The 144,179-nt window shown below is 41.1% G+C and overlaps 2 protein-coding genes across 4 annotated transcripts in view; one reads left to right on the top strand and one right to left on the bottom strand.

Moving 5' to 3' along the window:
* Positions 1 to 7,984, top strand: part of LOC116412219 — a 52,287-nt gene extending 44,303 nt beyond the window's left edge. For both annotated transcript variants that reach the window (XM_031905957.1, XM_031905956.1), the window contains one exon: positions 7,351 to 7,984. In XM_031905957.1, the coding sequence (XP_031761817.1) occupies positions 7,351 to 7,778 (428 nt within the window). In that variant the 3' untranslated portion in view covers positions 7,779 to 7,984. The remainder of the gene's footprint in view (positions 1 to 7,350) is intronic.
* Positions 7,985 to 46,010: 38,026 nt separating this feature from the next.
* Positions 46,011 to 133,596, bottom strand: cabp4 (calcium binding protein 4). 2 transcript variants are annotated; one of them, XM_012966747.3, is made up of 7 exons: positions 133,499 to 133,596; positions 132,443 to 132,814; positions 131,150 to 131,180; positions 128,862 to 129,005; positions 127,376 to 127,485; positions 100,363 to 100,510; positions 46,011 to 46,183 (listed from the first exon to the last, which is right to left on the bottom strand). In XM_012966747.3, exons 2-7 carry the CDS (start codon positions 132,770 to 132,772, stop codon positions 46,155 to 46,157), a joined length of 792 nt encoding a protein of 263 aa, XP_012822201.1. In that variant the 5' UTR covers positions 132,773 to 132,814; positions 133,499 to 133,596; the 3' UTR covers positions 46,011 to 46,154. The 2 variants fall into 2 exon arrangements, with proteins under 2 accessions (XP_012822201.1, NP_001072554.1); NM_001079086.1 differs by lacking the exons at positions 46,011 to 46,183; positions 100,363 to 100,510 and having other exon boundaries at positions 126,557 to 127,485; positions 133,499 to 133,557.
* Between the last annotated feature and the right edge of the window lie 10,583 nt (positions 133,597 to 144,179).

Here is a 144,179-nt window from a genome sequence, read left to right as displayed (position 1 = left end):
ATGGAATGCAAAGGGAAAGGGGACTTGTGGCAGATACGCTGGGAGAAAAGGCTACTGGAGGGAAGCCGGTGGCAGAGTAGCTTAGCTGGTTGCTAAGCAACGCGACGCACGGAAGCGGGATATCCAAAACCAGGAAGAAGCTGACGGCAGCGCGAACGTAGGGGAAAGAAGCTTTCAAGCCCTGCAAGATGGCGAACACCCTATATACTTGATAAAAAAGTGGCGATTCTGATTTTTTACTGATACTTTATAGGAATGCAGTATGCAGCAGAGTATTTCAAGTAAAAACTGTAAGTTGATTGATTGGGGCTGGGATGTCTAAATGGTGTTATTGGTCCTTTAAGCCTGACAATCGGAGTGACAAATAGCTTAGTTTAAAATAATGGGCCAATGTAAAATAAGGAATTAAAATAACAGACTAACTTGCACTCTTTGTGCAGTGAGAAGTGACCTTCCCTTCTTTTCTAACTTATCAGTAGGGGTGTGTATATTCCTTAATCCCAAGAACAAAATTCACAACATTGCTATGACAGTTATTTGCAATAATACTGTATATATTAATCAGGTTGCAGGTTAGAATTATCCATCAGGTTAGAATTATCCATCCACATACCAATATTTAATTATGCTAAATATTTATTAAAAGTTATATTAATCCAAAATGAATGTGTTGAACAGACCGTAATCCTTGATGATATGTCATATCACAACTGGGCTTTCCAAAAACTGTGAAGTACAAACAGGAAAAGCAGGCTGGCACTCCAGATCACACAACAGTATAGACATTCAAATCAGCTCAAAGTATGTTAAAAACATTCTTAGTTTATTGAATCCATACAAAAAGCAAAGCCTTACATGTTTCGTACCACAAAGGGCACTTAATCATAGGCTAAATTTCAACTGCAAAGGTACACACTATTTAAACCAGAAATGACCAATCACATTCTAGAAGAGAAAGGCCAATCACAGTGAACATGTCATTAAAGGGGACATATAGGATAAATGGCAAAACCCTAACCCTGTAGGCAATTATGAATAATATACGGTGCTTGTTTCACTTTGTGCTAAAAATTAATCCTATCTGTAAAAATGGCCCCTTTATTGGAGCTCCCTATAGATCCTATCACTTCTCTGTCCGAGTTTGAAATGGAGAGTGGGCGTGTCCTAACGGTCCCTGCCAGAGGCACAGTAGGAGGGGGAGAGCCAATCACAGCCCTGCACTCCCACAAGCAAAGACAGGCTTCAGTTCCCTATCAGGTCAGCCTAGCTGCTGATTGGTTCCTACCCTACAGTGCAGTGTATTGAGAGTCGGCGGCTCCCCAGCTCATCCAGAGAATTCAGCCAGCAGGAAGTGGAACTGATGGGCGGGACTAGTGCAGTTTTGGTGGAATTTCTCAATAAATCAGTCTGAAATACAACTTTTTTAATCACATTCCTTCTATATCTGGAGGAGTATAATTCTCTGGTACATTCTTAATTTTTATAGGATAAATCTCCTTTAGGGCTCTGGCACACGGGGGAGATTAGTCGCCCGCGGCGCGATTTCGCACAAATCGCCCCGCCGCGTGTGCCATCCCGCCGGCGACTTACATGTTCGCCGGCGGGATGGCGGGTCATGGCAACTCGGGGAGATTAGTTGCCCGTGAACAGGGAGTTTTGTCGCGGGCGACTAATCTCCCCCGTGTGCCAGAGCCCTTAAAACAGTTGTCTTAATCCTGCACATGTGCTTTTATCTTTGTTGTAACTTAATTAAGTTACAAGAAGGATAAAAGCACATGTAATCCTGCACATGTGCTTTAATCCTTGTTGTTACTTAATTAAGTAACAACAAGGATTAAAGCACATGTGCAGGATTTCAGGAACTAGATAAATGAAGGCATGGTATCCACCATTAGGCACATATAAAGCATTACATTATACATAACATGAAACATCATACTCAAAATGTAAACCTTCAGGTTGTCTCGTATGTAAATAAAAGATCCATTTTGTCTCTTTCTTTATAAGAGCATTAGTATACCTCCAAGGACCTGGAATAATTCTATCTATGCCTGTAACTGTTAAGTAGGACAAAGGTCTGTTAGAACACTCAAAAAATGCCTATCAACAATTGTTTTACATTTACCATCAGAAATGTTTAAAATATGCTCACGGATCCATTCATTTAGTTTTCTACTTATTTGACCTATATATTGCACATTTTATGGCACATTTTAAACTTTTTTGATGGTAAATATAAAACAATTGTTGCTAGACTTTTTTTGAGTGTTCTAGTGTGACTAACTCTGCAAAGTTTAGGGACCCTAGGATTAATAGTTAAAAAACAGCAGCAGTTTAAATTTAAACCAATAAAAGTCAATAGGTAACTTGTGATTCATACCCCCCAACTGTCCCGCTTTAAGCGGGACAGTCCCGCTTTCTATAGCTCGTCCCGCTGTCCCGGATAGTTCCCTGAATATCCCGCATTTTCGTAATAGATTACAGAAATGCGGGACATTCATAGAACGATCCGCGACAGCGGGATGAGCGCTCCGACTCCTTGCGCTGCTTCTCTCATGTGGCTCCTTCTCCGGCGGTCCCTGGCCCTTTTATAAGGTTGCGCCCGTGCGTAATGAAGTCACACGTACGCACGGGCGCAACCTTATAAAAGGACCTGGGACCACCGGAGAAGGAGCCACATAAGAAGAGAAGCAGCGCAAGGAGTCGGAGCGCGTATGGGGGTGCTCTGTGTATGGGGGGGTGTTCTGTGTATGGGGGGTGCTCTGTGTATGGGGGGTGCTCTGTGTATGGGGGGTGCTCTGTGTATGGGGGGGTGTTCTGTGTATGGGGGGTGTTCTGTGTATGGGGGGTGCTGTGTATGGGGGGTGCTCTGTGTATGGGGGGGTGTTCTGTGTATGGGGGGGTGTTCTGTGTATGGGGGGTGCTCTGTGTATGGGGGTGCTCTGTGTATGGGGGGTGTTCTGTGTATGGGGGTGCTCTGTGTATGGGGGGTGCTCTGTGTATGGGGGGTGCTCTGTGTATGGGGGGGTGTTCTGTGTATGGGGGTGCTCTGTGTATGGGGGGTGCTCTGTGTATGAAGGGCACTGTGTATGAAGGGCACTGTGTATGGGGGGGTGTTCTGTGTATGGGGGGTGTTCTGTGTATGGGGGTGCTCTGTGTATGGGGGGGGTGTTCTGTGTATGGGGGTGCTCTGTGTATGGGGGTGCTCTGTGTATGAAGGGCACTGTGTATGGGGGGGGTGTTCTGTGTATGGGGGGTGCTCTGTGTATGAAGGGCACTGTGTATGGGGGGTGCTCTGTGTATGGGGGGGTGCTCTGTGTATGGGGGGGTGTTCTGTGTATGGGGGTGTTCTGTGTATGGGGGGTGCTCTGTGTATGGGGGGGTGCTCTGTGTATGGGGGGGTGCTCTGTGTATGGGGGGTTGTTCTGTGTATGGGGGGTGTTCTGTGTATGAAGGGCACTGTGTATGGGGGCACTGTGTATAAAGGGTACTGTGTATGGGGGGGTTCTGTGTATGAAGGGCACTGTGTATGGGGGCACTGTGTATAAAGGGTACTGTGTATGGGGGGCACACTGTATGGGGGGCACTGTGTATAAAGGGTACTGTGTATGAAGGGTACTGTGTATGGGGGGCACACTGTATGGGGTGCACTGTGTATAAAGGGTACTGTGTATGGGGGGCACACTGTATGGGGTGCACTGTGTATAAAGGGTACTGTGTATGGGGGGCATGCTGTATGGGGGGCACTGTGTATAAAGGGTACTGTGTATGGGGGGCACGCTGTATGGGGGGCACTGTGTATAAAGGGTACTGTGTATGGGGGGCACACTGTATGGGGGCACTGTGTATAAAGGGTACTGTGTATGGGGGGCTCTGTGTATAAAGGGTACTGTGTATGGGGGCACTGTGTGGATGGGGGGCTCTGTGTATGAGTCTCCCCTGTGTGGGGGGGCAAAACTGGTAGATAGTTAGAACTCACATATAACTGACTGCCTTCTCTCTATATTTGTATTTATATGTAGGAGTTGCTATATTGTTTCCCTTAGGTAGTACAGTATGAGGGTATAGCACATTTGCATCTGATCCCGCCATTTCAACTATATAAAAGGAGTATTTTTGGAAAACAATGGGGTGTGTTAATTGGGGCGTGGCCACAAAAGTGGGCGTGGTCAAAAAATTTGCTGCGCTGCGCTCGACAAATCTTTTTGTCCCTCTTTTCGGTTTTCAAATGTTGGGAGGTATGGTGATTGGTGGTTGGTGGGTGTGCCTCCAGTCACCCAGTGACAAACAGTGGACACCCTGGCATAAATTAGTCCCCCAGTGACTAACTTTGCAACGTTTGGGGCATAAAAATTGGGAGACTGACAGCATTTTACACTTCACCATTGAAAGTAAATAGGTGAAATGTGATTGGCTGTTGGTGGCTCCGCCCACTTAAAAAAAAAAACCTTTGAACTGCAAATACCCAGTGACTAACTCTGGAAAGTTTAACAACTCTGGAATAAATACTTTAAATAATAGCATCAGTTTAAATATATACCAATAACATTTACTGGAAATGGATTGGCTGTTGGTGGCTCCACCCACTTGTTTTAACCCTGAATATGTAGTGAGCCAGTGACTGACTGTGCAAAGTTTGGGAACCCTGACATAAATGTGTTAAATTTAAACCAAAAAAGTTCAATAGGTGAAGTCTGATTGGCTGTTGGTGGCTCCACCCACTTTTTAAAACCTAAAAATGGTGTTAATACTGTGAGAATGGCAGCAGGTTGAATTTCCCCATTGAAAATCAATAGTTAAAATTTGATTGGCTGTTGGAGGCTCCATCCACTTTTTCTAACCGCAGTTACCTGGTGACTAGCTTTGTGTGCATTAAAAAATGGTCCAAAAAAACGAGTGATATTTATAGCATGCGTTAAAAATATTATCACTTCTTATTTTTTGCGAGGTAACGATCTATTCACTAAAAGGACACTTGTCTGAATTAAGAAGCGATGTTCTTGACGTTATTTATCTGGTGATTGTGAGGATTGCAATGGATTGCTGATGGTAAGCCTATTGCGCATGCTACTTTTATAGAAGAGTTGTTACAAGCCCTTATGCTTCCACACACCCTAGTGGTAGTTAAGTGCCGTGGGCACTCTACCGCCGGTGACCATATAGCTAACTGCAATACTTTTGCCAATGCTATTGTGTGAAGGGCGGCTGCCCATCCTACCGACCTCCCCTCCTGATAAGCCCCCACCTGATATTACTGCCTTATGCGTGCCACTATCTCTGCTGCATGATTTGCTTTTATATGAGCTACAGTTATATGCCAGATTTAACATACTGGCAGGATAATATGTTGACCATCAACGACAATGGTCCCTGGTCGAAAGGAGGGATTATAGGTCTCCAACATGCAGCGCCATTGTTCATTATGCAGTTCACGGTGTCATGTAAACAGGAAAGTCATAGCAAGTGCATGTAAACAGGAAAGTCATAGCAAGTGAAACACTGAAATGTAGGTCATGTAACATAGTAACGTAGTTACATCGTAACATAGTAAGTTGGGTTGAAAAAAGACATACGTCCATCATGTTCAACCATAATGCCTATATATAACCTGCCTAACTACTAGTTGATCCAGAGGAAGGCAAAAAACCCCATCTGAAGCCTCTCTAATTTGCCGCAGAGGGGAAAAAATTCCTTCTTGACTCCAAGATGGCAATCGGACCAGTCCCTGGATCAACTTGTACTAAGAGCTATCTCCCATAACCCTGTATTCCCTCACTTGCTAAGAATCCATCCAGCCCCTTCTTAAAGTTATATAATGTATCAGCCAGCACAACTGATATAAGTGGCTTGCATATTTTTACATCCCAGGTGCATGACCTTACATTTATCCACATTAAATCTCATCTGCCACTTAGCGGCCTAGATTTCCAGTTGGTCAAGATCCTGCTGCAAGGATGCCACATCCTGGATAGAATTGACTGGTCTGCAGAGTTTTGTGTCATCTGCAAACACTGATACATTACTTATAATACCATCCCCCGAGTCATTTATGAACAAATTAAACAAAAGTGGACCCAGTACAGAACCCTGAGGGACCCCACTGAGAACCTTATTCCAAGTAGAGAATGTACCATTAACAACCACCCTCTGTACCCGATCCTGTATCCAGTTTTCTATCTATGTGCAAATAACTTCACTAAGACCAATAGACCTTAGTTTAGAAAGCAGTCGTTTGTGGGGAGTGGTATCAAATGCTTTGGCAAAATCCAAATAGATTATATCTACTGCATCCCCACTGTCTAGCTTATTACTTACCTCATCATAAAAAGCAATTAAATTGGTCTGACATGACCTGTCCTTCATAAAGCCATGCTGATTACTGCTCATAATGGCATTCTCCAGTACATAATTTTGTATGTGATCCCTTAACAAGCCTTCAAATAACTTGCCCACCACGGATGTCAAACTTACAGGCCTATAATTGCCAGGCTGAGATCTTACTCCCTTTTTAAATATAGGAATGACATTCGCCTTCTTCCAATCCGTAGGTACCATACCTCATGAAAGCGAGTCTGAGAATATCAGAAACAAGGGCCACTTTAATTCTGACCCTAGCTCTCTCAGTACCCGAGGGTGTATTCCATCTGGCCCAGGTGCCTTGTTTACATTTATCTTGTGTATCCCTTTAAGCACCATATCCTGTGTCAACCACTGTGTAGTTGGAGCTGAGGCAACAGTGCAGCTATTGGGTGGGACTTGGCACTCTGGCTCCTCTACTGTATACACAGAAGAAAAGAACTGGTTAAGCACATCTGCTTTTTCTGTATCCGCTGTCACCATATTGTTACTATAACTCAATGGGGCCACACCCTCAACCTGCATCTTTTTACTATTAATATACTTAAACTTTTTGGGGTTAGTCTTGGCCTCTGCCGCGATGCGCTCCTCATTTTCTATCTTTGCCTTCCGGATTGCTGTTTTACAACACATGTTATAGTGTTTATATTCATTAAACACAGCTACTGTCCCCTCTGACTTATATTTCTTAAAAGCTTATGTAAACAGGAAAGTCATAGCAAGTGGAAACATTTAAACTGGAGGGTATCAATACCTCCTTGTCATAGTGGACAGGTTCAGTAGGTAAATGGGAGCAATACCTACCCACATGCAAACATCAAAAAAAAAAATCCATTTGAAATTTTAATGGGTAGGCCTTTTCCCACTCCGTGGACAAGGACTCCCTTGGTCATTGTACCGGGCGATTTGGATCAGATACGGGAACAATATGTAACTGAGGTTTTGAATGGTCACTACGGTGATGTTTCTCTCTCTTTTCCTATTCCTTCACAGGAACCTACACACATCCATATCAACCAGGAGACATTGTGCTCGTACGGAGACTCCATCCAAAGAAAGGGGGAACCACCCCATACGGAGATCCCACGACTGTGATAGCCATCACCAGAACCACCGTCCTGACATCTGACAGCAACCAATGGATACACGCAATGTGCCTCAAGAGGGCTTCAGGGAAGGTTACTCCACAGGATACCCCATCCTTGGATGACGGCGACTGCCCCTTGTGGCCCCACCTTGTCCTCGCCCCAGGAAACAGTGGTCACATCTGTAAAATCCTCGTTCTAGGAGGTTTTGTCTACTTTATCATTTTCCTCAGCACCATGTGTGCATATCACCCTGAGGAGCTACCCTGGTCGTATGGACAGTCTCCGCACCGCCCCAACGGGAACATAACAGTACATGGCACGGGTTGTTCTTAACACTAGTTACATGTGTCTAAAGGATGTCACTAATGCAACTGAACTGATTGAGACTTGCTTCGTAGCTGTCGCTACTCCCACTACTGTGCTTACTGACATTTTTCATGCTAAAATAATGACTCTGAAGTGCAAGATTCTGATACTGAAACACATGTCCCCATATATGCTTATATTGCAGACCAATATGCTACTAAACACATACGAAAGAATTTTGCTTCCATAGTTACTCACAATGTAACCGCAAGACTTGTAATGTTAGCATGACTGGTAATGTTAGCGAAATCCCTGCGTGCATTCAGGCACGTTTGATTAAGAGTACTGACCCACACCCAGTGTGCAGTAGACTGATCTCCCAATGCACCAACATCACCACAACTATGTCATGTAATCATACCATTTTGTCACCTTGTTTAGATAAGCATGTGCCGATGCCCAGAGGTTGGTTCTTCTCTTGTGGGAACAACTCGTTTAATTACATTCCAGCTAATATTTCCGGTGGACCCGGTGCCTTAACTAGACTTTTAGCTGTTCCTACAACCCACCCCAGATGGACCACACAGGCCCAACACCCTAAGAAAGGCACAGATTATGAACACCTACCTGAAGATTGTGAGTCAGACTTACACTTAATGTCTAGGTCTGAAATAGCGCTAGGATTCTCACTGGTAGGAGTAAACAAATTAATAAAATCGCTTGCATCATAGTTAAGAGCATTAATGCCACCAGCACTGCAATTGCAAATCTATTGACTGACTTAGGAGATGTTAGAAAAGCTGTACTACAAAATCGTTGTTTTTCCCAAATACAGCTTGCACCTTACGAAATATATGTTTTGAAAAACAACTTAATCTTATCTGTGCACTAACGCCTCTTTTACTCCTTGTGTCCTCCTTAAAATTCCTGTCCCGCATTAGCCAACCTTGAAGGCCATTCTTGAAGCTAATGAGGTTCTACTCTATTTTTTATAATGATTCCTTTGTATCTGCACATACACAAGGGGTATAAAAGCTATGATCACGTAAGAATAAACTGAACAAGTTTGAGCTTCCATTGTGGTTGTGACCTTCTTGTTCCTGTGCACGTCTTTGTCCTGGCAGGAGTGCTCCTACAAGTCACTACACTCAATCTGTGGTCAGGAACCCTAACAGTGATGACAGATTTTTGAGCGATATTTTAAACCATGAAATATATTTATGCGTTATTTCGTAGCACGCAATATTAGCGCACACTATTACGCATGTAACCATTACTTTCTGAAAACTAGCATTATGAAAATGACCATTTCCCTGAAAACTCTAGGATGCATCACTCTAGGTCAATCACATACTTGATCCTCCTCTTCACAAGCTGCAGCTGCAACATAAACACAATCAATGCTGGATGAAATGATATGCCACAGTGTCTCTGATGTGCTGGCAGCTTTAATGGTGGCTCAGTGCAGGTTTTATGTCCATAATGCTTACCAGCAATGCTACCATTGGGGAGAAGATAGATGTAGTGTGCTTCTTCCACATCTCCTGACATGTGACTTATTACAGTGCATTGTGGGAGGGTCAGAGGCTCCACAGAAAATGTTTCACTGCATTTACAGCAAACAGCCAGCAGAGGAAGTTCACTGTTAATGAGCAACAATAAACAACAAGATGATGGAAGCTATGCTGGAGACATGACACTCCCCGTCTGGTATCTATAGATACCACCACTTCATTCCTCAGGAGATAGCAACAGGGTCAGTTCAGATACTGGCCTGAGGACTAATTTGGTTTCTCCTTGCTTGGATATTTGAACCTCAACTTTGCGGACTCTTCCATCCTCACTGGGTAATGTTTAGGCAACAAGACCTAAAGACCATTAATTTCTTTGCGACTGGCAGTCTTTCACGAGAACAATGTCACCAGGCTTAAGGTTGGGTTTGGCAGTTTGCCTTTTGTTACGTGGCTGCAAAGTAGAAATGTATTGCTCTCTTCATCTGTCCCAAAAGGTGTTTGCAAGACACTGTACTTGTCTCCACTGGCACTTGTACAGTCTTTGTTAGTAAATTCCCCCAAGGGAGCAGTCACTGTTTTTTGAGTAAGCAGAGTGGCGGGTGTAAGATAGGAAGGATCTTCTGGGTCATTCGAGACAGTAGTAAGGGGTCTAGCATTATAATATCTGAAAGACTCATGGGTGAGCCTTGCAGTTCCTACATGCAAGAAGATGGAGTTGAGGATCCTCGTGGCTATGCCAATCATCCTTTCCCAGGCACCTCCCATGTGAGAAGAGTGAGGTGGGTTAAAATTCCAGGTGCAGTCCTGATCAGCTAGGTATCTCTCCACATCCTTCACATAAACGTTTGATGAGATTTGCAGTTCTTTGGCTGCCCCAACAAAGTTAGTGCCCCTGTCAGAGCGAATAAGTTTCACAGGGCCTCATATTGCAATGAAGTGTCTGAGGGCATTTATGAAACTTGAAGTGTCCATTGATTCAATTACCTCGAAATGGACAGCTCTGATGGTCATATAAGTGAATATGACAGCCCAGCGTTTACTATTTGCATGATTTCCTCTAGTATGTCGTGTGGAAACAGACCAAGGACCAAATACATCTAGACCAACATTGGTGAAAGGTGGGTCTTGGCAAAGTGTCAGTGGATTTCAGCATCTGAATTTGCATCCACTAGCTCAAATGTTTCATTTTTTAGAAGCAGTTTGTTCAGTGTTACACAAGAATGCAGGTCCTGTGAGCCAAGATGTGCTTTTAAGTTGACTTGCAGCAACAGCTCTGGTTGCGTGGTCTGTGGGGTTGTAGTCAGTAGGTACATAGTGCCACTGTTCTGGACAGGTGGATCTCCTAATTCTGAGTACTCTGTTGCTGACATAAACATAAAACCTTCTGGTTTCATTTTAGATATAACCCAGTACTACCTTGCTGTCTGTGTAGAAAACAGTCTCTTTGAGTTTTATGTCTATCTCAGCTGTAACAAGTTCAGCTAGCTCCACAGCTAGAACAGCAGCACAGAATTCCAGTCTGGATATAGTATGCTCTGGAATTGGTGCAAGTTTTGCTTTGCCCATAACAAACCAAATGTGACATTACACATAGATGTCCACAGTTCTAATGTAGGCAACAGCAGCTATGGCTTTAACAGAAGCATCAGAGAAAACATACCGTTTTTGTATTGAAGCATATGGGCATGTTACCTGAAGACTGGAAAGAGTTGTTAAAGGACTTCTCCACTCTGCCCACAGATTCTTTTTATCGGGTGCCAGTGGAGCATCCCAGTCAGATGTTACATAGTTACATAGGGTTGAAAAAAGACCAGAGCCCATCAAGTTCAACCCATCCAAGTAAACCCAGCACACACAACCCACACCTACCAATCTATACACTCACATAGATAAACTATATATACAACCACTAATACTAACTGTAGATATTAGTATCACAATAGCCTTAGATATTCTGATTGTTCAAGAACTCATCCAGGCCCCTCTTAAAGGCATTAACTGAATCTGCCATTTCCACAACCTCACTGCCCTCACCGTGAAAAACCACCTACGCTGCTTCAAATGGAAGCTCCGTTCCTCTAATCTAAAGGGGTGACCTCTGGTGCGTTGATTGTTTTTATGGGAAAAAAGAACATCCCCCATCTGCCTATAATCCCCTCTAATGTACTTGTACAGAGTAATCATGTCCCCTCGCAAGCGCCTCTTTTCCAGAGAAAACAACCCCAACCTCTACAGTTTAACCTCATATTTAAATCTTCCATCCCCTTAACCAGTTTAGTTGCACTTCTCTGCACTCTCTCCAGCTCATTAATATCCTTCTTAAGGACTGGAGCCCAAAACTGCACTGCATACTCAAGGTGAGGCCTTACCAGGGACCTATAAAGAGGCAAAATTATGTTCTCATCCCTTGAGTCAATGCCCTTTTTTATACAAGACAGCACTTTATTTGCTTTAGTAGCCACAGAATGACACTGCCTGGAATTTAGACAACTTGTTATCAACAAAAACCCCTAGATCCTTCTCCATTAAGGAAACCCCCAACACACTACCATTCAGTAGATAGTTCGCGTTTATATTATTTCTACCAAAATGCATAACTTTGCACTTATCAACATTGAACCTCATTTTCCAGTTTGCTGCCCAGTTTTCCAATTTTGTCAAATCCCTCTGCAAAGCGGCAGCATCCTGCATGGAACTTATAGTTTTGCATAATTTTGTGTCATCAGCAAAAATAGAAACAGTACTGTCTATGCCCACCTCCAGGTCATTAATAAACAAGTTAAAAAGCAAAGGACCAAGGACTGACCCCTGCGGTACTCCACTAACCACACTGGTCCAATTAGAAAATGTTTACCACCACTCTTTGTAATCTATCCTTCAGCCAGTTCTCTATCCAATTACAAATATTATGTTCTAGGCCAATATTCCTTAATTTGATTATTAACCTTCTGTGAGGTACTGTATCAAACGCTTTATCAAAGTCCAAGTAGATGACATCAACTGCCATTCCAGCATCGAGGTTCCTACTCACTTCCTCATAAAAAGCAACTAAATTAGGCTGGCAAGATCTGTTACCATTGTTAAGTTAAGTCTCCATTGTTAAGTCTCTTAAAAGTGCTTTACCTTGTATGGTGACAGAAGCAGAAAATCCTAAAGGATCATATAGGACTGTAAGTCCCACAGAAGTCCAAGGCTTTGTTGAACAGGTAAAGAGTCAGCTCCTAAGTCTAAGTCTCTATTTAAATGGTCTTGAGAGGGGAAGGCTTGCATCACTTCTTTGTTGTTGGAAGCTATTTTGTGAAGCCTAAGGTTTAAACAAGCAAGAGCTTCCTGTATTCTTTTGAGAAGACTGATTGCAGATTTATTAGAGGGTAAGGATTTTAGGCAGTCATATGACCCATACTCCACCTTACTTTCCTTAGCAGAGCGCCTGAGCTGTAGATTGCAACTGCAGGGGAAGGACTGTTGCCAAAGATGTGTACCCTCATTTGGTACTCTATATTTTTGGAAGGATCATTGTCTTTTTCGCTCACAAGAAAACAGTGGAACATTTGTTGAATGTCAGCAATAAATGCAATAGAGTCTTTACGGAAACAAAGTAGTACTTCCAAAAGTTTGTTATTGAGGTCAGGGCCTGTTAGGAGAACATCATTTAGGGAGACACCTTTGAAATTACCAGCATTCCTCAGTGTCAGTGAGGATGGAAGCTAGCTCTGCATGACTGTTCTCAAATATTTTCCCCATTAAGGTAAAGAAGTGGTTCATCTCTGGTTTCTTTGGAAATCTGTGCTTGAGAGAGGTGAAGGGCTTCCTCTCTGTTTTTAAGTAGGCTTTGCCTCCGAGGTCTAAAGGGTAGTGGTGCGACCCAACTGTTGACATCATTTTTAACTAGCCCCTGCTCCATTATATCTAAGAAGAGTTTATCCTCAACAGACATTGTTACTTGATTAGAGGTGAAACATTTTAGGGCTTCCTCTCTGTTGTTAGGTAGGCTTTGCCTCCAAGGTCTAAAGGGTAGTGGTGCGACCCAACTGCTGGCATAATTTTTAATTAGCCCCTGCTTCATTATTTCTAAGAAGAGTTTATCCTCAACAGACATTGTTACCTGATTATCTTTTTTTGATCTATGAAACACTGTACACCCTAGATGATCTAGGTCACCATCGTAAGCATGGTTGTCATCAAAAGGGTTTAAGAGAGAGTAAGTCAGATTGTATTGAAAGGCATTTCTTTTATGAGGAAGTTATTGTGACATGGTTGGAAGATGGAGGGACGCCCATTTTCTAGTGTGTTTGTGAGCATGCTATTTACATAGGCTGGTTTGTGCACACTTCCAAGACAGACATCTCCTATTATGACCCACCCTATGTCCAACTTCTATGCCTAAGTAGCATTGTGTGGACCATTAACCTGGTCTCTTGCTTTATAGACCTGTAAGGTATCTCTCCCAAGGAGAAGCATTATCTGAGCCTTAGGGTCAAGTTCAGGGAAGTGCATTATAGGTATTAAGTGCACGTGGTGTCATGCTACATCTGGTGTAGAAATTTCAAATCTATTGTCAGGAATCCTGCTGCATTTAATTATGGTTGGCAAGGGTAAGTGTACCTGTCCATCTATATACTCTACCTGGTAGAGAGATGCCCTTCTCTTTGCTGTTTCGATGATTCCTGCACAAGTTTTTAGGGAGTAAGGAGTGCTTGGGCCCATGATATTGAATACATCAAAGAAGGCTGGACAGGCCAGAGATTTGTTGTTCTGGTCATGAGGATGCCAGGATTGCATAAAGCTTAACAGTTCTGTCTTTATGGTCTCTTGGATATACTCTGACAAGGCAGATTTTGGAGCAGGATTTGCCTCCTGTTGTTCTTTTACATATTTCTGTGCATTGTGAACTGACCTATGGTGTAGTTGTAGCAGTGTCAACTTCCTCCCCACCAGGCTTGCTGGCGCCATTGTTGTGAGGTAAAACCCACGGGGCTGGCCCAGGGTGTAAAGCTGTGTTATGATGTGTGCTGTCACATTCTGTGCATTTTACACTGACCTTACAGTCCTTAGCAAGGTGAGCTGTTGATGAGCAGCACTTGTAACAGATGTTGCTCACCTTTAGGAAGGCCTCTATGGACTTCTCCCTGAAGGCTCTGCATTTCATGAGAGAATGAGGCTTTTGATGCAGAGGGCACTGCTTACAATGGTCTCTGCTCTTTGTCTCTTCATGCGTAGGAACAGCAGATCTGTGGGAAGAATCTAGAAAGGAAGCATTAGTTTTGTGAACCGTTACTGCTGCTTTGCAAGCGTTAAGTGCTAAAGGAGTGATATGTGGCAGACTAAGATCAAAACTGGGGTAATTTCTCATCTTGGCTTGTTGGTATACAAAGTCCACAAGCACAGTGAAAGGAAGAAATGGAACATTGTGTATTTCTTTGTGTAAGGTCCCTGACCGCCGATCTTAGATTTAGTAATCCGTGGGAGCCCTCCTACCAGGACAAAGGCGTATACGGGGACAAGAAAGACACAACTCCAAGGGAAGTTCAAACTTGTCCAGTTTATTCTTACGTGATCATAGAATTTATACCTCTTGTGTACGTACAGATACAAAGGAATCATTATAAAATAAAGATGGAGTAGAACCTCATTAGCTTCAAGGATGGCTAATGCGGGACAGGAATTTAAAGGAGGATACAAGGAGTAGAAAAGGCGTTAGTGCACAGATAAGATTAAATTGTTTCTCAAGGTTTATATTTTGTCAGGTGCAAGTTGTGCAAGGGTACTTTTTGGGAAAAACAGCTTATTATGGGATGTTCAAACCTTGCTGGTTGCTGTTACAAAATGGAGATACATCTCTAAAATGGAGTATGATATGCTAAGTATCAAAGTGTATCAAAGTATCAAAATACATGCATATATGAATATATAATTACATGAATATATGATTATATGATATTATATCAAACCTTACACTTTGTACTTAGACCCGTGTGTCATCCAGCGCTCCTGCAAGTTGTAGGGCAACTTTTGCACAATGGGGTTGACACATCTGGCTGTGTCAAGAAATGAAATGCCTTCAGATTTGGCTACTTGAACTTCCATTTCACTTCCAGTCGTTCCTATTCACTTATATACTTGTGTAGTGGTGAACTATAAACTTAAGCTTAAATTTAATGGTTTCTTATAACAAGCCAAACGCTCACCAAATTAGACTACAGGTCCGGGTGCTCTCGCTCTGTAGATATTCAGTCTTCATGTTAGTGCAATTAATATACTACGTACAGTTGTGAACGGTTATATATACACTCACCGCTTCCTCTCAGTGGCCCGGGTGCAATGCCCCAGACCCACAGCAAGGGAAAACACGACCTCAAATCGGGTGTAGAAACATCACCGGCATGCACTCAACGGACTCCAGGACATTGGTTGTAAAACTTCAAAAAGCTTTATTCAAGGATTCTGACCTGACACGTTTTGTGTGTTGCCACACGTATTCATAGGTACAAAGTCAGTAGTGAACTGATACAAGTTTAAAAAGTATGTGGAGATGACATCACTCCTGATGTCACTTCCTATTTTCCTTATTACATTTTAATAAAAAGTTTCTTTGTATTATAAAAACAATAAGAACCAATGAATAAAGCAATGAATTACACAAATCTCATTTCTTCTATCCACCTTAGTGTTATCTTTAGGTTACATTATTTGTTCTCTACAGGAGAAAAAAAAAGGGGGGGGGAAGTAAAATGAGAAGAAAAAAGGGGAAGTAAAATGAGAAAAAAATGGGGGGAAGTAAAATGGGAAAAAAGAAAAAAGGGGAAGTAAAATGAGAAAAAAAAGGGGAAGTAAAATGAGAAAAAAAAAGGGGGAAATAAAATGAGAAAAAAGTAAAAAGGGGAAGTAAAATGAGAAAAAAAAGGGAAAATAAAAAGCGGGAGGAAAGAGGAACAGAAAAGACCCTTATGAAATAAAGGGACTCCATTACAGCTACAGTATATATGACAGCTTAAATTCCATCTGACATTGAGACCTTGTGGCTCCCGTGTGGCAAGTATGAAGATCCATTTCGCTTCTAATTTTAGAAGCCTTTTTAGTTTATCACCACCTCTGTTTGGCATGATTACCTTATATTACCTATATTTTTTATATTTATTTATTTTTTTTTGTATGAATTTATTGTATTGTTAGGAGCTACATTGGTAATAGAAGTGTCACGCACGGTATCCCAAAACTCAGAACAAAAGCCCAGGTCCCGGTCTGAGCTCACTCTTCTGCCTATAACAGCCACCTTTCACTTTGGGAGGAGCCCTCCGCTACTCGGGTGCCGCCAGGACTTATTGTGAGAGGACCAGGGCAAATGTTCTGAGCAGGCTAGGGAACCTAGCGTTATGCAAATTTAGGGAGAAGAGATGATGTGATCAGCCCGAGGTCAAACCGAACAGGCAGCGAAGTACAAAGTCAGATTCCGGAAACCGTAGTCAGAAACAGGCAGAAGGTCAGTACAGGCGGCAATCAGCAAGGTCAGGGTCAGGCAAGGGTCAAAACACGAATCAGAATCAAAACAGCAGAAAACAAGAACCAGGAGGCGAAACCAAAGTTGGGCAATGAAAACAAGCACAAGCGCCTTTAAATATTTGAAATTCACACCTTGCGCGATGATGTCATGCGGCACGCCGGGTTTAATAGGAAGCGCACGCACTTCCGTGTTCCAGAACTCCAGGACGTGCGCATCGGCGCGCATGACGAGGCGGGCGTCCCGCCGCCCCACTGGACCACCAGGTATTATTACATTACCCCCCCTGTAGAGGGGGCCACTGGACCCCTAGGCTTTTCAGGAAACCTAGCATAAAATTGTCTGATAAGATGATCAGCCTTGACATCAGCAGCAGAAACCCAAGATCTGTCTTCAGGGCCATATCCTTTCCAGTGTACAAGAAACTGTAACCCTCCCCTGGAAAACCGTGAGTCAACAATCCTTTGTATTTCATACTCAGGTTGACCATCTACCACAACTGGAGGAGGAGAACGCTGGCGAACCGCCCTGGCAGGCTTTAAAAGAGAGACATGAAAAGTATTCACAATTTTAAGTTCAGGAGGAAGTTCTAAGCGAACAGAGGAAGGGTTAATGATCTCTGAAAGGACCAATAAATTTGGGACCCAATTTGGCGGAAGGGACCTTAAGCTAAATATTTTTTGAGGATAACCACACCCTATCACCATCCTGATATTGTGGTGACTCCTTCCGATGCCTATCAGCAGCTCTTTTTTGGCTACTCACGGCTGAAGACAGAGAATTTTGAATTCTCTGCCAAAACTGTGAAAAATGCTCCACCATAGAATTGGCAGCAGGAACAGCAGAAATGTGTTTAGAAAAAGAAAAACCTCTTGGATGGAGACCATAAACAATAAAAAAAGGAGATTCCCCAGTGGAAGTATGAGTGGCATTATTAAAGGCAAACTCAGCCCATTGAAGAAACTCTGTCCACTGAGACTGATTATTGGACACATAACATCTCAAATACTGTTCTTTCAGTTTGACCATTTGTTTGAGGATGATAGGCCGAAGAAAAGGACAGATCAGTACCCAAAAGCGAGCAAAATGCCCTCCAGAACTTAGAGACAAACTGAACCCCCCTATCAGAAACAATATTCAATGGAGCTCCATGGTATTTAAATATATTAGCAATGAAGAGACCAGCCAGAATTTTGGCAGAGGGGAGGGCGGGAAGGGGAACGAAATGACACCAATAAAGTCCATGGAAATATGAGTCCATGGCCTCTCAGGAATAGGGAGTGGTTGTAATAAGCCCTGAGGTAGAGACCTAGATGGTTTGGAGCGTTGGCAAACTGCACAAGAGTTAATATACTTGCCAACATCTTGTCTCATAGTAGGCCACCAAAGGGAATGAGATAACAGCGAACAAGTCTTAGTTTGGCCAGGATGCCCTGCTACCCTAGAATCATGAGTCTCAGACAAAACAGCCTCGCGTAAATTTTCTGGAACAAAAAGCCTACCAGATGGTACATTTCTAGGTAAGTTAATTTGAACTTCAGAGAGAGAGGCCAAAAGGTCAGGACTCAGGGCAGCCACAATCACTTCCTTAGGGAGAATAGTGTCAGGTTCAAGGTGTTCTTTAGGACAAGAGACAAAACTCCTGGAAAGGGCATCGGCTTTTAAATTCTTGGACCAAGGTCTATATGTTAGGATAAAATTGAAACGGGTAAAGAACAAAGCCCATCTTGCCTGCCTAGGGTTCAGTCGTTTAGCAGATTCAATATACAGTAAATTCTTATGATCAGTGAAGACAGTAACAGGATGTTTAGCACCTTCTAACAAATGTCTCCATTCCTCAAAGGCCCATTTAACTGCCAACAGTTCCCTGTTACCAATATCATAGTTAGCCTCTGTAGGGGAGAATTTCCTTGAAAAGAAGGCACAAGGATGAACCTTACAGGTAACAGGGTGACGCTGTGACAATACTGCCCCTGCTTCCACCTCAGAGGCGTCAACTTCAACGAGGAATGGTAAGATGGAATCTGGATGACGCAGAACTGGAGCGGAAATAAAAGCTTCTTTAAGAACTTTAAAAGCTTTAATCTCTTCAGTAGACCAAAGACTAGGATCAACCCCCTTTTTGATAAGGGGCGTGATTGGGGCCACCAGGGAAGAAAACCCCTTAATGAATTGTCTATAATAATTGGTAAAACCTAGAAATCTTTGAATGGCACGTAAGGAAAGAGGTTGAGCCCAATTCAAAATACCTTCTACCTTGGTTGGTTCCATTTCTAAACCATGTTGAGAAATGATGTACCCCAGAAAATGAACAGAAGGAACCTCAAAAATAAATTTTTCAAACTTAGCATATAATTGATGCTGTCTAAGTCTCAGTAGTACTTCCTGAACATGACAATGATGATCTTCTAAATTAGAAGAATAGATCAAAATATCATCTAGGTATACTACAACATGGTGTCCAAGCAGGTCACGAAAGATATCATTAACAAATTCTTGGAAGACTGCAGGAGCGTTACATAACCCAAAAGGCATTACCAAATATTCATAATGCCCATCACGAGTATTAAAGGCTGTTTTCCACTCATCCCCCTCCTTAATCCGGATTAAATTATATGCACCCCTCAGATCAAGTTTAGTGAAAATGGATGCACCCTTAACCCTGTCAAAGAGTTCCGAGATCAAGGGAAGGGGGTAGCGATTCTTGACAGTAATCTTATTCAGACCTCTATAATCGATACAGGGCCTAAGACCACCATGCTTCTTGCTTACAAAGAAAAAACCTGCCCCTGCAGGAGAAGAGGATGGTCTAATAACCCCCTTTCCAAATTTTGCTTAGGGGTATATTTATTATGCTGTGTAAAAAGTGGAGTGAAGCATTACTGGTGATGTTGCCCAGGGCAACCAATCTGCAATTAGTTTTCAACAGTTAGAAAACCAAAGCAAAGCATCTGATTGGCTGCTATAAACAACATCACCAGTGATGTTTTACTCCACTTTTTACACAGCATGATAAATATACCCCATAATGTACTCTTCCATCGCTTGAGTCTCAGGGAGAGAACGTGGATAGGTAGCCCCACGAACCAATTCAATTGTACAGTCATAGGGTCTATGTGCAGGTAGTGATTCAGCCGCTTTTTTTGAAAAAACGTCAGCAAAGGCTGTATATTGGGGAGGAAGACCCTTAAGAGAGGTTGTAGCAATGAAAACAGACCCTTTAGAACATGACCCCTCACAGTGTACTCCCCAACTAAGAATCTTACTGGAGACCCAATAAATCTGCGGGTTGTGTTTTTGTAACCATGGAAGACCTAGGATCACAGGAGTATCAGGACACTTGATCAAATAGAAGAATAGTTGTTCTCTGTGAGAACCCTCAATGGACATAACTAGATCCTGAGATCTGGAAGATACAAACCCACACCCAAGCGGACTTCCATCAATAGCCAGTAACCTGACTGAAGGGGTTACAGTGGTACAAGGAATACCCAGCTTTTGGACAAAGTTAACATCTAAAAAGTTCCCGGCAGCTCCAGAATCCAAAAAGGCCGGAATCTTAACATTACCGCACCCCCAATCGAGGAGCACAGAAATTAAAATTTTAGAGGAAACATATTGGGGAGTAGAAACTGCATTACCCAAACAAGACTCCCCAGACATGTTTAGGCTTTGCAGTTTCCCGGCCTCTTTGGACAATCTTTGCGAAAATGCCCTCCCTCGCCACAGTACATGCATAACCCATTACTGCGTCTACGGAGTCTTTCTTCCGAAGACAACCGAGTAGAACCCAACTGCATAGGCTCCTCCACTGGCAAGGGAGTAGCAATGTTTTGTATGGGTTCAGATACCAGAGATAGAGAGTGGGTTGTAGAGGAGGCCGATCTTTCCTGACGCCTCTCTCTAATTCTCCTATCTATTTGAATGGAGAGGTACATTAACGTATCAAGGAATGAAGGAGCAGGGTAATTGATGAGACTGTCTTTAATAGCATCAGACAGACCAGCTCGGAACTGACTATGAAGAGCTGAATCATTCCAATCCGTCTCTACTGGCCAGTGACGAAACTCCGTACAATACTCCTCAATAAGCCTCCTGCCTTGTTTGAATCGGCAGAGCCATGGCTTTAAAAATGGCCTCAAGAGAGTATCGAGCTGGGTCAGAAGGGGATAGAGTGAAAGCCCAAACTTGAGGATCACATAACAGTAAAGTGATCACAAAATTAACTTTCGCCACTTTAGTGGGAAAAAAGCGAGGCAAAAAACTAAGATAAAGTTTGTATGCCTCCTTGAAAGCAAAAAATTTACTCCGATCCCCAGAGAACTTCTCGGGAAAAGGTATCTTAGGCTCTACAAGGGGAATACCCACAAAGAGTGGAGCAGGAGCTGGGTCATCAGCAGCAGGTTGCTGTTGGAGAGTATCTAACCTAACAGCTAACCCCTGGAGACATTGGACAATTTGATCTTGTTTAGTCTCTTGCTCCCTGAGACGCTGGAGAAGGTTTTTAAGCATAAATTCAGGAGAGGCGGATGAAGCAGAGGCTCTTTCAGCATCCATTTTCTTTCGGGCCCAACTTACTGTCACGCACGGTATCCCAAAACTCAGAACAAAAGCCAAGGTCCCGGTCTGAGCTCACTCTTCTGCCTATAACAGCCACCTTTCACTTCGGGAGGAGCCCTCTGCTACTCGGGTGTCGCCAGGACTTATTGTGAGAGGACCAGGGCAAATGTTCTGAGCAGGCTAGGGAACCTAGCGTTATGCAAAGTTTGGGGAGAAGAGACGATGTTATCAGGCCGAGGTCAAACCGAACAGGCAGCGAAGTACAAAGTCTAGAGAGCAGCGGGCGTCCCCGCCGCCCCACTGGACCACCAGGTATTATTACAAGAAGAACAGGAAAAACATATATATGGAGTGAATTAGTCCAAATTAATTTGAGAGACTTGCAGGGGTTAATGCCTGTGATGCCTTAGATGGGCTGCATAAAAGGGAGAGGAGAATCCCCAGGAGAATTGTCCATGAAGAAGCGCAGGCACGCAAAACACGTTGACTTGGAGGGTTGGTTTCGGCAGGAACCCGTACTGGCAGGAAGCACTGAGATATAATCCTAAAAAATTATACTCCCTCCTATTAGCTCCCCCCCTTTTAAGGGAATCCCCTCATGTTGGGTTTGCAATAATGAAATTTAAGTAATACTTTCTATTTTACTTATTTTTAGATAAAATTATTAGCTACATTGGGGTGTATTGAATTCTAATCGAAACCATCTTGTAAGGATTCCAATAGAAGGGGTGATTCTGCTATTATGAATTATCCAGATTATGGTCTGGGTTGTAATTAATGTCTGGTCTTATTGAGTGAGACATTCGGCTTCTAATTCTACTTTATCTATTTGGTCATATATGAGAATCAGCAAGATACAGTATTTGATTTTGAATTCTATTTTACTATTGTTTATGAATTAGTATACCTATAATGTATGAATTGTTCGAACGATAAATGTAAAATCTTACATCTGTATATTTTGAACCTTTTTTAAACTTCTTAAGTTTATTGTGTGAAATAAAATAAAACTTATTATACTTTTATGTAAAAAAAGCATTAGGCTATGCGAAAATTAACACCTACTACAGGCAGGCGAAAAATTATACAAAAGTACAGTAAATGAGTTTTTGCCAATAAAATATGGACTTACAGTGTTATTTATTCAAGTATGTGTCTTTTTACTCAATTTTACTAAAGTCTTGGCATGTATGGAATTTCGCTACTAATATACAGTACTATAGAGGTGAATATGTTTTCGCCAAAATATACAGTACTATAGCGGTGAATATTTTGTTGTGATAATGTACTGTAGCGGTGAATATTTTGTCGTGCAAAACACATTACTATGTATATTTTGGCGATTTTTTTTATCGCGATTTTGTAATCTCGCGACTTGCGGACATTTTGTGGCGATTTTGTAATCTCGTGACATGTGAGACTTGGGGCCATTGTGTGTCATTGAGCCTGCAGCCACCAAACTGAGAGGACCATGCTTGGGGTTTCTGACTTGCTACCAGGGTAGAGGCGCTACATTATCAGCGTGCTCCTGCGCTCAGGATATGATGACCCGCCGCTGGGGGACTTAGGGGTCCACGAAAGGAAGAGGGCAATCCTGGGTGTGGACCCCCGCCAGCTCCAGCGTCTGTGGTCCGACCTGAAGCGCAGGAGCCCAGAACTGGTTGCTGAAATTGCAGAAGGTAATTATTGTACTTTATTATGCTGTTACAGTATACGTTCAGTAAAAGATTTAGCAAGTAATTTGAACTAAAGGTACAAATGTAAGAAATGTCAGGGATGATGAAAGTAACATAGTAAGTTGGGTTGAAAAAAGACATACGTCCATCACGTTCAACCATAATGCCAGTGAGGAACTGAAACGTTGCTCACAATAAACCTCTGAATATTATTTCACATCTTTGTGACTCCTTGTGAAAATCCTGTGTGTGCCGTCACCCCATGCCTGTCTAGATTTTGTTTTGCCACAGGCACCCAGGTATTGTTCCTTATGGTGTGCAGCTTCCCAGCACTTCGTATTGTATATATATATATATATATATATATACACATCTATTTTCAAATACATATGCATAAATAAGTTTAAAGCAGGGGGGAAGCAGCAGGGAGCGGCCCATAGTGTGAGCCATTTGGGGAAGGGCCACAAATGTTTTAGGGGGCCCTGGCTAACAATGTCTGTGTGTCCTTTGGATTGATGTGAGGGTTCACAGGGGGAGGGGCCATTGGGGGCGTGGGTTTATGATGGTTTATGATGGTGTATGAATGTATATATATATATATATATATATATATAATATATTACACAAAATAACATCTTGCAATACTATTACATTACATTACATTAACATTTATTTATAAAGCGCCAACATATTCCGCAGCGCTGTACAATATGTGGGTTACATACATTGGACATACAGAGTAACATATAAAGCAATCAGTAACCCCAGTATTACATTACATTACATTAACATTTATTTATAAAGCGCCAACATATTCCGCAGCGCTGTACAATATGTGGGTTACATACATTGGACATACAGAGTAACATATAAAGCAATCAGTAACCGATACAAGAGGTGAAGAGGGCCCTGCCCAAAAGAGCTTACAATCTACAAGGAGAAAGGGTTGAGACACAAGGTGTGGGAATGGGCATGACCAGAGTTGTGAGAGGTGTGGCACAGGGTATTGCTAAACTAGATTAGGGTAAGCCTCTCTAAATAAATGTGTTTTTAGAGATCTCTTGAAGGCAGAGAGATTGGAAGAAAGTCTGACAGTTTGTGGGAGCGAATTCCAGAGAAGGGGGGCAGCCCTTGCAAAGTCTTGAATGCGAGCGTGTGAGGAGGGAATGAGAGAGGAGTTGAGGAGCAGGTCAGTAGAGGAGCGTAACAAGCGGGTTGGATGGTACCTAGAGATGAGTTCAGAGATGTAGGGTGGGGCAGAGTTATGGACTGCTTTAAATGTGAGGGTCAATAGTTTGAATTTTATCCTGGATGGTAGGGGAAGCCAGTGCAGGGATTGGCAGAGTGGCATGGCAGAGGAGGAGCGGTTGGAGAGGTGTATGAGCCTGGCAGCAGTATTCATTATGGACTGGAGAGGGGACAGTCTTTGGAGGGGAAGGCCAATTAATAGGGAGTTACAGTAGTCCAGGCGAGATATTATAAGAGAGTGAATAAGAATTTTGGCAGCATCTTGGGTGATAAATGATCGGATTTTGGAGATATTTCTTAGGTGAAAGTGACATGATTTGATAAGTGATTGGATATGAGGGGTGAAGGACAGGGCAGAATCAAGGATAACCCCAAGCATGGGCGTCCACAGAAGGGGGCAAGAGGGGGCACTTGCCCCCCCCCCCTGGAAAAGTAGCAAAAAAAAAAAACCTTACTCCGTTTCTGTCCCCTCAAGCCCGTTTTGCTGTGCTCCGATTGGATCTTTCTTCTTGTGGATTCTCCAATCAGAGTACAGCTTCCTTGACAGACAGTAAAATTGACCAATCAGAGCACAGATGCACACAGGGATCGGGAGATTTTGCAAACTGGAAACAGAAATGAAGACTGAAAAGAAGAATCTGCAGCTGTAACTTTACCTAAGAACCAACTCTCAACTTTTGCTGCAGTTTTCATCCCACAGGTACTATACTATACTATTCTAAAGAATCACTAGCTGACATTAAATTGTTTTTTGCCTGACCTGACATCTATAATAATTTATAATCTATCCCCTACCCTAACAGATGGAGGGTAAGTTAACTCTTTCCCTCTGAAAAAAGCTCATTGTGTGTTTATATATTTGTTGTTGTTTTTTGCACTTACTATTTTTTTTGTCATTGTTTTGTTCATTTATAGTAAGTTACAGTGGGGCCAATGTTGTGTATCGTGCCAGTGTTATAGTGCCATGGCCTGAATATCTGCCATCTGTACCCACTGCTCCTCATGGCATATAATGTGCTGGTTTTGTAAATAAGGACTGCGTCTCACTGTATATAATGGGGAGTCAGTATCCACTGCCTTTCTTGCTATAAAACTAACATAAACACATCTAAAGGGGAGGTTTACTTTTAAGTTAACCTTTAGTATGTTATAAAATGACCTATTCCTAGCAACTTTGCAATTGGTCTTCCTAATTAATTTTTTTTGAATAATTTGCCTTTCTCTTCTGCCTCTATACAGATTTCAAATGGGGGCCAAAAAATATTGCTCTGTGAGGCTACAATTTTATTATTATTATAATTTTGTATTACTTATTTTTCCAAGTAGGCCCCTTAACTATTCATATTCCCATCTCTTGTTTAAACCACTACCTGGTTGCTAGGGTAAATAAGACCAAATGGAGAGCTGCTGAACAAAAAGCTAAATAACTGAAAAACCATTAAAAATAAAAGTGAATTCGAATGCAAACTACCCCTTTAAGCTAACTGATCACAAACACAAATGTTCCCCTAACAGAAGTGCGCGTATGAATACTTTTACATACTAAACATTTTAGGGTAAAAAAAAAAGCACCCCCACCCGCACTTTTGTACAGTATCCCTGGGAGTCAGTGGGAACGGCAAGAGGTAGTTGGGAGGTTAACTTTTTACGCCAGCAGCGAATCCACTAAGTGTCACATTAGCTGTAGGTCAGTCTGTGTATGGGTCATCTTTAGCCTCCCCTAGTATCATCCTGCAAAAAAAAAATATATATATATATTTATATATATATATATATTTGTCTGTTGCAGGATGATGCTAGCTTACTTGCCCCCCCCTTGGAAAATTTTCTGCGGACGCCCATGACCCCAAGGCACCGGGCCTGGGAAGATGGGGTGATGGTAGAATTGTTAACCGTTATAGATACCCCGGGAACAATGTGGGTGTTGGATGGGGGAAAGAGAACCAGTTCAGTTTTAGAGAGGTTTTATTGGAGGTAACGTTGGGACATCCAAGTGGAGATAGCGGACAGACAGGAAGAGATGCGAGTTAGAAGCTCTGGGTTGAGATCAGGAGAGGAAAGATAGATCTGAGTATCGTCAGCATAGAGGTGGTACTGAAAGCCAAAAGAACTGATTAATTTGCCAAGTGAGGAGGTATAGAGAGAAAATAGTAAGGGGCCCAGGACAGAGCCTTGAGGAACCCCAACAGAAAGAGGCAGGGGAGAAGATGATTCCCCATTGTAAGAGACACTGAAGGATCGATCTGAGAGATAAGATGAAAACCAGGATAAGGCAGTGTCACGAAGGCCAAGAGAGCGGAGAGTCTGGAGGAGAAGAGGGTGATCCACAGTGTCAAAAGCAGCAGAGAGATCGAGAAGTATTAGTAGCGAGTAGTGTTTTTTGGCTTTAGCCGAAAGGAGGTCATTTGTTAGTCGGGTTAGAGCAGTTTCGGTGGAGTGTTGTTGTCTAAAACCAGATTGTAGGGGATCCAGGAGGTTAAAGTCAGAGAGGAATAGCGTCAGTCGGTTGTATGCTAGGCGCTCAAGAACTTCAGCTGGCACCTCCTCCCCAGGCTCAACCCCAGGCCCTCCAGACTCATGTGGCCCAGCAGGCTCTACCGGCCCCCGAGGCCCGACCTCCTCCGGCCCCCGCGGCCCGACCTGCGGCCCCCATGGCCCATCCACCGGCCCCCGAGGCCCAACAATTGGTCCCAGAGGCTGGACAATTGGCCCCAGAGGCCGGACAATTGGCCCCAGAGGCCCGACCACCGGCCCCAGGACCCAGCCAGGCCCCAGAGGCGGAGGAGGCCATGGAGGCCCCGGACACCCCCCCCTTTACTCCTCCCCCCAGTTTGTCCCCAGTTTCCCCGGCCCTTGAGTTCCCCTCCCAGCCCCCCGGATGCCAGCCACCAGGTTCTCCTGCTGACGAGGGAAGATCACGTCGGTCCATGCAGGAGGACCTGGACAATATGAAGGCCGAGCTGGCCCAGCTCCGGGGTGAAGTTGCTGAACTGAGGAGGGACATGGAGGAGCTCAAGGGCAGCAAGCCCTAAGTTTCCCCCCCCCCTTTTCTATTAAGTAAAAGTTTTTAGTTTTATACTTTTGAACTGAGTAATGTCTCGTTATTTATCCTTCATTGATATGGTATTCTATACTTTCATGTAGTTTCCCCTACACTCTTACATTTATCAGTAACAGCATCAATATGCTATATGGGTTAAATGTTTGCAAATATTCTGGCAACAATTTTGTCTTTAGCCCATTTTGCTGAATAGTAAAACTTGCGTTAATTAGTACGTAGCGTATTTTCTGGCGAGTGTGATAACTGCCAATTCAATGTTTTGTTGCCAGAATAATTGCAATATTATATTTGTCCCGGTTTAATAAAGTGCCCATAACATATTTGCCATTTATTCTGTGTCTAAAATCTCCCACTTAATTTAAGCCACTTTAGCAAACGGACCCCTAAGTATTTGGCTAAATATTCTTAAATCCCCCCCCCCCCCATTTTTGGGGGTTTTTTTTGCAAATAAACTTTTATACAGCACCTCTCTAGCACTCTGTGCTCTCCCAGGGCAAAATGTCGGCATTTTTATGCTGCCGATTGTCGCGTGCGTAATGTTGCGACAATTAGCGCATGCAATAAATAGCGTGAAAATACCGCGCACGCTATTTATCGCGACAAAGCTATCGCATGAAATACCGCGCGTAAAATAGCGCGAGTATGCTTATAGTGAATCGTGCGAAAAGTCGCCAAAATTAAGACGCGGTAAAATTTTTAGCGCACACTAAAAATAGCGCACGTTTTATCGCACTTTAGTGAATCGGCCCCTATATCTGTAGTTAATTAGCACATTGGGTGTGGTGGGGTTTTTTTTTTCTCCTCTTTTTCGACTTTCATTCTGTTACCACTGTATTAAATATTTCAAATAGTTTTACAGAAATTGTTTAAGAGCGCGGACATAGTTACTATATATGGCATGATTACCTTTTCAGTTCCTTGAATTCTTAAAGGACAAGGAAAGGCAAAGTCACTTGGGGGTGCCAAAATGTTAGGCACCCCCAAGTGACTTTAATCGCCTACCTGTTACCCCGGGCTGTTTTCTCCTGACAGGGGCACCAGCCCGGGGTACAAGGTAAGCAATTTAAGTCACTTGGGGGTGCCTAACATTTTGCCACCCCCAAGTGACTTAGCCTTTCCTTGTCCTTAAACATGGACACATTACCCCTATTAAAGATGAAAAATGTTGTGCAACTGTGGTTGCTTCACTTTTTGATGCGATTTGATTTAAGTGTTCTCGCATGCGATTTTTCAGGGGGCGAACTGTGCATCCTACATATTGAATGTTACATTTTATGCAAGATAACAGGTACACTGTGGCCGCTGTATTGCATTTAATTTAACATTGTATCCTATATTGTTTTCCTGTGCTAGTACTGGTGAAGTATTTAGATACATATACTTTTGAACAAGTGATAAAACGTGTAGAACCGCATTGATACATCCCTTTTGTTTTTAACCAGTTATTGTCGGGTTTATCCCGTTTAAATTCACTGGGTGATAAAATGTTCCCTATTGTAGGTGCTCTTCTACTAATAAAGTCACATCCTTCTCCCAATATCTGCCGTAATTTTGAATCATTATAAAAAATGGGAAGATGTTTTTTTATAATTTGTTTCATTGAACTAAATTGCCGACTGTATGGGGTGATAAATATAATTGTGTTTCTTTTTGCATTCTTTTTATTAAAATTATTTTTATTTTGTAGCAGATCTTCTCTGGTTTTACTCATTATTGAGGTAGTTTTCTAGATAACCTCTTGCTATAAATTGATCTCTTAGCTCCCTCGCTTTGACCAAAAAATCGGACTCTGAGCTGCAACTACGCTTTAACCTATAGAATTGCCCTACAGGAATCCCTCTGAATATGTATTCAGAGGGATTCCTGTTTGGGGTGGCAGGAGGCTGCATGTAAAAAAGTGTTTCCAGCCCATTCTTTCTTAAATATAGTAGTGATTATTTTTGATTTGTGATGTGTAAGTGTTAGATCTAAGAAAGTGTAGGGACCCATAGGGTTAAGCTCCCTATGGTGTTATCCCTTATCCTTATCTTATCTGTATTGTTATAGGGCAGAGCCCTCTGATCTCAGTTTACTGTTGTTAGGCTGCCCTCTATAGGTTTAGCCCAGGTTGACCACTCCCCTTGGCAGACTATATAGTGTCTTGCACAAGGGAGTGTCTTCCTCTTTTGGCTGCATGCTGTGTTCTGGACAGATCCCAACTGAGCCTGGACCAGAACATAGGCCCAGAAGCCATTTGTACCCTAGGGCTAAGTCGGGGACAGGGCCCCGTGAACGAGGTAAAGCCAGCACAGTCAGATTTGTAATAGCACCCTCTAGGAGAGGTGATTGTAGTCAGTCTATTTAGTAAGGGCAGTTAATAGCCCCAACCAGGAGTTGTAACAAAGGGTTTAGTCCACCCCGGCTCTGTAGTCGTTCTTTAGGGACCGGTTTTATTAGACGCCAGGTACCAGTGTTAGGAGCTCTCCCCTGGACCACAGTCGGCCGGAACACTCCCTTCTGAAAGGTCTATATCTCAGGTGTCAACTAATCCTCTGTGCATCCTCCAAGTGGGTTATTCTGTGCCTAAAGGGTCACATCTGCTGTACTATCTGTGACATCATACACTGCTGTGTCTGTGAGTATAACCCTGCTGCACTATTCAGTTGTGCCTTTAATAAACTTGTACTATAGTTGATCAGCAAGAATCCTCTGGCGTCCATCTTTTACCACCTGCACACCACACCTCAGCTAGTTGTAGTTCCACTACACCCTCACTCCATCCTGATTCTCCCATATAGCGGAGGCTCACCCCTTTGTATTAAGTGTCGCAAATGTAACCCATGCTCTCTATTCACTACTAGCCTGGGTTTATTCCAAATTGGGTCAGAAAAGCGTTACATTTATGGCGCCCAACGTGGGGCCCGAAGGGTTAAATTCATTTTGAAATTTTCGGAGCCATTACCTGAGGGGCTGAGTAAAAGTGTGTGTGTTGCTTTAAATTTTACTGACAGGCACTGCCGGACGCGTTAGGCAAAAGGCGCCTGCAGTCCTGATCGTAATTGCACAGTACTAATTGGCCGTGGGTTCGGGCTTGAGGATTCTACCCGTTACTCCCATTGGTCGGCGGAGTTGTCAATCACCGCCCCTAAATTTTGGCGCTCTTTCCTACGAAATCCCGCGAGAGGCGGGTTGTTTGTGAGACTTTGGCGGCCATTTCACGAGATTGTGACCTCATGGCAGCCATCTTGTGACTCTCACTTGAATAGGAAAGACGCATGGTGTAAGAGCTCCGGCTGCATAGAGTGTAAAGCGGCTGCTTACGCTTAAAAGCTCTAACATCAATACCGCATCTCGGTTACCCTGCTTATCTCTGCGGCTGCAGAGGATACAGACCGGGGACCGAGGCTTATACCTTCCGGAACCAGGATCCGCGGCTGCGACCTGGGGCCCCGAGAAGGGCTTAGGACTGTGAGTACCCCACGGCTGTGGGACCACTACCTTTATACAGATTCCCCTACTGGTTGTTGAAACCACCGGATAACCCGGGTGTAACCCAGTATACGCGGCTGCGTTCTGGGCCGGATAACTTGCGGGAATCACTACTCCTATTACTGCGGCGGCAGAAGGAGCATTACATTGAACATTGACCCCAGGAGTGACTTAGAGACGCACTCTCAGTAGAGCTCATCTCCAGAGGGACTCAAAAATTTTCCTACCACGCCACACAAAGTATTTCGTGGACTGCAAACCCCCTCTGAAATTTAAAATGGCCGACCAAGCGAGCCTTAGATCACTGACCCCGGAAGCCACGGATAGTGGCGTATTAACTGCCCCATCCTTCCCACATTTTGTTTGGTTGGGCACATTCAGTGAGCAGATGCAGGGGGATGGCACTACCAAAGTGATGCCGTTTTGTGTGGTCTGCGAACATGAAATAGACCAGGCATGGAGGGAATTGGAGGAAATGTGCCCCTACTGTAAGACGCGCTGCTGGGCTAGACCCCTGCAGAGGGCGCATGGGCCGTTCCTTCAGGGTGGCATGGATTGCCCAGATGTCCTTAGGCCTGCTACACCTGTACCCCCACAGCACGCATCTACTAGTGCTCCTATAGGGGCTGCGCAGGATATTGAGACCAAAACAGACAGCTCAGAGGAGGACATTCTTGATTCAGTCTCTGTGGCTGTTTCTAAATCTACATGGCCAGAGGATCAAGCTGACCCAAGTCGCCACCCCTCACAGGTTCCTGCAGGAGTCTCCAAAGCAGGGGAAGATCTGCGGTTACTTCACTTAACAGTGGGTAGGGGTAGATCCAAATCGCCTACCCCGGAGGGGGCAAGTGCGAGTTCATCACCTTCCACAGGGAGTGGAGTGTTCCTAAGTACCACTTACCCAAAGAGGAGGTTTAGACCCAATTGGGCCCATATGGACTTTGGACCCCTTCCAAAAAGTTCCCTTCTGGAAGGAACTCGGTTCTTTGACCCTCCAAAGGAACACGAGGAAACGTCAAATGATCCACCAGGTTGGCATATCATAATGCCACCCCCAACTGCAGTTCATAAGGATACCTCGTGCTGGGTCGCTCAAGGGAGGGCAGACCCTGAAAAATTTAGAGCCGTGTCCAGGGTTCAAAGGATCATAAATGAAAAAGTTTTCCAACAGTGGGGTTTTTACATGCCCTATGCTCCGGAGTGGGTTTACGACATCGTAGAGTCACATGTAGATGAGTGGCTCTACGGAGAACTAATTCGGAGGTCAGGCCTGGTACCCGGAGGCCTCCTTCATCAAAGCACCACCAAACGGAACCAGGATTCAGAGTATCTGGCTAATGTTGCCCGAGAGTGGTGGTTCGGTCGCACTGTCTTGAAACACAGAGTAAAGTCCTGTGGGAAATTTCAGGAAGACCGTGATTTTGCACTTCTCTCCAACCTTCCTTCAGGAGGAAAGATTGATAAGCCACATCCGGCTTACTATGTATCATACCAGGTCACTAAGGTGAAGTATGAGCGGAACCTCCATTAGGAAGAAAACCCCATGCCGGTTTCAGGTTGTATCCCTTCACCAGATGGGATTTTCCCCCGGGTGGGAGGTGGGTGCGGTCCCTAGCTGTTAAAGGGATTACCCACCATATTTGGGCACCTCTAAAGAGACTGCCGGTTTTGCCGCCATAGAGTGTGATCCGTCTTCTTCAGTTTTATCCACAGTGGTGGATTTGTGTTTCTTTTAAAGTTTGGGACTCTCCAAATCCTTCAGGAGAGACTGTAAAGTTACCAGTTGGGTGAACAATCAAAAGACTGCTGCGCCCCATCCCACTACAACTTCTATTTTCATCTACCTCATCATAGGGTAGAACCCATTGCCTAATCCACACCTACGGAGTGCATGTCGGGAGATTCATGAACACTGGGTTAGGGTGGAAGGCCTGGACTTAATAAAGTTTATGGGTGGGGATGTATTACAGTTTAAGTTGTGCCCAATAACAATTTCTTTACAGCCAAGCATGTGCCTGGGGACACCTGAGTGAAGGCAGGATCGTCCTCATGTGTAAGTGTATCTGTCATGCCCCTGTTGCAGGTTACAGGTGGTATATCTAGGATACCTAAGTGTGTGCCTGAGCACCCCTGTTTAGTGGTCAGGAAGGTGACTCAAGATTTATAAGTATTGTGCCTGTTATACCTCTGTTGCAGAGCCAGAAGGTATTTCATGGATCTTTATAAGTAAGTGCCTGAGTGATCCATAGTGACACTCATGTATTGTAAATGGTTTACAGAAACGTAACTAGTAACGAAACAGTTAAACATTTTCTGTGCCTTAAAATTTTCATTTTTCAGCTATCCAATGTACCGGATACTCCTCAGGAGAGGGTATCAGAAACGGATGTAAGGGTACTGTATTTTTGCACTAAATCAATGCACTACAGTTATTGCTTGAAATGTGAAATTAATATTATTTGCCATTGCCGGGTCGGAATGGATTTTTCCCCCGGGTGAATGTAGGGACCCATAGGGTTAAGCTCCCTATGGTGTTATCCCTTATCCTTATCTTATCTGTATTGTTATAGGGCAGAGCCCTCTGATCTCAGTTTACTGTTGTTAGGCTGCCCTCTATAGGTTTAGCCCAGGTTGACCACTCCCCTTGGCAGACTATATAGTGTCTTGCACAAGGGAGTGTCTTCCTCTTTTGGCTGCATGCTGTGTTCTGGACAGATCCCAACTGAGCCTGGACCAGAACATTGGCCCAGAAGCCATTTGTACCCTAGGGGACCACCTACCCTAGTGCTAAGTCGGGGACAGGGCCCCGTGAATGAGGTAAAGCCAGCACAGTCAGATTTGTAATAGCACCCTCTAGGAGAGGTGATTGTAGTCAGTCTATTTAGTAAGGGCAGTCAATAGCCCCAACCAGGAGTTGTAACAAAGGGTTTAGTCCACCCCGGCTCTGTAGTCGTTCTTTAGGGACCGGTTTTATTAGACGCCAGGTACCAGTGTTAGGAGCTCTCCCCTGGACCACAGTCGGCCGGAACACTCCCTTCTGAAAGGTCTATATCTCAGGTGTCAACTAATCCTCTGTGCATCCTCCAAGTGGGTTATTCTGTGCCTAAAGAGTCACATCTGCTGTACTATCTGTGACATCATACACTGCTGTGTCTGTGAGTATAACCCTGCTGCACTATTCAGTTGTGCCTTTAATAAACTTGTACTATAGTTGATCAGCAAGAATCCTCTGGCGTCCATCTTTTACCACCTGCACACCACACCTCAGCTAGTTGTAGTTCCACTACACCCTCGCTCCATCCAGATTCTCCCATATAGCGGAGGCTCACCCCTTTGTATTAAGTGTCGCAAATGTAACCCATGCTCTCTATTCACTACTAGCCTGGGTTTATTCCAAATTGGGTCAGAAAAGCGTTACAAAAGAAATCTCCTTTGTATCATAGTGACCCGTGAAGTTAAGGTTAATACTAGAGGTTGCAGGTATATGTCTATTAATTCTGATACTTTTTCTTTTAGTGAGTTAAGACCAGAGACAATTGGTCTTCCTTTGTACTTTAGGGAGGTTGTAGAATATTGGCATTACTGGATGCGCGCTAACTTAATATCTTCATTATATGCTCCCACTTGAAAACCTTTTTCTATTAGTTTTAATAACTGTGGGGGTTCTATTTAGTATTTCATAAGTGGAAGTGTCCTCTAGTTGCCGTTTGGCCTCTCTAACATAATCCTCTGTATCTAATATCACTATTAATCTGCCTTTATAGGCCCTCCGTGAGTTCCAGTTCCACCACCTCCTGAAAGACCTCTGTCGCACTCCCCCTGAAAGTTCCTTGCTTGGAAAGTTTTTTGCCTCTCGTTCTTTCTGATAAATACGTTAGTTGCACCACATTTTTCATCTTGTAATGGGGGTAATGTGTCCATGTTAAGAATTCAAGGAATTGATAAGGTAATCATACCAAACAGAGGTGGTGATAAACTAAAAAGGCTTCTAAAATTAGATGCGAAATGGATCTTCATACTTGCCACACGGGAGCCACAAGGTCTCAATGTCAGATGGGATTTAAGCTGTCATATATAGCTGTAATGGAGTCCCTTTATTTCATAAGGGTCTTTTCTGTTCCTCTTTCCTCCCGCTTTTTATTTTCCCTTTTTTTTTCTCATTTTACTTCCCCATTTTTCTTTTTTTCATTTTATTCCCCCCCCCCTTTTTTTTCCCATTTTACTGCTCCCTTTTTTCTTTTTTCCCATTTTACTTCCCCCTTTTTTCTTCTCATTTTACTTCCCCCCCCTTTTTTTTCTACTGTAGAGAACAAATAATGTAACCTAAAGATAACACTAAGGTGGATAGAATAAATTAGATTTGTGTAATTCATTACTTGAACTTCCATTAACAAGTCACTTAGTTCTCTAAATTTTTGGTAACCTTTATTAGATATTTTAGGGAAGTCGTCAATTCTCTTTAACATCAGCTGTGCCATAGCACTCATTAAGTCTATGCCAGATCATTTTGAGACCAGTCTCTGGGTGGTTTATGTTGATCACCCTGATCCTTTTGGCGTGTTCTGCAGACTCGCTTCCTAGATATTTTATTCACTGTATGATAGGTCTAAGTCTCTGATAGTGTTTTGAAAGAAAGAACGCCAGGCTCTGAAGCCTTCTGTGTGGTTATTTAACTTTACAAGTTCTTTGGTGACTAGCTTGCGCTGTGCAAAGAACTTGGCAAAGTCCATTGTGGCCTGGTTGACACCAGGGTAGGCAGGGGCATGAGTGTAATAGTGAGAGGGCTTTGTGTAATCATACCTGTCTGGAGGCTCTCCTTTTGGCTGATTTGTGACATACCATTTTAACATAGCAAAGGAGGCAGCTGGAGGGTTACCTATAGATTTAGGTGCTTGGTTGATGTAGGTGTTGCAGTAATCAACATCACTTTGCTCAGTGTTATCTCTTTGGTGGACTTGCTGCTGACTTGTTGAGTCGTGTAGCAATCTTGGTTTGATCAGCGTATTGATCTGGTTCTCATGCTGAAAGAGAATCTCTGTCCTGTTTGGAGTGTTGGTGGACATACTCAGAGGTGCGCTGCAGCAGGTCTTGACCCTCAATCTCTAGAACTCGCATCCTGCCGTATCTTTCACTGTCAGGGTATATAATTGACTCTAGAGCTTCTGCTTTAGCTATGGCTGCTGCAGCTTCCTTCTCTATGTTGAGCTTCTCTAAAAATGCTTCTAGGTGACGACTTTCTATTTTCCGCTCTGCTTCCTGGCCCACCCTTTCTGCCTCCAGGCATTTGGCCTGTACTTTCCTCTCTGCTTCTAGGCGCACTCTTTCTGCTTCCAGGTGTGCCCACTCCATTTTGCCTTCATTTCCTTTTCTGCAAAGGAGGCGTGGGCCTTGGCCGCTTCTGCTTTTGCATGGGCAATGGCGGCAGCATTAATAACAGCTGAGTGCTGGGGAACCAGAAACTTGTTATAAGTGGTTATAAGTGAAGGTGTCCGTTTCTGGGACATTATGCTGTTGTGGGGTATTTGACCTTGCAGGGACAGCTGTATATCTGAATGCAGGTAGCTATGTTAACAAGGTAGCCGGCCTCAGTGTATTCACTATATCTTATCGCAGTTTAGTGGGTGTATACTACACTTATTTAGCTGCTTTCTTGCTGCACTTGCTTTATAGCCTGCAGTGAAGCATCTGTACTGCTTTACCTCTTGGATAGCCGCTGTTTCACTGTTCTGTCCTCACCACGTGTTACCCTGAGGTAGTGTGTAGCTTGACATACAGCTTAACATTCCCACACTCCAATAAAAGAGACCAAAGGTAAAATCTGTTTAACTTTACTGGGTGATTGTGGAAAATGAGGTGAAACTGTAATGCAAATGAAATAAAACACAATAAATATATGGCAAAATATAGTAACACAGAAAACAGCTGCAACATAAACACATCAATGCTGGATGAAATTATATGCCACAGTGTCTCCGAGGTGCTGGCAGCTTTAATGGTGGCTCAGTGCAGGTTTTATGTCCATAATGCTTACCAGCGATGCCACCATGGGGGAGAAGGTAGATGTAGGTGTGCTTCTTCCACAGCATGGGCTACAAAATGGAGTCTGGACTCCCACAATGCACTGTAATAGGTCACATGCCAGGAGTATGGTGGTTCCATAGGGTCAGAGGTTCCACAGAAAATGTTTCACTTCATTTATAGCAAACAGCCAGCAGAGGGAGTTCACTGCTAATGAGCAACATTAAACAACAAGATGATGGAAGCTATGCTGGAGACATGACAGCCAGCAAATTTTCAGTGGCCAGTGATTCGGTTTAAAAGAATAATTAAGAAACACCGGTATAAACCACAGACATGTGCCTCACATGTAAAAGCATTTACAGAAATACCAGTAATGGCTTACCAACAGAATAGGAATTTGCGTGACATGCTCATAAAAGCAGATGTGGGCCCCATAAAAAAGAAAGAACAGATATTTTTGGGACAACCTAAAATGTCTCAATTGCACTCAGTGTAATAACATTACAAAAGGAGATTTTTTCACCCATCCCCAGAGTGGGCGCCAGATCTGCATTAGGAAGTATTATACTTGTGACTCATCTTATGTGGTGTACTTGATTAATAAGTGTGGCTTAGCATAGTGGGAGAAACTACAAAAAAATAAAAGATCAAATAAAACAGCATAAATCAAATATCCGCTGTAGTTTTACACATCTTCCACTTCCCCTACCATTTTAAGGAACATAACCACACGGTTAGCCAGTTTAGATATCAAGTAATTGATGTTTGATTATACAGGCGAGGAGGCGATCAAATTGGTCGTCTCAAAAAATTGGAGATGAGATGGATACACTCCTTAGGTACTCTGTGTTCCGGTGGATTGAACTGGGAGTATACTCCAATATTACAAATATTATGTTCAAGGCCAATATTCCTCAATTTGATCATTAACCTTCTGTGAGGTACTGTATCAAATGCTTTAGCAAAGTCCAAGTAGATGACATCAACTGCCATTCCAGCATCGAGGTTCCTGCTCACCTCCTCATAAAAGGTGACTAAATTAGTCTGGCAAGATCTGTTACGCATAAAACCATGCTGGTATAAACTTATAGTATTGTGAACTAGAGGTGGGAATCTAATTGCTTTGTTCTTGCAAAAAATCAGCAAAGTCTTGAGGAGAGTGCATGAGGTTGAGTGATTCTGTTGATGAGGGATGCAGAAGAGTATTGAATATAGGGATGCAGAAGAGTATTCAATATCCGCTGACTTCCAGGGATACTGCGCAAAAGTGCGGGTGGGAGTGCTTTTTTTTTACCCTAAAATGCTTAGGATGTAAAAGTATTCATACATGCACTTCTGTGAGGGGTTCCCCATACATTTGTGTTTGTGATCAGTTAGCTTAAAGGGGTAGTTTACCTTTAAATTAAATTTTTATTATTTTTATTTGTAGTTTTTTGAAACAAGGTAGGGGGTGGGAAGGAATATTTACAGCAGGTCAGGTACAGTACATGTTCAGCACATTTATACAGTCAATACATTGGCATTGTTATCAGCATTGATACATAACATTGGTAGTCCTGTCTAGTATTTCCATTTAATGGAGAGATGAGAGTCCCTCTAGTTCGTTGCCTGATTGAGGCTAACCACTGCCCTAGTGTTGGGGGGTTAGGGGACATCGAGTTAGTGACTATGGTTTTCCTGGCCATAAAGAGGAGGGTTCTCCAGAGATCTCTTTGATGATTAAATTCTACTACCTCGTTAATTACACCTAGTAGGCAAATGTCCAGCGTAAAGAATTTGGGGAAACCCGCTTTGTCTTGTATTCTGTGACTTCTTTCCAGAATCTGGCTATTAACGGGCACAACCATACCATTTGGAGAAAGTTGGCATTTTGCTCCCCACATTTGGGACATCTGTGAATTTGCACATTGTCCATGCAACTGAGATTGAGCAGGGTGATATACAGCTGGTGTAGCAGTTTGAACTGTATCAGTCTATCCCTGGTCGCTATTAAGTATTGATAAGCTTTAGTTGTTGCTTCTTCCCATTCAGTCTCAGTCAAGTTTAGGGGTTCCCTTTTCCATTTTGTGAATGCTGATTTCAAGGGTGAGGGGGTGGAAAATAGGAGGTTGACATATAGATTCCCAATTAGTTTTTTGGGGGACTCAATCCTTAGATTGGCTTCAATAGTGGGGATAACCAGTTCAGTGGTTGGGAATTGTGCCCTAAGGGCTTGTCTAAGTTGCATATAGGAGAATACTGGGATGGTCTCCTCTGGCTTACGGTCTATTAATTGGTCTCTGGAGGCGATAACATTATTATGGATAACGTCCCCAAGGGTTCTTACGCCAACTCTAGGCCACCTCATATATGTAATCAGTCTTTGGAAGTGGGGTAGATGAGCGTTGCCCAATAGCGGAAGTCCTGGCGACATAATAGGTGGTTGTAATAAACAGGGTTCCTGGTGGGTGTGTCAACCAGTTTCCTATATGAAACGTATTGGAGGGTTTCCACTGATCCTGCTATGGTGGCCTGCAGGAGCATGTTGGGGTTATTAGGATCAGGGTGGAACCACCAGTGAATATAATACAGTTGGCTGGCTAAGTAGTATAGATAGAGGTCTGGATACCCCAGGCCTTCTTCAGCATGCTTTCCAGATTTTGGTTTGGAGAGTGGGAAGCAGGGTGCTTTTTTTGCCTAGATGAAGGTGGATTGTGCACTTTCTATCTTTTTAAACATTGACTTAGGTATAAAACTGGAGAGTTATGTAGTATGCACAAGAATTTGGTGTGTGCCGGCGGGATGGCACACGCGGCGGCGCGATTTCCCGAAATCGGCGACTTACATGTTTGCCATCCCGCCGGCGACTTACATGTTTGCCGGTGGGATGGCGGGTCTTGGCAACTCGGGGAGATTAGTCGCCCGCGAACAGGGAGTTTTGTCGCGGGCGACTAATTTCCCCGTGTGCCAGAGCCCTTAGGAGATTGATTCTGCCCCATACAGTCAGGAAAAGGTTAGACCAGTTATCAAGGGTGGTCGTGAGCTGAGTGAGATTGAGCTGGATGTATTCTGTGACCTGCCTAGAGATCTTGATGCCCAGGTATCTAAAGGATGTTACCCATGTAAGTGGGGTAGGGAGGAATTGGTCTGGTGATAGATTATCTTCTATTGGCATTATGCTAGACTTGTCCCAGTTAATTATGAGGCTAGAGTATAGACCAAATTCCTGAATCAATGTAAGGACCGACTGCAGCGACTGTGCTGGGTCTGCTAGGTAGAGGAGGACATTGTCTGCGTATAGGGATATGCGTTCCTCTATCTCTCCTAGTCTAAGTCCCTTAATGTTAGGGGAGTTGCGGATCTGGATCGCCAGGGGTTCCATGGCTAAGGCAAACAGTAGTGGCGAGAGTGGGCACCCCTGTCTCGTTCCTCTCTTTAGGGGAAATTGCTGGGATATGATGTTATTAACTTTTACCTGTTCCACTGGGGCTCAATACAGGAGTTTTACCCAGCTTATGAATTCGACACCCAGACCAAATCTATGGAGGACTTCCCATAGGTAGGCCCACTCTACTGAGTCAAAAGCCTTGGCGACATCTAAGAACACTACCACCGAGAGCCTTTTTTGAGGTGTTCTGCTGTGAGATTTACATAGTAACATAGTAACATAGTAACATAGTAACATAGTAGGTTGGGTTGAAAAAAGACATACGTCCATCAAGTTCAACCATAATGCCTATACCTAACCTGCCTAACTACAAGTTGATCCAGAGGAAGGCAAAAAACCCCATCTGAAACCTCTCTAATTTGCCTCAGAGGGGAAAAAATTCCTTCCTGACTCCAAGATGGCAATCGGACCAGTCCCTGGATCAACTTGTACTAAGAGCTATCTCCCATAACCGTGTATTCCCTCACTTGCTAAGAATCTATCCAGCCCCTTCTTAAAGCTATATAATGTATCAGCCAGTACGACTGATTCGGGGAGGGAATTCCACAACTTCACAGCTCTCACTGTAAAAAATCCTTTCCGAATATTTAAATGGAACCTCCCTTCTTCTAAACGGAGTGGGTGCCCTCGTGTCCGTTGGAAGGACCTACTGGTAAATAAAACATTAGAGAGGTTATTATATGATCCCCTTATATATTTATACATAGTTATCATGTCACCTCTTAAGCGCCTCTTCTCCAGTGTAAACAGACCCAACTTGGCCAGTCTTTCTTCATAACTGAGGCTTTCCATACCCTTTACCAGCTTAGTTGCCCTTCTCTGGACCCTCTCTAACTCAATAATGTCCCGTTTGAGCACTGGAGACCAAAACTGAACAGCATATTCTAGATGGGGCCTTACCAGTGCTCTGTAAAGGGGAAGAATAACCCCCTCCTCCCGTGAATCTATACCCCTTTTAATACAGCTCAAAACCTTGTTTGCCCTTGCAGCTGCTGCCTGGCATTGCTTGCTACAGCCAAGTTTATTATCTACAAGGACTCCAAGATCCTTCTCCATTATGGATTTGCCTAGTGCAGTCCCATTAAGGTTATACGGGGCTTGCATATTTTTACATCCCAGGTGCATGACCTTACATTTATCCACATTAAATCTCATCTGCCACTTAGCTGCCCAGATTGCCAGTTGGTCAAGATCCTGCTGCAGGGATGTCACATCCTGGATAGAATTGACTGGTCTGCAGAGTTTTGTGTCATCTGCAAACACTGATACATTACTCATAATACCCTCCCCTAAGTCATTTATGAACAAATTAAACAAAAGTGGACCCAGTACAGAACCCTGAGGGACCCCACTGAGAACCTTACTCCAAGTAGAGAATGTGCCATTAACAACCACCCTCTGTACCCGATCCTGTAGCCAGTTTTCTATCCATGTGCAAACGACTTCACTAAGACCAATAGACCTTAGCTTAGAAAGCAGTCGTTTGTGGGGAACAGTATCAAATGCTTTGGCAAAATCCAAATAGATTATATCTACTGCATCCCCACTGTCCAGCTTCTTACTTACCTCATCATAAAAAGCAATTAAATTGGTCTGACATGACCTGTCCTTCCTAAAGCCATGCTGATTACTGCTCATAATGCCATTCTCCACTACATAATTTTGAATGTGATCCCTTAACAAGCCTTCAAATAACTTGCCCACCACGGATGTCAAACTTACAGGCCTATAATTGCCAGGCTGAGATCTTACTCCCTTTTTAAATATGGGAGTGACATTCGCCTTCTTCCAATCCCTAGGTACCATACCTGATGAGAGCGAGTCTGAGAATATCAGAAACAAGGGCCACTGCAATTCTGCCCCTAGCTCTCTCAGTACCCGAGGGTGTATTCCATCTGGCCCAGGTGCCTTGTTTACATTTATCGTGTGTAACCCTTTAAGCACCATATCCTGTGCCAACCACTGTGTAGTTGGAGCTGAGGCAACAGTGAAGCTATTGGGTGAGACTTGGCCCACTGGCTCCTCTACTGTATACACAGAAGAAAAGAACTGGTTAAGCACATCTGCCTTTTCTGTATCCGCTGTAACCATATTGTTACTATAACTCAATGGGGCCACACCCTCAACCTGCATCTTTTTACTATTAATATACTTAAAAAACTTTTTGGGGTTAGTCTTGGCCTCGGCCGCGATGCGCTCCTCATTTTCTATCTTTGCCTTCCGGATTGCTGTTTTACAACACTTGTTATAGTGTTTATATTCATTAAACGCAGCTACTGTCCCCTCTGACTTATATATTTGTGTACAATCTGCGGATATTTATGTTTGTTGGCATAAAGCCGGACTAGTCTGAGTGCATCAGTTCAGTTATCACAAGGTTTACCCTCTGGCTAATATTTTAGCAAATATTTTGGCAGCCACATTAATCAATGAGACTGGGCGGTAGGAAGCTGGGAGGAGAGATGGATTCCATGATGGTTTTATGAAGGTGGGGGGTAATTTCTATTGCTGTTACTTTGTACTAGTCTGGGGGGAACCCATCCGGACCTGGGACTGTTGTTGACAGTTTATAGCTGTCATGACCTCTGTCATTGTTATGGGGCTATTCAGTTGATTTCTCAGCTCTCTAATTATGGAGGGAATGGAGGTCCTGTCTAGGAAGCTTGTTAATTGGTTATAGGTATGATTTGCTCTGGTTGTATAAAGTTCTTTATAATAATTGGCAAATGAATTTGCAATTTCAGGGGGTTTGGTGATTATTTCTCCATTGGGAAGTTGGAGCCTGGGGACAGTTTGTAGGGTTAATTTGAGTGAAGGCTAAGTAAGCTAGTAATTTGCCATTCTTTTCTCCTCTATCAAAAGTGCGTTGTATAGTAATTTCTTTCTGACTATTTTGGTCCTAGCTGTTTCTAGTGCTGCTTGTACTGCTTTGTGGGCTGCCGAAGTGTCCTGGTTTGTGATGAGGGCAGCTTCGGCTTGTGTTCGGATTTGTTGGGCTTGTTCCACCTCTTCTGAGGCTTTACATCTTACTCCTACTATTAAGCTCATGAGGGAACCTCGTATTGTGGCTTTGCATGCCTCCCAGAGAGTTTGGGGGGAGCTGTTTCGGTATTTAATTCCCAGTACTCTTTTAAGGCCTCTAAGTTAGCCTTGGAGACCGTTTCGTTGGATAACCAGAGTGGGGAGAGCCTCCATTGTTTGCTTTCATTTTGGGGGAGCATATTTAGGGTTAGCGGCATTGGGGTGTGGCCTGATATTTCCCTTGGGAGATATTCTATATGTAGGACCTTGACTAGGAGGTCTTGGGAAGTTAGGGTTAAGTCTATGGGGCCAATTCACTAAAGGTCATTAACTCTTATCGCATAGTTTTTGCGTTAAAAAGTGTGCAATAATCAAGTACCAATTCATCATTTCGCATGCGATAACACTCATATCACATGCGCAAAAAGAAATGCATTATCGCAAAGCGTTAATTTTTACTGCATTGCAGTAATTATCGCATAGAAATAATACTAACGCATGGTTCACAAACACACATGAAGCGTTAAACGGGTAAAATGTGGTGATAATTACTGTGAAACTTAACGCCTCCTAGGAGTAGGCGTTACTAAGCAAAATTGCAGCTGGTGATTGTCTGTGGTGACAAGATGGAGTTTGCAGTCAGATTTTTTCAAGTATGTGATCTTCCTAGAGTGATGCATGCTTGTGTTTTCAGGGAAATGGTAATTTTCAGAATAGTAATTTTCAGAAAGTAACTGCTACGTGTGTAATAGCATGCGCTGATATCGCGTGCTACGAAATAACACATAAATATATCGCATGGTTTAAAATATCGCTTAAAAATCTTTATCCCGAGTCTAGGGTTGTGTTAAAGTCTCCCATCATGCAGATAGGGGCGGAGGAGAGAAAAAAAACTATAAGTTGCAAAAATAAATCTAAAATGATATCCCAAATCAAAGAAAGATCAATTAACCATGCCTTATTTTCATAGTATCATTGCAGTTATTGTCACAGTCCTGACAGTTGCTGATTTTACTATATTCTTTATTCTGGATTTTATCAGGTTTGTACAAGAATGGGTACATTACATATTACAATATCTAGTTCAACTTGCCAGCTTTAAATAAAACTGAAAGTGATAGTTCCAAAACATCACCTTTTTAACAGATCTATTCTACATTTGTGTAATTTGTATATAAGAGGCTGACTCACCACTTATCCAATGTCCAAGACAGTGCTGTCCAACTTCTGTGGTGTCAAGGGCCCGGAATTTCTCCAGCGTACATAGTGGCTGCTAATGGAAGCCAATTTTGACCACACGCCTTTTTTAACCACACTCACTTCAAACCACACACATATTATCACAAGAGGTTTTAAGACCCTGCCCACATTAATGGTGGTAGAGCAGCATAAACCTAAATGGTTGGTGCTCACTGTGGGGATATCAACCATAATTCATATGTGAAAGAATTATATATTATGTCATATGCCTCCTCCCCTGTGGATAGCACAGCAACCCCCAGCTCATACTTACACACCTTAGGGACCATTTAATGACTATATCCAGCTGCTAACAAACTCCCAGAACAAACCCTTGCCAGGTTCACATCCCACAGACAGCATAGGGCAGGCAGAGTATGGCCCACAGGCAGCAAAGGGCAGGCTTAGTATGGCACACACACAGGTAGCATAGGGCAGGCACATTATGGCACAAACAGGCAGTACTTTGCCTGCACTATGCTGCCTGTGTGTGCCATACTCTGCCTGCCCTTCGCTGCCCATGTGTGCCATAATCTACTTGCCCTACCCTGCCTGTGCCATACTCTGCCTGCCCTATGCTGCCTGTATGTGCCATACTCTGCCTGCCCTATGCTGCCTGTGTGCCAAACTACAGTACAGGTATCGGACCCGTTATCCAGAATGCTTAGGACCAAGTGTATCCCGGATAAGTGGTCTTTCCATAATTTGGATCTCCATACCTTAAGTCTGCTAAAAAATTCATAAAACATTAATTACCCCCAATAGGATTGTTTTGCATCCAATAAGGATTATTTATATCTTAGTTGGAATCAATTACAAAGTACTGTTTTATTACTACAGAGAAAAAGGAAATCAGTATTCAAATTCTGAATTATTTGATGATTAAAATGGAGCCTATGGGAGACGGGCTTTCCGTAATTCGGAGCTTTCTGGATAACGTGTTTCCGGATAAGGGGTCCGAAACCTGTACTAATACAGTCAATGAAAAATGTCAGTTTTTATATCATTTGGTCAGGATGAGATTTTTTTATTAACTGTACCCTTTGTAACTAGTGCAATCAGCATATTTATTGTAGATGTGTCCATTTCTCTAATGGGTATATTTATAAAGCTGTGCAAAAAGTGGTGTTAGAACATGCCAAATATAGGCATTTCAACAAGGTCAGCAAAAAAAAAACTGCTCTATTTTTAACAGGAGAATTTCTTTGCTGCCTGAATTTTTCCCACAGGTGGTGCAAAATAATAGCACAAATTACATTGGTTTGTTGTAAAATAAACAGGCCAGATTTGTGGGCAGGCAAGATCTGGGTGCGGCATGGGGACTAGGCAGGAGATTTTGACCCAGTCCCCCAAGCTGGTGATCAGTAAAACTGCAGTAGCAAGAGTGGGAAGGAGTGTGCTAGCAGGAGGGCGGGGGTTGCAAGTGGTTTAGGGGTGCCTTTATCTTTAAATCCAGCCCTGAACTACCAATCTTTATAAATATTATAAAAATTAAGCATTGTTAAAAATATACCCCTAAATTTCAATTATCCAAAAGTATTTAATTTTCTTTTAAAACACAAAGTACATTATACTACATCAAAAGTAAGGTACAAAGTAATATCCTTGAATTTCAGATGATCCATGAAGATTTATAAGGAATCACTTGATCACAATGTGCGTAGATGAGTTTATCTTGAAGACAGCATCATGACAAACTCTGAAAAATAAAGACAAAAAATTGTTTTTAAAGAATCTTAAAAAGGTTAATTTCAGATTTTGATGAACATGGCCTCACTTAAAAAGACAAGAAAGTGTGAATTTATTTGGGGCACCAACATTTAAGGGACTTCCAGCGAGTCCAAATGCTAAGCTTTTCCTCCCAGGCCAGTGCATAGGAAAAAACTGCAACAGCTCAGGAAAGAAAGTAACAGAGTACTATGCTGCTGTATTTTACTTACCTTTCCTGGGTATACTCATGTGCAGTAGAGTAAAGCTGCAATTTTCCTCTACTGTGTGTATGCACACCCAAGCTGGGTGCATCTTGGAATAAGGTAAGTTGGTGGCATAAAGAACAAAAATGGTATACAGCAGAACTCTGATTTTATGTTTTCTGTTGGAAGGCGTCAAAACAGCATAATTTCTAGCACAACCTAAAATTCAGGAATAAAAAGAATACCACTTGCCTGTATAGGACCCGGAAAAACATTAAATCAGGGTATATAAATTGAGTTTTTTGCAGTATTTAAGTGATATTTACATGCCTTATGTGCTGAGAAAAAGGGAAAGAAATGAAAACGGAGAACTAAAGGGATTTAACAGCATTTCCATTCTAAAAGATATTATATGCAAGTTTACGAGTACCCACTCCTACATTATTCTGCTGTTATTACTTTAATTCTCTGTAGATACCTAGTCATCAATATTAAGCGCTCTTAATGGCCTGTAGAGCAAGGTGGCACAGTTGTGGCCAGTGGCACAAATGTGACTTTCATATAGTCGTACAAAAGCCAGCGTCAAAAAAAACAAAATAAAAAAAATTTTCTTTGCTTCATGGTTTTATAGGTTTTCTGGAGTCAAAACTCCCAACTGAAAAAATCAAGCATTAGTAAATCATCATCAACTTTTGAAAATAGTATCTTTCAGTTGTGCATATTTATTGTGGAAAGATTAGCTGGTAGGTAAACTTAAAGGACATGTCAACCCCAAAAATAAGTTTTTGGCTAATAAAAGAAAACAATTCTAAGCATAAGTTATTTGTAAATGTAATTGCTATTCATAGGCGGAGGGTGACTTTTTTGTTTGGAGAGGCTAAAGATGGGCCATACATAAACTGACCTAAAGCTAATGTAAGACTTAGTGGAGTCGCTGCTGGTGTAAAAAATGAACCTCCCAACTACTTGCGGTTCCCACTGACTTCCAAGGATTCTGTGCGAAAGTGCGGGTGGGAGTGCTTTTTTTTACCCTAAACTGCTTAGGATGTAAAAGTATTCATACGTGCACTTCTGTAAGGGGATCTGCACACATTTGTGTTTTCTGATCAGTTAGGGGTAGTTCACCTTTAAATTCACTTTTAATATAATGTAGACTGATATTCTGAAAAAAATTGCAATTGGTCCTATTTTATTTTTAATGGTTTTTAAGTTATTTAGCTTTTTGTTCAGCAGCTCTCAATTTGGTATGTCAGCAGCTATCTGGTTGCTAGGGTCTTATTTACCCTAGCAACCAGGTAGTGGTTTAAACAAGAGATGGGAATATGAATAGTTAAGGGGCCAGAATGGAAAAATAAGTAATAAAAAATGACAATAATAATAAAATTATAGCCTCGCAGAGCAATAATTTTTGGCTTCCATTTGAAAGCTGGAAATAGGCAGAAGAAAAAGGCAAATTATTCAAGAACTATGAAAAAATTAATTAGGAAGACCAATTGCAAAGTTGCTAGGAATAGGCCATTCCATATAATACTAAAAGTTAAGTTAAAAGTGAACCACCCCTTTATATGTGGTTCCGTTTGTTTTATAGCAAGAAAGGCAGTGGGTACCGACACCCCAGGCACATTATATACAGTGAGACGCAGTCTGTATTTCCAAAACCAGCACATTATAGGCAGTGAGATGCAGTGGGTACTAATGGCAGATATTCAGGTCCTGGCACTATAACAAAAAACAACAACAAATATATAAAAGCACAATGAGCTTTTTCAGGGGGAAAGAACTAACTTACCATCCATCTGTTAGGATAGGTGATAGGCATATTATAGATGTCAGGTCAGGCAAAAAACAATTTAATTTCAGGTAGTGATTCAGCCTTTTAGAACTGTAAAGTACCTGTAGGAGTGGGATGAAATCTGCAGCTAAAGTTGAGAGTTGGTTCTCAGGTAAAATTTACAGTCTGCAGATTCTTCTTTTCAGTCTTCATTTCTGCAATGCGACTGAAGAGTTTGTAATATCTCCTGAGCCCTGTCTGCATCTGTGCTTTGGTTGGTCAATTTTACTGTCTGTCAAGAAAGCTGTGCTCTGATTGGAGAATCCACAAGAAGAAAGATCCAATAAGAGCACAGCCAATTACAGCAGAAACAGAGCTTGCAGGAACAGGAGAACATTTCCAGGACAGTACAGAAACGGAGTGGAAATCAGGTCCTGCCAAGCAGGTCCAAACCTGAGGAGGCTTAGCCTCCCCTAGCATTATTGAAAATCCGCCTTATGTTGCTACTGAAAGCAGCATTTGCTTAACTCCTGGCTGTTTCTTTTTTGTGGCAAAGGTCAGTCTCTTCCAGCAAGACAGGTCTGTTAATCTTCTGGCTTGTGTTACATTGTTTTAAGAGTTAGAGCCACCAGGGCAGAACATAGAAAAAAGGACAGATAAATGCTGCTTTTAATAGCAGTTATATATACAAATAACTCAAACCATTACAAATTTGTAATGAATATATATTGCAAGGTTGCTTAGAATTTCTTTTTTTAGCAAAAAATTGTATTCTAGGTTGACTTGTCCTTTAAAAAAAACACACCAACAAGGTTTCAAAAAATATAAAGCATTCTCACAGTAGCATCCAGCAAAAACCTGCCCCTGCTAATTTCAAGAGTCAAAATTCCAATTGTTAAATTTGAGTTTTGGCTCTAATACTGCAGCATGCTCTCTGCACTAGTGATGCAGACCCCCCTCAACCAGGTCCAATGCAAATAAATTAAGTGGGGGTGACGGGAACTAAGCTGCCGCAGGCTGAACTTTTACAAACACAACCTTTTTTAATCAGAGGCCCATTGGCACACTCTCAAGCTCAGGCCAAGCCAAAACCCACAGGTAGTAGAACACACGCACAATCATTTGCATTGCTGTTTAATTTGGCATGTAGCCCCCAAATGGTTATCACAGACAGCAACATTAATGTTTTGGAAGCATCCACTCCCTTTGTCAAGCATAAAGTGTCTGATTAACCCACCAGGGTTTTAAGAAATCATAGGTCACATGATCTTATCACAAATCCTACCCAATAAGGCAAAAAAAAACCCTTATACCATTATGGTCTATGGAACAAGACATATTAGTGAGCACCTTCTTAAGTCCAAAATCACAATATAGCTGAAAAATACATATAGCACATATCAAAAATTCCATATTAAAAACAGAAAAAACACAATAAACAAAACTCAAAGGAACACATATCATAATCTTCGTTAAGTCCAATAGGTTGTAAGGTCCTCAGTTTTTAAATCCAATATACTTCTCTATGTTTGAGTCTATTGACACGATCAGGGCCGCCATCAGGGGGGCACAGGGGGGCCAGTTGTCCTGGGCCCAGACGATCCTCGCTCTTTAAAGGGGGCACGGCTGTGATACAGTTTAGCTCAGGTCCCCTTTAAAGAATTATGGACCCTGATTGGTTGCACCCTGTGCGTGCGCATGACGTCAGTACGCACAGGGCGCAACCATCTAAAAGTGTGCGGATGAAGCAGGGAGCCGGGGGACAGACATAGCCGAAGGACGGAGGAAGCTGGCAGAAGCAGGAGGATTAAGCTGGGGGGAGCCGCAGAAAGCTGTAGGTCGCTGGTGGGATGATGCTGGAGGATGTTGGGGAGGATGATGAAGGGGTGGAGGATCAGGAAGCAGTGGGGAGTGAGCCATAGCATGAGGACACTGGGGGAGGACCAGCAATTATTTAGGCCTGAGCTAGTACCAATGCAAAACGTAACCCCTGGCTACCAATGTTTTAGGGGAAAGGCCCTGGCTACCAATGTGTGTCCTTTGTACTGATGGGAGGGGTCACTGGGGGAGGGGCCATTTGGAGGCAGGGCGTAGGAAGAGGGGGGCCCAGAACATTTTGTTGTGAGGGGCCCCGTGATTTCTGATGGCAGCCCTGGACACGATCTCCCCCCCCAAACGGAGTTTGTCACTTGTTCCAAAACTAGAAACCGATCATCATGGCTGTATCCACAATCCGAATAATGTCTTGGTACAGGCATTATACTGTATGCATACAGTGATGTGGGAACGTATATGGCGTATCCCACCCCAGGTGATGACAACTCTAAGTGTGGACCCACCCCCTCATGGAAATCCATAAAGAGCAGACAAATTATGAGGTGGTGCAAACAGTAATAAAAAGTGATGAACGATTCAGGTCAAATATTAGAATAAATCTAGAAATCAGCGATATTAACATAACAAATGATGAAACAATTCAGGTCTCAATCTAGGATGCAAAAAGAACAATGTTGGTGTCATGCGAATCCCATGGGTTTTAGAAGGAGAAGAAATGTTTCAATTTATAAGTGGAAAAATGGAAGTACAACGTTGCCAAAATTTGTAGTATTATTTAGCAGCTGAAGTAACAGTTATGAAGTTATAATGGATGGAAAGACATGTTACTGCTGTTGGAGGTTCAGTGTGCCTAATCTGCCTGATGGGTCATTAAAAAGTATGTTTGTACCTACTGAGATTGTGTGCGGTACCCACTTCACTAGGTAAAGAACGAAGAAGTTACATATTTTCAAAAATATGGGTGTATTTCTGGTAAGTATAAGAATCCATGATATGGACACGGAGACCACTTCGTATTAGAACCCTGTGTGGGTTAAAGACATAGCCAGGAGCCAGGAGACCATAGCCAGGAGCGGATTCAGATAAACCGGTTCAAAGATGTGTTAATTATAAACTGGTGGTGAGTATGTCAAAAAGATAAAAACCTTATGGTTACTGAACTGAAAAACTAATTGTGTACCGGCAAATATGTAATTCCTATAAGGCTCTAGAGTAATATTAAAATCAGTAATTAAAACAGGTAGGTGTACAAATGAGATGGATACAGTGTATGTAGAAAAAGCAAACATAAACGAAAAAAAAAAAAGGGAGGTAGAGAAGGAAACAGAAACGCACCTAAATAGAGAAATGTTTTCTTTCTACGTTTCTCATTCTACAGTTCCCATTCTTGGGACATTCAAGAAACGAAACGAGAGTGTCCTCTGACTGAAGGTATAGGATATTCTGTTATCAGACCAGTATTCTCTTTCACTATGCATTCTGGCTTTGCGATAGGAGTGCAGCTGTGCTGCTCTGGTTGGAATATGCACAAAGTCACTGTGCGGTATGTTTGTTAATTACACCTTTATAAATAGGGTCTAAAGATCTGATAAGAGTATAATTATATACCCATATATATTGTGGGGGTATCCATTGAGGTCTCGTACATATTTAATTGTAGGGGGACTAGGTAGCAAATGTGGTCACTATACCCCTATTTTTATGTGGGGAATTTGGCAACATAATGTTCCACTTCTATACTATGATAATATGCTCAAGGTAGTATGGCCCCCCTGACAGTGACTCTATTCGACAATCACAGGAGAGGATTACAGCAAGTTAAAGTAGCTCTGCGGAGTTTCTATTTGGTGTAGAGAAGATGAAATTGAGCTATAAAAAGTCAGTATATTATGAGGTTATACAGAAAGAATATACAGAGACAGACAAAGGTGGTAAGTACGGGTTTGTGCATTATGGGATCATCAGCATGTCAGAAAAGTACAGAGATCAAGAGGGAGTGTGGGAAAGAGACAGAGAGAAAGTTAAGGGGACGAAAGGAGAAGGTACATAGTTACATAGTTACATAGTTACATAGGGTTGAAAAAAGACCAGTGTCCATCAAGTTCAACCCATCCAAGTAAACCCAGCACACCTAACCCACACCTACCAATCTATACACTCACATACATAAACTATAAATAAAGGTAGACCCAATAGAGGTGTTATGGTGGAAAGAAATATATGTATATTCCAGACTGGAGGTGTAGGGATCCCCAAAATTGGGCCCCTTAGGACGGGTATCCCTAAGAATAGGCCCCAGGGTGGAACTGTGGTATTGGGACACCTAAGGTGGTCTGGGAGGTTATCAGTTAAAAGGGAGTTTCCCTGTAGTTCAGACAGCAGCCACTAGGTGTGTAAGGATATAAAAGGGAGTGCAGCCATGTGCTGTTAGGTTTTCCAGCCTGGGACCCCCTTCTGTGAAGAGGTGTATAACAGGCCAGTGTTTTAGATAGCAGTGGACAATAAAAGGTCATTCTAGGAGTGACAGACAGGGTTAACTAGCCAGGCAGATATAGCCCCAACAGGAGCAAGTGGGGTTAAGACCCCCCCCACCCAGCATTACATCGCTGGAGTCAGGGGGTATAGTGGTCAGTTAGGTGGAGATTCCTAATCAAGGGGTGCTTAGGCGTGAGTACCTGGGTGAGGTCTCAAAGGGGTGTCCGCTTGGCGGGAGTACCGAGGAAAGCCCTAGAGAGGGTCTTCTGGCATGAGTACCGGAGGGAGCCCCAAGGAGGATCACCTGGCAGGAGTACCGTGGGTAGCCCCAAGGAGAGAGGTTCTCCAAAGAGGAGAGTGTACTCTGACTTTTATGTGTATTGCTCTTGGATACCCTGCCTGCCTGTCTACAATAAATAAGTTCTTCTGGTTCAATATAATACTAGTGTCCTGGTCTCTTCCTGCTCGGTAAGCAGCTACCCCAAGGGAAGGGGCAAGGTACCGGGAGTTGCAGGGAGTCCTTGACCAAGGAGTACCATACAATTCTAAGTTTCGCAGGGAGGGGAATTATAGTTTCACCTATACCTACCCTGGGTGGAGGCACGCCATTCAGCAAAGTATACCTGTTCCCCCATAGTAAGCGGGGGCTCGGGGCTCCTGTAGCGTCAACAGCATAAGCAGTAGCAGCACTGTCACAAAAGTGGACTACAGAGGTAACAATATAAAATACAGAGACTGTCTTCTAGACCTACCGGTGAGGATATACAAACAATATTAGGCACAAAATGTACACACAGAAAAATGTCACAATATGGGGAAAAAAAACACACAGCGTGAAGTACGAAGGTCAATTCACGGAAGGTAAAATGAAGAATAGGACTCAAGGACATTCAGACCGAAGGGATTCAATGTGTAAAGTTTATGTATCCAGCGCAATTCCATTTGTAATAAAACTTTTTCACGATTGTCCCCTCATATGGGGGGGGGTACATGGTCAGTTAGCATTGTTCATAGACAAGCCAAAGAATGTTTATGCCTTAGGAAGTGGGCTGCAATAGGTGTGTCAGCTTTTCCAGAGTCCAGGGCTGCCCTTATGTCAGACCTGTGGTCAGATCGTTTTTCCCACGTAGAACGTGACCACATAGGCATTTAATGAAATAAATGATGTACTTTGAGGTGCAGGTCAGTCTGTGTTTGATAAAAATAGTCTTACCGGTATGAGGATGGTTGAAAGATGGTCCTGTGATTATGTTGCTGCATGTAGTACAGGAAGGGCATCTGTAGCAACCCAGTTTAGATGTATTTAACCACATGGTTGATTTTTCAGTCTTGTAAAGGTGAATTGGGTCTGTCTTGAATAGTAAATCCCTCATTTGTAAGCGCCAAACATAGTATATTAGGTTTTCACTTGTTTCACAATGTAACTTTGACACAGGCTGGTGTTACAGCCGAAACATTAGTTGTCTATTTACTTCAATAAAATATTGAAATTGAATTCTAAGTCCTGTGTGAGCGGTACCTACTCATCGGCACCTGTTCATTGAAACCTTCGAGGACTGCACCCAGGTGCAATACCTTTCGATAACGTGAGTGCATAGAAAAATATTAATACAAATATCAATACAGCAATGTTTGAGTAGTCTATCTCCTTTCTTAAAGGAGAAGCACAGGTAAAAATCTAAGTAAGCTTAGGGTTGGGGCAAGAGTCTGCATAGCTCTCTCCTCCTCTCTTTTTTTGCTTCCCCTCCCATAGTAACATAGTAACATAGTAAGTTGGGTTGAAAAAAGACATACGTCCATCAAGTTCAACCATAATGCCTATATATAACCTGCCTAACTACTAGTTGATCCAGAGGAAGGCAAAAACCCCATCTGAAGCCTCTCTAATTTGCCGCAGAGGGGAAAAAATTCCTTCCTGACTCCAAGATGGCAATCGGACCAGTCCCTGGGTCAACTAGTACTAAGAGCTATCTCCCATAACCCTGTATTCCCTCACTTGCTAAGAATCCATCCAGCCCCTTCTTAAAGTTATATAATGTATCAGCCAGCACGACTGATTCGGGGAGGGAATTCCACAACTTCACAGCTCTCACTGTAAAAAATCCTTTCCGAATATTTAAATGGAACCTCCCTTCTTCTAAACGAAGTGGGTGCCCTCGTGTCCGTTGGAAGGACCTACTGGTAAATAAAACATTAGAAAGGTTATTATATGATCCCTTTATATATTTATACATAGTTATCATGTCACCTCTTAAGCGCCTCTTCTCCAGTGTAAACAGACCCAACTTGGCCAGTCTTTCTTCATAACTGAGACTTTCCATACCCTTTACCAGCTTAGTTGCCCTTCTCTGGACCCTCTCTAACTCAATAATGTCCCGTTTGAGCACTGGAGACCAAAACTGAACAGCATATTCTAGATGGGGCCTTACCAGCGCTCTGTAAAGGGGAAGAATAACCCCCTCCTCCCGTGAATCTATACCCCTTTTAATACAGCTCAAAACCTTGTTTGCCCTTGCAGCTGCTGCCTGGCATTGCTTGCTACAGCCAAGTTTATTATCTACAAGGACTCCAAGGTCCTTCTCCATTATGGATTTGCCTAGTGCAGTCCCATTAAGGGTATACGGGGCTTGCATATTTTTACATCCCAGGTGCATGACCTTACATTTATCCACATTAAATCTCATCTGCCACTTAGCTGCCCAGATTGCCAGTTGGTCAAGATCCTGCTGCAGGGATGTCACATCCTGGATAGAATTGACTGGTCTGCAGAGTTTTGTGTCATCTGCAAACACTGATACATTACTCATAATACCCTCCCCTAAGTCATTTATGAACAAATTAAACAAAAGTGGACCCAGTACAGAACCCTGAGGGACCCCACTGAGGACCTTATTCCAAGTAGAGAATGTGCCATTAACAACCACCCTCTGTACCCGATCCTGTAGCCAATTTTCTATCCATGTGCAAACGACTTCACTAAGACCAACAGACCTTAGTTTAGAAAGCAGTCGTTTGTGGGGAACGGTATCAAATGCTTTGGCAAAATCCAAATAGATTATATCTACTGCATCCCCACTGTCCAGCTTCTTACTTACCACATCATAAAAAGCAATTAAATTGGTCTGACATGACCTGTCCTTCATAAAGCCATGCTGATTACTGCTCATAATGGCATTCTCCACTACATAATTTTGAATGTGATCCCTTAACAAGCCTTCAAATAACTTGCCCACCACGGATGTCAAACTTACAGGCCTATAATTGCCAGGCTGAGATCTTACTCCCTTTTTAAATATGGGAATGACATTCGCCTTCTTCCAATCCCTAGGTACCATACCTGATGAAAGAGAGTCTGAGAATATCAGAAACAAGGGCCACTGCAATTCTGCCCCTAGCTCTCTCAGTACCCGAGGGTGTATTCCATCTGGCCCAGGTGCCTTGTTTACATTTATCGTGTGTAACCCTTTAAGCACCATATCCTGTGCCAACCACTGTGTAGTTGGAGCTGAGGCAACAGTGAAGCTATTGGGTGGGACTTGGCCCACTGGCTCCTCTACTGTATACACAGAAGGAAAGAACTGGTTAAGCACATCTGCCTTTTCTGTATCCGCTGTAACCATATTGTTATTATAACTCAATGGGGCCACACCCTCAACCTGCATCTTTTTACTATTAATATACTTAAAAAACTTTTTGGGGTTAGTCTTGGCCTCGGCCGCGATGCGCTCCTCATTTTCTATCTTTGCCTTCCGGATTGCTATTTTACAACACTTGTTATAGTGTTTATAATCATTAAACGCAGCTACTGTCCCCTCTGACTTATATTTCTTAAAAGCTTTCCTTTTTTTCCCTATTAACTTCTTTACCTCAGAGTTAAGCCACATAGGGTGATTCTTAACACTTCTACTTTTTCTTATTAATGGAATGAATTGAGAACAGTAATGATTTAATATCATTTTAAATGACAACCATTTCTGCTCTGTGTTTTTATCAGAAAACATAATGCCCCAATCTATGCCCTGAAGCGCTGCCCTTAAGGAGCTAAAATTTGCCTTCCTAAAATTCAGTGTCTTTGTTGCCCCCGTGTAAATTTGTTTCCTGCACCAAACATCAAATGAAATAACATTATGGTCACTATTGCCCAGGGGTTCAACCACTTGCACATTTGCTATACGTTCTGGGTCATTAGAGATCACTAGATCTAGTATAGCATGGTTCCTGGTTGGCTCCTCAACAACTTGTGACATAAAGTTGTCATGCAGCAAGTTTATAAACTTGTTCCCATTTACTGTCCTGGCAGTACTATTGCAGTACCGGTCCCCCGATCGCGTCGCCAGCCAATGACAGCAGTGGGCACGTGATGATGACATGTCCACTGCTGTCCCTTTAAATATCGCCGCCTACAGTCTAAAAAATTTTTTTTTCACATTTCTTCTTCTATCTTTGTCATTATTACACTTTTGCACACATACACACTTATTTACAACTTTCCCAAGCACACACATATACTTACACACACACTTACACTTTTTTTTTTTTTTTTTTCTTTCTTTCTTTCTTTGCTTTCTTTGGCAGCCTTTTTTTTTACTAAAACTTTATTTCTGATCTTGCTCTATAATTATCTGATTTATTTGGTTGCATTTTAGTGTTTTTTTGGCATTTTCATAATTGATTTCTGTTTTTTAATTATTCTATTGCATTGTAACTTTTTTATTGCTATTGGGTGCTGAATTTGCAGTGACGTTGGTGGATCCAGGGCTCTGGCCACTGATTTCATTGCAATAATTGTTCTTCTGTTGGTTTGGGTGGTTTTATTGGATTTTACTGATTTTATTGTGTTTTATCTTTGCATTATTCTTTATTGTGTATTTAGTGCCCCAAAAAGGTTGCTTTTGCAGTGACATTGGTGGATCCAGGGCTCTGACCACCGATTTCATTGCAATTATTGTTCTTCTGTTGGTTTGGGTGGTTTTATTGGATTTTACTGATTTTATGGTGTTTTATCTTTGCATTGTTCTTTATTGTGTGTTTAGTGCCCCAAAAAAGGTTGCTTTTGCAGTGACATTGGTGGATCCAGGGCTCTGACCACCGATTTCATTGCAATTATTGTTCTTCTGTTGGTTTAGGTGGTTTTATTGGATTTTACTGATTTTATGGTGTTTTATCTTTGCATTGTTCTTTATTGTGTGTTTAGTGCCCCAAAAAAGGTTGCTTTTGCAGTGACATTGGTGGATCCAGGGCTCTGACCACCGATTTCATTGCAATTATTGTTCTTCTGTTGGTTTAGGTGGTTTTATTGGATTTTACTGATTTTATGGTGTTTTATCTTTGCATTGTTCTTTATTGTGTGTTTAGTGCCCCAAAAAAGGTTGCTTTTGCAGTGACATTGGTGGATCCAGGGCTCTGACCACCGATTTCATTGCAATTATTGTTCTTTGATTGCTTTTAGTGGTTTTATTCCATTTTAACTTCATTTGATTTCAGTTGTTCTAGAAAGGTCCAGAGGTGCTAAGTTCAGATTGTTCTGGTAGTTTCTATTGCCAAAGGTTAACTCCTGGTCATCTCTTGCTGATGAGAGTGAGTTTTTTTTTCTAGCTTCTCCTATTACAAGTGTTCCAAGTGTTGTCTTGCTTGGTTTTTTTTTTGCTGATTGCTAGATTTGCAGTTGTCGGTATATTTCTGGCACAATGGCCAAACGGTTTTACAGCACCGAGGAAGCTGCTAGGTATTGCATGGACTCCAAGTCTGAGTCTGAGTATGTGCCATCTGACACCTCTACTGAGGAATCAGAGATAGAGGATAGTGACAAGGTTAGCGCAGAGGTTAGTAGTGGTGGCACGCTTACTGCTGAAGAGGCAGAGGCTGGTGGTAGTGCCCGAGATGTACCCATGGATGAGGTACATCCATGGGTACATGGAGGTTGTTTTCTCTGGGAAAGAGGCGCTTGCGAGGGGACATGATTACTCTGTACAAGTACATTAGAGGGGATTATAGGGAGATGGGGGGTGTTCTTTTTTCCCATAAAAACGATCAACGCACCAGAAGTCACCCCTTTAGATTAGAGGAACGGAGCTTCCATTTGAAGCAGCGTAGGTGGTTTTTCACGGTGAGGGCAGTGAGGTTGTGGAATGCCCTTCCTAGTGATGTGGTAATGGCAGATTCTGTTAATGCCTTTAAGAGGGGCCTAGATGAGTTCTTGAACAATCAGAATATCCAAGGCTATTGTGATACTAATATCTACAGTTAGTACTAGTGATTGTATTTATAGTTTATGTATGTGAGTGTATAGATTGGTAGGTGGGGGTTAGGTGTGCTGGGTTTACTTGGATGGGTTAAACTTGATGGACACTGGTCTTTTTTCAACCCTATGTAACTATGTAACTATGGATGTAGAAGAGGGTAGCACTGATGCAGCAGTTGGAGAGCCTGCGTGGGGGCCTCCCTGTAATTATGTCCCTGAAATTCCCCCTTTCACTGCAGTCCCTGGCCTTAATGTGGACACCACTAATTTTGAAATTATAGATTTTTTTAATCTCTATATTACAGAGGCCATCCTACAGGACATGGTCCGTTACACAAATTTGTATACTGAGCAGTATCTTGCCAGCAACCCTTTACCGGGTTTTTCAAGAGCCCAGGCATGGTATCCCACAAATATAAACGAAATAAAAAGATTCCTGGCTCTTACATTGGCAATGGGACTCGTAGAACGTAATTCTTTAGCTTCCTACTGGGATACCAATACAGTCCTTTCCATCCCTCTTTTTTCAGCCGTTATGCCAAGAAACCGTTATCAAATTTTATTGCGGTTTCTTCACTCTAACGACAACACAACGGCTGTTGCCCCTAATGAGCCCGGTTATGACAGGCTTTATAAATTGAGGCCCCTTATAGATAGCCTGTCTCAGCGCTTCGCAGAGGTTTACACCCCCTCCCAGAATGTCTGTGTAGATGAGTCCCTTTTGCTCTTCAAAGGGCGCCTAAGATTTCGCCAATATATCCCAAGTAAGCGTTCTCGCTATGGGATGAAATTTTACAAACTCTGTGAAAGCAGCACGGGCTACACTAGTTATTTGTAACTAAACAATGTATCAGTTTAAAAGTGAAAGGATGTGCTCATTAGATTACACTAACACCCAAGTGCAGTACTGCAAACTGCTTACCAGATGGCAGTATAGATGTAGCAGTCGAATTTATGTATCCAATATCGGCATCTGACTAGATAGATGAAAGTAGCATTCTTGATGAACCTCGCAACTGTATCCTCATATGAAACAAATCTGATTGCAGAACGTCGCTGTATCCTCAGTGAGGCACAAAAGGGAAGACAGCAACTGGTGCAATATTATTTATTATAAAAGCTCAAATAAAAGAATAAAACTTACAAACAACGAGGTATCACAAGCTCTTAAGATAGCCCAACGCGTTTCATGTACTTAGCGGTACACTTCCTCAGGAGCAGGTATCAAATGGTTAGGACCCCCAAATAAAGTGCCTTATATAGTGCTGTTACAACGGTATCAGTGCCTCATGTTTAGATTCCGTCTGGCATTAATGACGTCATCAGATGTCAGACTCACAATCATCCACTGAAGAGATGTGAGTGGGACTATTGTAACTATTTAAAACTAAATAAACTGGGGGGATGAAACCTAAATATGAACACTACTAAAAGCTACTAAAAGTTCTTATTGTTAATATGTCAAACCGGCCACATATGTGCCCCTATTTCTACCCGCCCAAATATTTGCGTGTTGTCATGGTTACCAACAAAAAAAAACAAGCGAATGAAACAACATGTACAAGGTATTCGGATAATCTTAAGCGCCCATTGGAGATGGCGGGGTAAGAAAACAGTGTTATGACATATACCGGCGTAATCTCAAAGACTTTAAAATGTATTGCAAAACGTTTAGGGAGCGGGAACTAAAAGAGATCACAAAGGCTTTAAATACAACTACTAACTGTCTAGATGGTAGAGACACGATCACTCAGGTAACCGGAGACTTAACTCACCCGCCCACATGCCGTAGGTATTATATGTAGCTCCATAGCAACAGCAACGCGCTGTACAAAGAGCGCTATGTGTATGTGTTGCGGTTAGACTAACAATAGTAACGACCACATATTGGCCTCCTAGTGTATCGGCTAACCGCTACTTATAACCTTCCGACGAATAATTTTTAACTGCTCAATGTAATATGTTCAGATGGCCCGCGGTTAAACCAAAGTTAGGGATCGCACGACTAAAATTAAAAACCTTAAAAGTGAAACAACTCGTGGACGGGGACTGCTAAACATAATAAGAAATATAATAAATAATAATTAATAACAAGTATCTACCTATAGCGGAGTGGGATGCTAGAAAGCCTAATAGGGAAAGATGTATTAGGAGACCATATGAGTACTGTATTGATAAGGAATTACATGTTTAAATTATTTAAATTATTTAAAATGCCGCTAGGTCTAGATCAATATTGAGTCCCATCGGCTGCAAAGTGTTCAACTTAAAAATCCAGTAGGTCTCACGTTGTCTTAACCTGGTTAATCTATCTCCACCTCTAATTTTATGAGAGATCTGTTCCAAACCCATATAAACTAAACCAGAAGGGTCACTATTGTGTGCTAACTTGAAATGTCTTGAGACACTATGGTCCATTTTACCTTTTTTTATGTTACGAACATGTTCCATGATTCTAGTACCTACATTTCTCATAGTCCGACCCACATATCGTTTATTACAGGGACACATCAGTAAATAGATTATAAAAATGGACCTGCAATTAATGAATTCCCTAGGGATCGGTATTTCCCCATTAACCTGTTTTTTAGGAATAACGAAGATGCAGGCTCCACAACGCTTATTGCCACATTTATAGGTACCATTCAAACCCAACATGTTACAACTGTGTTTGATGACCTCTCGGTCCCAAACCTTAGAGGGGGCTATTATATTACTGAATGTCTTGGATTTACGGAAGAAGACTTTAGGAACTTGTCTACAGCTCTCACCCAATATGGGGTCGGCCGATAGAATATTCCAATGTTTGTGTATAATTTTACTGATAGCATGTGCTGCTGTATTATATTTGGTGTAGAAATTAAATTTTAAATCCTTGGACGTGCGATTACTCGCCACAATAGTTTTTTTAGATTTTTTGTTAAGTAAAAGATTTCTGTCCTTATTTAAAGCCTGAGTTTCAGCCTCCTTTAGCCAAATAGACTTATACCCTTTATTAAGGAACCTCTCTTCCAATATGGTACATTCATTCACAAAGTCAATGTGTCTCGAGCAATTACGTCTCGCTCGCATATATTGGCTCTTAGGAATGTTTCTAATCCATTGTTTGTGATGGTTACTATTGGCATGTAGTAGGCCATTGCGATCAGTCGGCTTACGGAAAAGTTTGGTCTCTATATTATCATTTACAATAAATAGAGTTAGGTCCAAGAAGTCCACACTGTTGGCATTCGTTAATGCAGTGAAGCTTAAGTTGAAAGTATTATTGTTAATATAAGTCATAAACTCCCTCATTGTGTCTTCCGGACCATCCCAAATGAAGAGTAGATCATCGATGTATCTGGTGTATAATACAATATGCTTGTTAAACAGGGGAGACCCCCAAATGTATGTATCCTCCCACACTGACATGTAAAGATTGGCATAAGATGGGGCAAATTTGCTGCCCATTGCCGTGCCTTGTTTTTGTAAAAAGAACGCATTATTAAACATAAAATAATTATGTGTAAGAATAAATGAGATACCCTCTACTATAAATGACTGAAGAGCTTGGGGAAGCATACTTTCAGTATGTAGTTTATGTCTAATAGCTTCAATGCCCCTATTGTGGGGTATATTGGTATATAAGGCAGCCACATCGCATGTGATCCATCTGTAGGAGTTTTTCCAACAGATGTTTTTTAATTTATTGAGCAGATCGATGGTGTCTCTCAAGTACGACTTCTGCTTCATAACCACTTCTTGTAAGTAGTGGTCCACAAAATCTGAAAGATTACTAGTGAGTGAACCTATACCGGAAATGATAGGTCTCCCTGGTGGTTGACTGGGATTTTTGTGTATCTTAGGGAGATGATAATATATAGGAATTCTTGGGTATCGTGTGTTGAGAAAGTTATGTTCCTTATCTCCAATCGTACCAGCAATTTTGGCTGTCTTCAAAAACATATTCATTTCCGTGACAAAGATTTTTGTCGGGTCAACCTTTAGTTTTTCATACACTATATTATCTCCCAAAATCCTATCTGCCTCCTTGAAATAATCTGTCTTGTTCTGTATCACTATACCCCCCCCTTTATCAGCTTGTTTAATAATAATTGAATGATCTTTTGTGAGGGTTCGCAAGGCTAAAGATTCCTGACGTGTAAGGTTGCCTTTAGGTTTCAAAGTATCTGTAGTTAAAGTGTCAAAGTCATGCTGTACCAACTTTTGGAACATCCTAATATACTCGCCTTGTGAATCCTTAGGGTAAAAGTTATTCTTAATATGACAATTAAATTTATTAGTGGACTCATTCAACGAGTAGGTATGTGAAGTTAGTGAGGGATCCCTTGTGAGATAATAACGCTTTAAGGTAAGTTGTCGGGTGAATTTATGTAAATCTACATATAAATCAAATTTATTCGGACCAGTACTGGGTGCGAATTTAAGGCCCTTATTCAAGACACTTATTTCATTAACAGAAAGTACTTTATCTGAGAGATTAAATATGGGAGTCTGAACTAATTTCGATTGCCTTTTTTCTTGTATCCTCCTTCCTGCCCTGGTTCCTCTATAAGATGTGCTCCCCTTTTTTGTCCTCTCGGGACCGGGAAAAGGTGAAAATCCCTCATTCCCCTCTCTTGAGGTGATGCAATAGAACCACTATTGGGCAAAAGTGTTGTTGTGGGTAAAGGGCCACGGGAACCTATTCTATTGGCCGTCACGTCAGGAATCTTTAGCCTTGCGAACCCTCACAAAAGATCATTCAATTATTATTAAACAAGCTGATAAAGGGGGGGGTATAGTGATACAGAACAAGACAGATTATTTCAAGGAGGCAGATAGGATTTTGGGAGATAATATAGTGTATGAAAAACTAAAGGTTGACCCGACAAAAATCTTTGTCACGGAAATGAATATGTTTTTGAAGACAGCCAAAATTGCTGGTACGATTGGAGATAAGGAACATAACTTTCTCAACACACGATACCCAAGAATTCCTATATATTATCATCTCCCTAAGATACACAAAAATCCCAGTCAACCACCAGGGAGACCTATCATTTCCGGTATAGGTTCACTCACTAGTAATCTTTCAGATTTTGTGGACCACTACTTACAAGAAGTGGTTATGAAGCAGAAGTCGTACTTGAGAGACACCATCGATCTGCTCAATAAATTAAAAAACATCTGTTGGAAAAACTCCTACAGATGGATCACATGCGATGTGGCTGCCTTATATACCAATATACCCCACAATAGGGGCATTGAAGCTATTAGACATAAACTACATACTGAAAGTATGCTTCCCCAAGCTCTTCAGTCATTTATAGTAGAGGGTATCTCACTTATTCTTACACATAATTATTTTATGTTTAATAATGCGTTCTTTTTACAAAAACAAGGCACGGCAATGGGCAGCAAATTTGCCCCATCTTATGCCAATCTTTACATGTCAGTGTGGGAGGATACATACATTTGGGGGTCTCCCCTGTTTAACAAGCATATTGTATTATACACCAGATACATCGATGATCTACTCTTCATTTGGGATGGTCCGGAAGACACAATGAGGGAGTTTATGACTTATATTAACAATAATACTTTCAACTTAAGCTTCACTGCATTAACGAATGCCAACAGTGTGGACTTCTTGGACCTAACTCTATTTATTGTAAATGATAATATAGAGACCAAACTTTTCCGTAAGCCGACTGATCGCAATGGCCTACTACATGCCAATAGTAACCATCACAAACAATGGATTAGAAACATTCCTAAGAGCCAATATATGCGAGCGAGACGTAATTGCTCGAGACACATTGACTTTGTGAATGAATGTACCATATTGGAAGAGAGGTTCCTTAATAAAGGGTATAAGTCTATTTGGCTAAAGGAGGCTGAAACTCAGGCTTTAAATAAGGACAGAAATCTTTTACTTAACAAAAAATCTAAAAAAACTATTGTGGCGAGTAATCGCACGTCCAAGGATTTAAAATTTAATTTCTACACCAAATATAATACAGCAGCACATGCTATCAGTAAAATTATACACAAACATTGGAATATTCTATCGGCCGACCCCATATTGGGTGAGAGCTGTAGACAAGTTCCTAAAGTCTTCTTCCGTAAATCCAAGACATTCAGTAATATAATAGCCCCCTCTAAGGTTTGGGACCGAGAGGTCATCAAACACAGTTGTAACATGTTGGGTTTGAATGGTACCTATAAATGTGGCAATAAGCGTTGTGGAGCCTGCATCTTCGTTATTCCTAAAAAACAGGTTAATGGGGAAATACCGATCCCTAGGGAATTCATTAATTGCAGGTCCATTTTTATAATCTATTTACTGATGTGTCCCTGTAATAAACGATATGTGGGTCGGACTATGAGAAATGTAGGTACTAGAATCATGGAACATGTTCGTAACATAAAAAAAGGTAAAATGGACCATAGTGTCTCAAGACATTTCAAGTTAGCACACAATAGTGACCCTTCTGGTTTAGTTTATATGGGTTTGGAACAGATCTCTCATAAAATTAGAGGTGGAGATAGATTAACCAGGTTAAGACAACGTGAGACCTACTGGATTTTTAAGTTGAACACTTTGCAGCCGATGGGACTCAATATTGATCTAGACCTAGCGGCATTTTAAATAATTTAAATAATTTAAACATGTAATTCCTTATCAATACAGTACTCATATGGTCTCCTAATACATCTTTCCCTATTAGGCTTTCTAGCATCCCACTCCGCTATAGGTAGATACTTGTTATTAATTATTATTTATTATATTTCTTATTATGTTTAGCAGTCCCCGTCCACGAGTTGTTTCACTTTTAAGGTTTTTAATTTTAGTCGTGCGATCCCTAACTTTGGTTTAACCGCGGGCCATCTGAACATATTACATTGAGCAGTTAAAAATTATTCGTCGGAAGGTTATAAGTAGCGGTTAGCCGATACACTAGGAGGCCAATATGTGGTCGTTACTATTGTTAGTCTAACCGCAACACATACACATAGCGCTCTTTGTACAGCGCGTTGCTGTTGCTATGGAGCTACATATAATACCTACGGCATGTGGGCGGGTGAGTTAAGTCTCCGGTTACCTGAGTGATCGTGTCTCTACCATCTAGACAGTTAGTAGTTGTATTTAAAGCCTTTGTGATCTCTTTTAGTTCCCGCTCCCTAAACGTTTTGCAATACATTTTAAAGTCTTTGAGATTACGCCGGTATATGTCATAACACTGTTTTCTTACCCCGCCATCTCCAATGGGCGCTTAAGATTATCCGAATACCTTGTACATGTTGTTTCATTCGCTTGTTTTTTTTGTTGGTAACCATGACAACACGCAAATATTTGGGCGGGTAGAAATAGGGGCACATATGTGGCCGGTTTGACATATTAACAATAAGAACTTTTAGTAGCTTTTAGTAGTGTTCATATTTAGGTTTCATCCCCCCAGTTTATTTAGTTTTAAATAGTTACAATAGTCCCACTCACATCTCTTCAGTGGATGATTGTGAGTCTGACATCTGATGACGTCATTAATGCCAGACGGAATCTAAACATGAGGCACTGATACCGTTGTAACAGCACTATATAAGGCACTTTATTTGGGGGTCCTAACCATTTGATACCTGCTCCTGAGGAAGTGTACCGCTAAGTACATGAAACGCGTTGGGCTATCTTAAGAGCTTGTGATACCTCGTTGTTTGTAAGTTTTATTCTTTTATTTGAGCTTTTATAATAAATAATATTGCACCAGTTGCTGTCTTCCCTTTTGTGCCTCACTGAGGATACAGCGACGTTCTGCAATCAGATTTGTTTCATATGAGGATACAGTTGCGAGGTTCATCAAGAATGCTACTTTCATCTATCTAGTCAGATGCCGATATTGGATACATAAATTCGACTGCTACATCTATACTGCCATCTGGTAAGCAGTTTGCAGTACTGCACTTGGGTGTTAGTGTAATCTAATGAGCACATCCTTTCACTTTTAAACTGATACATTGTTTAGTTACATTTTGGAGAAGGATCTCCTTTATTTATACTCTTTTGCACTATTGTATATTTTTCTTTTCTTTACACATGCGCTCCGCATATACATATTGCTGAATACACTAGTTATTTCATGCTGTATGAGGGAAAGGACACTAATTTGGACCCTCCCCGGTTGTCCCACTGACTTGACTGCCAGTGGTAAAATTGTTTGGGAGCTCATAACTCCACTGCTGGGCCGAGGTTACCACTTATACGTGGATAACTTTTACACAAGCATCCCTTTATTTAGAGCCCTAAATTCTTTGGACACCCCAGCCTGCGGCACAGTCAACCGTAACCGCCCAGGCAATTGCTGGATAAGAAACTGAAGCGTGGGGAAGTACATGCTCTAAGAAGCAATGAGCTCTTGGCCATAAAATATTCAGACACCAAAGTTGTTTTTATGCTTACTACTATCCACGATGAGACCATGATTGTCCAACACAGAAGTGGTGGTAGGCCCTCAAAAACAAAGCCCCTGTGTAGTAAAGAATATAGTAAGCATATGGGTGGTGTTGATAAATCCGACCAAATACAAAATTATTATAATGCCACCCGAAAAACCAGGGCCTGGTACAAAAAAGCAGCAATTTATATGATCCAAATGGCCCTTTATAATTCTTATGTCGTTTACAAGGCGGCAGTACCAGGCCCCAGATTGTCTTATTACAATTATTTGCTGCAGTTGCTCCCTGCCTCCCTGCCTTGTTGTTTGGTGATGTAGAGGAGGTTCCTGACATGCCAGGTAACGACAATGTTGCCCGACAATGTTGGGCAAGCACAAATTCCACCAACACCTAATAAAAGATATGCCCAGAGAAAATGTAAGGTTTGCCGTTCCAAGGGTGTTAGGCGAGATGTCCGGTATTATTGTCCCAAGTGTCCTAGCAAGCCTGCTTTGTGTTTCCACCCATGTTTTGAAGTGTACCATACTGTGGTACACTATGAGAGGACTTGAATTTTGTGTTTTTATAGGTAGGTTATGGTTCTCTGGGTTTGTTGGTGGAATAAGGATTTAGCATATCAGAATAGTGGACTTGGCATGTTCTAGGTTTTTATGAACAAGGTTGCAGGACTCCAAACTTAGCTGTGCTGGCAAAGTGACGCTATTTTTTATTTATTGAGTTTATCTATTCTGGCAGGTCCGTACTTTACTTATAACTAGGTTATAGATATATGTGATGAAAAGTTTGGTAAGGTGTGTCATATTATTGGCAAAAGTTTTTTTTTAGTAAAGTAGGGATTTATGGTGTGTGATTTTGTTTTTTGGACAGGTTGTCAGAAAAACAAAGTGTGCTTGTAGCTTGTGGTTGTTTAGACTTGTTCTTGGGCATTCAGATTTTTGTGTTTGAGCTATGGTTATTCAGGCTAGTTGCAGTGTTTCTTTGGTTATGGGGTAGGACTTATATTGTGCTGTTGGTATAGCGAACTGAGGTGCTGGGTGACTGACAGGGCGCATGATAAAACTTGTGGTGTGTGATGAATCAATGAGATGTTTTTATCTCTAAAGCTGATGCCATGAGTCCTTTTACTGGCACCTCAAAAGCTTGCCTGTCAGCGCAGTTATCTGTGCATAGTTTTGTATATTACTTTGTATTTCTGGGCAGCATTTAACTACTGTAAGTGTAGGCCTTAAGTTTTTTGCAAAGGTTCTTGAGCACAGGATGACAGATACATTACGTTTTTTTGTGCTTGTAGTACAAATTGAATATCTACTGTATGTTCTGGTTAGGTTACACAAGTTGCAGTGGCTCTCTAAATATAAAAACTTTGTGTAATACTGGTGTGCCACTGGTGACTGCTGCACGGCACGTAATGGTGCACATAATTTTATCTCTGATGCTAATGCCCCAAGCTTTATTGTTGGCACCTAAATTCCTAACCTTTAGTGCAACTTCTAAGGACACTTGCATCATTTATGGGCCAAATTACTATGGATTTTTTGGCAAATATCCTTCTAAATGTGGTGCAGATTTTGTCATTTCTAAAGTAGTGTAGGAAGAAGCAGAAAATTGGTATCATAACACCACACCACAGGAAAGATGGAACTCAATCAAAGATGCTTCGCTAAACAGAAATAGGTGAGTAAAGTACAATTTAGGGGTTTATTTGGGGGGGGGGTAACTGTACAGATGGGGGGGTTAAAGTAAAAAACTGCAAGGGGTGCATAGAGTGCAGCCCCAATATTATGCATTTTCAGGTTTGGCGGCCATGTACTTATGTGCAACCAGACATATGGGGTGTAATTTTATTCAGGGTAACTTGCTAATTGATACTGAGCAAGTTTTTTGATAGTTGCCATTGAGATTTTGGGGAGAAATCTAACTTTATATTTTTTTTCAGACTAAAGTCCAGCTTGTATATTGAACTGCATCCACAATTTTGCCTGTAGAAAACCAAGAATGGTGTCTCTAAATAGCTGAAGTTGTCTATTTTTAATCAATGTATAGTTTATATGGGTTTTTTCACAGGTAAGGGGCAATTTTGTCAGAAAAACTTTGAGATGTGCACATAAATTGCAGCCCCATTATTATGCATTGCCCCTGTTTTGGGGCATTTGGTGGCTGCATCTTATGGCGTATTGTTTTATTCAGGGGAACTTGCAGATTGATGTTTAGTAAGTTTTTGGTAGTTGCCATGGAGATTTTGGGGAGAAATCTAGGTTTGTATCTGGTTTTTCCTTGATTTCTGACCAAAGCGCTGACTTCTGCAAGGGACTGTGGCCACAATTTTCCATGTAGAAAGAGAAGAGTGGTGTCTCTGAATAGCTGAAGTTGTCTATTTTTAATCAATGTATAGTTTATATGGGTTTTTTCACAGGTAAGGGGCAATTTTGTCTGAAAAACTTTGAGATGTGCACATAAATTGCAGCCCCATTATTATGCATTGCCCCTGTTTTGGGGCATTTGGTGGCCACGTCTTTATGTGCACCCATACATATGGCGTATCGTTTTATTCAGGGGAACTTGCAGATTGATGTTTAGTAAGTTTTTGGTAGTTGCCATGGAGATTTTGGGGAGAAATCTAGGTTTTTTATCTGTTTTTTCCTTGATTTCTGACCAAAGCGCTGGGGGGTTATTTCATTTTGTGGGGGTTATTTCACAAGTAGGGGGGTTAACACTGAAAAACTGCAGGTAGTGCACATAGAGCTCAGCCCCCAAAATTTCAACTGAAATTGCCCTTATGCATTGCTCCTGTTTTGAGGCATTTGGTGGCCACGTCTTTATGTGCACCCATACATATGGGGTATTGTTTTATTCAGGGGAACTTGCAGATTGATGTTTAATACGTTTTTGGTAGTTGCCATGGAGATTTTGGGGAGAAATCTAGGTTTGTATCTGTTTTTTCCTTGATTTCTGACCAAAGCGCTGACTTCTGCAAGGGACTGCGGCCACAATTTTCCATGTAGAAAGAGGAGAGTGGCGTCTCTGAATAGCTGAAGGTGTGCACTTTTCAGAAATATATAGTTTGTGAGGGTTATTTCACAGGTAGGGGGGGTTAACACTGAAAAACTGCAGGAAGTGCACATAGAGAGCAGCCCCCAAAATTTCAACTGAAATTGCCCTTATGCATTGCCCCTGTTTTGGGGCATTTGGTGGCCACGTCTTTATGTGCACCCATACATATGGGGTATCATTTTATTCAGGGGAACTTGCAGATTGATGTTTAGTAAGTTTTTGGTAGTTGCCATGGAGATTTTGGGGAGAAATCTAGGTTTTTTATCTGTTTTTTCCTTGATTTCTGACCAAAGCGCTGACTTCTGCAAGGGACTGCGGCCACAATTTTCCATGTAGAAAGAGAAGAGTGGTGTCTCTGAATAGCTGAAGGTGTGCACTTTTCAGAAATATATAGTTTGTGGGGGTTATTTCACAAGTAGGGGGGTTAACACTGAAAAACTGCAGGTAGTGCACATAGAGCACAGCACCCACATTTTTAGCTGTAATTGCCCTTGTGCATTGCCCCTGCTTTGAAATGTTTGGTGCCCATGTCTTTATGTGCACCCATACATATGGGGCATCATTTTATTCAGGAGAAGTTTGTCTTTCAAATTTGCCTTTGTTAGAAAATTTTTATGAGATTTTTTTTTGTCAAATCCACATTTGATCATGCGTCCAAGTTTACGTTTTAGAAAAAAAAAAATGTCAAAAAAAGCTCCAAATTTCACAATGCACTGACAAAAGGTATTTGGCTTTTGAGTGAAAACTACATTGCACCTAGAAACCTGAAGGTCTGTAGTTTCTAAAGATACCAAACATGAGGGGATATTTTAGATTTACATATAAGTTATGCTGCATCAACTGTTACAAGCGCTTTTCCGCTTTGTTCTGGTGTGATATTGTACAAAGTATTGCTTTAGTTTGGGGGTTACTTCTGGACAGGAACTGTGGGGTACCACCACATATTTGGTATCGTTGGACTTGGGAGTATCAGGGCTTTTACAAACAACAAAAAAAGTGTGTAAAATTAACTTTTCTATGGAAAAAAAAAATTTTCATAATTTTTTTTTTTTTTACATATTTCACCCAAAATACACATCATTTCTTCAGAAAAGTTATAAAATTTGGTATGTATGTCGAAGCCCAATTAGTGATGAAAAAAACGATATATAATTTCCCTAGTTTCATGGAGGTTTTCCTACCAAAAAACATTGTTAAAGTGAATGAGTACAAAATGTCTGGCACTGGGGGGAACTGAAATGACGAATTCGGCTGGCACGTAAAGGGTTAAAAGAGAGACATGAAAAGTATTAGAAATCTTAGGTTTAGGAGCAAGTTCTAAGAGGAACGACAAAAGGTTAATAACTTCTGAAATGACAAAAGGACCAATAAACTTGGGACCCAGTTTAGAGGAAGGAACCTTAAGTGAAATATTTTTAGAAAATAACCACACGCTATCACCAGCCTGATATTCTGGGGACTCCTTCCGATGTCTATCGGCAGATCTCTTTTGGGTACTGACGGACGAAGAATTTTGAATTTTCTGCCAAACCTGCAAAAAATGTTCCACCATAGAATTTGCCGCAGGAACAGCAGAAGTTAGTACATACAAATTGCCCCGGAGATCTCTTTAGCTGCTGAAAATTCAACACATTTACTGCATTTTCTGTGGGGTAAAAACACAAAAAAATACATTGACCCCCAAAACCATATATTTTTGGAAAGTACACATTCGGACAAATTCAAAATTGGTACCCATGTCTTTCTACTCCAAACTACAGAGTCGCAGTGCTTTCCCAAAATTGCCAGTTTTGATGAAATACCTGAAAATCACATCAAATCTTCCACTTTCAAGCACCTTATCTCCCCCATAACATTAGGTACCAAGAAAACACATCCTAAATATGAAAGCCAAGGGTCCACTGAACAGTTTAATGCCCATTGTGCATAGGATCACTACTGTATCTGGCATTTAGAGACCCCAAAAGGAAGTTAGTGCATACAAAGTGTATACGCTGCAATATAAGCTACCGGCATGTGCATTATGTGCCATAAGACCCCCTAACAGTAAGAAGACCTTAGAAAACTATACATTTTCTGAAAGTACACATTCTGACAAAACAAAAATGGGTAAATACATCTTTCTACAGCAAACTACCAAACTACAAAGCTATGCTAAACAGAACATTTTTTTTTACATTTCTGAAAATCGTCACAAAGCTTGCATTTTACCACATTATGTACCCCCACATTTTGTAACGTATCAACATAAAACATTCTAAATGTGAACACCAGGGGTTTACTGAACAGTTTGATGCCCTATATGCATAGATTTACCAAACTACAGGGGCACCCAAATAAAAATAGTGCATATGAATTTTCACATAAAAAACTCCGGCTCATGCAATTTTTGCACCCAGTATGTGTCATAAGACCCCCTAACAGTATGGACACCCTAGAAAATCATATATTTTCCGAAAGTACACATTCTGACAAAACAAAAATGGGTAAATACAACTTTCTACTGTAAACTACCAAATTATGACATTTCTGAAAATCGTCACAAAGCTTGCATTTTACCTCATTATGTACCCCCACATTTTGTAATGTATCAACATAAAACTTTCTAAATATGAACGCCAGTGGTCTACTGAACAGTTTGATGCCCTATATGCATATATTGGCCAAACTGCGTGCCTTACAGAGGCACCTAAATAAAAATAGTGCATATGAATTTTCACATAAGACACTCCGGCTCATGCAATTTTTGCACCCGGTATGTGTATTATGTGGCATAAGACCCCCTAACAGTACCGAGACCCTAGAAAACCATACATTTTCCGAAAGTACACATTCTGACAAAACAAAAATGGGCAAATACAACTTTATACTGCAGACTACCAAACTACAAAGCTATGCTAAACAGAACGTTTTTTATGGCATTTCTGAAAATTGTCACAAAGCTTGCATTTTACCTCATTATGTACCCCCACATTTTGTAATGTATCAACATAAAACTTTCTAAATATGAAAGCCAGGGGTCTACTGAAAAGTTTGATGCCCTATATGCATATATTGGCCAAACTATGTGCCGTACAGGGGCACCCAAATAAAAATAGTGCATATGAATTTTCACATAAGACATTCTGGCTCATGCAATTTTTGCACCCGGTATGTGTATTATGTGGCATAAGACCCCCTAACAGTACCGAGACCCTAGAAAACCATACATTTTCCGAAAGTACACATTCTGACAAAACAAAAATGGGCAAATACAACTTTATACTGCAGACTACCAAACTACAAAGCTATTCTAAACAGAACGTTTTTTATGGCATTTCTGAAAATTGTCTCAAAGCTTGCATTTTACCTCATTATGTACCCCCACATTTTGTAATGTATCAACATAAAACTTTCTAAATATAAAAGCCAGTGGTCTACTGAACAGTTTGATGCCCTATATGCATATATTGGCCAAACTATGTGCCGTACAGGGGCACTCAAATAAAAATAGTGCATATGAATTTTCACATAAGACACTCTGGCTCATGCAATTTTTGCTCCTGGTATGTGTATTATGTGGCATAAGACCTCCTAACAGTACCGAGACCCTAGAAAACCATACATTTTCCTAAAGTACACATTCTGACAAAACAAAAATGGGCAAATACATTTTTCTACTGCAGACTACCAAACTACAAAGCTATGCTAAACAGAACGTTTTTTATGGCATTTTTGAAAATTGTCACAAAGCTTGCATTTTACCTCATTATGTACCCCCACATTTTGTAATGTATCAATATAAAACTTTCTAAATATGAACGCCAGGGGTCTACTGAACAGTTTGATGCCCTATATGCATATATTGGCCAAACTACATGCCATACAGGGGCACCCAAATAAAAATTCTGCATATGAATTTTCACATAAGATACTCCGGCTCATGCAATTTTTGCACCCGGTATGTGTATTATGTGGCATAAGAACCCCTAACAGTACGAAGACTCTAGAAAACCATATATTTTCTGAAAGTACACATTCTGACAAAACAAAAATGGGTAAATAAAACTTTCTACTGCAAACTACCACATTACAAAGCTATACTAAACAGAACGGTTTTAGTGACATTTCTGAAAATCGTCACAAAGCTTGCATGTTGCCCCATTATGTACCCCACATTTAGTAATGTACCAACATAAAACACTCTAAATATGAATGCCAGGGGTCTACTGAACAGTTTGATGCCCAATATGAATAGATTTACCAAACTATGTGGGGTACAGAGGATGCCAAATTGAAATACAGCAGACAAAATGTCCATGTGCAAAGACAAGTAACAAAGAACAATGTAAAAAGCAATAAAATTGATAAAAATAAAGAAAAAATCACTAAAATCATTTTTTTTTTGCCTAATAATATCTGTGGTCAGAATAACAGTTTGAGTATTTTGGCTTGGGCAAATAAGTTTTACAGACAAAGTCAAGCGAACAACAACTATACATAACTGAAAATGCAGTAAAATGGTTAAAAATGCAATAAAATACCCAAAAATGCACCAAAATCACAGAAAATGTAGTAGAAACACCAAAATAATACACAAAAGGTATTGCGCAGTGCGGTTAGCGAAATAACTATCCGCAATGGCAATAAAACATTTTTTTCAGGAAAGAATAAAAACGATGCGATAAAAAAAAATTAACAAAATTACAAAAGTATGTAAGTGTGTGTGTACATTAGGTAAAATGTGTTTTGTGTGCATGTGTGCAAGTGTGAGTGCTATATATATATATATATAGTGCTGTGAATGTTTGAAAACCCCAAACCCCTCCTAAAAATGCATGTGTGTGTGTGTAAGTGTGAGTATAAGTGTGTATTAGTGTAATAAGTGTGTGATTGTGTGTGTATTTGCCACTTACTTGAGGTCTAGTTGAGGATCTGCAGGAGAAACACGATCTGGCACACCAGCAGCAGCAGCTCATGTGAGGGGGCGGGTCAGGAAGCAGGGGGGGCCAGAGGAGGAAGCTGCAGAAGGGAGACAACTGCCGGGGAAAGCCAGGAGGATTGCAGGTATTTACTATGGGGCCCCTGGGCAATCGCGACCCAGGGGCCACTCGTTCCCCCCCTCTGACTGGTGTCTGGAGGCTGGGGAACGAGCGGGGAGCAAAGGAACAGCTTGAAAAGCCGTTCCTCCGCTCCCAAATCCAGAAGTGCAGCCGGACGTAGATTCTACGTCCTGTGGCACTAAAAGGGTTAAAGGAGCTTAAAAGCATTTATCGTTTCAGTGGACCAAATACTAGGGTCAACCCCATTTTTAATAAGGGCCGTGATCGGGGCCACCAGGGAAAAAAACCCCTTGATGAATTGTAAATAGTAATTGGCAAAACCCAGAAATCTTTGAATGGCACATAAAGAAGGGGGTTAAAGGAGAAGGAAAGGCAAAGTCACTTGGGGGTGCCAAAATGTTAGGCACCCCCAAGTGACTTTAATCGCCTACCTTGTACCCCGGGCTGGTGCCCCTGTTAGGGGAAAACAGCACCAGCCCGGGGTACCTGTAGCAAGCGCTTCCTCCTTCCTGCTTCTTTTTCCGGCAAATTCCAACGGCCGGCGCATGCGCAGTAGAGTGAAAAGTTCGGCTTTTCACTCTACTGCGCATGCGCACCTTGAGCGAAGGAGGAAGCGCTGCAGCTACCCCAGGCTGGTACTGTCTGAACAGGGGCACCAGCCCGGGGTACAAGGTAGGCGATTTAAGTCACTTGGGGGTGCCTAACATTTTGGCACCCCCAAGTGACTTTGCCTTTCCTTCTCCTTTAAGCCCAATTCAAAATTCCCTCTAACTTGGTTGGTTCCATCTCCAAACCATGTTGAGAAATGATGTACAGAAGGAACTTCAAAAATACATTTCTCAAGCATAGCATATAATTGATGGGTCTAAGTCTCTGTAGTAGTGATGGGCGAAATGTTTTGCCAGGCATGGATTCGCAGCGAATTTCCGCGTTTCGCAATTGGTGGATTGTTTCGCAAAACAGATGAAAAAATTTGCTGGGCATCAAAATAATAGGCGTGTGACGAAATAATAGCCGCGGGCGACAAAATAATAGCCGCAGGTGACAAAATAATAGCCACGGGCGACAAAAGAATGCACCCCTCAGATCGTGTTTAATAAAAATCGAGGAACCCTTAACCCTGTTGAAGAGTTCTGAGGTCAAGGGAAGGGGGTAGTGATTTTTAACAGTGATCTTATTCAGACCTCTGTAATCAATTCCGGACCAAAGACCACCGTCCTTCTTGCTTACAAAGAAGAAACCTGTTCCAGTGGGGAAAGAGGATGGTCTAATGAACCCCCTTGCTAGATTTGACTTAATGTACTCCTCCATTGCTTGAGTTTCAGGAAGAGAAAGTGGATAGGTTCTACCTTTAGGAGGAACAACCCCATGGGCTAATTCAGTTGCACAATTATAGGGTCTATGTGCAGGTAGAGACTCAGACGCCTTTTTAGAAAAGATGTCACCAAAGGCTGTATATTGAGGAGGGAGACCCTTCAGAGAGGTAACAGACCTCTTAGAACACAACTCTCCACAGTGTTCTTTCCAACTCTGTATCTTACTGGAGACCCAATAAATATACAGGTTACATCTTTGTAACCATGGGAGACCTAGGATCACAGGGGTATCAGGGCAGTTGATTATTTAGAAGAATAGCTGTTCACTATGAGAACCCTCAACGGACATGACTAGATCCTGGAATCTGGAAGACACAAACTGACACCCTAGCGGACTCCCATCAATAGCCAGTAACCTGACTAGAGGGACTAAGGAGGTACAGGGAATACCCAGCTTGCAGACAAAATTAACATCCAAAAAGTCGTTACAGAGTCCAAAAAGGCCAGAATCTTTACATTACCATATCCCCAATCAAGGAACATGGGAATGAAGATTTTAGAGGAGACAGATTGGGGAAAGGAAACTGCACAAGACCCCCAGACTTGTTTACACTTTGCAGTTTCCCATCATTTTAGTGAATCATTGCGGAAATGACCTCCTTCCCCACAATACATGCATGTCTATGGAGTCTTTCTTCCAAAGACAACCAAATAGAACCCAACTGCATAGGCTCCTCTACAGGCATAGGAGTAGCAATGTTTTGTATGGGCTCAGGCACCTGAGGTAGGGAGTGGGTTATAAAGGCAGCAGTTCTCTCCTGACACCTCTCCCTATGGGGGCAATTCACTAAAGGTCGTTAACGCTTAACACATAGTTTTTTGTGTTAAAAAGTGTGTGATAATTAAGTACCCATTCATCAAAGTCATTTTGCATGTGTTACTACTCTTATTGCATGCGCAAAAAAATGCATTATCGCAGTGGTAATCTGTGCTTATATTAACACCTACTTGGGGGCGGCGGTATTTAAAAAACATTGTGGTTCGTGAGCGTTTGGCAAGACAAGATGGAATTTGCAGTCGGATTTTTGTTGGCTTGTGAAGAAGAGGATCAAGTATGTGATTGCCCGAGAGTGATGCATCCTAGAGTTTTTAGGGAAATGGTAATTTTCATAACGCTAGTTTTCAGAAAATAATGGTTACGTGCGTAATAGTTTGTGCTAATATTGCGTGCTATGAAATAATGCATAAATATATTGCATGGTTTAAAATACCTTTAAAAAATATGTCATCCCCTTCGAACACCATCACTTAGATCACATCCATGAATGGGGACATAATTACTGAGGTATCCCACATAACCAATATCTTTGCACAATACTACAAACAGCTTTACACCACTGAAGCCAACTATACCCCACTGCAGCTATCAAACTACATGGATACCATCCCCATCCCCCGATTATCCCCACTACTTAGGGCCCAACTCAACAGTCCCATCACACTAGTGGAGGTACAGGAGGCAATAACCTCGCTTCAACCCAATAAAACACCAGGCCCAGATGGATTCCCTGCTGACTGGTATAAGACATCTGCAGAACTTATCTCCCCCTGGCTCCACAAAACTTTGCTTGACGCAACAGAAAATAATAAACTACCTCGCTCCTTTAACACAGCCCTTATTGTGGTCATCCCCAAAGATGGTAAGGACCCATTGGAGTGCGGCTCTTACAGACCTATCTCCCTCCTCAATGTAGATGCAAAAATCTTTGCAAAAATCCTCTCTAACAGACTGAAACTAGTAGTTGAGGAACTAATTGAGCCTGACCAAACAGGCTTTATGCCAAACAGATCCACCAATATAAACATCCGTAGGCTGTTCACTAATATCCATGCCGACCACACCAGCAAAGGTTCCCGTGTAGTAGTCTCACTTGACGCAGCCAAAGCCTTCGACTCCGTCGAATGGCCCTATCTCCTGAAACTCCTTGAGAGGTTTGGCCTGGGTGAGCAGTTTGTTAAATGGGTGGGAATGCTATATGAAGCAAACAGCAAAGGTTATGGTAAATAGACACCTATCCCCAGAGTTCTCTCTAGCTAGAGGTACCCGGCAAGGTTGCCCACTGTCGCCCCTCCTATTTGCCCTAGCAATAGAGCCCCTTGCCATTCTGATCCGACACTCTGCAGCCATAACAGGTCTCAAACTGGGGGCTGTGGAGGAACGCATATCTTTATATGCTGATGATGTTTTACTGTATTTGGACTCCCCTGGTGCCTCACTACAGACAGTCCTAGGCATAGTCCAAAACTTTGGGCACTTCTCCGGCCTGCGAATCAATTGGGACAAATCCAGCGTATTCCCCATAGACTCAAATATTGATCCAAATATCTTCCCTCCTACTCCCTTGCAGTGGGTTGACACATTTAAATACCTGGGTATCCAAATAAGAAAGGAGCTGAGCGACTTCATCCCCAACAACTTAGACCCCATTCTTAAAGCCATGAAAGAGAAGCTGCTGGTGTGGGCCAATCTCCCCTTATCCATCTGGGGTAGAATCAATCTGTTAAAAATGATATTCCTTCCTAAATTTCTCTATATTTTCCACAACTCACCTATTTCCATTCCACCCAAATTTTTTGCCTCTCTAGATAAAGCACAGACTGCCTTTCTGTGGGCCAACAAACCTCCCAGATTTTCCAGAGCCAAACTTAGAGCACCAATCACAGAAGGCGGTCTAGGTCTCCCACACTGGCAATTTTACTTCCTAGCAGCACAGGTCTATTACGTCCAATGGTGGTTCTCCCCAGATCTCACTAACCCCAATGTTCCACTCCAGGCAACCCTAGCTAGCTCAATGGAGTCTCTGAAGTATATCCCATTTCGTAAACCATTAGATATCCAAACTAACCACCCAATCATTGTGACACCCTACAAAGCATGGCAAAAGATATTACAATTATACAAACTGAAACCTCCAATCCTATCCCCGGGCCTGCCATTGTGGGGAAACTCCTACTTACCCAACTTCCAACAAATTGCCCCATACCGGGTGTGGCCACACTGGGGCATACGTACACTGGGAGATGTGACCAATGCTGGGGCCCTGCTACCTAGGAGCCAGATCAAACACATAGATACTGGAGACCTATTACCCTGGTTCTCATACTTACAACTCCAACAGGCCTTCCGACACCAATTCCAAAGAACCATAGTCCCCTTTGTGCTTACTAAGCTTGAAATCACCCTTCGAAACCCCTCCCCCAAAAAGCTGATCACCACAGTATACTCTCTGCTCCTCTCTACGCTCCAATCGCCCTTTCTCACAGCCCAAAAAGCTTGGTGCCAAGACATACCGGAGCTGCACAACGAAGACTGGGAAGAAGCGACAGACAGGGCCTATGACTATTTGATCTCTACAAGAGACAAACTAATCCAATTCAAAATCATTCATAAACTCCATCTGACCCCCTTACGGTTATATCGAATGGGAATTTGTGATTCGTCTCAGTGCCCTAAATGTGGTGCCCCTGAAGCCGACTATTTTCACTTAATGTGGTTATGCCCACAAATACACTACTTTTGGGACCAGGTCCTTGACCACATCCAAAATGCAACATCTTTACCTAAAATACTCGATCCCAAGATTTGTTTATTTGGCATTATAGATGATATTATTCCTAAATCAGCATCGCGCATCCTCTTTAGAACATTATTGTTTTATGCCAGGAAATGTATCCTCTTGCAATGGATGGCAGACTCTCCCCCGACAGTCCCTACTTGGCTCAATTTACTTAAAGCCCTTCTGCCACTGATACAACTCACTTACACAGCAAGGGGATGCCCCCCAAAATATGATAAAGTATGGGGAGGATGGGTCGAGGCTATGGAATAGCATCACATAATCTTGTCCCAAAGAATCCGAATCCCACTGAGAACCCCAGAGTCCACTTCACCCTCTCTGACGGAAGCCTTAACATTACCTTGAGTAGGTTGTTACTGATTATATAAGTCAATGTACTGTATATATCCTGACATGAACAGAATTCGCTTGTAGAACCAATGTCATAATGTTTAATGTTGTTTTATGTTACAAATGCATAAATAAAAACCTTTGAAAAAATATGTCATCGCCAGATAAATAACAACAATAACATCGCTTCTTAATTCAGACAAGTGTCCTTTTAGTGAAAAAAATGAAAATGAAAATGGATTTCTCACCTGCCAACTCTACTTTTGCATACAGAGCCCCCTGACAGCGCATTATGTGCCGTAAGACCCCCTAATTATACAGAAACCCCCAGAAAACCATATATTTTTGGAAAGTACACTGTCACGCACGGTATCCCAAACCCAGAACAACAGCCAAGATCCCGGTCAGAGCTCACTCTTCTGCCTATAACAGCCACCTTTTGTTTCGGGAGGAGCCCTCTGCTACTTGGGTGCCACCAGGACTTAATGTGAGAGAACCAGGGCAAATGTTCTGGGCAGGCTAGGGAACCTAGCGTTAAAGGGAAGTTAGAGAAAGGAGACGAAGGTGGCCAAGGTCAAATCGAGTCGAAAAGGCGTAATCAGTAAAAACGCAAAAGGTCAGTACAGGCGGCAAACAGCGGAACAGAAGTCAAGCAGAACAGAAGTTGGGTGGAGAAATTATGCACAGGCACCTTTAAATATTTGAATTTTGCATGCGCACAATGGCGTCAGAGTCGTATTGGCCCACCAGAATACCAGAAAAATTCCCGGTGGGCCCAGGTGTCAGTGGGCCCTCTTGCTTCTTACTATTTAGCCAATTTCATGGTCATTCCCTATTTCTGTATGGGAACAAGAAAAACAGAGCATAGTATGTATAGAAAAGAGACTAGGATAATGAAGAGTTTCACAGAGGCGAGGAAAAATTAAAGTTTTGAGAGTGGGTCCATGGTCCAGCATTTTCTGGTGGGCCCCTGACATGTAGTGAGACAAGTTTAAAAGGAAGCGAGTGCACTTCTGTGCACCAGAATAGAAAGACACGCGCCTCACTTGGAGACCACCGCCGCCCCACTAGACCACCAGGTACTGTTACATGCAAATCAATGAAACAACAAAACAAGTGAGTGTTTGTGTATACATACTGTATGTCTACACATCTAAAAACTGAGTGACATTGTGTAAGTGTGTAAATGAGTGTGCTAAATTGTGCAAAATAAAAAAAAACTGTGCTAAATTGTGTGCTGTGTATGTTTGTAAATGTATGTAAGTGTATTGTAGCCTTGGGTATTATGCTTGGTTCAAGAAAAAAAGGAATTAAGAGAATCTGCCATAATACAACCCGTGCATTACACAATCTCTCTGCCCTCACCATGAAGAACTCCTGCAAATGAAAGTTTAGTACCACGTCTGGCCATCAAATGCATTAACATTGTTTATTCCCTGCAAATCATTAATAATTACTGGTGAAAAAGCAAATACTGGCTGAAGCCAATGCTCCTGACTAGTAATGGATGAAATTTTTCAGCACAGATGGATTTGCAGCAAATGTCCGTGTGTCACAGCTGGCATTTTTTTGTAAAACAGACAACAAAATTCGCCAAAGAAAATTTGGCCAGCGCGGCAAAATTTTTTCGAAACAGGACAGAATTGTTCATCACTACTCCTGACTGCAATATGACATGACTAGGAAGGAAAGCCCAATATTAGGGCTTTTGCATTGTACCTTAAAAAAACATGCTCCAGTCAAGATCAACCTTTTTGTGTAAGGGAAAACTGCCTAGCTGATGCAGAGTAAGGCAAAAAAAAAAAAAATTATACATATAAATAGTATAAAACATAAAGGCATAGAGGCAGTATGAAAATTGATCACAGGGGGGACACCGGTAGAGTTCACACTGTCCCTTTTAAACTCTTTTAAATTACTTTATTTAAATTACCTTAAAGGAACAGTAACACCAAAAAATTAAAGAGTTTTAAAGTAAAAGAAATATAATGTACTGTTGCCCTGCACTGGTAAAAGTTGTGTGTTTGCTACTATAGTTTATATAAATAAGCTGCTGTGTAGCCCTGGGGGCAGACATTCAAGCTGGAAAAAAGAAGAAAAAGCACAGGTTACATAGCAGATAACGGATAAGCTCTGTAGATTACAATAGTGTTTTATCTGTTATCTGCTAAGTGCCTGTGCCTTTTCTCCTTTGAATGGCTGCCCCCATGGCTACACAGCTGCATTCTTTATATAAACCATAGTAGTGTTTCTGAGGCAAACAACCCAGTTGTACCAGTGCAGAGCAGCAGTACATTATATTGGAATTTCTTTTATACACTTGAATTTTTTGGTGTTACTGTTCCTTTAAATTTGAAAAACAGTTTTATACAATGGACTGGGACAGCAATGAGATCTAAGGTGGCTCCTGCTTATGCTAATGCAATATGCATGCGTACAAGAGTGAACACATTTGAAAGTCATCTATTGTTTAGAAAGTATAGGGCATTTTATAGGCTCTTGATCAATGACATATTTTTTATTTGGCTACGGTCAGGTTAATGAACTTGAAAACTTTGTAAATAATTTGAATGATATGAATAGCCCAGTGAAATTTACCTTGAAATATGACCATGACAGCATAGATTTTTTGGATGTCAAAATGTACAAAAAGGATGACAAACTGTACACTTGTATTTTTGTGAAACCAACTGACAGGAATACAAATGTACATTACCGTAGTAACCACCCAAGATATCTTTACCCAAATCACAGATGTTTAGGGTGGTATGTATTGACAGTAACACAGACAAACAAGTCTTGGATTTTAAAATTATTGGGGGGGGGGGGGGGGGGGAATTAAATGGCCAATCACTATGTTGGTTTTAACAGTTTATACAAATTAACAATATGGCCAATTGTTACAAAGCTGTTTTTTTACACTGAATGTTATGAAAAAGAATAGGTTAAAACATGTACGCAATAAGGATACAAAATGGTTTTATCATGTTTTTATCACTATGTTGGTTTTACAAATTAACAATGTTACATCCCACATCTGTCAATTTTGATACCAAGCATAAAATTTGTTTAAATTTCACATGTACCATGGCTGAAATTTGTTTCAATGGACTATTATCACTTTCACTGTGCACCAGTGACACCATGTGGTGAGAAAATATATTACATGTTCTATGTTTAGACAAGTGATGGTTTGTGATGTTTAACTTTGGTGTGTGTGACGTCCCACTTGGTGCCAACTTTTGAATGTCTGTATTAGGGAAGCACTGGGCACTGTGTTATTTCTAAAGTTGGCCGAAACGTTGGCTGAACAGATGCACAAAATAAAAACCACTTGATTATCTGCAAATTGGAGTGCGGGTCCTTTAAGACTTTTACATATAATTTTGACCCTGCACCCAGAGTATATTAGCAAGTCTGGATTGGAGTGAGGCTGCTCGATGTTTATATAAAATATATCAATCTATCCTTATTCCAAGAGGGCAATTGGACTAGTCCCTGGATGAACTTTATAGTTCTGAAGAGTGTGTACCTTTTAAGAGCATATCTTGAGTCTGAATTTTAGTGTGCTTACAAATAGAAAATAACTCCAAACCCTCTAAAACCACAAATCAAATAAATTGTTAAATTTGCCTAAGACAGCTTCCACTGACTTCTACATGACCTTGACAGCTTTTAGATGGCATCGTTTTGTCTTTTTTTTATGTTCTTTTTCGCTTAATAAATTACAGATTTTTCAAGTTTTCATGTAATTAGTAAAATCCACAATTTTTAGTGCTAAAAAGCACAATTCTTGAAAAAAATCTGAATGTTAGGTAATGGTCTCTTTACTTTTTTTTTTTTTTTTTAAATAAAACTAGAGACTAAAACTTGATTTTGTTTATAGCATGGACTGATTGGACACTCTTAATAGAAAACACCAGGTTACTTTTTTTACAATCTGGGCAAACATTATTTTTCCAGACAGAAAGAAAAAAATATCCTATCAATTCAGAATTACTGCTCAATATATGTCCAAGGATCTGGCAGGAAGACATTGGTTATCTATTAGGAGCTGATCAAAGATGATCGATTATTAAACATGTTAATACCGACTGTTCCCTTATGTTGTTAAAATTAAAAATGCAAAATAAAACCTTTTTTTAAAAAAAAACGTTACTACCAAGGAAATAAGTGAAGATTGGGAAGGGGTGAATTAGCTGGTTAGCTGAGGGGGGGGGGGGGGGGGTGATATTTGAACTTATAAAGGTATTCTGTCTAATACTGAAACATATATATATGTTATGCCATTCATGACCAAACCCAACTTTATTCTATAACAAACATTTATTTGCAATTGTAGTAACATGTTAATTTTAATATTCTTGTATTATTGCATTGTGGTGCAAATAAAAATAGATTTTAAAACAAAAAAAACTATAAAAAATGCAAAAAGAAGACCAATAGAAAAGTGGCTTTGGTATGGGTTGATCTTGGTCTGTATGCTCATTTTGTAAATTAGCCATTCTGAAATTAATTTTTTCATGGTCCCTTTTAGTTTTGTTGCATACGTACAGACTTGCAATATCTGTCTTAAATATCTAGTGATGAGCGAATTTGTCCCATTTCGCTTTGGCAAAAAATTCACAAAACTGCTATAAAATTCTTGAAAATGCAGATAGGTGACTTTTTTTATGTGCGTGCCATTTTTGAGGAATTACGGAATTTTGCTGAAAATCCATGCAAATTCGCTCATCACAATAAATCCTTAATTTCAATTATGATTAGACAGCTATCTTATATTCAAATAAGAGAAATTTCCTTTGCTTGAGAAGACTTTGAAGTATGATTATTACAATAATAAGGGTCCCATTTACAATTATTGGACACAACTCTAGAAGCAAAAACATTTGCAAATTTGTTTATATATCAAAATCTTATACATGAATTTCTTGTATCCAGAACACTATGAACACTAGTGCAGTGTGAAAAGTGCAATTTTGGATGCAAATCGCCATGGTTTTACCCGTAATGTATGGGGTGCCATTTGTCCAAAGTACATTTTGTCTATAAAAATACATTCTATATACAAATAGCAATCCCCAGTACACAGAATTAAGGCGTGGATATAAACACTGGTAAAAAAAATATACAAAAGATATATTTCTAGTGAAGAATGAGCATAAAATCAATTTTGTGCACAAAAGGATTATATTATATTTCAAACTCCATTCTGTAAATTTTAACAAGCATTCTGTCTCACAAATGTATAACATCCATGCACAAAAACAGTTATGTGTAAAGTTACTTACAGAATGAATAATGTAAACCAAAACGTAGACAAAATATATAATGATGTAACTGAATAGCAAATTCCAGCTAGATTTTCATGACAAAATAGATGCGTGTGACAGAAAGTAAGATTCTATAGCACAGAATTCATTCTATCAACAAAATGAATACACAGTTCCACAAAACTGATAAAATACCATTCTGTGAAACAACAATGTCAATCAAATTCCTGAACCAATAAGAAACAAGTATATTCATTGTTCAATAATATGCAGGTTTTAACTGGAGTCAATTTATTGGTCTAACCCCCCACCCCCCCACCCCCCCACACACACATTATTCATATTATTATATTATTCATATTAGCAGCATAACTGGGTGAGGGGCCCCTCGGTAAAGTACAATACAGCAGGTATTTATAGTAGCAATGTAACTCAGTATATCTGAGATATGCACCACGTAAGTACAGTATAATCCATCTAACTTAAGCTCCTCCCTCCTAGGATACCAGATAGTTACATAGTTACATAGTTACATAGGGTTGAAAAAAGACCATTGTCCATCAAGTTCAACCCATCCGAGTAAACCCAGCACACAACCTATACTAACCAATCTATACACTCACATACATAAACTATATATATACAACCAGTAATACTAACTGTAGATATTAGTATCACAATAGCCTTGGATATTCTGCTTGTTCAAAAACTCATCCAGGCCCCTCTTAAAGGCATTAACAGAGTCTGCCATTACCACATCACTAGGAAGGGCATTCCACAGCCTCACTGCCCTCACCGTGAAAAACCACCTACGCTGCTTCAAATGGAAGCTCTGTTCCTCTAATCTATAGGGGTGACCTCTGGTGCGCTGATTGTTTTTATGGGAAAAAAGAACATCCCCCAACTGCCTATAATCCCCTCTAATGTACTTGTACAGAGTAATCATGTCCCCTCGCAAGCGCCTCTTTTCCAGAGAAAACAACGACAGTCTAACCTCATAGCTTAAATCTTCCATCCCCTTTACCAGTTTAGTTGCACGTCTCTGCACTCTCTCCAGCTCATTAATATCCTTCTTAAGGACTGGAGCCCAAAACTGCACTGCATACTCAAGGTGAGGCCTTACCAGGGACCTATAAAGCGGCAAAAATATGTTCTCATCCCTTGAGTCAATGCCCTTTTTTATACAAGACAGCACTTTATTTGCTGTAGTAGCCACAGAATGACACTGCCTGGAATTAGACAACTTGTGATCTACAAAAACCCCTAGATCCTTCTCCATTAAGGATGCCCCCAACACACTACCATTCAGTAGATAGTTTGCGTTTATATTATTCCTACCAAAGTGCATAACTTTGCACTTGTCAACATTGAACCTCATTTTCCAGTTTGCTGCCCAGTTTTCCAATTTTGTCAAATCGCTCTGCAAAGCGGCAGCATCCTGCATGGAACTTATAGTTTTGCACAATTTAGTGTCATCAGCAAAAATAGAAACAGTACTCTCTATGCCCACCTCCAGGTCATTAATAAACAAGTTAAAAAGCAAAGGACCAAGGACTGACCCCTGCGGTACTCCACTAACCACACTGGCCCAATTAGAAAATGTTCCATTTACCACCACTCTTTGTACTCTATCCTTCAGCCAGTTTTCTATCCAATTACAAATATTATGTTCTAGGCCAATATTCCTCAATTTGATCATTAACCCTCTGTGCGGTACTGTATCAAACGCTTTAGCAAAATCTAAGTAGATGACATCAACTGCCATTCCAGCATCAAGGTTCCTGCTCACCTCCTCATAAAAGGCAACTAAATTAGTCTGGCAAGATCTGTTACGCATAAAACCATGCTGGCACAAACTAATAGTATTGTGAACTGCAATGTATTCAACTATCCTATCCCTTATTACCCCTTCCAGAAGCTTTCCTACTACTGATGTCAGACTAACAGGCCTATAGTTTTCAGGCTGAGAACGAGATCCCTTTTTAAATAACGGCACCACATTAGCAATCCGCCAGTCTCTCGGCACCATGCCAAACCTCAACGAATCCTGAAAAATTATGTGAAGAGGCTTGGCAATCACAGCGCTCAGCTCATTTAATACCCTGGGATGAATCCCATCCGGTCCTGGACCTTTGTTTACCTTTACATGTTCAAGTCTCTTTTGAATTTCCTCCTGAGTGACCCATGCGCCAGTAGCTAAATTACTAGCACTGGGTATATTAAAAGGGAAGCCTTCATTATCTGGCTCCTCAGATGTATAGACAGATGAAAAATAAGAGTTCAAAATTTCAGCTTTTTCCCCGTTCTCATCAACCAACGTACCTCCCCGTGATAATAAAGTTCCCACCCCTTCTTGCTTCATTTTTTTACTATTCACATAATTAAAAAATAATTTTGGATTTTTACTCCTAGCTGCAATATCCCTTTCCATCTCTATTTTAGCTTGCCTGATAGCTTTTTTGCATGCTTTATTTGCTTCCTTGTACCTGATGAAAGTTTCCGCTGTCCCAGCTAACTTGAATGCTTTAAAAGCACGTTTTTTATTACCAACCTCGACCTTAACTCTTTTATTCAGCCATAAGGGTTTTGCTTTGCGATGCCTCTCCTTGCTTACAAGGGGAATATACTGTTGTGTATACCTGCAAAGCAATGTTTTAAAGATGTTCCATTTTCCTTCTGTGTCTAACCCCATGAAAAGCCTTTCCCAGTTGACACATTGCAGAGATGCCCTTAAACTGGCAAAGTCTGCACGTCTAAAATTGAGCGTTTTAGTTACTCCCTTATAGAGCTGTCTCTGTAGCATTATCTCAAAGGAGACCATGTTGTGATGATTAACACCATTACACTACAACATGAAATTTCACAACTTTACATAATTTCCCCACTGTAGTAAAACATTTGTAGATGACTGTTAGACTCCAATGTTTGGCTTCCTCCTATTATTATGTGATATTGTACTAATTAGCTTACAGCAGTCTCTTAATAATGTTATCCATAGTTCAACTACTACACTATGTAGCCACAGGGAAAAAAAACCCAGTGGGCCCCACTTTGGGAGCACCACCCTCAACCCCAATAATGGCTGCAAGGAGGAAGAAGGCGGTATGCAGTGTGCATTACACACAGGGTGGGGGTAAAGGCTGGCAACAGTGGATAAGTTGGCAACTGGGGTGAGGGGTTCCTGGGGTGGCAGCCCTGCTGGACCTTGGACACCCCAGTGCAACACCACATAATACATCATATAAATAAATGATGTTCCCCCTGAAGTACCAATATGGAACTGATCCCTGCAATTCTCTATGGCAGCGTATTTATGCATTTAGTGTTGCTGGCTTTTTTCTCCAGGCAGGGGGTGATGTCACAGGGGATGGGTGGTGATGTCATGGGGCAGGGAAAAGGTGGGTCAGTGACATCACGGGTTATTATGTGGCGATTGCTGATTGGCCGTTCACCACGTCAATCTCAGTGAGTCCTATCTAGTTTTCCTAATTTGACCTGGCAGGTTTGTATTCAGACAGACCTTCTGAAAACCGGGCTGTCCGGGGAAAGACCGGACAGGTAGCAAACCCTACTTGTGATAGGCTTAGGGATCAGTCCGCAGCAGAAAAAGGACCATGTTTTCAGGCCCCTAGGTGACACTGAACACCATATTGGAGGAGTTAAATCTAGTAAATGATTCTGTGTGGAGGTTTTTGTGGGCGTGCCCATGTTTGCAACAGAAGGCCTTCTGTAGTAGCACACAGGACAGTGCTGTTCTTTCGTTCCTGTATTTTATGTTTTCCTGGATTTTAATCAGATTTTTTTTTGGTCCCCTGGAAAATGTGAAAGCAGGGATCTATTGTATATGTTAATTATGCTATATATTGAATACTACAGTTCCTAGAGTTCCTGCATTGTGCACTGCAAGTGAATAACAGTTCTTATATGTGTAGGGGATCAGAGAACCCTGTCCCCTGTTTCTCAGTCTGTGATCTCATCCAGCCTAGCTACAGCCTGGGGAGGGATCCGGTTGGCTGGGTGCCCCAGTGCACGTCTGGGAGAGGTGTGCCTAAGTTTTGGAGCCAAAAATCTAGGGGCGGGCCCAGCAGTTTATAAAAGGAGCCCCTGCTGTTGTTTGCCAGTGCAGAGGGAGAGCCAGAGTGAGCAGTCAGCACAAACTGTGTGAGCTCAGACTTGAAAGGATAAAAGTCTGCTGGACTGCCAGGGAATATAAAGTCCTCTGTGGAACTCTCAGATTGAGTCCCCTGAGTGAACAGATATTGCCTGGTTACCTGCTACGTAGGAGCAACCACCCTTTTCAGTGGGGAAGGTACTCTGGGGCAGGTAGCCCTACCTGGGGGGAATTAAGAGCTCTTTGGGAAGGGACTGAACTGATTAAAGGGTTGGGGGTCTATCCAGATCAAAGTTGGGGATGGGCAAAGTACAGAGGCTGTGCCAGCCGTGGATAGCCCACACAAGTTCCTCAGGACAGTATTATCAGTCATCCCTAAAGTTGTTCTACTTTCTGTTTCAAAAGTTATATAAAGTTTAATACTGCTGCAAACCGTGTGTGATTATTTCCTAGTGGAGATCCCCTAGAGGTGTGTTCCTCATTGTCCACTAGGTGGAGGCACTGCCCTGTTCCCAGTTCCCAGTATCAATATTACTCTGAGAACACATATCTCCTGACATACAGCCCAATATTAAGTGAATGTGCCAAGAAAGGGTTACATATGCATCTCTAAATAAAAGTTATCAGCAACAAAGGATTGTACTACACCCCTCTGCGCCAGAATCTGATATCAAGAAACTCTGATAGGTAAGATTTGTACTGAATAGCTTCAACACCCTAAGCGAAAGATTGTTTTATTGGCTGTAAGCTTGAGACCATTAAACCTCAGCAGAGAAGTCTGCTTTCCTTTTGCAGGATAAGAGATATAAGAGATCGTCATTTACAAGTAACAAGTCTTCCGTTGTGACTGTTAATATAAGATCACTAGATGGAACGGTTACATGTTAAACTGATATTTGACGTCCTGTTCAGCTGATAATCATTCTCCCTAGCATCTACCTGGCTATCCTTTCCATTCTTTCAACTTGTTGGATGTTCAATGATCTCTTTGTTCTAAGTAAAGCTTGTTCCAGTACCAGCTGCTGTGGACCTCTTTAATGCTAATATCTAGTCCAGAACATTACACTGGTGATGAGGATTGGCTTTAACACATAAATAACATACAGCAAGATTTCAGTAAAAAAAAGGAACTTAATTGACTTTATTGTTCTCATAATGTTGTCCTCCCCACATAGAGGAGTTTGCATTGCTTCAGGTGTGTTCCAGAAATTAATTGATGACCTCATTTCAAGCCTGCCAGGGATGATGCCATATTTTGATGATGTCCTCATTGGAGCAGACACTACGGAATCATTAACTGAAAGGGTAAGAGCAGTATAACAACAATTTGCAGATGCTGGGTTAAAACTTAAGAAAGAAAAATGTTTGTTTGGGGTACCAAGTGTTGAGTTCCTGGGATACAAAGTAAACGCCTTTCATAAAGTGCCAGTTCCCAAAAATAAACAGGAGCTGCAAGCATTTCTCTGCCTATTAAATTTCTACCATTCCTTCTTGAATGACAAAACTACTGTGGCTGAGCCACTGCACAGACTACTGGACAAAAATGCTACCTGGAAGTGGTCAACCCTGCATGAGCAGGCATTTAATGATGACTTTTAACAGATGACTTTTATCATCAGGCAGTGTGCTCATACATTATGATTTGCATATACCTCTTAACCCTACATGTGATGCTTCTCCTTATTGAATAGGGGCTGTTGTAAGTCATACGGTAAGCGGTGGTTGCGAGGCTCCCATTGCATTCTATTCCACAAAGAGGAATTATGCTCAGATTGATAAGGAAGCTCTAGCCGTTGTGGCAGGTGTAAAAAAAAATTCCATGATTACTTTTGCTGTTATTACAGACCACAATCCTGTAAGGATGTGAAATGTTCATAGTTAATACAAATTAGTTTAGCCACTAGGTGGCAGTGTGTTTTAAGGTTAAATATTAAAGTTGTGTCAGAAAGAAAAGTAAATAAAGGAAACAGGAACAGGAAATGGAGTAGCATTTTGGCATTTTGGCATTGTATAACTCTAGTCTAGAATACGCTGTAGTTATGCTGTAGTGAAACAGGCTATACATATATTGGTGTATTTAACCGAGAGACATTCCTCGGCATACTTCCAGTTAAGCATTACTGTGTCATCATCTAGAAAATCCGAGATGCATAAGACCTCATATTGGGGTAAAAATGCATGTCTGAAAAGTGAATCAGGATCAGTCACAATACTTGTAGATGGAAAACTTTCCCGACAGAGAATTTAGAAAAAGTTTTTCTATCTGTCTTTTTGCAGGGTTTTGCTCAGTGTGTTCTTTATGCAACAATGGTCCTGGTCCTTCTTTTTCAAAATCTTCATCAATTTACTTCTTTTTTTTTAATAAATTACATTACCATTGCTTTACTGGACAGAGCTTGAAAAGGTGATCTGGCGACTGCTAGACTTTCTTCTTTCCAGCTGAGTCTGTATTTCTGTTTGAAGGAGCGCTGCCTGAGCCTGCACGATGGGAGGGGGGAGCGGAATGGAAGCATGGTACGAGACTTGGGAGAGAACTGCAGCCTGCTCTCTATAAATCAGTGGTAAAGTTATATTTCTAAAAAACCCCCAACTACTATTGAAATTTCTATATGATTTATTTACTAATAGATAGAATATTTTGAATGTAAAAAATTGTGTTACCGTTCCTTTAAGTGACTTCAGCACCATGGAATAAAGTTGGGATCACCCCATTTGCTGCAATAATACAGGTATTGGCTTTTTAATTTGTTCTTAAAATTTTAAAGATCTCACCCAATCTGTACCCCATATCCAATGCCCGGTTCAGTCTTTTGAGCATGGTTGTTTGGTGTGTACTGATACATGCATGGCATGGTATCACCTAGCACAGTGCTGTCCAACTGGTGGCCCGCAACCCCCCTCTTTGTGGCCCCCCACCTGTCTGGCTGCTTTGATGGCTTACCTTTGTATAAGCTTTAAATGGTATCAGTATTGAGATTAACAGGCCCCCCTGCATGGTTAACACCTCAGATTCAGGCTGTAAACCCCCTGTATTGTTAAAAAATGTAATCCCCTGTGTTGTTCACACCTTTTAATCCCTGCATTGTTCACCCCCTGCAGTGTTCACACCTCAGGCTCAGGCTGTAATCACCCACATTGTTCCCCTGTTCACACCTCAGACTCAGGCTGTAATCACCCACATTCTTCAACTGTTCACACCTCAGCAGTAGAAATCCACAAATATACCCTACACACTATAAAAAGAACATATACTGTGGTGGTACTGCAATTAAAAAGTTTTTTAATATATAGTTATTGTGCAGACTGTAGGAGCAGTGCCAGCATTGTGTCACTGTAGGCTGCCTGTGTGTGCCGTACTCTACCTGCCGTATGCTGCCTGTGTGTGCCATACACACAGGCAGCATAGGACAGGCAGAGCATGGCACACACACAGGCAGGGTAGGGAAGGCAGAGTATGACACACGCAGGCAGGGTAGGGCAGGCAGAGTATGGCACACACAGGCAGGGTAGGTCTGGCAGAGTATGGCACATACAGGCAGGGTAGAGAAGGCAGAGTATAGCAGGTCTTTGCTGTACTACCACCATTAATATGGCTATGGTCATGCGATAACATGGGCGTGGTTTCAAGTGGGTGTGGTTTTAAAAAGGGGAGTGGTCAAAACTAGCTTCCATTATCGGCCCTCCTCCACGGAGGCCGGAAAAATTCCGGCTCTCGGTACCACAGAAGTTGGACAGCACTGACCTAGCAGATCCGAATTTCCATTTCATAAAACGGAAGTTCAGCACTTGAAGCTACCAGGAACTGCTATTTTAGGAGGATAGATTTTAGCAATGCCAAAATAATCAAAGACTTTCACAAATAATTCTAAGGTAAATTTCTAAGTGAATTTGCCCTTGTTACATTGATAGGTTTAGTATGTGCTGTGTGATGTGTTGTGGTTATAGCTATATATTAGATCCTTTAAAACATCTTCTGTAAAATTTGCTGTAAAATAGTGCCACATTTTTTATTTTAACGTTTTATTAAAAGGTTCCACGTTTTCCACTTTTACAGTGATAGTTACAAAGTGCTGCACTTTGTATCTTTTAAATATACCTTTATTGTCAAAATTCATGATTAATATTGCCTACCCCTAGTTTGCAATTCGTTTCGCGTCGCATCGCGCATCGCCCCCCTGCACGCTCGAACTGCGCATGCGCACCAAAACACATGGGTGGGTAAGGAAGGGGGGGGGCTGTGTGCGATGCAGGGGCGAGGTGGCCGACCAGGTTGCCTAGGGCGCCCGGTCGGCTCGGCCCGCCCCTGCAAGCAGCATATACACACACAGACCCTTATTCAGCAAAGTTCTGCTTTGTTTGAGCACTGTAATGGTAAAGCTGAGCTCAGGAGAAAAAATTGAAGCAGACAGCTAGAGCTGAGATTCTACGGGAACCAGCAATGCCATCTCTTTACTGGCTGCTAGACTGGAGGGCATGTTTAGTAATCTGAACTTAGAACAACTGAGCATGTCTAGCAAGCCAGAAATCAAAGCTAATTGCCAAGGGGGGGGGGGGGATTTCAAAGAGGTTGTTCACTGATTACATTTTTGTGTGTGGGTTTTACATGTCCTTTAAGTGTAAGGGTCAACTGAGGGAACTCTCATGTTTACTATGATATTTATCTTACCAGCATTATACGTAGTACACTAGTGATGTAGCGAACATCGCCGAAAATGTTCGCGAACCCGTTCGCGGACTTTCGCCAAAACTCGTGAATATTCGCGAACTTTGCGAACCCCATAGACTTCAATGGGAAGGCGAACTTTAAAACCTAGAAAAGCCATTTCTGGCCAGAAAACTGATTTTAAAGTTGTTTAAAGGGTGCCACGACCTGGACAGTGGCATGCAGGAGGGGGATCAAGGGCAAAAACTTCTCTGAAAAATACTTTGTAAAAAAAACGCCAAAAAAACCCCCCCCCAAAAAACGCCAAAAAATAACGCCAAAAAAAACCGCAAGCTATTCCTATGTATATGCATAGGCGATAAAACGAAGCGAAAAAACGCGGCGGAAACAAAGCGCCAAAAAAACCCGCGGCGAACCCAAAGTGGCGAACATCGGCAAAAGTCCGCGAATTTGCGCGAATGCGAACACCCGATGTTTGCGCGAATTAGTTCGCCGGCGAACAGTTCGCTACATCTCTATAGTACACAACAAATAAATCATAAGTGTTGAGGAGACCGCCTCATAGTATGCAATAAACACAAGGAATTCTGAGGAAACTATTCCAAAGAGCTCCAAGAAGGTTGAAACCGGTCTGTAGTTGGAAATATGATCAGCTATTGTCCTGGCTTCTACTTTAAAACCCAGTGGGTGAGATTTAGCCTATAGGATAAACCCATGTAAATGGATCTCGTTGGGATTAGTTCCCAGAATTCCTTGTATTTATTTGCACAGGTATGAAGCTGTCTCCTCAACCTTTATGTAAAATTTGTGAATAGATACCTGTACTAGTTTGAGTTGTGGAATCACTGACAAGCTTTGGAATTTGTTAATCCCGTCAAATCCACCACTTCGAAACAATAACAGTGTAATACAGTCTAATATTTGCCTTAGCTCTAACTCTCCGTTAGCTAATGTAAACATCAGAGGGAGAAGTAGTATTCTCCGCTGCATGGCGCGAAGCTTGTCGGGTAAATTAGGGGAGCTGCAGGCTATTGCATGTTTTGAAAAATATGATTTAATTGGTATCACTGAGACCTGGTGGGATGATAAATGTGATTGGGCTGTGAATGTAAATGGTTATACACTTTTTAGGAGGGACAGAGAGATTAAAAAGGGTGGAGGGGTTTGTCTTTATGTAAAGTCAGATTTAAAGCCATGTAATAAAGACATTACCAATGAAAATGTCGAATCTCTTTGGGTAGAAATTTCAGTAGGGCTGAAGGTCACAAAGAAAATGATCATTGGTGTATGCTATAAACCACCCCGTATAGATGAGGGGGATGAGGCCCAGCTATTGTTGCAAATGGAAGAGGCTTCAAAACTGGATCAAGTTGTTATTATGGGGGACTTTAATTATCCAGACATTGACTGGAGTAATGGGGTGGCTAAGACAGAAAAAGCTAGTAGGTTTGTAAATATGCTAAATGACAACTTTTTATTTCAGGCGGTTCAAAAACCTACTAGGAATGACTCTATTTTGGACCTGGTGATATCTAATAATAATGAACTCATCTCTAACATTTGTGTGGGTGAGCATTTGGGGAACAGTGATCACAACATGGTCTCCTTTGAGATAATGCTGCAGAGACAGCTCTATAAGGGAGTAACTAAAACGCTCGACTTTAGACGTGCAGACTTTGCCAGTATAAGGGCATCTCTGCAATGTGTCAACTGGGAAAGGCTTTTCATGGGGTTAGACACAGAAGGAAAATGGAACATCTTTAAAACATTGCTTTGCAGGTATACACAACAGTATATTCCCCTTGTAAGCAAGGAGAGGCATCGCAAAGCAAAACCTTTATGGCTGAATTAAAGTGTTAGTGTCGAGGTTGGTAATAAATAACGTGCTTTTAAAGCATTCAAGTTAGCTGGGACAGTGGAAACTTTCATCAGGTACAAGGAAGCAAATAAAGCATGCAAAAAAGCTATCAGGCAAGCTGAAATAGAGATGGAAAGGGATATTGCAGCTAGGAGTAAAAAGAATCCAAAATTATTTTTTAATTATGTAAATAGTAAAAAAATGAAGCAAGAAGGGGTGGGAACCTTATTATCACAGGGGGGTAAGTTGGTTGATGAGAATGGGGAAAAAGCAGAAATTTTGAACTCTTATTTTTCATCTGTCTATACATCTGAGGAGCCAGCGAATGAAGGCTTCCCTTTTAATATGCCCAGTTCTAGTAATTTAGCTACTGATGCATGGGTCTCTCGGGAGGAAATTCAAAAGAGACTTGAACTTGTAAAGGTAAACAAAGGTCCAGGACCGGATGGGATTCATCCCAGGGTATTAAATGAACTGAGCGCTGTGATTGCCAAACCTCTTCACTTAATTTTTCAGGATTCGTTGAGGTCTGGCATGGTACCGAGAGACTGGCGGATTGCTAATGTGGTGCCGTTATTTAAAAAGGGATCCCGTTCTCAGCCTGAAAACTATAGGCCTGTTAGTCTAACATCAGTAGTAGGAAAACTTTTGAAAGGGGTTATAAGGGATAGGGTACTTGAATACATTGCAGTTCACAATACTATTAGTATGTGCCAGCATGGTTTTATGCGTAACAGATCTTGCCAGACTAATTTAGTCGCCTTTTATAAGGAGGTGAGTAGGAACCTCGATGCTGGAATGGCGGTTGGTGTCATCTACTTGGACTTTGCTAAAGCGTTTGATACAGTACCTCACAGAAGGTTAATAATCAAATAAAGGAATATTGGCCTAGAACATAATATTTGTAATTGGATAGAGAACTGGCTGAAGGATAGATTACAAAGAGTGGTGGTAAATGGAACATTTTCTAATTGGACCAGTGTGGTTAGTGGAGTACCGCAGGGGTCAGTCCTTGGTCCTTTGCTTTTTAACTTGTTTATTAATGACCTAGAGGTGGGCATAGACAGTACTGTTTCTATTTTTGCTGATGACACAAAATTGTGCAAAACTATAAGTTCCATGCAGGATGCTGCCGCTTTGCAGAGTGATTTGACAAAATTGGGAAACTGGAAAATGAGGTTCAATGTTGATAAGTGCAAAGTTATGCACTTTGGTAGAAATAATATAAACGCAAACTATCTACTGAATGGTAGTGTGTTGGGGGGATCCTTAATGGAGACGGATCTAGGGGTTTTTGTAGATAACAAATTGTCTAATTCCAGGCAGTATCATTCTGTGGCTACTAAAGCAAATAAAGTGCTGTCTTGTATAAAAAAGGGCATTGACTCAAGGGATGAAAACATAATTTTACCTCTTTATAGGTCTCTGGTAAGGCCTCACCTTGAGTATGAAGTGCAGTTTTGGGCTCCAGTCCTTAAGAAGGATATTAATGAGCTGGAGAGAGTGCAGAGACGTGCAACTAAACTGGTTAAGGGGATGGAAAATTTAAACTATGAGGTTAGACTGTCGAGGTTGGGGTTGTTTTCTCTGGAAAAGAGGCGCTTGCGAGGGGACATGATTACTCTGTACAAGTACATTAGAGGGGATTATAGGCAGATGGGGGATGTTCTTTTTTCCCATAAAAACGATCAACGCACCAGATGTCACCCCTTCAGATTAGAGGAACGGAGCTTCCATTTGAAGCAGCGTAGGTGGTTTTTCACGGTGAGGGCAGTGAGGTTGTGGAATGCCCTTCCTAGAGATGTGGTAATGGCAGATTCTGTTAATGCCTTTAAGAGGGGCCTGGATGAGTTCTTGAACAATCAGAATATCCAAGGCTATTGTGATACTAATATCTACAGTTAGTATTAGTGGTTGTATATATAGTTTATGTATGTGAGTGTATAGATTGGTAGGCGTGGGTTGTGTGTGCTGGGTTTACTTGGATGGGTTGAACTTGATAGACTTTGGTCTTTTTTCAACCCTATGTAACTATGTAACAATGAAATTACACCAAGGGCCACTTGTAGAATTTGCTTAAAAAGTACAGTATATGATAACAATATCACTACTGTACATAACATGTAACAGTGAGCAGTTTATCTAAAACCGAAAGTTGAGAGCAGTAATTATTTATGAAGTTAAAAATGTACATTAAGGGGCAGATTTACTAATCCACGAATCTGAATCCCGAAAGGGAAAAAATCGTATTGGAAACGAAAATTTTGTGACTTTTTCATCGCCGTCGCGATTTTTCCTATTTGTTGCGACTTTTCCGTCGCCGTCGCGACTTTATCGTATTTTGCGTGACTTTTTCATCGTCGTCGCGATTTTTTAGCTATAGTAAACAGCGGAAAAAACAATCCGATTTTTTCCGCGACGGCGACGAAAAAGTCGCGGAAAATATACGAAAAAGTCGCAAAAATACCAATCATTACGAAAAAACTCATTCAGATGCCTTCGGACTGTTCATGGATTAGTAAATCTGCCCTAAGTGTGTGTGACTGTTAATCTGTCTGTATATGTTTTTTTTCTGCATACCTTTCCTGTACTATACAATGGGGCCAATTCACTAAAGGTCGATAACGCTTATCGCATGATTTTTTGTGTTAAAAAGCATGCAATAAATAAGTACCGAGTCATTTCGCATGCGTTAATCCACATAAAAATGCATCTTCGCAAAGCATTGTTTCTAACGCATTACGTTAATTAGCGAATAAAAATAGTACTAACACCTACTTGGGGTAGGCAGTACTTGTGGTTTGTGAGCTTTTGGCAACACAACATGGAGTTTGCAGTCAGATTTTTTCAAGTATGTGATCGTCCTAGAGTGATACATCCTCCAGTTTTCAGGGAAATGGTAATTTTCAGAACAGTAGTTTTCAGAAGGTAATGGTTATGTGCATAATATCGTGTGCTAATATCGCACGTGGTGGGAAATAACATACGCGGCGGGATAAAATCGCAATAAAATCGCTCACCGCGAGTTAAATAACGCAAAGAACATAGCTTCTTAATTATGACAGGTGAATCGAGCGTTAAGTCACAAAAAATAAGAAGTGATAAAATTTGTTACGCATGCTATAAATAGCACTCATTTTATCAACCTTTAGTGAATCAGCCCCAATAACTGTTGGTACAGTCTTTTATAAACTTGTCTGCCCCTGGACATGTTGGAATTTCCTATAAAGCATGCCCGGACATATTACCTTTTCCAAAAATAGTTGTCCGGGCATGCCTTTGATATCCTCCTGTAATAATTAGGTATCTCTAACATAGAAGTTTCTAAACCTCAAGTTATCATGGGTCTACAATGCATTACCATTCATATCCACATGATAGTACTCACATAGAACCCATGTATTGAGGGTGCCATTTTACAATTTACCAACACAGGGTATTGTCGGCAATACACTGAATGGCAGAACAAAATCACAAAATGATGGCTGTGCAGTGGACGGGTCCATAACGTGCAATGGGTGGGGCATAACATTATGGCTATTGCTCAAAATTGTGGGTCAAATAGGGCTCAAAATAGTGGCTGCACAGTGGGCAGGAACTGTCTATGTAGTGGGCAGGGCCAACTGGTCACGTTATCTGTAGACCCCCCCATAGCTCTGCCCACCTGTCAAGTTGATGGAGTGTGTGATGGAGTGTTGATGAAGTGAATATTGCTTTCTGTTTCCTGGTTTAAATCTTGAATAATGTAATAATGTAGCAGAAGTCAGCTCTCCTCTAGGTCTGTTTAACACCTGGTTTCTGAGGAATCATACAAATCCAGAGATATTGCTTTCCATAGAAATAAAGGAACATTTGAAAATACACTTTTTATGACCACTTTTTAACATGACAATTAGTCTCACATAATACAAAGCTGTAGTCACTTACCGTCAAAGTCAACTCTCCCATCCCCATTGAGATCTACATCATGAATAATTTCCTGGACTTCACTGGAGTTCAGAGGTTGCCCCAAGAAGGTCTGAGCAGCATCATGGAGCTCTAAACCACTAATATGGCCATCTCCATTCACATCGAACTAAAAAAAAAAATAGTAGAAAAAAAAAATTTGAAATGAGATTTTAAATAATATTATATTTCTATTTTATGAATGGCTGAACAGGATAACATGGTCTCTTGCCTGTTTCTTCTGCACCCACTGTTAACCTCAGCTTTGCTTATTGATAAGAAAATCTACTAAACAATCACTTTGCACTCTTTTACGTGCAAATTTTATTAATGGAGAGTTACCACTTAAAAAAAATGGGCTAGAAATGCTGCACATTATCAAATAAGATTCTATATTAGTCCAAAGCAACCACAGCCCATTAGTAGTAAAGATATGTGGTTCTGAAAATGTCCCTAGTAACCACCATCCTCTATCCGCTGAGTTAACATATTGTAAATATACTAAATTACATTTTTTTAATCAGGTAGTTCAGGAACCTCCTAGGAAACACTGTTTTGGATCCGGTAATTAACAATACCAAATTTATTTCTAGCATTTTCATGGGTAAGCAATTAGGGAATACATGGTCTTCTTTGAAATTATGTTGTAGAAACAACTCTATAAAGGACTAAAACTCTAGATTTTAGATGTGCAGTACAAGGGAATTTCTGCAATTTATTAACTGGGTAAGATTCTTCACAGGGGTAAACACAGAAGGAAAATGGAATGTCCGTAAAATGCTGTTTAATCAGGGGTGCTGCTGAAATGAGACAAGCTAAGAAACTTGCCATAAGCAGCAGCACCCCTGAAGTTACATGGGGCAGCAAAAATCTGCCCCTGGTAATTTACATAGCCGAAATTCCAATTTTTAAATTGAAATTGTGTCTCCTCTAGTGCAGAGAGCTTTTGTGCTCTCTGCACTAGAGGAGCCGGAATTTCAATTTAAAAATTGGAATTTCGGCTATGTAAATTACCAGGGGCAGATTTTGAGAATTTCGGCTTTTGTGCTCTCTGCACTAGCCTCCTTGTCTCCCTCCAATCCTAATTGCTTCTGAATCACATTACAAGGCATCTTAGAAACCAGTGCAAATTACATCAGAATTTAATAATCAGCTTCATGTAAGATATGGTTTTGATAAATTATTCAAAATCCACTTACTATACTGCAATTTTTTAATGATACATATCTTAATAAAAGTATTAAGAATGTATACAGTATATTTAAACTGAAAGTGCATAACTTTGAAAATGAGGGTCAGTATTGATAAGTGCAATTTTGCTACTCAGTTTTCCAATTTCGTCAAATCGCTCTACAAAGTGGCAGCATCCTGCATGGAACTTATAGTTTTGCACAATTAACAACAGAAACAGTACTTTCAATGCCACCCTCCAGGTCATTAATAAACAAGTAATAAAAAAAGCAAAGGACCAAGAACAGACCCCTGCAGTACTACACTAACAGTGGTCCAATAAGAAAATATTCCATTTACCACCACTCTTTGTAATCTCTCCTTCAGCCAGTTCTATAGAATCCCAGTACAAATTGTGTTCCAGGTTAATATTCATTAATTGCACTATTAACTGTGCAGTACTGTATCAAATGCTTTACTCCATGTAGACAATTAAATTAGTATGCCAAAATCTGTTATGTGTAAAACCATGCTGGCATAGTACTTATAGTATTGTGATTTGCAATGTATTCAAATGTATTCAAGTATCTTATCCCTTATAACTCTTTTGAGAAGCTTTTCTACCACTGATGTCAGACTAACAGACCTATAGTTTTCAGGCTGAGAACAGGATACATTTTTGAATAGTGGCATCACATTAGCAATAACCCCAGCCTCTCTGCTCCATGCTAGATTTTAATGAATTGTAAAAATTCAAAGAAGAGGTTTGGCAATCACAGAGCTAAGCTTGATAAGTATCCTGGAATGAGTACCATCCAGTCCCAGACCTTTGTTTACCGTTACACATTCAAGGTCTCTAGTATATCCTCCTGCGTGACCCATGCATCAGTAGTTATATTGCTAGTTGTGGGTCTATTAAGCTTAATTAGCTGGTTCCTCAGTTGTGTAGACAGATAAAAAAAACAGTTCAGAATTCCTGCTTTTTTCCCTGTTCTCATCAACCAATCACCCCTCATCATCCCTGCTTGCTTTATTTCTTTACTATTTACATATTTTAAAAATCATTTTGGATTCATTTTACTCCATTTGTGAGAATGAGTTTTTTTTTGTGGTTTCAAAATAAAAATATGAGATTTAGTAATTAAGTAAATCTTACACTTTTATCAAACCATAAAGGTTTTGTTTTGATATGTCTTTCCTTACTTACAAGGAAAAGAGGTAAGTAGCCAAAAACACAAAAATGCAAGAATGGAACAATGAGCCATAAAAACATTCACAAATCCAGATATCGTATAGATATATAGATATTGTTTTGTATTAATGCTTGAAGTAAAGGCTGATTATGAAGAATGCTCAAAAGAGTACTGTATGGTGAAGGATTACAATCAATAATCTCCTTAGCTAGAACTGAGAATTTGTATGGCTCTGGATCTATCCAGCTTGATTTCTTTGAAGACAGATAGAACTAAACAGGAGTTCCAAGCATCAATCACCAGAGGATTGCCCCGAGGAAAAGAAGATTTTCACAGTTCAAGGGCTCCATATCTATTTAAGGAATGCCCTGAGGGTTTAGAGACCAATTTAATGCAGTCTTTCCCAGGATATGTACCAACTTTCTGCCCACAGCAGTTTTTTTTTTATTAAATGAGAACAATTAGGAAAACAAACATTTTATGTATGAGTCATTTCATAGAAATAAACTTTCTTTCAATTTAAAATTCTGTAATGCTTATGAAATACTCCAGTTAGTCTTCAGCAATCTTTTTCTTTTTGAGTCAGATATTGATTGACATTTAAAGAACATGGGGCAGATTCACTAAAGGTTGAAAAAATGACTGCTATTTATAGCATGCGTTAAAAATATTATCACTTATCTGGCGTTGAGTGATTTTAAGCGATATTTTAAACGCATGCACAATCATTTCTGCCTCGTGCGATATTTTTTGCCGCTCTTGAAATTAGCGCACGCTACTACGCACGTAGCAGTTACTTTCTGAAAACTACTGTTCTGAAAATTACCATTTCCCTGATCATCACTCTAGGAAGATCACATACTTGAAAAAATCCGACTGCAAACTCCATCTTGTCACCACAGACAATCACCAGCTGCAATTTTGTTCAGTAATGCCTACTCCTGGGAGGCGTTAAGTTTCATGGTAATTATCGCATTTTATGCGTTTAACGCTTCATATGTGTTTGTGAATCATGCGTTAGTATTATTTCTATGTGCTAATTACCGCAATGCGATAATGCGATAATGCGCTTTTTAATGCATGCGATATGAGTGATAACGCATGCGAAATTATGTTGATGAATCGGTACTTATTTATCGCATGCTTTTTAACGCAAAAAAGTATGCGATAAGCGTTAACGACCTTTGGTGAATTGGCCCCAATGTCAACCCCAAAAATATTTTTTTCCTCATCAAAGAAAACATAATTCTAAGCAACATTTTAATGTAACAATCTGGAGTTCAGCAAATGCTGCTTTCTATAGCAATTACATTTACACATAACTTTTAAAGCACTAATAATTTTTAGCAAAATTGATATTGGAAAGTGCTTAGAATTATGATTCTTTTATTAGGCAAACAATTATTTTTGTGGTTGACATGTCCTTTAACTGAAAAACAGCTAGGTCTAATGTATTGTCAAAGGGAGCACACAATAATACATACAATAAAGGAGTATAAATACACTGAAATTAAGTGCCATTTAATAAGAGACACAGTAGAAAGGCCGTACCTGCCCTGTAAAGCTTACAGTGTAATTGGGTGGGTAACATTAAAGGTTAATAGTGGATTAACTTGATTATCGGTTGGGAATTTTTAAATGATTATTTTAAAAGTTTTTTTTTTCAAGTTTGTGTGATGAAGTATATGAAATTTTCATTTTTACAACAGTTTCCCTTTGAACGGATTATTTATTATCCTGTTTGGTCTTTTTTCAACCCTATGTAACTATGACACAGAGTCCATCAAGTACAACCCTTCCAAGTAAACGCAGCACACACAACCTATACTTACCAATCTATACTATCAAATACATAAACTATATATACAACCATTAATACTAACTGTAGATATTAGTATCACAATAGCCTTGGATACTATGCTTGTTCAAGAACTCATCCAGGCCCCTCTTAAAGGCATTAACAGAATCTGCCATTACAACATCACTAGGAAGGGCATTCTACAACCTCACTGCCCTCACTGTGAGAAACCACCTACGCTGCTTCAAATGGAAACTCCGTTCCTCTAATCTAAAGAGGTGGCCTCTGGTGCGTTGATCGCTTTTATGGGAAAAAAGAACACCCCCTATCTGCCTATAATCCCCTCTAATGTATTTGTACAGAGTAATCATGTCCCCTTGCAAGCGCCTCTTTTCCAGAGAAAACAACCCCAACCTCGACAGTCTAACCTCATAGCTTAAATATTCCATCCCCTTTACCAGTTTAGTTGCACTTCTCTGCACTCTCTCCAGCTCATTAATATCCTTCTTAAAGAGGACCTGTCACCCTAAGAGATAATTCGAAATTTTTTTCTATTGTGTTGGTTAAGCAAAATAAACTTCACTTACATTATATAAGTAATGTAAATCTTGTTTCCTTCAGTCCTGGAATTACACAGTCACATCAAATAGGCAGGTGCGATTTTGTGGACACTGTTATTAAGGCATGCTTTGTATCTTGCCAAAATCTTGTTTCTGTGCCAGTATGGGGGACCTGATGCTCATGCCTATGCAGTGGTTACAAAATTAGATGGTGAGGAGGAAGGGGCAATGAGAGGAGTGCAGCAACATCTAAGAAGTTCTGAATTCAAAGTGAAAGTAAGTGTCTGCCCCGCCTCTATGCCTTAGGCATAGAGGCGGGGCAGGCAATATATGATTGACAGCTAGGATTTTTAAATGCTTTTATAATGGGTATGGATGTGTTAATAAAAAAAAGAATTTTGGTTTCATGTTTAATTTGAAAAGGACTTTTATTATACAGCTTTTTATGCCTGGGTGACAGGTCCACTTTAAGGACTGGAGCCCAAAACTGCACCACATACTCAAGGTGAGGCCTTACCAGGGACCTATAAAGAGGTAAAATTATGTTTTCATCCCTTGAGTCAATGCCCTTTTTTATGAAAGACAGCACTTTATTTGCTTTAGTAGCCACAGAATGACACTGCCTGAAATTAGACAACTTGTTATTTACAAAAACCCCTAGATCCTTCTCCATTAAGGATACCCGCAACTACCATTTAGTAGATAGTTCGCGTTTATATTATTTATACCAAAGTGCATAACTTTGCACTTGTCCACATTGAACCTCATTTTCCAGTTTGCTGCCCAGTTTTCCAATTTTGTCAAATCACTCTGCAAAGTGGCAGCATCCTGCATGGAACTTATAGTTTTGCACAATTTAGTGTTGTCAGCAAAAATAGAAACAGTACTCTCTATGCCCACCTCCAGGTCATTAATAAACAAGTTAAAAAGCAAAGGACCAAGGACTGACCCCTGCGGTACTCCACTAACAACACAACAACATTTACCACCACTCTTTGTAATCTATCCTTCAGCCAGTTCTCTATCCAATTACAAATATTATGTTCTAGGCCAAAATTCCTCAATTTGATCATTAACCTTCTGTGAGGTACTGTATCAAATGCTTTAGCAAAGTCCAAGTAGATGACATCAACTGCCATTCCAGCATCAAGGTTCCTGCTCACCTCCTCATTAAAGGTGACTAAATTAGTCTGGATAGATCTGTTACGCATAAAACCATGCTGGCACAAACTTATAGTAATGTAAACTGCAATGTATTCACGTACCCTATCCCTTATTACCCCTTCCAAAAGCTTTCCTACTACTGATGTCAGACTAACAGGCCTATAGTTTTCAGGCTGAGAACGGGATCCCTTTTTAAATAACGGCACCACAGTCTCTCGGCACCATGCCAGACCTCAAGGAATCCTGAAAAATTAAGTGAAGATGCTTGGCAATCACAGCGCTAAGCTTGTTTAATAGGTCCTGGACCTTCGTTTACCTTTACATGTTCAAGTCTCTTTTGAATTTCCTCCCTAGTGACCCATGCGTCAGTAGCTATATTACTAGAACTGGACATATTAAAAGGGAAGCCTTCATTAGATTGCTCCTCAGATCTATAGACAGTTGAAAAATAAGAGCTCAAAATTTCTGCTTTTCCCCTGTTCTCATCAACCAACTGACCCCCTTATTATAATAAGGTTCCCATCCCTTCTTGCTTCATTTTTGTACTATTTACATAATTAAAAAATAATGTTGGATTCTTTTTACTCCTAGCTGCAATATCCCTTTCCATCTATATTTTAGCTTGCTTTTTTTGCATGCTTTATTTGCTTCCTTGTACCTGATGAAAGTTTCTGCTGTCCCAGCTAGCTTGAATGCTTTAATGTGGTTTTTCTTACCAACCTGAGATGAGTTCAGTATTATTAGATATTACCAGGTCCAAAATAGAGTCACTCCTAGTAGGTTCTTCAACCGCTTGAAGTAAAAAGTTGTCATTTAGCATATTTACAAACCTACAAGCTTTTTCTGACTTAGCCACCACATTACTCCTCCATTTGCAACAGTAGCTGGGCCTCTTCCCCATCACCTATACGTGGTGGTTTATAGCATACACCAATGATTATTTTCTTTGTAAACTTTAGCCCTGCTGAAATTTCTATCCAAAGAGATTCAACATTTTCATTGTTATTGTCTTTACTACATAGCTTTAAATTTGGCTTTACATAAAGACAAACCCCTCCACACTTTTTAATTTCTCTGTCCCTCCTAAAAAGTATGTAACCATTAAAATTCACAGCCCAGTCGCATTTTTCATCCTACCAGGTCTCAGTGATACCAATTAAATCATAATTTTCAATATATGCAATAGCCTGCAGCTCCCCTAATTTACCCGACAAGCATTAGCCAGCATGCAGCGGAGATTACTACTTCTCCCTCTGATATTAGCTAACGGAGAGTTAGAGCTAAGGCGATTATTAGTCTGTTTCCCTTGTAACAATAGAAGCTCCTTATCTGATAAACTCTATGCCCCCCTCACTCCTCCCCCACAACCCTTTGCTAGTCCCACTGACCTGTCTACACTAGCTTTCCAATAAAACTTTAGCTCACCCCCCGTCTAGCTTCTTAACCATTCTCTCCCCTAGCACAACCGACCCCCTTCCACTGCAATCCGTCACGGCTGTATAGACTGTACCCCAAAGAGAAGTCAGCCCAGTGCTCTAGAAACCCAAACCCTTCCTTCCTACACCAAGACTTTAGCCACGCATTTAGCTCCCAAAGCTCCTAAACTTGCACGTGACACCGGCAAAATTTTTGAAAAAAAATTACATTGGAGGACCTTTCCTTAATCTTAGAGCCTAGATACTTGAACTCACTCTTTAAGGTCCTCCACCTACCATTCATTTTGGCATTAGTACCAATATGTACCAAGACAGCCGGGTCATGCCCAGCACCTCCCAATAATTTGTTGACTCGATCAACCACATGCCAAACCCTGGCACCAGGAAGACAGCAGACTGTTCGGTTGAAGTGATCCGTTCGACAGATTACCCTGTCCACTTTCCAAATGAGTGAATCCCCTATAACCACCATCTGTTTAAGCCTAGCTCTGCTCTCCTCCCCACCACTACTAGAGAAACTGGTCTCCTGGCTGTTAGAGAGATCAGCCTCATCTAGAACTGCCATCTTCTTCACACAATATAGCAAATCTGTTGGGATGCGCAAACCCTAGCGCAGCCTCCCTCTTCCTTTTACCCACACTAGATTGTCTAACTGTCACACAGCTTACTGCCTTATCATCCTTTCGCTGCTCCCCTCCCCCCAAATTATCTGATCCCGCTAGCTCCTGCTTAGGGAGCAAGAGACTCCTCTCAAGATTGTCAATCGAACGCAGTGTTGCGAGCCTCTAAAGTGGCAATTCACTCACATCCACAACAGAGGTATGCACTTTGGGACTGTTGTTCCACAACCGCATACATGTGGCAGGCTGTGCACTGTGTTGCTGCTGCTCATTCTCCCAGTTACAGAAACAGTTAAACAAAACTAGGGGATAAAGATCTGGAATAAATACAAACTTAGTACCTTGTTTTAAACTCCTTTAGTTTGTAACTCCTTTGGTTTATAACTCCATTTACAGAGCACCATTTCAAGAGCAATCATTTAAAGAGCACCAGGTATATTAAGGGTGCTTTATAAAAAAATATTCTTGATTTATCTTGCTGAATCTCATGCATGAGAAATGATGCAGAATGCTTTTCAACTTTGTTAATTCTCAGGTATTTACCATTTGTTGCTTGCATATTTTCAAGCCTTAAAATGCCCAAGAAATGTGTCTTGCATTGCTCAAGGTTCTCATAGACTGTAATGCTAAAATGTTTCTATTTTAAAGCATATGATGGAGACCAAGATGGTGCCCTAAACAGACATGCCTGCTTGAGATCCTCACCAGCCCAAATTTCCTGAAAGCCAGAGCAGTGAGAAAGCTTCCAAATTTGCCATTTTTGGTGCTAACTACAATAAGAAAGCACAGATATAGAGCAAGAACGGACCAATCACAAAAACTATACAAATATCTCTAGAAATCCCAACATGATCTAGAGCAGTGCTGTCCAACTGGCGGCCCGCGGGCCACATGCGGCCCTCGACCCCCCTCTGTGTGGCCCCCCACCTGTTTGGCTGCTTTGATGGCTTACCTTTGTGTAAGCTTTAAATGGTATCAGTACTGAGATTAACTGGCCCCCTGCATGGTTCTCACCTCAGATTCAGGCTGTAAACCCCCTGTATTGTTTAATCATGTAATCCCCTCTACTGTTCACACCTATTAATCTCTGCATTGTTCACCCCCTGCAGAGTTCACACCTCAGGCTCAGGCTGTAATCCATTGTTCACCTCTTCACACCTCAGACATTGTATGTATTGCCTGGCCTATGTGTATAGGCAGCATAGGGTAGGCAGAGTATGGCACATAGGCAGCATAGGGCAGGGAGGGTATGGCACAAACAGGCAGGGCAGGCAGAGGATGGCACCCACAGGCAGCATAGGGCAGGCAGAGTATGGCCCACACAGGCAGCATAGGGCAGGCAGAGTATGGCCCACATAGGCAGCACAGGGCAGGCAGGGGATGGCACCCACAGGCAGCATAGGGCAGGCAGAGTATGGCACCCACAGGCAGCATAGGGCAGGCAGAGTATGGCACACACAGGCAGCATAGGGCAGGCAGAGTGCTGTCTGTGTGTGCCATACTCTGCTGCCTGTGGGAGGTGAACCTGGCAGGGTTTTGTTCTGGGAGTTTGTTAGCAGTTGGAAATAGCCATTATATGGTCCCTAAGATGTGTAATTATGTGCTGGGGGTTGCTGTGCTATCCACAGGGGAGGAGGAGGCATATGGATTTAAGGTTGTGTCTTAATATGGCATAATATAATTCTTTAACATATGAATGATGGTTGATATCCCTGCAGCGACCATTGTGATAAAATTGGTGTGGTTTGAAGTGGGTGTGGTTTAAAATGGGGGAGTGGCCAGAACTGGCTTCCATTAGCGGCCCTCCACCATGTATGCAAGAGAAATTCCAGCCCTCGGCACCGCAGAAGTTGGACAGCACTGATCTAGAGCATATGGAGGACCAAAAGTCTAGGCCAGCATTACCAGACCCACCCTCGCCTGGCCAAGACTCAAAAAAAGCCGAACCCACAAACTCTGAACCACTTGAGGCAATTAACAGCATATTTTACAGTACCAAAGCTCAACTAGCATTGACAAGTCTACTGTGTCAGGACCTACAAAATTTTCAGGAACAGACAACTGGGGCAGAGGTGCAAATATTCACTCTGGAGGACACAGTTGTTCCATCCCCGCAGGACCAATACTGCACTACAATAAAAAGTGGTGATGCAATCTGCCCAGGTGGAGGACCAGGAAAATCGGCATTGCTGGAATAAGTAACACCTAGAAGGTCTACCTTCTTGTTAAAGTCAATGGAAAAATGGGGGTGTTCAGAGTGGAAAAGACGGAGGGTGGGTTTGCTTAAAAAACATTTAAGGTGTTGTACCCCTAAAACTGTAGGAGAAGAAGTGTTTAGAAATTGGGGGAGCTAAGAATAGGAAAAAGATTAAGAAGTAGAAAGGGAAGTTTGAGAACAAACTTCATGTTGGTTTGAAAAACGGGAAGTCACTGAATGAAATCTGATCTGTTGTTGGCTCCACCCAGTTTTTCTAACCTTGGACCACAGTTATATAGTAAAAACCACTGTGCAAAGTTTGGGGACCCTGGTTTTAATAGTGTCTGAATGGCAGCAATTTAAATTTCCCCACTGAAAGTCAATGAGTGACATCTGATTGGCGGTTGGTGGCTCCGCCCACTTTTTCTAAATGGGAACTGCAGTTACCCAGTGACTAACTCTGCAATGTTTAGGGACCCTAGGATAAATAGTTAAAGAATGGCAGCAGTTTAAATTTAAACAAATAGAAGCCAATAGGTGAATTGTGCTTGGTGGTTGGTGGCCCAACACACTTTTCATATTTTTGGACTGCAGTCCTCCAGTGACCACTGTTGCAAAGTTTGGGGCCTCAGGTGTAAAAATTGTGGGACTGACAGCATTTTACATTTCACCATTGAAAGTAAATAGGTGAAATGTGATTGGCTGTTGGTGGCTCTGACCACTTTTTCTAACTTTGAAATGCAAATACTCAGTGACTAACTTTGGAAAGTTTAACAACCCTGGAATTAATACTTAAATAATGGCATCAGTTTAAGTATAAACCAATAAAAAAATTAATAGGTAGAAACGGATTGGCAGTTGGTGGCTCCACCTACTTTTCCTAACCTTTAACCGTATTCCCCCAGTGACAAACTATAAAAAGTTTGGGGACACTGACATTAAAAGTCTGAGAATAGCAGTAGTTAAAATTTCCCCATTAAAAACAATGAAATAAATCTGATTGGCTGTCTGTAGCTCCACCCACTTTTTTCAAACCTTGAATTATTGTCACCCAGTGACTAACTTTGGGGACCCTGGCATAAATAGTATAAGAATGGCAGCATTATAAATTTAAACAAAAAAAATTAAATCCTAAAAATGCAGTCCCCTCTGAAGAGTTTGGTTACCATGGTGGTATTAATACTATGAGAATGGCAGCAGGTAAAATCTGATTGGCTGTTGGTGACACCGCCCACTTTTTCTAACCTTAAACCACAGTTACCTGGTACCTAACTCTGGCGTTATTACTGTGAGAATCTGAATGGCTGTTCGTAGCTCCACCCACTTTTGGGCATCCAACAAATTTGTTCTCTGGAACAAATAACTTCCCCGAGGGTACTTTGGGAGGAGTGTTAACCTGGGCTTCAGTCAAAGAGGAAAGTAGATCCGGACTAAGGGCTGCTACAATCATATCTTTAGGAATAATAAGGTCAGCTTGACTTCTCTCTAGAGGAGTCAAAGCTTCTGGATAAGGCATCTGCTTTGACATTTTTCCCACCAGGTCTAAAGGTTATAATGAAAATAAAACGAGAAAAAAATAGTGCCGACCTGGCCTGTCTAGGATTTAAGCGCATAGCAGATTCAAAATACAAGAGATTCTTATGGTCTGTGAATACCTTAACCACATGTTTAGCCCCCTACAAGAGATGTCTTCATTCTTCGAATGCCAATTTTATGGCCAATAATTACCTATTACCTATAACGCAAAAAACTTTTAAGAAAAGTAACTGCAAGGATGAACTTTATTGGTAACGGGGTGGCGCTGAGACAGGACTGCTCCTGCTCCTAGTTCAGAAGCATCCACCTCTACCAGAAAAGGAAGAGCAGAGTCAGGGTGCAGGAGTTAGCCTGAACCTTGGCTGGGTCCATTTCCAGGCCCTTATGAGAAATAATATACCCAAGGAAGTGAACCGAGGGGACTTCAAAAATGCATTTCTCGATCTTAGCATACAATTGATTTTGCCTTAATCTAAATAGAACCTCCTAAACATGAGCATGATGGTCAGACAGATTATTAGAATAGATCAAGATGTCATCTAGGTATACTACCACACGACGACCTAGAAGATCACGAAAAATGTAGTTTACCAACTCCTGGAAGGTACCAGGGGCATTATATAAACCAAAGGGAATTACTTAATATTCATAATGACCATCTCGGGTATTAAAGGCTGTCTTCCACTTGACCCCTTCCCGGATTCATTTAAGATTATACGTGCCTCTTAGATCAAGTTTAGAGAAAATAGTGGCTCCCTTCACTCTATCAAAGAGCTCAGAAATCAAGGGCAGGGGATATCGATTCTTGATTGTGATTTTGTTCAGACCCCTATAATCAATACATGGCCTAAGACCCCCATCTTTCTTCTCTACAAAGAAGAAACCAGCTCCTACAGGAGAAGAGGAGGGTCTCATAAAACCTCTCTCCAGGTTTTCTTTAATATACTCCTCCATAGCAAGAGACTCAGGTAGAGATAGTTCTACCTCTAGGGGGATAGAAACCAGGAATTAAATCTATGGCACAATCATAATGTCTGTGCGGAGGAAGGGTTTTAGCTGCCTTTTTAGAGAAGACATTTGCAAATGGAAAATAAGGGGAAGGTAACTCCTGTATGAAGGTAGCAAAAAGAACTTGAGCTGACTTAGTGCATAACCTCTGACAATCACTTCCCCATTGATTAATCTTATTAGCCACCCAGTCAATTTGAAGATTGTGCTTACGCAACCAGGGGAGGCCTAGGATGACAGGAGTATGTGGGCAATCTATGATGAAAAAGGAAATTTGCTTCACATGAAAGGAGCTCATAGACATGGAACAGATTACAGACTTGGAAGAAAAAAACCCACAACTCAGGGAAGTACCATCAATTACTAGCAATTTAACTGAGGAGGATATAGGAAGTGTGGGTATTCCTTGTCTGCAGGCAAAGTTAATATCTAAAAAATTCCCTTCTGCCCCAGAATCTATGAAAGCTGAGCTTTCCGCATAACCCATATCCCATCCCAAAAGGACCAGAAGCATAACTTTAGATGAATATTGTTGGGGAGCAGAAACGACATTGCCAAAGCAGAACTCCCCAGATCTGCTTAGGCTCTGTCGTTTCCCGGCCTTTTGGGACAGGAGCTGCGGAAATGACCCCTATCCCCACAGTACAAACATAACCCATTAGCCCGCCTCCGAACCTTTTCTTCAGAAGGTAGAACCCGACTGCATGGGTTATTCTGAAGATTTAGAAAAAAAACACCTCCAGTTTGGGTACCGGCTCTACGGAAAAGGTTTGTGGGACCGCTTGCTGGAATTCTTTCCAGACGTCTTTCCCTATGCTTCCTATCAATTTGAATGGCAAGATGCATGAGGGGTCTAGGGAGGGCTGAGCAGGGAAATTTATCAGGCAATCCTTTACAGCATCTGATAGCCCGACTCTAAACTGACTTCTTAAAGGAAAAAGAAAGTCAAAGTCACTTGGGGGTGCCAAAATGTTAGGCACCCCCAAGTGACTTTGACCACCTACCTTTTAGCCTGGGCTGGTGCCCCTGTGAGGAGAGAACAGCACCAGCCCGGGGTAGCTGCCGGCGCTTACTACTTCCTAACATTTTGGCACCCCCAAGTGATTTTGCCTTTCGTTTTCCTTTAAGGCAGCATCGTTCCAGCCCATTTCTACTACCCAATGGCGGAATTCAGTACAGTTATCCTTGACCCATTGTTTACCTTGCCTAAGATTATGAATCGCAGAATCAGCAGAGGCTGAATGATCTGGGTCATCATAAAATATTGCCTTGGCCTTAAAAAAGGAATCAAGGGATGTACGGGCTGGATCAGAGGGAGGTAAAGTAAATGCCCACAATTGTGGCTCTCCAAGAAGATGACCCAGATCATTCAGCCTCTGCTGACCAGTACTCACACAGACCAGTACTTGCGTTTGATTCCCACCACCCTTTGGAACATAAACTGGGTGTCATTAGGACTCTACATAGTAACATAGTAAGTTGGGTTGAAAAAAGACATACGTCCATCAAGTTCAACCATAATGCCTATATATAACCTGCCTAACTACTAGTTGATCCAGAGGAAGGCAAAAAAACCCCATCTGAAGCCTCTCTAATTTGCCGCAGAGGGGAAAAAATTCCTTCCTGACTCCAAGATGGCAATCGGACCAGTCCCTGGATCAACTTGTACTAAGAGCTATCTTCCATAACCCTGTATTCCCTCACTTGCTAAGAATCCATCCAGCCCCTTCTTAAAGCTATATAATGTATCAGCCAGTACGACTGATTCGGGGAGGGAATTCCACAACTTCACAGCTCTCACAGTAAAAAATCCTTTCCGAATATTTAAATGGAACCTCCCTTCTTCTAAACGGAGTGGATGCCCGCGTGTCCGTTGGAAGGACCTACTGGTAAATAAAACATTAGAAAGGTTATTATATGATCCCCTTATATATTTATACATAGTTATCATGTCACCTCTTAAGCGCCTCTTCCCAACTTGGCCAGTCTTTCTTCATAACTGAGACTTTCCATACCCTTTACCAGCTTAGTTGCCCTTCTCTGGACCCTCTCTAACTCAATAATGTCCCGTTTGAGCACTGGAGACCAAAACTGAACAGCATATTCTAGATGGGGCCTTACCAGTGCTCTGTAAAGGGGAAGAATAACCCCCTCCTCCCGTGAATCTATACCCCTTTTAATACAGCTCAAAACCTTGTTTGCCCTTGCAGCTGCTGCCTGGCATTGCTTGCTACAGCCAAGTTTATTATCTACAATGACTCCAAGGTCCTTCTCCATTATGGATTTGCCTAGTGCAGTCCCATTAAGGGTATACGGGGCTTGCCTATTTTTACATCCCAGGTGCATGACCTTTACATTTATCCACATTAAATCTCATCTGCCACTTAGCTGCCCAGATTGCCAGTTGGTCAAGATCCTGCTGCAGGGATGTCACATCCTGGATAGAATTGACTGGTCTGCAGAGTTTTGTGTCATCTGCAAACACTGATACATTACTCATAATACCCTCCCCTAAGTCATTTATGAACAAATTAAACAAAAGTGGACCCAGTACAGAACCCTGAGGGACCCCACTGAGAACCTTACTCCAAGTAGAGAATGTGCCATTAACAACCACCCTCTGTACCCGATCCTGTAGCCAGTTTTCTATCCATGTGCAAACGACTTCACTAAGACCAATATACCTTAGCTTAGAAAGCAGTCGTTTGTGGGGAACGGTATCAAATGCTTTGGCAAAATCCAAATAGATTATATCTACTGCATCCCCACTGTCCAGCTTCTTACTTACCTCATCATAAAAAGCAATTAAATTGGTCTGACATGACCTGTCCTTCATAAAGCCATGCTGATTACTGCTCATAATGGCATTCTCCACTACATAATTTTGAATGTGATCCCTTAACAAGCCTTCAAATAACTTGCCCACCACGGATGTCAAACTTACAGGCCTATAATTGCCAGGCTGAGATCTTACTCCCTTTTTAAATATAGGAATGACATTTGCCTTCTTCCAATCCCTAGGTACCATACCTGATGAAAGCGAGTCTGAGAATATCAGAAACAAGGGCCACTGCAATTCTGCCCCTAGCTCTCTCAGTACCCGAGGGTGTATTCCATCTGGCCCAGGTGCCTTGTTTACATTTATCGTGTGTAACCCTTTAAGCACCATATCCTGTGCCAGCCACTGTGTAGTTGGAGCTGAGGCAACAGTGAAGCTATTGGGTGGGACTTGGCCCACTAGCTCCTCTACTGTATACACAGAAGAAAAGAACTGGTTAAGCACATCTGCCTTTTCTGTATCCGCTGTAACCATATTGTTACTATAACTCAATGGGGCCACACCCTCAACCTGCATCTTTTTACTATTAATATACTTAAAAAACTTTTTGGGGTTAGTCTTGGCCTCGGGCGCGATGCGCTCCTCATTTTCTATCTTTGCCTTCCGGATTGCTGTTTTACAACACTTGTTATAGTGTTTATAATCATTAAACGCAGCTACTGTCCCCTCTGACTTATATTTCTTAAAAGCTTTCCTTTTTCTCCCTATTAACTTCTTTACCTCAGAGTTAAGCCACATAGGGTGATTCTTAACACTTCTACTTTTTCTTATTAATGGAATGAATTGAGAACAGTAATGATTTAATATCATTTTAAATGACAACCATTTCTGCTCTGTGTTTTTATCAGAAAACATAATGCCCCAATCTATGCCCTGAAGTGCTGCCCTTAAGGAGCTAAAATTTGCCTTCCTAAAATTCAGTGTCTTTGTTGCCCCCGTGTAAATTTGTTTCCTGCACCAAACATCAAATGAAATAACATTATGGTTACTATTACCCAGGGGTTCAACCACTTGCACATTTGCTATACGTTCTGGGTCATTAGAGATCACTAGATCTAGTATAGCATGGTTCCTGGTTGGCTCCTCAACAACTTGTGACATAAAGTTGTCATGCAGCAAGTTTATAAACTTGTTCCCATTTACTGTCCTGGCAGTACTATTGCCCCAGTCAATATCAGGGTAATTAAAATCCCCCCTTATTATCACTTGCCCCAAACTAGCAGCCTTTTCTATTTGCAACAGGAGCTGGGCCTCCTCCTCTTCGCTTACATTAGGGGGTCTATAGCAAACCCCTACAATTAGTTTGGTAGATTCTTTACTATCTGTGAGAAGCTCAACCCATAAGGATTCAGCTCCCTCTGTTACCCCCATCACTTCTTCCTTAATATTTGCTTTTAATTCCTGCTTAATGAACAGACACACTCCTCCTCCTTTTCTATTGCCCCTGTCCCTCCGAAACAATGTATACCCCCCAATATTAACAGCCCAGTCATGAGACTCATTCAACCAAGTTTCAGCAACACCAATCACATCATATTTCCGCTCCAACGCCAGTACCTCCAGCTCTCCCATTTTACCAGTCAGACTCCTTGCATTGGTAAACATACATCATCAAGCTGAAACTGTGGCATCCAATGCAGAGGCCAAGGAGAAGGAATATAAACATCTAAAAGAAGCTCTGAAAACTTGTGGGTACCCAGACTGGGCCTTTATCAAAACCAAATCAAAGACCAGCAGAAAGACCAGACCAACAAACAGAAGGGAGGAACACAGCAGGCAAAGCAACATAGTCATCCCATATGTTGCTGGAGAATTTTCAAAAAACCTTGCATTCCTGTGTTTTTCAAACCCAGCAACACTCTGAGACAAAAGCTGGTGCACCCTAAAGACCCTACACCCAAGCACATGAAAAGTAATGTGGTCTATGCTGTCCAGTGTAGTGAAGAGTGCTCTGACTTCCTCTCTGTAAGAGAATGGCCCAACATAGGCGGCCGAACTCCTCAGGACAAGACTCAGCAGTCTATCTACACCTCAAAGAAAAAGGTCACACTTTTGAGGACAATAACGTGCATATTTTGGACCGAGAGGACAGATGGTTTGAAAGAGGTGTGAAAGAGGCCATTTATGCCAGCCTGGAAAAAAACATCCGTCAACAGAGGAGGGGGCCTGCGACACCGCTTGTCATCAACATACAATGCCGCTTTGACATCCTTACCCCAGCGGTTTCACAACAGTTCACACTTCCAGTCATGAACTTTGAAGGATTAACACCTTCATCAATGAGAATCATGGTACCATTGTGATTGGATCATACCTTCTTACACCTGTCAGTTTCATCTAACACCTAATTGAACAAGTTCAATGGAACCATTGTGATTGGATGTCTGTGACTGTACTACCATCAAGAGTTTAAATACCGGGGAATTCCCTACCAGTCATTTGAACTGAAGAAGCCACTTAGATGAGTGGAAAACATTTTCAAGAAAAACTCAGAAAAGTCCAGTTGTTTTAGACTTAATTCTACTAGATACTGTATATCATGACCTGGATGAATGAGAATCTTCATAGACATACACTAACTGTAGATATTAGTATCACAATAACCTTGGATACTATGCTTGTTCAAAAACTAATCGAGGCCTCTTTTAAAGACATTACAGAATCTGCAATTACAACATCACTAGGAAGGGCATTCCACAATCTCACTGCCCTCACTGTGAAAAACCACCTATGCTGCTTCAAATGGAAGCTCAGTTCCTCTGATCTAAAGGGATGGCCTCTGGTGCTGTGATTGTTTTTATGGGGAAAAAAACTGCCACTATATGCCTACAATCCCCCCTAATGTACTTGTACAGAGTAATCATGTCCCCTTGCAAGAACCTTTTTTCAAGAGAAAACAACCCCAACCTTCACAGTCTAACCTCATAGTTGAAATCTTCCATCCCCTTTACCAGTTTAGTTGCACATCTCTTCACTGTCTCTAGCTCATTAATATCCTTTTTGAGGATTGGAGCCCAAAACTGTACTGCATATTCAACGTGAGACCAGAGACCTATAAAGAGGCAAAACTGTGTTTTTTGATCCCTAGAGTCAATAGGGCTGATTCACTTAAGTGCGTTAAAACGTGCGCTATTTATAGCGTGCAATAAAAATTTTATTGCATCTAAATTTTCGCCACTTAACGCACGATTCACTATAAGTATGCTTGCGCTAATTTACGCGCGATATTGCATGCGGCATTTACAGCATGCACGCTAATTAACACCTATTTTTATGTGCGCTAATAGTCGCCGCTTATAAATAGTAGCATATAAATAGTAGCCACATATAAATAGTGCATATAAATAGTAGCATATAAATAGTAGCCACATATAAATAGTGCATATAAATAGTAGCCACATATAAATAGTGCATATAAATAGTAGCATATAAATAGTAGCCACATATAAATAGTGCATATAAATAGTAGCATATAAATAGTAGCATATAAATAGTAGCCGCATATAAATAGTAGCCACATATAAATAGTGCATATAAATAGTAGCATATAAATAGTAGCATATAAATAGTAGCCACATATAAATAGTGCATATAAATAGTAGCCACATATAAATAGTGCATATAAATAGTAGCATATAAATAGTAGCCACATATAAATAGTGCATATAGATAGTAGCATATAAATAGTAGCCGCATATAAATAGTAGCATATAAATAGTATCCACATATAAATAGTGCTACTATTTATATGCGGCTACTATTTATATGCTACTATTTATATGCACTATTTATATGCGACTACTATTTATATGCTACTATTTATATGCACTATTTATATGTGGCTACTATTTATATGCTACTATTTATACGCACTATTTATATGTGGCTACTATTTATATGTGGCTACTATTTATATGCGGCTACTATTTATATGCTACTATTTATATGTAGCAAATTTCTTCTGGTGTGGGATCTGTCATTTTTAATAATCTACCTGTTGCTGCTAAACTATCATCACATTTTTTCTGGTGTGGGATGTCAGTTTCTAATAAACTTCCTGCTGCTGCTGCAGCAATATTCTTACATTTCTTCTGGTTTTGGGTCTGTTAAGGCTCCTAATAATGTTGGTGCTACTCCTGCTAAAATATCAAATTTCTTCTAATTTAGAGTCAGTTAAGGCTCCTAATTATGTTGTTGTTACTCCTGCTAAAATATTGTCAAATTTCTTCTAGTTTGGGGTCTGTTAAGGCTCCTAACAATGCTGTTGTTACACCTGCTAAAATTTTGTCAAATTTCTTCTAGTTTGTGGGTCACTTGGAGAGCCTTTGTCAGCACTTGTAGATTTCTACCTTTAACCCTTTGTTTTACATCTTCCGAGTTATATTAGAGATAGTGGCAAATAGATGCCATTCAATTCCTGTTAACTCGTAACTTCTTTCTGTTCAGAAATAGGGCACCGCTATGGGGCAAAATTTGCCCCATCTTATGCTAATTTGTACATTGCCTGGTGGGAATATAAGTACATTTATGGTGATAACAATCCCTTTAAAAACTATATACAACTTTATGGTCACTATATAGATGACATATTGATTATTTGGAAGGGTAATGAGTTTCTTTTTGCTGACTTTATTGATTATTTAAATAATAATGATCTCAACCTTCATTTTACCTCAGAGTTCCATCATAATAGGATTAATTTTTTGGACATTATACTGGTTGGCAATAGGAATATGGTTACCACCTTTCTTTATTGGAAAGTTTCTTTATCACATCCTAAATAGTGATGGGTGAAAAAATTCGGCAGGCATGGATTTGCGGCAAATTTCCGTGCTTCGCCATTGGCAAATTTTTTTGCAAAATGGGCATCAAAATGCACTGTGCATCCAAACATTGAAGCTCACATCAAAAGAATTGTTGCGAGCATGAAAAAGAATTGTCTCACGTCAAAAGAATTGTCTCATGCATCTAAAGAATTGTGTCTCGCGTCAAAAAGGATTGTCTCTCATCAAAAGAATTGTCTAGTACCAAAAAGAATTGTCTCTCATCAAAAGAATTGTCTCTCGCATAAAAAGAATTGTTGCTCACAACAATATTATTTTGACACACAACATTTTCACTGTTCCGTGAATCTTTTGAAAGATTTGCAAATTTTTCGGCAAAGCTGAACGGGACATATTCGCTCATCACTAATCCTACACATCTTATTCGGAATATCCCAATTAGTCAGTTCTTGCGTCTTAGACGCTTATGTTCTGACTTTCAAAATTTTGTACACGAAACATGCAATATAACAGATAGATTACTCCTAAGGAGATATGACATACATTGTCTTACAAAAGCTTTAAAAGAGTTTTGATGACCCCACGGGATCATCTGTTAAAATGTCAATTTAGAATTTCTTTTCGGAAGTCAAAAGAGTTTTCAAATTCTAATTCTAATTCTCCTGTGTGTATACTCACATGTATTCCTCAGTTTCCTCATATCAAGAAAATAGGGAACAAATATTTGCCAATATTATGTACTGATCCTAAGCTCAAGAGTGATACCTGAAAAATCTATCTCCTAGTATGGTGATAAGTAATAAAACAGAGATTCCTACCTGGCTGCAATACCATGGAACTTTAAAATGCGTCGCTACATGTTGTACTTTATGCTCCTGAATTTACATTTTCAGTTACTAATAAGTCTTATAAAATTGGTCAGTATATTAACTGAAACACTAAAAATGTCATATCTGATTACATGTCAAAAATATGGCATGCAATATGTTCGACAATCTTCGAAGAGTTTTAAACAATATAAAAAAAGAGACAAATGTATCTAGACATTTTTTGTCCTGTACCATAGGGAATTTAGATTTTTTTCAAGTCCAAGGTATAGAGAGAATTTTTGCATCTTGGAGGGGTGGAGATTTAACACATAAGATATTAAGATGAGAAGTTTTTGGATATTCACCCTTCATACTAGATTATCAAGAGGAATGAATTCCGATTTTGATGTTTCTTGGTACTATCATTAGACTTCTATTTCTTCATATTAATATTAATATGTTGAGGTATACATTTGTCTCTTTTGGGTCCATTGGCATTAAACCAGTAAAATTTAATAGGTTAAATCTGATTGGCTGTTGGTGGCCCCACCTACTTTTCCACACCTAAAACTGCAGCCCCCAAGTAACCAACTCTGAAGAGTTTGGGGATCCTGGTGTTAATACTGTGAGAATGGCAGGTTATATTTCCTCCATTTAAAGTCAAAATCTGATTGGCTGTTCGTAGCTCCACCCACTTTTGGGCATCCAACATATTTCATATTTCTTCAGGTTGACCCCATGACAATGTGATTCAAGTTTGGCGAGTGTAGCCTTAAAGCTGTAAGTGTGGCAGCAGTTAAAATTTCCCTATTAAAGTTAATGAAATCTGATTGACTGTTGTTGGCTCCTCCCACTTTGGGTCATCAAACAATGTTGCTGTTTCATTCGGGGTGACCCCATAATAAAGTTATTCATGTTTCGGGAGTGTAGCTTCAAAGCTGTAAGAGTGGTAGCAGTTTGAAAATTTTTCCAGTCAAAGTCAATGTAAAAATTGGGGTGTTCAGAGAGGTGCAACAAAAAGTTGCTTAGAAATTGCTTAGAAAAGCACAAGTGACCTGCTCCGCTATAGGACAAAGAAGTGTGGAGAGTCTGGGTGTTGTACCCCTAAAACGGTAGGAGGAGGAGTGTTTAGAAAAAGAAGAAAAACAAGAAGTGCAAGAATAAGCTGAAGTCGAAGAACAGTATGCTGGTTTTTTCAAACCAACATAATGAGAGTAAGAATCGGAAGAATAAGCTTAAGTCAAAGAACAGTATGTTGGTTTTTGAAACCAACATAATTATGTATGTATATATATTTTTTTTTAGTTACAATTTCTTGCAAAAGTATTCACACTTTTCATGTTTTGTTGCCTGATAACCTGGAATTAAAATGGGTTGTTTTAATAGTTTACAGAACATGCCTAAAACTTTGAAGATTTTTTTTTTAATTGTGAAGCAAACAACAAATGGGACAAAATAACAGAAAATGTCAGCGTGCATAACTGTTCACCCCCCCCCCTAAAGTCAGTACTTTGTAGAGCCACCTCCGCTTTCAACACCATCGTACCATCCAGACTTGTCATGAAACTCCGTGACCTGAACATCGTTTCCTCCCTGTGCAGCTGGATCCTGGACTTCCTGACAAACAGACCTCAGGTGGTTCGGATCGGCAACATCACCTCATCCACACTGACACTTAGCACCGGTGCCCCCCAGGGATGTGTGCTCAGCCCCCTGCTGTACACCCTGTTCACCCACGACTGTACAGCAACACACAGCTCCAATACTATCATCAAATTTGCAGACGACACCACCATCATCGGCTGCATTTCTAATGGAGATGAATCGGCATACAGGGCAGAGGTGAGAGCCCTGACATCATGGTGCCGTGACAACAACCTGCTGCTCAACGTCAGCAAAACTAAGGAGCTTATTGTAAATTACAGGAGACTGCAGGGAGGAGGCCATACCCCTATTCACATTGAGGGAGCAGAGGTGGAGAGAGTCAGCTGCTTCAGATTCCTGGGCATCAATATCAGTGAGGATTTGAGTTAGTCTCACCACGTTGGTGTGATCACAAAAGCTGCAAGACAGCGACTCTTCTTTCTGCGGTGCCCGAGGAGGTTCGGCATGGACTCCAGAATACTCACAAACTTCTATCGATGCACCATTGAGAGTATTCTGTCTGGCTGTATCACCACCTGGTATGGCAGCTGTAATGCTTTGGACCGCAAAGGGTGGTGAGAGGGTGGTGAGATCAGCACAGCGCATCACCAAGACTGAACTGCCACCCATGCAGGACCTGTACAGACAGCACTGTAGGAGGAAGATGCAGCGTATCCTCTCTGACCCCGGCCACCCCAGCCACAGTCTTTTCACGCTCCTACCATCAGGCAGGCGGTACAGGAGCATCCAGACCCGCACCAGCAGATACAGAGACAGTTTCTACCCACAAGCCATCAGGCTTCTGAACTGCTGACATTCTGCACAAACCAACACACATTCCCCATAACTACAGGACTCTTCGCAGTGTCACTTTAAGCAAAGCCACTTTAAATCCTCAAGCACAATTTCAAATATTTCATTGCATTTTTTTATTGTAAATACTTGTACCTTTATTGCACAATTTTATTATATTTAATATTTGTATTTTTTTTTTTGTCTATGTAAAGTTGGGAGGAACACAGGTCAAAAAAATGTCATTACAGTAATGATGCTTCATTGTTATTTGTATATGACAATAAACTTGAAACTTGAACTTGAAAACTTTAAACTTGGTTTTCGCTAGTGAACAGCATTCATCAAGTCTGACCACGTATTCTCAATTGGATTGAGGTCTGGACTTTGACTAGGCCATTCTAACACATTTAAAGGAGAAGCAAAGGCTAGTAAAGAGATAATCTGAAGCTACAGGCATACCTTCAGTTGTCTCAATAGTGCCCTTAAGTCTCCCCATATTTCACCTGTTCAGAAGATCAGAAGCCAAACAGGAAAAAAAAAACACTGAGCTGGGTAGAGAAGATTCCCATAATGCAAGCTCCTGCACAGACACTACGACCAGATCCTTAGCTTGCACATGCGCAGACAGCAGGAGCGTCTGGTTGCCATGGCGACGCAGCCGGCAGGAGAGCAAAGAGCGAGGAGCGGCGAGGTGCTGCTGGGATCCCTGCTATGTACTGGATGCTCTTTAACCCCTTCCTGGGGTTTGTGTGAGCCGGCAGATGCAGGAATCAGAGCGGTGGGGGGGGGGGGTTGTGTGAGCCAGCACAGGCAGCTGAGGCGATCGGAGCGGGGGGGGGGATTTTTCAGCCCATACAGACATGCTGGGCAAGATGGTGGCACCATTCACTGAAACAAGTATGTAGTTTCTAGTATGTGTATCTCTGTAAATCTTTCATTAGGCTAGCCAGAAATATAGCGTTTTTAAACAGCAATAACAGTACTATTTAATAGTGTGCTTAATAGATTTAGACGTTCCTTGTCCTTTAACACTGAAGTGTTGCTTTAGCAGTATACTTTGGATCGTTGTCTTGCTGGAAGGTGAACCTCCATCCCAGTCTCAAATCACAGGCAGACTGACAGAGGTTTTGCTTAAGAATATCCCCGTATTTAGCACAATCCATCTTTCCCTCAACTCAGACCAGTTTCCCAGTCCCTGCTGCTAAAAAACATCCCCATAGCATGATGCTGCCACCACCTAGTTTCACTGTGGTGGTGGTGTTCTTGGGGTGCCCTCCACTTATAATTTATGCAGGTGCAAGAACACTAAAGGGCATAAGAGCACCACCCCCCCCCCCCAGGGTTCATCAACAGAGCACTCGGGGCCAGGGTTTGCTCCTCCACTTTACATAGGGTGCAAAAGGCAGGATGTGTACACCAGCCCTGTCCTTACTGCCTGCCTTGGAGCAACTGTCAAGGACAGGGCTCCAATGTGGGCTGCACCTCATGGCAATTTTTTTTGCCTTTAACTGGTTGAGTGTTATTCACAGCAATGTTGAAAATGAATCTTATGAAATTAAGCTTATTCAGAATATCTAATTACAGTTCTTGGTGAGGCAGGGATCTTAACTGTAAGTTATCATTTTGTGGGAAAACACTGGACCAATCCAACAGTCTTTGTTGGCGGGGGGGGGGGTGGTTAAGCATTGTTGCATCCATATCTTGTATTGGGAGCCATTTCCTGGTTTTACAAAAACTTTGTGGATATCATTTCTATGGCCAATTAAACACACCAATGATATGGAACTCCTTGTTTCTGTGCTTTTGCAATTTTAGAGAATTCCCTCTTTAATGCCATAATGTGGGCAGATAAGTCCTCAAAAATGCGTAAACTTGTATTGCTCAGGAACAGTGCTGTGAAAGGTCTGTAAAAGAAGCTCTTTTGTAGTATAAAAATGTGTTTTAGTCAAGGTATATGGGTGCTTGTGAGTAAATGTTTTGTCTTTGGAAATTTTTGGAATTCGTCATTTTTATATCCACCTCAAAAAGCTGTGAAGGTAAAAGTAAGTGTGCAAAAATATGTTTACAATTGGTCTTGTTTAATGTCCTCCAGAATACCTCTAATACTGTGTTACTTCCACCTAGAGCAGTCCTTCAATTCAGCTAGTTTGTTCTTCAGTACTTATATTTGTTCGGACTGTGCATTTAAAATATCAGAATATGTGTTATGAGCAGATAAAATCTTATCAGTTTTAGTTTTCAAAGCATTAACTATTGTACCCAATTGTGTCCAATATACTTTTTTTCCTCCCTTTTTTGTTCTGTAAACATGTGTATAGCAAAACATGTGTTACTGCAATACTTTTCTGAGAGAAATACTTCATTTTCTGGAAAAATTTCTGAGGGGCCAACAATTTTGGCCATGACTGTATATATTATAAAAGATCTATTAAAGAATTTATTAAAATTGACATATGCATCAATAACTATTGCCCTTTTACATCTTTTATGTTAAATTTTGCGATGGCCTGTGTTCTCACTCTGAGATAGCCTGACAGGAAATAATGCAGACTCTAACAGTAACAGGAAGATGTGTGGAAGTGAAAGATATTCAGTCATTGGTTGATTATTAAAAAATAATGTGTATTAAAAAGGCAATTCTTTTATTTCTCTGAAAATAACATTTAGATGAGCAGTATTTTACATACATATGTTTTAAGTGATATATTTAAATGCAATTTTTTCCTTTAAGGTATGTGGACAGAGATTGGTTGTCATCAAAGGCTTGGAAAAAGAGTGTCTTATTGGGCTCATTTTATTTTATTTTTACATTAATTTCTATGCATGTCTATGAATTCCATTCAGTATGTGACATTCTTGGGTGGGGGAGCTTGACAATCTGCAAATAACATTAATAAATTGCAGAAAGGCCAAAGGAGAACAAAGTAGGTTCCATCTAAACATGTATTATGTGTATTATGAGATTAGCAGCCAGGATCTCATTTATATGTGTGAATATGGCTGTTCATAATTTGCTAGTCACAGAGCAACTCCACCACATTGAATTTCATCTGCTGAGTCGCCACATCCTCTGTGTTACAGTAATACATCAAAGTTAATAAGTTAAATGTTCTGCAAAATATAACCTGTTAGTAAAATTAGAAACACTGCAGCATGGTCTAATAAAGTGCAATAATGAATAAAAATAATTATTGGCACAATATCTAAATGTAAGCTAATTTAAAAAGGAACAAAGGTCCTGAATGTAAACAACCAAATCACACCATAATTACACCATGTAAACACGAAATTACATTTTTATGCCAAATACAAACAACAACAAAGTAGCATAATTAAGTATAACTATTGTCTCTGGGTGTAAAGTCTGTCCACAGCAGTAAAGAATATGGTGAACATAAATGGTGCTTTATGTGCATTTCACAGGACTCTAATACTTTTTTACCTCTCTGAAGGCAATTTTCAGCTCTCTTACTCCGACCATATTTTCTGTTTCTGCCAGCATCTTTGGGCCAATCAGTTCAACAAAATCTTCAAAATCAATACGCCCCCCCACTAAGAAAATGTGAAAGTGTTTTGATTAATACACACTTAACATAACATAAAGATGAAATATCATAAATGAGGTGGCATGTACCAGTAATGGATCTGTTATCTGGAAATCCATTATTATTATTATTATTATTATTATTATTATTATTATCCATAAGTTCTGAATTATAGGACGGCCATCACCCATAGACTCCATTTTAATCCAATAATTTAAAATTTTAAAACATATTTCCTTTTTTCTCTGTACAGGTATGGGATCCCTTATCCGGAAGCCCGTTATCCAGAAAGTTCCAAATTATGGAAAGGCCATCCCCATAAACTCCATTATAAGCAAATAATTTTAATTTAAAAAAAAATGATTTCCTTTTTCTCTATAATTATAAAACAGTACCCTGTACTTGATCCAAACTAAGATATAATTAATCCTTATTGGAGGCAAAACAAGCCTATGGGGTTTATTAAATATTTAAATGATTTTTTTAGCAGACTTAAGTTATGGAGATCCAAATTACGGAAAGATCCCTTATACAGAAAACCTCAGGCCCCGAGCATTCTGCATAACAGGTCCCATACCTGTAATAAAAAAATAGTAACTTGTACTTGAACCAGACTAAGATGTAATTACAATAATAGGCAAAATTAAAAGGCAAAACAATCCTATTGGGTTTATTTCATATTGAAATTATTTTTTAGTAGACTTTAAGTATGATGATCAAAAGTACAGAAAGATCCTTTATCCCAGCATTTTGGATAACAGGTCCCACACTTGTACTTTAAATTGATGGACACTTGGGATTTTTCAGTTGCCATAACTAGGTAACTAAATTACTATTTTTCAAATGGAAACAGACACACAAAAGAACTATGGAGTCAATTTGGGTTTGGCATTGATATGCAAATTAATTGGACAAACAAACTTAAGGCAATTATACTAAGGGGCAGATTTATCAAAATATGAGATTTGAGCTCACCACAGAAATATTCACTTTATATTCATTCCTATGGGATTTTTTGAAGTGTATTTATCAAATGATGACATTCCATGGGAATGAATAGATTGTGGATGAATTTTTCTGTGCTGAGCTCAAATCTCACAAATCTGCCCCTAAGGGTAATAAAAAAAACACAGAGCACACAGTTGCAAACATACTTGAAAATATTTTTGGAGAACTTGATATATTATTTACAAGCAAAAAATTGCATGAAAAATCTTTCCCTCTATAAGCTGCCAAGTTTTAATGGAAGCCAATAAGAAGTCTCTTCGAAGAAGAGAAATATGCTAGTGCTCGAGCTTTTTTCCGCAATCATGTTTTTTTTTTTGGCGACCTCATTGTGAGCAGATCTTACAATGTATGGCAACCTTATGGCATAAAACTTACTTCTCATCTTGATGTGCTGAGAGATCTCAATCAGCTCCATCTCAGTTGGCATGTATCCCATAGTCCTCATACATTCACCCAACTCCTTATATCCTATAAACCCATCTTGATCTGCATCAAACTCTACGAAAGCAGCATGGAGCTCTGAAAGAAGGTAATGGAAAATTTAGTGTTAAAGAGAAAAAAAAATGAAAACATAGATCTACTTGTAGGGGCCGATTCATTAAAGTCCTAATTACGAGTACAATTTGCAACAATTCGCATTAAATACGAAAATTTCTGATGTGCGTTAATTTTGTGAAAAGTTGCTTTGTGCTTGTACGAAAATATTGTGGTAAAGTTAAGATATTTTCGTATCAGAACAATTGTAAACAGTGAGAAAACCGTTCTGACTTTGAACCTTCAGTGCATGATTTTGGAAGCCTCCCATAGGACTCAATGGCACTCTGCAGTCACGATATTGAAGCTTGAATGAATTCCGAAACTTTCGTACTTGTTGCGACAAATACATTGCAAAGTTCGAAAAAGTCAGGGAAATTAACGAAAAAGTTGCAGAAAATACGCACAGGTCTAAAAGTTAGAAAAAATACAAATTTTTTCTATCCGTAACCAATCGTACATTGATAAATGGGCCCCAAAGCGGGCCATTTATCAAAATGTGAATTAAGAGCTTCATAGATAAAAACTCACCATGTTCTATTATTCCTATTGGATTTTTAGATGTGTATTTATCAATGTGTGAAATGGGTGAAAGTTAGAACTCACCATTTCATACATACACTTCTAAAAATCCCATAAGCATAATAGAATAGAACATGGTGAGTTTTTATGTATTGAGCTCTAATATGATATTTTGATAAATCTGCCTCTAAGGGGCCGATTCACTAAAGTGTGATAAAACGTGCGCTATTTATAGCTTGCGGTAAAAATTATTTTACGCGCGATATTGCATGCGTTATTTAACTCGCAAAGACTATTTCCATGCGGTATTTGATGGTACATGCGCTAAATAACGCACGCGAATAGTCGCCGCATATAAATAGTAGCTTAGAAATAGTGTATAAAAATTGTCGCCGCATATAAATAGTAGCCACATATAAATGGTAGCATATAAATAGTAGATGCTTATAAATAGTAGCCACTAGTGATAAGCAAATGTGTTCTGGTTATCTTTAGTGAAAAATTAGCAAATCTTTTGAAAGATCCACAAAACGGCAAAAATGTTGTGCGGGCAAAAAAATTGTTGCGTGGCGAATTTTTTCATGCGTTTTGCCATTGGCAGATTGTTTTGCGAAACGCATGAAAAAAATTTGCCGCGGAAAAATTCACCGCACGTCCTAAAATTCGCTGCGAATCCATGCCTGGCGAAACATTTCATCACTTGTAGCCGCATATAAATAGTCGTGCAAATAAACGCACGCCATGTTAGCCATACACGCCAATACTTGGGGAAAATTACTGTATTAAAAATGACCATTTCGCTGCAAACTGGTGGCTGCGTCACTCTAGGGGAAACACATACTTGAATAAATAACACTGCTAAGTCCATATTTTATTGCCAAAAGCTCATTAACTGTACTTTTCTATAATTATCGCCTGCCTGAAGTAGGTGTTAATTTTCGCATAGCCTAATGCGATATTTAGCGCACCTTACTGTTTGTGAATCATGCGATCGTATTCTTTTCTGTGCGCTATTTAACGCATGCGGTAAAACTAGCGCATGCGGTCACGCGAAAAATAATGCATGCGATATGGCGACTTAACGCATGCAATAATACTATGGTGAATCACGCGCTAATTATCGCGTCTAATTTAAAGAAAAAAAGCGTGCAATAAATTTTATCGCACTTTTGTGAATCAGGCCCTAAATGTCTACTTTATATGGAACAATCCATAGGTTTGTAGACAAAAATAATCACTAATAATAATAAGCAAATAATCTATATTTATGATAATAATCATATTACTTAAATTAATTTAATGTAGCATGCTACAATTTAGAAGATGAGGAACGTTATTAGAAAAGAACAGAGTTGCTAGACTATATCTATAATACACCATATTAGAAACAGAGCTATAAAAGTTAGAACATTTTTTAAAACAAAATACTTCTCCAAACTATTTCCACTGACAGATGTTTAGGATAATATTTGTGAAAAAAATTGGAAAAATTTGAAAAAAGTGAAACACATTGGATAGATTACAAAGTTATAGTTGTTAGAGGTAGAAAATGTATTACCTATTAATGTATGGGTTTGATTTAGAAATGTATATAGGAAAGTACTCACCATCTATTTCCTCTGGTGCTAAATCTCTTTCCTAAATAGTGAAGAATATCATAGATTAATATCTCAAAATATGGGGGGGGGGTTGTTATTTAGTCACATGTCAGCTATATAATACACTTCCTGCTTATTGTGTTGATCATTTAATCAGCATCACAACTTTTATAAGCACAATTGCCTATTTTACTTTCATATTTCCATATTAGGTGTGTTACACACATAGTTAATTTGCATTCCAAAATAAATAGCATATGTTAGAGGGATTATCTAATTTTTAGCCTTAGAAAGGCTGTAAAGCAGAGAGTTCATTATGTAGGGACAATGTATGTACAGGTTGCACATGAATTTTACCTCAATTTCAATAAAAATGCAGAATAATAAAGGATACCACAGTTTCTATTGGAATACATTTGTTCAGAATATGTCACAATGTTACCTGAATGTCGAGTCTATGTAGTAAAAACTATACAAGGTTTTACTTAAAGGTACAGGACTGAACTCATGTAAACTACGTTTTGCCATAATATTAACTTCCCAAAGGCCCCCACAGAGCTGCTCTCCTCTCAGGCATAGGTCAGAGAGCCTTCTCATACATGATTACCCTCTTGCAGGCATACACCTCTCCTCAAGGCACACATCTCTCCTCCAGGCACAACCCTTAGGGCGAAGCAGACAAAGCATTAATCCGCTTCTCTCAGCCCTGTGCTTTTCTGCCTGGCTGAGAAAAGCCGATCCGCTTCTGTACACTGCTCTGTGTGGGTGCATTAATAGTTATGGCAACAGCCAGAGTGTTGGCACACAGAGTGGAGCGGATTGGCGGTTGGTCTGGAAAACATGAAAGCAAAAGTTTCTCTGGCCAACCACCGATCGCACCGCTCTGTGTGCACACACTCTGGATTTTTAATGCACGCACACAAAGCGGCGTACGGAAGCGGATCCACTTCTCTCAGCCAGGCAGAAAAGCGCAGGGCTGAGAGAAGTGGATTAACACTTTGTCTGCCCTCACCCTTACAGTGTGCATCCACACCTCTTTTAGTTGCACAGGTACTATACTTCATAGTATATGAGCAGACACAAGGCCACTTATCACTAATTAGACAGAAACAGTGGCATTTGCAATTTGCCAGAAATGCCGCAAAAATCAGTTTTTCACAGTATTTTTAGATGTAACTATATATATTTAGTTAACATCACATTTAGATGCTATAAACATGATCAAAATAGTTAAAAACCTGCTGTTGCACAGCAACAATTATCATATTATAACAGATTTACTGTAAACAGTTAATCACGCACCTTGCTGAAGAGTGAATTGAGAAAAGGAGAGTATGTCTTTGTTGTAATGCTTTGTGCATCACTCACTCTTTTGCCTCTGTTGTGACCTCTCCCTATGGAATAGTGCCCTTCACCATGTTCAGCCTGTAGGCTTGTTCTGTCATGTCCAGCCTGTGGGCTTGTTCTGTCATGTCCACTTGCTTGCAGAGATGCCTTTCTGCCTTCATGTTCTCTTCCTGTTCTGCTACTGTCACCAGGCTCTTCCTCACCTTTTTTTTTTACCACATTGTGGCTTTTTGGCCATTGTTTCTCTGGGGTGCTGATTGTCTCTGCTCCTGCTTTATGAGACATTGATTGTCTCAGGTGGTCTATGTCAATCTCACTCTCTTTAGCCTGTTGTTTAGAGTTTCAGAAAGCACACAGGATTAGCTATAATCTAATAACAGCAACTTGTTCTGAGCCTCAGCAAAGCTTTTAAAAGGATTACAGAGGAGCATGTGGTCTGTAGATTGAAATATATAATGTGTCTATGTATACTGCATGTTTACATAGTCACCACTCTATAGATGTTTATAGATTGTATAGATATACTATCTGTGTCTGCACCACACAGGATATATTAATGTGCATTTATATATAACTGTACTTTATATAGAATACAGTACATTCTCCTCTTTTTATTGTGACAAATTCAAGTATATTTTATTTAAATAACTTAAATTGTACAAAGTATTTACATTATGTACAAGTAACAACAGATTTATGATTATCATTAGTGGTAGTATACACATTGTGACACTTGAGCCTACAGGGGGATTTGGCCCAGTGTCTTAGGGCCGCTTTCCACAGTCTTTTAGGGTAAACAAAGCAGTCACCGAAGTTGCTATCTTAAAGGCAAGTGCCTGCAGTTTATTTTGTTACAAAACTTCAGTAACAAACACAAAATAAGAAACAAGAAAATAAATCCTTGCACCAGAGCGCTGGCTAAACACAGTTGGCAGCCTAACTACAGTTGGGTGGCTTTTCCAACTTAACAAAAGAAAGCAAAATCATCAGACAATCACAGATCATCAGTACCTTTCCTATGCAGCGCAGCTCCTGCTACCTATGTAGTGGGGAAGAGAGCTCCCCACACTGGAGTGTTTTTAAAAGGCTGTCAGCTGCAGCAATTACCTTGCTGCTTAGGTCTGTATTAAAGGGCTGGGTGTGTGATTTATTCTATGTTGCAGGTTACCCACTATGCAAAAGCCTGGGATAAACATATTGTCCATCTACAACTAACCCAGCCACTTTATAACAACATGATCTAATCTAAGGATTAAACAGCATTTAGTGGCAGTGTTGGTTACATTACAGCAAAACTGCTATCGTGCAACTGTTTTTGATGCATGAAACTTTTTTTTTGACGCGCCAGACTTAGAGATTCTTGGTTAATATCTCATAATATAAATATCATTTACTAACGATAAAATAAAAATCATGGCGCCCAGCCCTTACTTTGTAGCGAGGGCCCCCCAAAGACTCCAAACACTCTCATGTTATGATGATCCATCTCAGGATAATCCAGTGTTCTGATAAGGCCAGAATAATATGTGTTAGTCCTGGTGTGTTTGGTGTCATTTCCCACATAATACTGATGGTTCTATAATTTTGTTGAATACACATATATAGTTGAGGCTAGTTGAAAAATAAAATGTCACCAGAACAGCCATTTACCAAATGATGACCCACCGTCACCTTTCTCATTGGATGGGGGTGTGACCTACCTCATATCAAGGGCCCACATATCTGGACTGAAGTATGCCTTTGGAGACCAAGCTGCTTTGGGAGGTATATGTTGCTATTTCTTCCTTCCCTCCAGAACAGGAATTACATAAGACCATTCCATTGGTGATGTATGTAGGTTTCTGTATTTTTATAACTGTTTGCTACCTGTATGTCATTTTGTAATATTAACTGTTTTTATATAATATATGCACTGCTCACTTTGGATTATTAAATAAAAAAAAAATTTAATAAGTTTGTCTTTGCTGTGTGTATGTTAAATGTGTTTTAACCCCTTTGCTAGTTAGAAGGAAAGTGTGTCTGCTTAACCCTGTGTCTGCTTGCGGGGAAATTGTGTGTTGCCTGTAGACTAACTTGCATTGATTATCTAACGAACCCTTGCTCTAATGGACTGCATCCTTGTGAGGATATCCAGTCCTCAAGGATGGACTCTGCTTCTGAAACCGCTCATCACAACGTGCAGGATGATGTGACATCTTTTCCTGCAAAAGGCTTTGGAGCTATTGGGCTCTGATGACTCCCAGCTGCATCTCCAGATGATCCTTCAGTTTCAAGAGGCTGAAGGAGCAGAGAGGTCCGTGGCAGCAGAGAGGCAGCTCCAACTGGAGCTAGCAAAGCTAAAGCAGCACACAGTACCCCACAGTCGTGAGCCCACAGAAGTTTCTTTTTCTTTAACTCCCTCTCTGTTAGTTTCTTTCGGTTTTTAACTCCATCCAAACCAGGTTTGATAAAGAAACTGTTAATTGTACCCAGTAAGTTCTGTGAACAGATAATGAAGAAACACTGGGAGCTTGCTCTGGTGGTTGGTGCTCTTTAAGTAATTGCTCTTTAAGTTGGGCTCTGTAAGTGGAGTTATAAACCCCAGTTACAAACTAAAGGAGTTTCAGACAAGGTACAAAGTTTGTAATTATTCCAAGTCTTTTTTCCCCTAGTTTTGTTTAACTGTTTCTGTAAATGGAAGAATGAGTGGCAGCAACATTGAAGGACAGTCAGGACACAGTGCACAGCCTGACAAATGTATGCAGTTGTGGAACAACAGTTCCAAAGTGCATACCTCTATTGTGGATGTGAGCAAATTGCTACTTTAGAGGCTCGCATTAGAGCCCTATAGGAACAAGCTGCAACACTGCGTTCGGTTGACAATCTTGAGAGGAGTTTCTTGCTCACTGAACAAGTGAAAGGATGATACGGCAGCAAGCTGGGTGACAGTTAGACAATCTAGTGTAGGTAAAAGGAAGAGGGAGGCTGTGCCAGGGTTTACGCATCGCAACAGATTTGCCAGATGTGAAGAAGATGGGAGCGTGAACTCTGGACTGGCGGTTCTAGATGAGGCCGATCTCTCTAACAGCCGGGAGACCAGTTTCTCTAGTAGTGGTGCGGAGGAAAGCAGAGCTAGGCCTTAATAGATGGTGGTTATAGGGGATTCAATCATTAGGAAAGTGGACAGTAATTTATCGAGCGGATCACTTCAACAGAACAGTTTGCTGTCTTCCTGGTGCCAAGGTTCAACATGTGCTTGATTGGGTTCACAAATTATTTGAGGGGCTTGGTATGACCCGGCTGTCTTGATACATATTGGTACTAATGACAAAATGAATGGTAGGTGGAGGACCTTAAAGAGTGAGTTCATGGATCTAGGCTCTAAGATTAAGGAAAGGTCCTCAAACTTAATTTTTTCTGAAATTTTGCCAGTGCCGCGTGTAAGTTTAGGGAGACAGTGGGAGCTTAGGGAGCTAAATGTGTGGCTAAAGTCTTGGTGTAGGAAGGAAGGGTTTGGGTTCCTGGAGCACTGGGCTGACTTTTCTTTGGGGTACAATCTATACAGCCGTGATGGATTGCATCTCAATGGAAGGGGGTCCGCTGTGCTAGGGGATAGAATGGTTAAGAGGCTGGAGGAGTGTTTAAACTAGACAAGGGGGGGTGTTCATGGAAAGATAGTGTAGACGGGGCAGTGGGACTAGCAAAGGGTTATGGAGGAGGAGTGAGGGGGGCATATAGTTTTATAGTTTAGTAGTAATCGCTGCATGCTGGCTAATGCACAGAGCTTGTTGGGTAAATTAGGGGTGCTGCAGGCTATTGCATGCATTAAAAATTATGATTTAATTGGTATCATGGAAACCTGGTGGGATGAAAAATGCGACGATGAAGAAGGAAATTTGCTCAGCACGAAAAGAACTCATAGACATTCTACAGACTTGGAGGGTAAAACCCACAGCCTAGAGAAGTTCCATCAATTGTTAGAAATTTAGCTGAAGGAGACAGAGGAAGTGTGGGTATACCATGTCTGCTGGCAAAGTTAACATCTAAAAAGTTTCCATCTGCCCCAGAATCTATGAATGCAGCCTTTTGGGACAGATGTTACGAAAGTGGCCCCTATCCCCACAGTACAGACATAGCCCGTTAGCCTGCCTATGACCTATTTCTTCAGAAGACAAATGGGTGGAACCCAATTGCATAGGTTCTTCTGAAGATCTAGGGACTAAAATTTCGGGTTTGGGTATGAGTTCCACTGAACCAGTTTGAGGGACAATTGTAGAAATTCTTTCCTGGCATCAATTTGCATGACATCGTACATCAGGGAGTCTAGGGAAGACAGAGCAGGAAATTTAATCAGGCTATCTTTCACAGCACCAGATAGCCCTACTCTGAACTAACTTCATAAGGTCATATCATTCCAGCCTGTTTCTACCGCCCAACAGCGAAATTTGGTACAATAATCCTCGACCAGTCATTTACCTTGCCTGAGATTACCAATTACAGAATCGGCACGAGGCAGAACGATCAGGGTCATCATAGATTATTTCCATGGCCTTAAAAAAGGACTCGAGGAATAAATGGGCTGGATCAGAGGGAGATAAACTAAATGGCCATAATTGGGGATCACCAAGAAAAAAGGCCATGACAAAATTAACTTTGGCTTACTCAGTGGGAAAAGAACGAGGAAGGAAGCCAAATATAATTTACATGCCTCCTAGAAGGCAAAAAATGTACTTAGTTCCCCTGAAAGTCTTTCAGGGAATGGAAACTTAGGCTCTACTACAGGAATACCCTAGTGTGGAACTGGATCTGCTTCCCGGGAGAAGTCGAAGTAGCAGCGACAGGCTGTTGTTGGAGCACATCCAACCTTGCAAAGAGTCTCTTGAGGCATTGGACAATCTGGTCCTATTGGGCTCCCCGAGACGCTGAAAGAGATTGGCCAGGAATGCTTCAGAGGAAGTGGGAAAAACAGCGGCACCTTCAGCATCCATATCGGGCCCAACGTAATGTCACAATCAGTATCCCAAAACTCAGAACAGACAACAAGGTTCTGGTCACGGCTCACGCTTCTGCCTATAACAGCCGCCTTTGACATCTGGAGGAGCCCTTTGCTTCTCGGATGCCGCCAGGACTTATAGTGAGAGACCCAAGGAGAGAGTTCTAAACAGGCAAGGGAACCAAACATGGGGCAGGAAGAGGGGGTACAATTCGGAGTAGTCAAGGACAGGCTGGGGTCAGCAACAATCAGTCAGCGCAGTACAAAATCAGAATCCAGAAGACTAGTCAAAACAGGCAATGGTTGGTTCAGGCAGCAATACAGGAATATTCAGGAACAAACAGGAGTCTGAACACAGCAAAACAGTACACAGAATGCACCCAGTAACTATCAGGAAGTAGACCTACATTAAGCAAGGAGTTCAATGCAGAAAGTGCTTTAAATATTCAAATTTTGCAACAAAATGACATCACACGCATCGATGAATGAAGGACGTCAAAGCAGAGGAACGTGCACGAGACATAGAAGAGACAGATGGTGGGCATCACCCTGCCCCCTAGATCACCAGGTATTGTTACACTCCTCCTGCCAGTCCTCTGGATAAAAATGTTGTTGCCTCTTCCCAGGCCCCTCGAGTTCTTCAGGGGGCTCATTCATCCTTATTAGCTGGACATCCTGGCATTAAAAAGACTGGATCTCAATAGTACATATTTTTGGTGGCCTTCGTTGGTACATGATGTCTCTCAATTTATGTCCTCCTGCACAGTCTGTGCTTAGCAGAAGACTCCTCTTTCCTAACCAGATGGTTTGCTGTTGCCTCTGCCTGTACCTGAACAACCCTGGACTGACATTGCCATGGACTTTATTGTTGTTTTACCCAAATCTTCTGACATGTCTGTTATTCTGGTTGTAGTACACCACTTCTCCAAGATGGCACATTTTATTTCATTAAAGAAATTACCTTCTGCTCCACTTTTGGCCAAAATTTTAATTGAAGAGATTTTTTGCCTTCATGGTTTTCCATCCAGTATTGTCTTTGATCATGGTGTTCAATTCATATCCAGATTCTGGTGAGCTTTCTGTAAATTATTACGAGTCAAATAAAAATTTTCCTCTGCATATCATCCTCAAAATAATGGCCAGACTGAAAGAACCAATCAGTCTTTAGAACAATTTCTTCAGTGCGTCATCTCTGAATAATTGGTCGGAACTTCTCCCATAGGCTGAATTTAAACAATAACCTCAAACATGAGTCCTTGGGTTCTTCTTCTTTTTTGTGTCTATGGATTACACCCCAGGGTCCTTCCATCTGCATTTATTAGCTCTGAGGTTCCTGCTGCAGAGGGTTTTGGCCCAGGATTTTAAGGTTCTATGGTCACGTATGGTCAAGCCCTTGTCAAATCCTCTTCTCTTCAGAAAACTGCTGCTGATAGATGATGTCGTCCTGGTCCTTCTTTCCAGGTTGGGGATCCAGTTTGGCTTTCCACCAGAAACATTAAGATGCGTCAACCCTCTCACAAGTTGGGTACACACTTTATTGGTTCTTTTATCATTGAGAACATCATCAATCCAGTGTCTGTTAGATTAGATCATTCTTCCAACATGAACATATCTCACGCCTTTCATATATCCCTGCTCCAGCCTGTTGTTAGTAATACATTCTCCACTGCACATTCTCCTCCTTCTCCAGTCCTTTTGGATGGTTAACAGGAATTTGAGGTACAGGATATAATCAACTCTCAAAAAACTAGAGGTAAAATTCAATGGGCCCGATTCACTAAAGTGCGATAAAATTTATCGCACGCTTTTTTGCGTTAAAATAGACGCGATGATTAGCGCGCGATTCATCATAGTATTATCGCGTGCGTTAAGTCGCTAAATCGCATGCGTTATTTTTCACGCGACTGCATGCGCTAGTTTTGCCGCATGCGTTAATTTTTGCGCTGAAAAGAATACGATCGCATGATTCACAAACACTTAGGCGCGCTAAATATCGCATTAGTCTATGCGAAAATTAACACCTACTACAGGCAGGCGAAAAATTATAGAAAAGTACAGTAAATGATTTTTTTGGCAATAAAATATGGACTTAGCAGTGCTATTTATTCAAGTGTGTGTCTTTTTACTAAATTTTACTAAAGTCTTTGTATGGAATTTCGCTACTATAGCGGTAAATATTTAGTGGCCATAATATACAGTACTATAGCGGTAAATATTTTGTCGCCATAATATACAGTACTATAGTGGTAAATATTTAGTCGCCATAATATACAGTACTATAGCGGTAAATATTTAGTCGCGATAATATACAGTACTGTACCGGTAAATATTTAGTCGCGATAATATACAGTACTATAGCGGTAAATCTTTAGTCGCGATAATATACAGTACTATAGTGGTAAATATTTAGTTGCCCAAAATACATTACTAGGTATAATAATTATAGAAAAGTACAGTAAATGAGCTTTTGGCAATAAAATATGGACTTTGCAGTGTTATTTATTCAAGTATGTGTTTCCCCTAGAGTGACGCAGCCGCCAGTTTGCAGGGAAATGGTCATTTTTAATACAGTAATTTTCCGCAAGTATTGGCGTGTATGGCTAACATGGTGTGTGTTCATTCACACGACCATGGGCGTCGACAGAAGGGGGCAAGAGGGGGCACTTGCCCCCCCCTGGAAAAGTAGCAAAAAAACCAACCTTACTCGGTTTCTGCACTGTCCCCTTAAGCCCGTTTTGCTGTGCTCCGATTGGATCTTTCTTCTTGTGGATTCTCCAATCAAAGCACAGCTTCCTTGACAGACAGTAAAATTGACCAATCAGAGCACAGATGCACACAGGGATCGGGAGATTTTGCAAACTGGAAACAGAAATGAAGACTGAAAAGAAAAATCTGCAGCTGTAACTTTACCTAAGAACCAACACTCAACTTTTGCTGCAGTTTTCATCCCACAGGTACTATACACAGGTACTATACACAGGTACTATACACAGGTACTATACCCAGGTACTATACACAGGCACTATACCCAGGCACTATACCCAGGTACTATACACAGGTACTATACACAGGCACTATACCCAGGTACTATACAGTTCTAAAGAATCACTAGCTGACATTAAATTGTTTTTTGCCTGACCTGACATCTATAATAATTTATAATCTATCCCCTACCCCAGGGGTAGGGAACCTATGGCTCGGGAGCCAGATGTGGCTCTTTTGATGGCTGCATCTGGCTCGCTGCCAAATCTTAAATATCAAAAAAAATAACGGGGGTCGTGGCCTGTGCTCGGCAGATAGAAGACGTGTTCTAAGCCTTAGAACACGTCTTCTATTGGCCAAGCGCAGGCTACGCCCTCCTCCTCATTGCATCCACATCCGGCATCCTTGGCACCCACCCTACCTTGCCCCTGCGCTCAGCGGATAGAAGACGTGTTCTAAGCCTTAGAACACGTCTTCTATTCGCCAAGCGCAGGCCATACCCTTCTCTGTGTCGCATCCGGCATCCTTGGACCACCCTACCTTGCCCCGCAGCATCTGCAGCCAAACATATTGTATGGCTCTCACGGAATTACATTTTAAAATATGTGGTGTTTATGGCTCTCTCAGCCAAAAAGGTTCCTGACCCCTGCCCTACCCTAACAGATGGAGGGTAAGTTAACTCTTTCCCTCTGAAAAAGCTCATTGTGTGTTTATATATTTGTTGTTGTTTTTTGCACTTACTATTTTTTTTTTTGTCATTGTTTTGTTCATTTCTAGTAAGTTACAGTGGAGCCAATGTTGTGTATCAGTGCCAGTGTTATAGTGCCAGGGCCTGAATATCTGCCATCAGTACCCACTGCTTCTCACTGTATATAATGTGCTGGGTTTGTAAATACGGACTGCGTCTCACTGTATATAATGGGGAGTCAGTACCCACTGCCTTTCTTGCTATAAAACTAACATAAACACATCTAAAGGCGTGGTTTACTTTTAAGTTAACCTTTAGTATGTTATAGAATGGCCTATTCCTAGCAACTTTGCAATTGGTCTTCCTAATTAATTTTTTTGAATAATTTGCCTTTCTCTTCTGCCTCTATCCAGATTTCAAATGGGGGCCAAAAAATATTGCTCTGTGAGGCTACAATTTTATTATTATTATAATTTTGTATTACTTATTTTTCCAAGTAGGCCCCTTAACTATTCATATTCCCATCTCATGTTTAAACCACTACCTGGTTGCTAGGGTAAATAAGACCCTAGCAACCAGATAGCTGCTGAAATACCAAATGGAGAGCTGCTGAACAAAAAGCTAAATAACTGAAAAACCATTAAAAATAAAAGTGATCACAACTGATCACAAACACAAATGTTTGCAGATCCCCTCACAGAAGTGCGCGTATGAATACTTTTACATACTAAACATTTTAGGGTAAAAAAAAGGACCCCCCGCACTTTTGTACAGTATCCCTGGGAGTCAGTGGGAATGGCAAGAGGTAGTTGGGAGGTTAATTTTTTAAGCCAGCAGCGAATCCACTAAGTGTCACATTAGCTGTAGGTCAGTCTGTGTATGGGCCATCTTTAGCCTCCCCTAGTATCATCCTGCAAAAAAAAAAAAAAAAAAAAAATATATATATATATATATATATTTGTCTGTTGCAGGATGATGCTAGCTTACTTGCCCTCCCTTGGAAAATTTTCTGCGGACGCCCATGCACACGACTATTTATATGCGGCTACAAGTGATGAAATGTTTCGTCAGGCATGGATTCGCAGCGAATTTTTGGACGTGCAGCGAATTTTTCCGCGGCAAATTTTTTCATGCGTTTCGCAAACAATCTGCCAATGGCAAAACGCATGAAAAAATTTGCCACGCAAAAATTTACCGCACGTCCAAAAATTTACACAAGCGTAAAAAAATAATAGTTGCGGGCAACAATTTTTTTGCCCGCACAACATTTTTGCCGTTTCGTGGACCTTTCGAAAGATTTGCTAATTTTTCACCAAAGATAACCATAACACATTTGCTCATCACTAGTGGCTACTATTTATAAGCATCTACTATTTATATGCTACCATTTATATGCTACCATTTATATGCTACCATTTATATGCGGCGACTATTCGCATGTGTTATTTAGCGCATGTACCGTCAAATACCGCTTGAAAATAGTCTTCGCGAGTTAAATAACGCATGCAATATCGCACGTAAAATAGCGCAAGTATGCTTATAGTGAATCGTGCGAAAAGTTTCGAAAATTAAGACGCGATAAAATTTTTACCGCACGCTATAAATAGCGCACGTTTTATCGCACTTTAGTGAATCGGCCCCAATATCTTTTACATTGGAAGGGTTCTGGTCCTGAAGAAAGATCCAGGGTTAATACTTGTGATACTCATGCTCCTCGTTTAATCAGCTCTTTTCATTAAAAATTTCCTGAAAAACCTTGGGAGCCTCCAATGGGTGCTCCTGAGAGGGGGGTACTGTAAGGAGCACTGCCGGTCTGGCACATTCCCCTACCATGCATCTCAGGGTCTCTTAGCACATTTTTTTACACAAAGGGAGATGTTGCCACATTGTTGCACATGCGCAGTGACATCATGACATGCGCAATTGTATATTTTGAGGCCAAAGATACCATCTTGCTTATGGTTTTTTGTTTACTTCCTTTTCTTCACTTCCTTTTAAGCTTTGGTGCCAAAACTCCCTATTTAAATCACTGCTCTCATTCCCTCTTTGTCCAAGCTGGTCTCTAGTTGTCTCAGATCCTGCACAGCCTTGTTTTTGTGCATTTTTCCGGTTTTGAATTCTGCCTGTTTTCCTAACCACAATACTTGCTGCCCACCTTGACCTTAGCATGAATTTACCATGTTTTGTCTAATCCTTACCTGTACTTCGCATTTTGGTAGTCTTAACCCCAGAATTTAGTAGGTTCTTAGCCAGTACCACAGCAGTAAATTCTGATGTCAAAGGTCACAGGAAATTTCTTGAAACCCTGCACTACCCCCTGGGGGATGGCGCACTTTCACAATTACTGGGTGGCACTAATTTATCTATTTATGCTGCATCCAAGATTTTGGTGGCCATGGGCATCATCTTCACAAATACCGATACCTAGAATGTGAAAAGGTCACAGTAACTGAAGGGCCATGCAAGAGATGAACAGCAAATAGAAGTGGATACAAAAACCTCTCATAAACCTGCTTAGGAAGTGACATTTTTTTTATTAACTGTTTTTATTTATTTTTTTTGTAACAACTGGATTCCACATATGCAGGATAATGTCAATTGCAGAATACAATGTGATAAATGATTTGATACATATGATGTCAACATAGGATATAGTGATATACATAAGTTTTCTTATCTTTGGTAATCTTAACATTCAAAACAATTGTATTGGTAGACTTATTGGAGAGTGAGCGGATGTATATGAACGATAAGGTAATTGGCTATATTACACTTAGAAGTGTCATATTACCATATATATATTGTGGTGGAGATCTGAGCTATAATTTGGTCAAAACAGAATAAAGGATGTGATGTAAAACTTTCAAAGAAACCAGTATTAATATTAATACCAATATTAATTTATATTTCCGTTCACCCACTCTGGACATGATTGTTTAAGGAGATACCTGTTTTCTGTTGTGGCATGTAATAGGAGGTTGGTACCTCTATGACTCTGGTCATACCAGTTGGGCATTTGAAAGTGTTGACTGTCAGCTGTCTGATGTCAG

Source organism: Xenopus tropicalis, chromosome 7, assembly GCF_000004195.4.
Source record: "Xenopus tropicalis strain Nigerian chromosome 7, UCB_Xtro_10.0, whole genome shotgun sequence".
NCBI lineage: Eukaryota > Metazoa > Chordata > Amphibia > Anura > Pipidae > Xenopus > Xenopus tropicalis.
This window is presented reverse-complemented; position numbering and strand designations above follow the sequence as displayed.

Excerpts from the sequence above, each read along its gene's own strand:
- cabp4 (XM_012966747.3), bottom strand. The coding sequence starts at position 132,772 with ATGTCTCATAAAGCAGGAGCAGAGACAATCAGCACCCCAGAGAAACAA. Across the intron at positions 131,181-132,442 it reads TCAATTCACTCTTCAGCAAG|GAAAGAGATTTAGCACCAGA; the intron begins GTGCGTGATTAA and ends TTCACTATTTAG. Across the intron at positions 100,511-127,375 it reads TGAAAATTGCCTTCAGAGAG|TTCGATGTGAATGGAGATGG; the intron begins GTAAAAAAGTAT and ends TTTTTTTTTTAG.